Consider the following 135,988-nt stretch of genomic DNA (forward strand, 5'->3'; position numbering starts at 1 on the left):
TGAACATCCTCCGAGGCCGGTGATTCCATCATTTTTGCCAGGGGTTGTATATGCAGTAATTTTGGTTAAACTAAGTCATTCAAATCTATTTGTAAGATTCCTGGTGAACGATGTCAGCATGTTGATGAGGTACAGACATTCTACACAAGGTACTGGATTTTGCACAATTGCCATTTACGTAAAGATGCACATTTCTGGATTTTGAACAAAGCTTTAAATTTTGTCTCAGCTGCAGAACAAATTTGCAAATGACTTTCCCTTCAATGGTTTATCGTTTGGAAATTTCATTTTTCTGAATATGCATAAAAACCTTGGACTCACACTGGGTACTTTCAGAAGTCTTGCACAGCAGCAGAATTGTGATATGGGCCAGGTACAATTCATGAATATTTCTGATTGACATAATATGTGGAACATGGCAAACAAAATGCATTCATTCATGAACTGAATCGTTGAACGACATCAGGTTTATTTTGAAATGCGGTAAAAGGGAAGTAGTGCTGACTGTGCGCAGCTTGACAATGTAAAGGCAGCAAAGCGGCTGCGGACGAGCGATGAGCTTCACTCTGTTCGTGTTTGTCTGCAAAAGCCGCCGCCATGCCGTAGAAAAACTGCCAAACTTTTGGATGAGACCTAAAAGGCGCCGCAGCAGCAGGGAGGACGCGGGGCGGATGTAACCGACGGAGGTAGGATGTACTGGGCTGCGGGCTTGGCCTCGTCCCGGCCGTGTGTGGTGGAACTCGGACGGAATCACAGCCTGCCGCTCGGCCTGTGCGGCTCCGAGCAGCAGCCGTCTTTGTATGGATACATCATCGCCTTCCCTCTGCAGGACTACGGGGGCATCATGTCGGTCCTGGGCTCGGACTCCTGGTGGAAGAAGACCCTGTACCTGACCGGGGGGGCCCTGCTGGCGGCTGCAGCCTATCTGCTGCACGAGCTGCTTGCCATCAGGTAGGGACGCGCCGACACAGGAAACGAACGTCCACTCAGCAAACAGCAGCGCCGCCCTGCTCACGGTGTGTCACAGTTTTAAAAAGGGGGAACAAAATAATGAACGGAAATGGATGGAATTTCTCTGCAGACTTTGCGATTCTTGCTGAGTTTAAAACCTCGATGTTGTTCCTCCATCCAAGGACACGGCGGCGAGGGGCAGCGGGCGGTACGTGCAGGTGCATAAACGAAGCGCTCCCAGGGCGCTGTGACGTCACCGCGACCTTGTTGCCAGATAAACATTCTATTACAAGCATTGTGACATTGGAGACAAACACGTCCGGATTCATAATCTTTTGACGACGTTTAATGCGCGCGTGTCTTCACGTCGATTACGCGCACAGACACAGAAACGGTGGCCAACATAAAAAAAACAAAAACGCCGAAGACGTTTATTAAAAAACACGCTGTAACGTGTTTATGATCGCACCACCTTCGAGATAATTCAATGATTTTCACTCTTCAGTTCGTTCATTCGAGATTAAAATATGACCAGTTATAAACTGTACACTCTTGTTCTTGTCTGTGACTTTTTCTGTTTTAAATAAAATAAATAAATAAATCAAAGATAAGCAGACAAACGTGATGAGGGTGATGGTTGTTTTGGTTTACAAGAAATTAAATTAACTTTTACACTGTTAAAAAAAAAAAAAAAATCCAGTTGTTTTTACAGAAAAGTTCTGTCAGCTGTGGTTTCCAGGGGAATTCTGTCAAAATTACAATGAACATGTAAATGGTTTGCACATACATATTTATGTAAATTTTACAGTTGAAACCTGTAATTAAAAAATATTAGTGGTCTTTTTCACGTTGAATTGTCATGGCCATGCTGATATTACACTTCTTTTTTTTTTTTTGGTAAAATTTACAAATATATTAAGTCCCTTTGGCTGCTCCCATGATTTCACTCAGGGTCACCACAGCAGATACAAGGAGGATCTACATGTAGATTTGGCACAAGCTGGACACCAGATGTCCTTCCTGCTGCAACGTCACATGACACAGTGAAATGTGGCAGGGGTGGGGTTCGAACCAGGAACCTTTGTTACTGAAACCAGGTGCACTAAACACTTGGCACCACCCCTGATATCTGTCTGTATCTTATAGATTAATAAGCACAGTAGCTTTGTGGTTAGCGCATGTTGCCTCAGAGCAAGAAGGTCATTGGTTCGATTCCCACCTGTGGCCTTTCTGTGTGGAGTTTACATGTTCTCCCCATGTTTGTGTGGGTTTCCTCCAAGTGCTCCGATTTCCTCTCACATTTAAAGACATGCAAGATAGGTGAATTGGAAACTTTATATATATTCAGGTCTCCCTTGCAAAAGAGATCTTGATCTCAATGGGACTGACCTGATTAAATAAAGGTTTCTTCCGGGTGCTTCAATTTCCTGCAGTAAATTTGAGGAAGTTTTGTCTTTATTTAGTGGAGTTGCATAGGGGATACATTTTCTGACAGCCACCATCTGTCAGCCTGCCAGAATTTGTATCCCTTATCTTTATAGCTGGAATTGCAGCCTACCGTCAGGTGTTTCATAGTGATATACACTTTAGCTCATCCACAATAACAACAGTAAATTTGAGAAAGATTTTTCTTTGTTTAGTAGAGTTGCATAGGGGATACATTTTCTAGCAGCCACCATCTGTCAGTCTGCCAGAATTTGTATCCCCTATCTTTATAGCTGGAATTACACCCTATGTGTAAAACCATTTACATGTTCATTGTAATTTTGACAGAATTCCCCTGGAAACCACAACTGACAGGATTTTTCTGTAAAAACAACTGGATTTTTTTTAACAGTGTAAAAGCTGAATTTTATTTCTTGCAAACCAAAACAACCATCACCCTCATCATGTTTGTCTGCTTATCTTTTATTTAAAACAGAAAAAGTCAGACAAGTACAAGAGTGTACAGTTTATAACTGTTCATATTTTAATCTCGAATGGAGTGAAAATCATTGAATTATCTTGACGGTGGTGCGATCATAAACATCTTACAGCGTTTTTTTTTTTTTTTACATATATAAACGGGTTACAGTGTTTTCTTTTTTAAATAAATGTCTTACAGCATTTTCTTTTTTTTAACATATAAACAGGTTACAGCGTTTTCTTTTTTAACATATAAACATCTTACAGCGTTTTCTTTTTTAACATATAAACATCTTACAGCGTTTTCTTTTTTAACATATAAACATCTTACAGCATTTTCTTTTTTAACATATAAACATCTTACAGCGTTTTCTTTTTAACATATAAACATCTTACAGCGTTTTCTTTTTTAACATATAAACATCTTACAGCGTTTTCTTTTTTAACATATAAACATCTTACAGCGTTTTCTTTTTTAACATATAAACATCTTACAGCGTTTTCTTTTTTAACATATAAACATCTTACAGCGTTTTCTTTTTTAACATATAAACAGGTTACAGCGTTTTCTTTTTTAACATATAAACAGGTTACAGCGTTTTCTTTTTTAACATATAAACATCTTACAGCGTTTTTTTTTTTTTTTACATATATAAACGGGTTACAGCGTTTTCTTTTTTAAATAAATGTCTTACAGCATTTTCTTTTTTAACATATAAACAGGTTACAGCGTTTTCTTTTTTAACATATAAACATCTTACAGCGTTTTCTTTTTTAACATATAAACATCTTACAGCGTTTTCTTTTTTAACATATAAACATCTTACAGCGTTTTCTTTTTTAACATATAAACATCTTACAGCGTTTTCTTTTTTAACATATAAACATCTTACAGCGTTTTCTTTTTTAACATATAAACATCTTACAGCGTTTTCTTTTTTAACATATAAACATCTTACAGCGTTTTTTTTTTTAACATATAAACATCTTACAGCGTTTTCTTTTTTAACATATAAACATCTTACAGCGTTTTCTTTTTTAACATATAAACATCTTACAGCGTTTTCTTTTTTAACATATAAACATCTTACAGCGTTTTCTTTTTTAACATATAAACATCTTACAGCGTTTTCTTTTTAACATATAAACATCTTACAGCGTTTTCTTTTTTAACATATAAACATCTTACAGCGTTTTCTTTTTTAACATATAAACATCTTACAGCGTTTTCTTTTTTAACATATAAACATCTTACAGCGTTTTCTTTTTTAACATATAAACATCTTACAGCGTTTTCTTTTTTAACATATAAACATCTTACAGCGTTTTCTTTTTTAACATATAAACAGGTTACAGTGTTTTCTTTTTTAAATAAACGCCTTACAGCGTTTTCTTTTTTAAATCTTACAGCATGTAATGCTTCAGCGTTTTTTTATATTGGACACCGTTTCTGTGTCTCTGCGTGCTGTTATTTTTGTCTGGGAGCAGGAGGAGATCGTTTAAAGAGCTGCAGAATGCCTGGAAGCGCTGCACTGAGTCAGTGCGCGCTCCCGTGCCAGGGGATACAAATTCTGACGGGGATAAGTACTTTGGCACGACACCGCCGTGTCCATTAAATGGGAGTTATGGACACGGCCACCAGAGTCTTGCCGGGCGAATAGTGAAATGTGGACATGGCCGAAAAAAAAAAAATCATCAAAATAGAAAAATATTAAAGGAGTTATAACATCTTGAATGCAGTATGTTTGTTTATACAAGTAGTTCCAAGTTTTGCCACCAGAGTCTTGCCGTGCGTCCGAGCCACGGCCTTAAAAGAATGTATCTTCTTCTTTCGGGCTGCTGCCTTTAGGGGTCGCCACAGCAGATCAATCGTTTCCATCTCACCCTGTCCTCTGTATCTTCCTCTGTCTCACCAACCACCTGCATGTCCTCCCTCAGCACATCCATAAACCTCTTCTTTGTCCTCCCTCTTCTCCTCCTTCTGGTGGCTCCATCCTCAGCATCCTTCTCCCTATATACCCTGGGTTCCATCTGCATGAGACACTCAAAGTGCTTTACAATAATGCCTCACATTCACTCCGATGTGAGGGTGCTGTCATACAAGGTGCTCACTACACACCAGGAGCAATAGGGGATTAAAGGCCTTGCCCAAGGACCCTTAGTGATTTTCCGGTCAGGCTGGGATTTGAACCGAAGATCCTCTGGTCTCAAGCCCAACACTTAACCACTAGACCAGGGGTAGGCAACCTGTTCCAGAAAGAGCCATGAGGGTGCAGGTTTTCTTTGCAGCCACTGACTCTACCAGGTGATTTCACTGATTAACTGATTCCATCTGCTCAAAGTGATATTAATCAGTAAAATCACCTGGTGGAGTCAGTGGCTGCAAAGAAAACCTGCACCCTCATGGCTCTTTCTGGAACAGGTTGCCTACTCCTGCACTAGACCATCACCTCCCCTAATCTCCACCTCCAAACCGTCCCACCTGACCTGTCCCTCTATGTTCATTCCTAATCTTGTCCATCCTCGTCCTCCCAAAGAGAATCTCAACATCTTCAGCTGCGCCTCCTGTCTTTTTGTTAATTTCACCTTCTCTAAACCGTCCAACATAGCTGGTCTCACTACTGTCTTGTAGACTTTCTCCTTCACTCTTGCTGATATTCTTCGGTCACAAATCACTCCTGCCACCTTTCTCCACCCACTCCACCCTGCCTGCACTCTCTTCTTCACCTCTCTACCACACTCTCCATTACTTTGAACAGTTGACCCCAAATATTTAAACTGCGGAGGTTTCAGTTTGAAAAGTTTGAATTCCCAAGTTACACGCTGGGGCATTCTCTTCAAAGTGTGAAAATATCACATTGTCCTTGTGATTCAGATTTTGACACCCCTCTATATTGTCCAAAAAACAAAAGGTCCAGCTTTCCTCCCCAAGTCAGCAGGCGCATTTCTGGAAAACGTCTTACTCAGCATTTCTTGGTGTGTGACGTGCATTTTAGGAAAAGTAAAAACATCTCGATGGCTGACAGACAGCGACACAAACGCTTCTACATCCGACAACAAAGCTTCTGAGCTTCCATTGGAAAGTGAAGGTTGGGATTTACACAGGATGTACAGACAGACAGGAGGTGACACACCTCACCCTGAAACTCTTACTTTTTTCAGAGTGTGTCAGATTTTGGATCCTAACATGTGGTGATGCTGCTGTTTGTGTCGCAGGGTGCTATTTTAGTCCCACCATGAACGTGTACATGGAATGTCTCCATGATGCTGTTTTTACAGGCTGCCTGGACACGCAGATGCATTTCTTACATTGGAAAGAAGATGGAATACATTACTTTCAGGAGATAATGGACTTTCTATTTAACATACCAGAATTGTGAGAGAACTTTGTGAGGAGTTCTGCAACACCAGCTAGTGACCGCGCACGACCCATGTGTGGGGACTCCTTTGGTGGAGTGGACTTTGGAAATCACAAGTGGATGAGTGACCTGTTCAGGTTTTTCTTTTTTATGTATTTTGTTCTTCTCAGTGCAGCTGGTAGGCTTTATTTTTATTTTACTTTGAGTCTGTCTTGATGTGAGACTTTTCTGTAACGGAGCAGCATGCAGTCGTGCACCGTACACGTGGACCTCAGCTGTTTTTCAGGTTGTCCGTCAGGCTGTCTGATCACACAGATGTATTGAATTGAATTGAATTGTTTAATGTCATTGCACAAAATATAACGAAAGTGGATAGCAGTCCACTTGGTGCTCTAAAATAAAATAAAATATTGAGTACTAAATTAATACAAGACAGTGCAAAAAAACCTGCACATAAGCCTCCCCTCACTGCCCTCCTCTATCCCCAGAAACCCCACATACATACACACAACAGTCTCCATACTCAATTAGAATAGCAGGTGAGGTAGACTGGAAAAAGTGCATAAGTGCATAAAGTACCTGCAGTCCGACCGTCAGAAGGGCTCAGTCTCTCAGATCTAGATGGACCGTGTGTGAAAATGATTGGAAATGTTCAGTGTCTGTAATGCAGTGGGGTAGAAACTGTTTTTGAATCTGTGCATGATTTGATGGACCTAAAAGGTTTGCCAGAGGACAGCTGAGGGGTCCTTCAAAATGCTTTCAGATCTGCTGATGCAGCGAGAGATGATGTCCTGCAGAGAGGGCAGGGCACAGTCTGTGATTTTTTTTTGGGTGGCGTTAATAATCCATTGTAGGGCCTTCTTGTCAGTTGCTGAGCAGCAGGTATACCAGGTGGAACTGCAGTGGGCCAGCACGCTCTCAATGTAGCAGCAGTAGAAGGACACCAGCAGTTTCTCCTCCAGGTGGTGTTTCCTGAGTATTCTCAGGAAGTGGAGTCACTGCTGGGCCTTCTTGACCATGTGGTAGGTGTTGATAGACCAGGAGAGGTCCTCTGTGATGTATGTGCCCAGGAACTTGAAGGCAGGAACTCTCTCCACACATTCCCCATTAATGTGAAGGAGCTCCATTGCTGACTTTTTTTCTGCAAAAATCCATGATTATTTCTTTTGTTTTTGGAAGTATTAAGGATAAGATTGCAATCCTTTCACCACCTCACCAGTCTGCACGAGGGATGCAAAGGACGAAGCAAATCAGAGGCCAAAAATTAAACATGTATAATCTTGTTTGTGTCCTGGGCTCAACACAGAAATGAAGTGGTTTCAGCGCAAGTCAGAGCAACAGGACGGTACTCAACGTGACTGTGACTGTCGTCCTCATACTTGATGGTGTTTGTAGGGTGGGTGGGGGTACAATTATAAGTGTACAGAGAATACAACAGAGGACTCAGTACGCATCCCTGGGGGGAGCCGGTACTGAGCGTAAGCTGGGATGAGATGTTTGCCTATTTTCACTGTTTGAGGTTGGTTGGTCTGGAAGTTCATAATCCATTGGCAGATGGATGGGGCTAATCCCAGATTAGTAGGTTTCGTGATAAGTTGCTCCGGTATGATGGTGTTAAAAACAAAGCTGAAGTCTACAAAGAGCATCTTCACATAGCTCCCCTGGTGTTCAAAGTGGGACAGTGCACTGTGGAGAGCAGTGATGATGGCATCTTCTGTAGACCTTCTTGTTCTGTATGCAAACTGATGTGGATCAAAGGTGGGTGGGAGGCTGGCGAGGATGTGCTGCTGAATCAACCACTCAAAGCACTTGGTCTGATCACTGGTGTGAGTGCCACTGGGCGGTAGTCATTTAAGATAGTGATGTAAGGTTTTTTAGACAGGTGAATTATTGTAGCAGATATCAGGCATGGCGGAACGATGCCTTTGGACAATGACAGGTTGAAGAGTCTTGTGAAAATGGCCGAGAGCTGTGACGCGCAGACTTGTAGCACCGTTCCTGTGATGCCGTCTGGGCCAGCAGCTTTCCTAGGATTTACTCTACTGAGCATCCGCCTCACCTCATGCTCCTGTACAGTGAGCATGTGGCTGTTGCAAACAGGAGAGGGTGTGATAATGTCCCGGCAGTTAGTAGTGCTCACCTCAAAGCAGGCGAAGAAGCAGTTGAGTTGCTCTGCCAGTGAAGTGTCACCTTCTCCAGCGGTGCTCCTGCTGAATCTGTAGTTGGTAATGTGCTGGATGCCCTGCCACACTCTGTGTGGGTTGTTGTTGTTGTTGAAGTTGTCCTCCAGCCTCCTCTTGTGAGCTGCTTTGGCATCTCTGATGTCTCTCATCAGTCTGGCTCTTGCAGTGCTGTAATGTTCACTGTCAACCGACCTGAAGGCGGCGTTGCGTTCTTTAAGGAGAGTGCGGACCTCCCCTGTACACCAGCGCTTTTGGTTGGGGAACATCTGCTCTTTGCTGACCAGGGGTCAAAATACATTTTTAATCTACTTTCACTGGTGCTAGTAACAAAAAAATTACTTGCACCAAAAAAAAAGTTACTTGCACAAGCAAAAGTCAGTCTTATATCAACCTTAAAACTCCTCCTCTGATGTGTCAGACTCAGATTCAATTTATTATTCTACCCTTGGGTAAAATTAGTTTACAGTGAGTGAGTCATCCCGTTCAGTAAACACACAGCAAAACACAGAACAAGACAAAGTGACAACAGTGCAAAAAAGCTAAAAGAGGAACAAGGACAGTCCCAAAGTAGAATAAAAGCAAGATGAGTTAAAACATCACTAAATAAAAAGTCTAAAAACATATCATACCGAGCCTAAAGGATAAAAACTAAATAAATAAATAAAAATAAAAATGCGCTGTTCATAAAAACAAGCTAAAAGAGACTATAGAAAAAAATAAATACATAAGTTATATTTAAGTTTCTGTTACTTGTTTACAGCCCTGATGGCTGCTGGTACAAAACTGTTTTACAAGCTGGTCCCCTGAACCTCCGACCTGAGGGGAGCAGCTGAAACTCACCATGAAGAGGTTGGGAGTCGTCTCTGGGAATCGAACCTGGTATCCTCTGTACTTGTTTAGTGTACAGGGATTCTGGCTGAAGCTGAGACTCTCCAATCAGCTTACTCAACCATTTCACAATTTGGTTTAAACAGTTTTTGTTTTTGAGGGACACGCTTCCAAACCATGAAACAAGACAGAAGAATAAAACTGATTCTATAAAAGCACGATAAAACACGGTCAGCACGGTTCTGTCTGTGTTAAAAGTGGACAGTTTTCTCAGACAATAGAGGCGCCGGCGTCCCTTTTTGTACACAGCGTCACAGTTTGCCTCAAAGCTCAGTTTGTCATCGATGACAGTTCCAAGATATTTCTATGTGCTGACACACTCCACTGTCTGCCCTTTAAAACTGCTGCCTCTTGACTGGGAGAACTGTTTTTATGAAAGTCAATAATCATGTCTTTTGTTTTAGAAATGTTCATCTCAAGAAAAGCCTTACTGCACCAGTCAAGAAAATCAGTAACAACTGGGCCGTGACTCCTGTCACTGTTTTTCAGCAAACTGACAATAACTGTGTCATCTGCATACTTTAAAATTGTTCTATCCTCTCTGCTGCTACGGCACATGTTTGTATAGAGGATGAACAAAAGTGGAGAGAGCACACATCCCTGTGGGGCACCAGTGGAGGATGTAACCTGATCCGAAACAGTTCCGTTCACTCTCACTCTCTGTGTCCTGTCAGTTAAAAAATTCAAAATCCAGCCCACAAGATTACTTTAAAATGTTTTAAAAGCCTTGAGGCAAACACATGGGGCTGGACTGTGTTAAAAGCAGATGAAAAGTCGATAAATAAAAGTCTTGCATGTGTTCCTTTCTCCTCCAGATGTTTAAAAAGCAAATTTAATAAAGTGACTGTAGCATCTTCTACTCCTCTGTTGGGCCTATAAGCAAATTGCACGGGATCAAGGTCATGCTCCATTGGCTTCAAAATTTCAGATCTTACAAGTTCTCTTACAAGACTCTTCCTCTCTGGGGAGAGTTTGAAGGGAGAGCGGCAGCTGCAGTTTTTTTTTTTGCGCGCGCGAACGAATTGTCTGTGAAGATTATTTTATTTATTAACTACACAAAAGTATAATAAAACAAATCGTGACTGATTTATAAACACAATTATGATAGAGTTTGAGGGGAGAGAGAGCGAGGAACTACGGAGCCCTGGAAGTGTCATCGCAAAATGTTTTGCATGTGGAGAGAATGTGCGCACGTTTTATTATATTGTGTGCTTGTCTCATTATATTGTGCACACATTTTATGATATTGTGCGCTCGTTTTAAGCATCATTTTAGTAAAACAAGGGCACAATCTACTTAAACGTGGCCACAATTTGTAAAACGTGCACTCAATTATTCAATATGTTGAATAACTGAGTGTGTCAAGACAATGTATTGTCTTGACACATAAATGTTGGCTATTAGCCAACAAACCAGCAGACAGTGTGATACATTTCTTCATTAGAAATGGATCCGGTCAGAGTGTATCATCATGGTTTGGGCGCACAAGGACATACAGAGAACTCCAGCTGCCCAGCATGACATCATCTGGAGTTTAAGCACATTAAAAAGGACGCTGAGGGCGAAGCGTCTCCCTGTCCTGAAGATGACAGTTTAGGTCATATTATGGAGTTTATTTTGAACGAAAGGAAAATGTGCACACGTTTTCCTTTAATTGAGCCCTCAAATTAATAAAACGGAAAACGTGCGCACGAATTATCACGGCCAGTAAAACGTGCGCACAAATTATTAATTTGAGAGCACGTTTTATTAATATGTGGGCTCAATTAAAGGAAAACGTGCGCACAAATTATCACGGCCAGAAAAAAATCACTTTAAGTAACCTCTCCCGGGTTCCGTACGTTCACGCGCACATGAAAAAAAAAACTGTCTGCCGCTGCTGGCACTCTCCCCTCAAACTCTCTCCAGAGAGGAGGAGTCTGACACATCAGAGGAGTTTTAAGCTGTGTTCACACCGGGCGCGATGTGAGTGACAGCAGCGACAGGTTGCCATGTAATCCCTATGGAACGACGCGTTTTGGCGCCAAGTCATGCAGCGCGACGCGATGGACGTGAATGAAGCAACGCGAGTGAAGCGATTTTGAGCGAATGGCGCGTTTGTGGCGCGATATTGCGTCGCATCACGTCGTGTTGCCCTCCTCCCCAAGTTGAAAAATCTGAACTTTTTCGGCGCGCCGCGATGACCAATCAGGGACTGAATATGTAGTGACGTGGAGATGTCTGGACTTTGACTGAAGATGTGAACATGTCCTGTATCTGGTAGCAGCCTGTGAGCAGAACTTATGTCTCTTTTGTCCTTTATTTCACAATTATGACAGAGTTTTTGGAGCGAGCAGCAGCCTCACAGCAGCGGGGAGCGGAGTTTCTTTTTATTTTATGTGCGCGTGAGAGCGAATCATCCATGGAGATTATTTTACTTATTAACTACACAGATGTATAATAAAGCAAAGGGTGACTGGTTTCTAAACACAATTATGACAGAGTTTTGGGGGGAAGAGCGAGCTGCAGCCCCACAGCAGGCAGTGGAGTTTCTTTTTTTTAATTTTTTTTAATTGTTTACATGTGGGCGTGTGAACGGGACAGGAGGTCCTCAAACTGGGTCCCGCAGAGGCGGAAGGACTGCTGAAAGCAGCTGTCATCCAGACGCAGCTCCTGCAGCAAATAATGAAACTCACTGAATTGGGAACGTCTCATGACATTTGTCAGCTTTCCACAACAACTCACTCCGTGTGATCAAGGTCCGTCATGTTAACTTGACTGACAACCGGAGCCGGCGAGCGGAATGGAAGCTCCTCCTATTTGATGACGCACCGTGGCGAATTTTCGCAGCAAAAGCAGAGTGACACCGGGCGATGGTGGCGCGTCCGTCACCATGCGACCCCCGCAAATTTGTAGCGTCTGATCGCGCCCGGTGTGAATGCGGCTTTAAGGTTGATGTAAGACTGACTTTTGGTTGTGCAAGTAACGTTTTTTTGGTGCAAGTAACTTTAGGTTAACCCTCTGTGGTGGACGACGTCGTATACGACAGCTAAGACCAAACATTACTAAATTATAAATAACTTTTTAATGATATGAGATAGAAACTTAAAAGTTAACTACGCGGACTTTCAAACCAGCCATCGGCCATCTTTGTACTCCTCATAGAAGCTGTGTGATGACGTGCGCAGTGTGAGTGTCCAATCAGAATTGGTTCACCGTCACATGGGTTTCCAAAATCCAATCGTAGAGCAGATTCACCTCACGTGAAAAGCCAAAGATTGTTTTCAGGAGTGATGTGTTACTAGTTGGCCCGTTTGAATAGCCCCCTGGGTGCTCCAATGAGTACATACTATTGGTCTCCAATGCGCCCTGCGCCATTACGCATGGTGATCAATGAAAGCAGGAGCAGACGGAGAGACTCTGATGACAATCTCACGTGCTCAAACAAAGAGTGTGTAACTATCAGGATTGCTCCACTAGTTTGCATCTGAATGTTACTGGATAACTCTGCTTTCTTGGCGTAAAGCACTGTTTACCATATCAATGGAGCGAGGGGGAGGGCCGCTCCTCAGAGTAAAGCCCCTTTCATATTGGCGTATTCGTAGAGCTGCTCATTGCAGCGTATCGTCTACGCTGAGTTGAGCAGCTCTACACCCACTTTTAGCAGCTCTATGTCGAGTTTTTTCTGCTTACGCAGCAGTATGTTGAGGGCTACGCGCGTAGGATGGAAGAAATTAAACGTGTAATTTTCTTTGGCGTAGAGCGCTGGACACAGTTTTAAGCAGGTCTGCGCAGCACAGCGCTTCTGTACACAACCAAAAACTGAGTGCGTCAGCTGGAGAACATGATCACACAGCCCACAGCACCTCAGTGTTCAGAACAGGGAATTGAACCTCAACTCAGAAATCCAGAAACACAACAGAAACAGCAGGTCGGTCGCTCGTAGGGATGGGTATCGAGAACCGGTTCCTTTCGGGTATCGTTAAGAAATGGTTCGATCCACCAACATCAATAACCTTTTTACTTAACGATTCCCTTATCGGTCCTTCAGAGTGGCCGTTGTTTTTGGGGGTGTTTATCAGGAAAATGATCATTTCTCTACATTGATTACAGATCCTGCAGCGGGTCCATAATCAACTTTTCTGCAGCGCAGCTTTGCTTTGAACCTTGAACCAGTCAAAGTAGTGATTTGCAGATCGAAGCAGTGCTTTAATCATTGCTTCAATGATTAATTTTTTTCTTTCGCTTTCCCCCGCTAAAACCCTAAAGAGCATATGGCTGTCAGTATTATTTACCTTTTTTATGTTAAACCGACCTGTTATGGTCTTCTGAAACAGTTGATAGATGTATTTTATAACTTAAAAACGGGGCTGATGCTAACACGTTAGCATGTCTACGGCATTTTCAATGTTAAGTTAGCATTAAGCTGTTGCAGCTGTCAAGCGTTTGTTGTTGTAAAAGAGTCAAATGTATTAATATTTTTTAAATTTATTTTTGTTTATATTATTAATAATAGCAAGCACAACAATAATAGTAATAATAACTAATCTAATGATTATATACAATTTTAGAGAAAGAGACAAAAAGAACCTGAATAAAAACACAACAGAAAATATAAAACCAACTAACAATGAACATAAATAAATCAATCAATCAATCAATCAATTTTTTTATATAGCGCCAAATCACAACAAACAGTTGCCCCAAGGCGCTTTATATTGTAAGGCAAGGCCATACAATAATTACAGAAAAACCCCAACGGTCAAAACGACCCCCTGTGAGCAAGCACTTGGCTACAGTGGGAAGGAAAAACTCCCTTTTAACAGGAAGAAACCTCCAGCAGAACCAGGCTCAGGGAGGGGCAGTCTTCTGCTGGGACTGGTTGGGGCTGAGGGAGAGAACCAGGAAAAAGACATGCTGTGGAGGGGAGCAGAGATCAATCACTAATGATTAAATGCAGAGTGGTGCATACAGAGCAAAAAGAGAAAGAAACAGTGCATCATGGGAACCCCCCAGCAGTCTAAGTCTATAGCAGCATAACTAAGGGATGGTTCAGGGTCACCTGATCCAGCCCTAACTATAAGCTTTAGCAAAAAGGAAAGTTTTATATAAATAAATACATACAGAAATAAGTGTTTCCTGTGAACACCTAGTGACTCTTACACCTCCACTTCATCCCTGTTTTATTTAAGTTTAATGACAATTTGTTTCAGTCAAACCACATTTTCAGTTTGTTAATTTCTTCAGTGATTTCCTCCAGAACTATCTGACAAACTAGAAAACTGCTGCATCCTAGTAAGAGCAGAATACTACTGGAATGAATCTGAATAAGGAAAGTTGGGTTTTTCCTCACTAAATGGATGCTGCACTCACTGCAGTTTATTGTCTGGAACAGTCCCAGATTGCATTTCAGAGCTTCTAGAATTGAAATATTTTCATGTGGGTGGTGTTGGGGGGTAATTTTGGGTTTCAGCTTTTTTTGTTTTTCACCACTTTCATCCCTGAATATGTCAATCATGAGTCACTTTAGTGCAGATTAAAGTTACTAACTGGGACTTCTGTCTTGTTGCAAGAAAGAAACGGGAATCGTCCTCCGTTCTGTTCACACAGCTCCAAACGCTGCGCGGCTCTCTGACGAGTCAAATTAGAACGATAGAATCCAGTCGGAATTAATAACTTCAAAGTGAAACACTGTTTTGTTTATTTTTATTTATGTCCAGAGATCAAGGATACAGTGACCAATTTCATATTTATTTATTTTAAGACTCAATGAAATACATAGAAAACCTGTGAAACCTACTTTTAGTACAAAATTCACGAGGTATCGATAAGGGAATCGATAAGGAATCGGATCGATAATGGCATCAATATCGATAAAATCTTATCAATACCCATCCCTAGTCTCTCTCTCTCTCTCTCTCTCTCTCTCTCTCTCTTTAGAGCGTTTCATTTAGGGCAGCCTTTACCACAGCCAGACTCAGCAGCATCTGTACACAATGAAAGTGATCCACCAAGACAAAAAAAAAACTAATAATTTTAAATGACTCTGTTTTTGAGCCGCACCACACCTGCAGTGGAGAACAGAGCACACTTCCACAGAGGCAGAAAATAGCACTGAACTGGTTTAATAGCGGCAAGGTCCACGCGACTGTGTGCACACATTAAAAAACGAACACACGCAGATGCAAGTATGAAACGAACACTGAAAAAGGCTGATTATGCGTGCATTTTGGGCGTAAATAAATGAAACGCAACGCTGCAATACGCAGCTCTATGAATACGCCAATATGAAAGGGGCTTAAGGAGCCAAAGTGGGTAAAAGTGTGAATGAAAGCTGCTTTGAGCAGCACAGAACACTCCAAAACACAGAAGTAGAAGTTTGTGATGTGACCTTTGTGTAATAGCAGACAGAAATAGCTTTGAGATGAAGACAAAAAACAAACAAACAAACGCATAGACCATTTTGTATATATTGTTCAAAATGTGCATTTGTGTTTATTGTTTGAACCTTTTTGTTGTACAGTCTTTCACACAAGACCTCAAATTACCTTCATAAAGTGTCAAAACAGTTGTTATAGTTTGTTGTGTTTTGAATAAATGTGTGTGAAAATTATTTTCCACTTTATTTTTTCCTTTCTTATTTTTGATTGTAAACCTTTATTACACTTATAAAACACAACAAAAGCATATATATTCTGAAAGCACAGGTTATCCTAAAAAAAAAAAAAAAAAAAAAAAGCAGACATAAAACTTGATTGTGGGATGCAGGGAGAGCTGTTAACAGCAATAATAAAACATTTATGCCAGGCGAGTGAACTGTCCAAAAAATGCCCTCAGACCCCAGAGGGTTAAGAATTGTATTTCGACCCCTGTGTGTAATGAGTGGTGACAGTTACTGCAGAGAACTCACACGGAAGAGAGACAGTCTACATTTAACTGTGATTGTAGATCAGGGGAACAATGTGTATCAATGATCTGAGCGTTGGTGCACCAGCTGTTAAGAATGTAAATACATAACCCCCCCCCCTTCCGCTTACCGGAGTTTATATTTCTGTCCCAGTGGAATAGCGTACCGCCTGCTAGCTCCATGCTAGCATCTGGGACTGATAAGTACAGCCAAGTTTCAGTAATCACCAGCAAACAGCAGTTTGTAATAAGTTTTAATCAATTAATCAATTTTATTTATATAGCGCCAAATCACAACAAACAGTTGCCCCAAGGTGCTTTATATTGTAAGGCAAAGCCATACAATAATTACAGAAAAACCCCAATGGTCAAAACGACCCCCTGTGAGCAAGCACTTGGCGACAGTGGGAAGGAAAAACTCCCTTTTAACAGGAAGAAACCTCCAGCAGAACCAGGCTCAGGGAGGGGCAGTCTTCTGCTGGGACTGGTTGGGGCTGAGGGAGAGAACCAGGAAAAAGACATGCTGTGGAGGGGAGCAGAGATCAATCACTAATGATTAAATGCAGAGTGGTGCATACAGAGCAAAAAGAGAAAGAACACTCAGTGCATCATGGGAACCCCCCAGCAGTCTACGTCTATAGCAGCATAACTAAGGGATGGTTCAGGGTCACCTGATCCAGCCCTAACTATAAGCTTTAGCAAAAAGGAAAGTTTTAAGCCTAATCTTAAAAGTAGAGAGGGTGTCTGTCTCCCTGATCCGAATTGGGAGCTGGTTCCACAGGAGAGGAGCCTGAAAGCTGAAGGCTCTGCCTCCCATTCTACTCTTACAAACCCTAGGAACTACAAGTAAGCCTGCAGTCTGCCCCCCTTCACGGCATGTCTTTTTCCTGGTTTTTTCCCTCAGCCCCAACCAGTCTCAACAGAAGACTGCCCCTCCCTGAGCCTGGTTCTGCTGGAGGTTTCTTCCTGTTAAAAGGGAGTTTTTCCTTCCCACTGTTGCCAAGTGCTTGCTCATAGGGGGTCGTTTTGACCGTTGGGGTTTTTCATAATTATTGTATGGCCTTGCCTTACAATATGGAGCACCTTGGGGCAACTGTTTGTTGTGATTTGGCGCTATATAAGAAAAAAGTTGATTGATTGATTGATTATTGGGGTGATATGGTACTATGAGGTCCCTAAGATAAGACGGGACCTGATTATTCAAAACCTTATAAGTAAGAAGAAGAATTTTAAATTATATTCTAGAATTAACAGGAAGCCAATGAAGAGAAGCCAATATGGCTGAGATATGCTCTCTCCTTCTAGTCCCTGTCAGTACTCTAGCTGCAGCATTTTGAATTAACTGAAGGCTTTTCAGGGAACTTTTAGGACAACCTGATAATAATGAATTACAATAGTCCAGCCTAGAGGAAATAAATGCATGAATTAGTTTTTCAGCATCACTCTGAGACAAGACCTTTCTAATTTTAGAGATATTGCGTAAATGCAAAAAAGCAGTCCTACATATTTGTTTAATATGCACTTTGAATGACATATCCTGATCAAAAATGACTCCAAGATTTCTCACAGTATTACTAGAGGTCAGGGTAATGCCATCCAGAGTAAGGATGTGGTTAGACACCATGTTTCTAAGATTTGTGGGGCCAAGTACAATAACTTCAGTTTTATCTGAGTTTAAAAGCAGGAAATTAGAGGTCATCCATGTCTTTATGTCTGTAAGACAATCCTGCAGTTTAGCTAATTGGTGTGTGTCCTCTGGCTTCATGGATAGATAAAGCTGGGTATCATCTGCGTAACAATGAAAATTTAAGCAATACCGTCTAATAATACTGCCTAAGGGAAGCATGTATAAAGTGAATAAAATTGGTCCTAGCACAGAACCTTGTGGAACTCCATAATTAACCTTAGTCTGTGAAGAAGATTCCCCATTTACATGAACAAATTGTAATCTATTATATAAATATGATTCAAACCACCGCAGCGCAGTGCCTTTAATACCTATGGCATGCTCTAATCTCTGTAATAAAATTTTATGGTCAACAGTATCAAAAGCAGCACTGAGGTCTAACAGAACAAGCACAGAGATGAGTCCACTGTCTGAGGCCATAAGAAGATCATTTGTAACCTTCACTAATGCTGTTTCTGTGCTATGATGAATTCTAAAACCTGACTGAAACTCTTCAAATAGACCATTCCTCTGCAGATGATCAGTTAGCTGTTTTACAACTACCCTTTCAAGAATTTTTGAGAGAAAAGGAAGGTTGGAGATTGGCCTATAATTAGCTAAGACAGCTGGGTCAAGTGATGGCTTTTTAAGTAATGGTTTAATTACTGCCACCTTAAAAGCCTGTGGTACATAGCCAACTAACAAAGATAGATTGATCATATTTAAGATCGAAGCATTAAATAATGGTAGGGCTTCCTTGAGCAGCCTGGTAGGAATGGGGTCTAATAGACATGTTGATGGTTTGGATGAAGTAACTAATGAAAATAACTCGGACAGAACAATCTGAGAGAAAGAGTCTAACCAAATACCGGCATCACTGAAAGCAGCCAAAGATAACGATACGTCTTTGGGATGGTTATGAGTAATTTTTTCTCTAATAGTTAAAATTTTATTAGCAAAGAAAGTCATGAAGTCATTACTAGTTAAAGTTAAAGGAATACTCGGCTCAATAGAGCTCTGACTCTTTGTCAGCCTGGCTACAGTGCTGAAATGAAACCTGGGGTTGTTCTTATTTTCTTCAATTAGTGATGAGTAGTAAGATGTCCTAGCTTTACGGAGGGCTTTTTTATAGAGCAACACACTCTTTTTCCAGGCTAAGTGAAGATCTTCTAAATTAGTGAGACGCCATTTCCTCTCCAACTTACGGGTTATCTGCTTTAAGCTGCGAGTTTGTGAGTTATACCACGGAGTCAGGCACTTCTGATTTAAAGCTCTCTTTTTCAGAGGAGCTACAGCATCCAAAGTTGTCTTCAATGAGGATGTAAAACTATTGACGAGATACTCTATCTCACTTACAGAATTTAGGTAGCTACTCTGCACTGTGTTGGTATATGGCATTAGAGAACATAAAGAAGGAATCATATAATTAAACCTAGTTACAGCGCTTTCTGAAAGACTTCTAGTGTAATGAAACTTATTCCCCACTGCTGGGTAGTCCATCAGAGTAAATGTAAATGTTATTAAGAAATGATCAGACAGAAGGGAGTTTTCAGGGAATACTGTTAAGTCTTCAATTTCCATACCATAAGTCAGAACAAGATCTAAGATATGATTAAAGTGGTGGGTGGACTCATTTACATTTTGAGCAAAGCCAATAGAGTCTAATAATAGATTAAATGCAGTGTTGAGGCTGTCATTCTCAGCATCTGTGTGGATATTAAAATCGCCCACTATAATTATCTGAGCTAAGCACTAAGTCAGACAAAAGGTCTGAAAATTCACAGAGAAACTCACAGTAACGACCAGGTGGACGATAGATAATAACAAATAAAACTGGTTTTTGGGACTTCCAATTTGGATGGACAAGACTAAGAGTCAAGCTTTCAAATGAATTAAAGCTCTGTCTGGGTTTTGATTAATTAATAAGCTGGAATGGAAGATTGCTGCTAATCCTCCGCCTCGGCCCGTGCTACGAGCGTTCTGGCAGTTAGTGTGACTCGGGGGTGTTGACTCATTTAAACTAACATATTCATCCTGCTGTAACCAGGTTTCTGTAAGGCAGAATAAATCAATATGTTGATCAATTATTATATCATTTACTAACAGGGACTTAGAAGAGAGAGACCTAATGTTTAATAGACCACATTTAACTGTTTTAGTCTGTGGTGCAGTTGAAGGTGCTATATTATTTTTCTTTTTGAATTTTTATGCTTAAATAGATTTTTGCTGGTTATTGGTGGTCTGGGAGCAGGCACCGTCTCTACGGTGATGGGGTCATGAGGGGATGGCAGGGGGAGAGAAGCTGCAGAGAGGTGTGTAAGACTACAACTCTGCTTCCTGTTCCCAACCCTGGATAGTCACGGTTTGGAGGATTTAAGAAAATTGGCCAGATTTCTAGAAATGAGAGCTGCTCCATCCAAAGTGGGATGGATGCCGTCTCTCCTAACAAGACCAGGTTTTCCCCAGAAGCTTTGCCAATTATCTATGAAGCCCACCTCATTTTTTGGACACCACTCAGACAGCCAGCAATTCAGGGAGAGCATGCGGCTAAACATGTCACTCCCGGTCTGATTGGGGAGGGGCCCAGAGAAAACTACAGAGTCCGACATTGTTTTTGCAAAGTTACACACCGATTCAATGTTAATTTTAGTGACCTCCGATTGGCGTAACCGGGTGTCATTACTGCCGACGTGAATTACAATCTTACCAAATTTACGCTTAGCCTTAGCCAGCAGTTTCAAATTTCCTTCAATGTTGCCTGCTCTGGCCCCCGGAAGACAACTGACTATGGTTGCTGGTGTCGCTAACTTCACATTTCTCAAAACAGAGTCGCCAATAACCAGAGTTTGTTCCTCGGCGAGTGTGTCGCCGAGTGGGGAAAAATGGTTAGAAATGTGAACGGGTTGGCGGTGTACACGGGGCTTCTGTTTAGGGCTACGCTTCCTCCTCACAGTCACCCAGTCGGCCTGCTTTCCCGGCTGCTCGGGATCTGCCAGAGGGAAACTAACGGCGGCTAAGCTACCTTGGTCTGCACCGACTACAGGGGCCTGGCTAGCTGTAGAATTTTCCACGGTGCGGAGCCGAGTCTCCAATTCACCCAGCCTGGCCTCCAAAGCTATGAATAAGCTACACTTATTACAAGTACCATTACTACTAAAGGAGGCCGAGGAATAACCAAACATTATAATATCTGTATGTATAACTGTGACTGTGTGGATGAGCGAAGATCCAAAATACCATATTTACTCCATTGAAGGCCTCCTCCCCATTAACCCCCACCCCCCCCAGACTTTTTTCAGCACATTGCATGTAGTGAAATTGTGAATTCCTGAGAGAACAGAGTAAAATGAAAATGAAATAGTTCTGCCTTGTTGCCATGATTAAAAAAAAATAAGTGATCCATGAAGTTCACAATTTGTGGCTTGTGTCCAGGACTGTTATAGTCCTCCTCTGCTGAAGTCCATCTTGTCCACCTTATTATCCATCTGTTCTTTCGGGTGCTGACCGACATAAGTGGATCGTCTGCATGTGTTACATTGTTCCACTCACTTCAAATACCAACCATTCGAGGCATGAAGTTCTGGTTTCCATATTGTTTATGCAGCTGCAGGGCCTTGTATTTCAGAGCCTTCCCTGTCATGTGGTCACCTGCCGTTTTCCTTTCCTGGAGCCATTTTATCAGCTCCTGTTCAATGCTGTGATAATGCACTTTCCTCATTCCCTCCCCCCCTGCACCAGGCAGCCGTTTTGCCATTTTTGCCAGTGTTGCAAGCTTATTCTTGTTCCTACACCACTCCCAGACTCATTTCCTATCAACTAGGGAAATCCAAGGGACATGGTTCTTTCCCGACTTTTAGCTTGAAGGCTGCCGAGTAGCAATGTTTGCGCTGAGCTATTTATTTAAAAATTACAGCTCCCCGGGGTGTTTAATAGAGTAAAAACAGTAAATTTAATCTTGTACCCCCAGTTCTCGTTTTTTATTCATTAATGTTTGTTCAATCATTCCACCCTGACAAAAGAACAGTTCAAAAACATAATTAAAGCCCAAAATTATGTGTATGTAAATGTTTGACCACAGCTGTAGTTTACCACACGTGCCGCGACATCAGTGACGCCGGTGTAGACAGCTGTCCAAAAATCTACACAGAATCTAAGAGGAGTGAAGCAGCATCCGTCAAAAGTGGACTTGGTGTGTATTTGAAGTGGTGTCAATGGGGTTTTGAAATGCACCACCATGCTGCTGGTGAGTTAGCAAGCAGTGAACAGAGTTTTAGCCATCAGCTCTGAAGACACGGAACTTCCCAAGCAAACTGCAGACAGATTGATTTGAGACTCGCATTTAATAAACCCCATTCTAATCAGTCAGACAAATGCTCAGTCAGACCTGATCTGTGAGATGAGATTGGAACAGGAACATAGCATGAAGTCTGTGAGTTCGTGTGTGTGGACATTGAGATTGGACCAGAACATTGGGGCAGGAGAAAGCCAAATGTTTGGGAGCAGAGCCACAAAATATTTGTGAGTTCTTTTTGTGGGACTTGGTGGAGTTCTGCACTCCAGTAAGTGCTGTTCTAGTTTTAGATGTTTCTGTGAGCTGGGACAGCAGATAACGTGAAGTTATGACATCTGCAGATTTAGTTTCAGTGGTTTGGTGCTGACTTGAGTGATGTGAAGCTACACCTTGTTCTCTGCATAGGAACGAGCAGGAGCTGGACTCTGAAGACGCCATCATCCTCCACCAGTTCTCCAGGCCAAAGAACGGTGTGCCGAGCCTCTCGCCTTTCTGCCTCAAAATGGAGACGTACCTGCGCATGTTGGACCTTCCGTACCAGGTAACAACAGTCCGTCCTTTGGCAAACAGACCCAGGATCTCATGAAGGTTTTACTCTGATGTGGAGTCTTAGGGCCGAGTTTTGTCAGTTGGTTTACTCAGGGAAAAAAAAATAGCCTGTTCTCAAAAAACCTGACAAAGGTTTGAATTATAAATCCCCAAGAAGTGACAGAATCAGGACATTTTTTGGAGACTTGAGTAAAGAAAAACAAAACAAATTCACCGTAGGATGTTTTTGAGCAGACCCCAATTCTAGTGAAGTTGGGACGTTGTGTGAAATGTAAATAAAAACAGAATATAATGATTTGCAAATCCTCTTCAACCTATATTCAATTGAATACACCACAAAGACAAGATATTTAATGTTCAAACTGATAAACTTTGTTGTTTTTGTGCAAATATTTGCTCATTTTGAAATGGATGCCTGCAACACATTTCAAAAAAGCTGGGACAATGGTAACAAAAGACTGGGAAAGTTGATGAACGATCAAAGAACACCTGTTTGGAAACAGGTGAGTGTCATGATTGGGTATAAAAGGAGCATCCCCAAAAGGCTCAGCCATTCACAAGCAAAGATGGGGTGAAGATCACCACTTTGTGAACAACTGCGTGAAAAAAATAGTCCAACAGTTTAAGAGCAATGTTTCTCAATGCTCTATTGAAAGGAATTTAGGGATTCCATCATCTACAGTCCATAATATAATCAGAAGATTCAGAGAATCTGGAGAACTTTCTGCGTGTAAGCGGTAAGGCCGAAAACCAACATTGACCTTCAATCCCTCAGGCAGCACTGCATTAAAAACCAACATCATGTGTAAAGGATCTTACCGCGTGGGCTCAGGAACACTTCAGAAAATCGTTGTCAGTTAACACAGTTCGTCGCTACATCTACAAGTGCAAATTAAAACTCTACCATGCAAAGTGAAAGTCATACATCAACAACATCCAGAAGCGCCACCACCTTCTCTGGGCCCGAGCACATATGAAATGGACAGACGCAAAGTGGAAAAGTGTGCTGTGGTCTGATGAGTCCACATTTCAAATTGTTTTTGTTACCAGCGCAAAGTTCAAAAGCCAGCATCTGTGATGGTATGGGGGTGTGTTAATGCCCATGACATGGACAACTTACACATCTGTGATGGCACCATCAATGCTGAAAGGTACATCCAGGTTTTGGAGCAACACATGCTGCCATCCAAGCAACGTCTTTTTCAGGGATGTCCCTGCTTATTTCAGCAAGACAATGCCAAGCCACATTCTGCACGTGTTACAACAGCGTGGCTTCGTAGTAAAAGAGTGCGGGTACTAGACTGACCTGCCTGCAGTCCAGACCTGTCACCCATTGAAAATGTGTGGTGCATTATGAAGCCAAAATACGACAACGGAGACCCCGGACTGTTGAACAACTGAAGTCGTACATCAAGCAAGAATGGGAAAGAATTTCACCTACAAAGCTTCAACAATTAGTGTCCTAAGTTCCCAAATGCTTATTGAGTGTTGTTAGAAGGAAAGGTGATGTAACACAGTGGTAAACATACCACTGTCCCAGCTTTTTTGAAATGTGTAGCAGGCATCCTTTTCAAAATGAGCAAATATTTGCACAAAAACAATAAAGTTTATGATGATGATAAGAATGATGATGTCCCGTCTGGATTCCAAAGATCGCAATACATCCAATTCACTCTTTGTCATATTCTTATTCTTAGCAAATTCCTGCTCAACTACCTGGCTAACAGTCACTATAGTAGAATTTAAATTTGAAGATGGCTAAAAACTTGATTTATTTTTAAAAGGAGTAACTTCTCTTAGAGACTCACTAATATTAGAATCCAAATCCCTTTTATTATTGGACTCATTATTAGATTGGGAAAAAAAATATTTCAAATGCAGCTGTCTAAAGAATTTAAAAGAATCAATAAGAGGAAAAAAAGAGTTGAGGTGGTTATAAGGGGCAAATGAATATGAATAAACAGCATTTATTCATTTATTATTCAAGACGCACAGGGGCACGCCTCTTTCTACGGCGAGTAGTGTTACTGTACAAAACACAGTAACACTACCTCTAACCTTAGTGACATGAAATTTGGAGTTCCATAGGGGTCCGTCTTAGGCCCCCTGCTTTTCTTCCTTTATATAGCACCCCTTGGGCACATATTGCGGCGTTTGGGGATTACCTTTACCCTTCACTGCTATGCTGATGATACTCAGTTATACATGCTGATAACTGCTGGTAATCTTATCCACATAAAATCCTTAGAAGATTGCCTTGCATCAGTGAGAACCTGGATGTCTAGCCACTTCCTACTTTTAAACTCTGACAAGACTGAAATGATGTTACAGTTTCATCCGTCTCTCGTGTTGAAGGATATGATTCCTTCTTTATGTTCTCTAATGCCATATACCAACACAGGGCATAGTAGCTACCTAAAGTCTGTAAGTGAGATAGAGTATCTTGTCAATAGTTTTACATCCTCATTGAAGACAACTTTGGATGCTGTAGCTCCTCTGAAAAAGAGAGCTTTAAATCAGAAGTGCCTGAGTCCGTGGTATAACTCACAAACTCGCAGCTTAAAGCAGATAACCCGTAAGTTGGAGAGGAAATGGCGTCTCACTAATTTAGAAGATCTTCACTTAGCCTGGAAAAAGAGTCTGTTGCTCTATAAAAAAGCCCTCCGTAAAGCTAGGCCATCTTACTACTCATCACTAATTGAAGAAAATAAGAACAACCCCAGGTTTCTTTTCAGCACTGTAGCCAGGCTGACAAAGAGTCAGAGCTCTATTGAGCCGAGTATTCCATTAACTTTAACTAGTAATGACTTCATGACTTTCTTTGCTAATAAAATTTTAACTATTAGAGAAAAAATTACTCATAACCATCCCAAAGACGTATCGTTATCTTTGGCTGCTTTCAGTGATGCCGGTATTTGGTTAGACTCTTTCTCTCAGATTGTTCTGAGTTATTTTCATTAGTTACTTCATCCAAACCATCAACATGTCTATTAGACCCCATTCCTACCAGGCTGCTCAAGGAAGCCCTACCATTATTTAATGCTTCGATCTTAAATATGATCAGTCTATCTTTATTAGTTGGCTATGTACCACAGGCTTTTAAGGTCGCAGTAATTAAACCATTACTTAAAAAGCCATCACTTGACCCAGCTGTCTTAGCTAATTATAGGCCAATCTCCAACCTTCCTTTTCTCTCAAAAATTCTTGAAAGGGTAGTTGTAAAACAGCTAACTGATCATCTGCAGAGGAATGGTCTATTTTGAAGAGTTTCAGTCAGGTTTTAGAATTCATCATAGTACAGAAACAGCATTAGTGAAGGTTACAAATGATCTTCTTATGGCCTCAGACAGTGGACTCATCTCTGTGCTTGTTCTGTTAGACCTCAGTGCTGCTTTTGATACTGTTGACCATAAAATTTTATTACAGAGATTAGAGCATGCCATAGGTATTAAAGGCACTGCGCTGCGGTGGTTTGAATCATATCCATCTAATAGATTACAATTTGTTCATGTAAATGGGGAATCTTCTTCACAGACTAAGGTTAATTATGGAGTTCCACAAGGTTCTGTGCTAGGACCAATTTTATTCACTTTATACATACTTCCCTTAGGCAGTATTATTAGACAGCATTGCTTAAATTTTCATTGTTACGCATATGATACCCAGCTTTATCTATCCATGAAGCCAGAGGACACACACCAATTAGCTAAACTGCAGGATTGTCTTACAGACATAAAGACATGGATGACCTCTAATTTCCTGCTTTTAAACTCAGATAAAACTGAAGTTATTGTACTTGGCCCCACAAATCTTAGAAACATGGTGTCTAACCAGATCCTTACTCTGGATGGCATTACCCTGACCTCTAGTAATACTGTGAGAAATCTTGGAGTCATTTTTGATCAGGATATGTCATTCAAAGCGCATATTAAACAAATATGTAGGACTGCTTTTTTGCATTTACGCAATATCTCTAAAATTAGAAAGGTCTTGTCTCAGAGTGATGCTGAAAAACTAATTCATGCATTTATTTCCTCTAGGCTGGACTATTGTAATTCATTATTATCAGGTTGTCCTAAAAGTTCCCTGAAAAGCCTTCAGTTAATTCAAAATGCTGCAGCTAGAGTACTGACGGGGACTAGAAGGAGAGAGCATATCTCACCCATATTGGCCTCTCTTCATTGGCTTCCTGTTAATTCTAGAATAGAATTTAAAATTCTTCTTCTTACTTATAAGGTTTTGAATAATCAGGTCCCATCTTATCTTAGGGACCTCGTAGTACCATATCACCCCAATAGAGCGCTTCGCTCTCAGACTGCAGGCTTACTTGTAGTTCCTAGGGTTTGTAAGAGTAGAATGGGAGGCAGAGCCTTCAGCTTTCAGGCTCCTCTCCTGTGGAACCAGCTCCCAATTCAGATCAGGGAGACAGACACCCTCTCTAGCTTATAGTTAGGGGTGGATCAGGTGACCCTGAACCGTCCCTTAGTTATGCTGCTATAGACTTAGACTGCTGGGGGGTTCCCATGATGCACTGAGTGTTTCTTTCTCTTTTGCTCTGTATGCACCACTCTGCATTTAATCATTAGTGATCGATCTCTGCTCCCCTCCACAGCATGTCTTTTTCCTGGTTCTCTCCCTCAGCCCCAACCAGTCCCAGCAGAAGACTGCCCCTCCCTGAGCCTGGTTCTGCTGGAGGTTTCTTCCTGTTAAAAGGGAGTTTTTCCTTCCCACTGTAGCCAAGTGCTTGCTCACAGGGGGTCGTTTTGACCGTTGGGGTTTTTACGTAATTCTTGTATGGCCTTGCCTTACAATATAAAGCGCCTTGGGGCAACTGTTTGTTGTGATTTGGCGCTATATAAATAAAATTGATTGATGGATTGATTGAAGTCCCCAAGCAATCTGATCTTGTCATTCTTTGGGATAGCAGACAGGAGACTATCGAGTTGGGCATAGAATGTCTCTTTGATCTCGTCTTCATCGTTGAGTGTTGGAGTGTATGCACCAATGGTTTTTGATGAGTTGAATTCTGAGTGTCATAAAATGCGTGTTGATTCTCCGACAACTTCAGTAGTAGGGCATTTTGGGTGGAAAAACCGACTCCATGTATCCTCGGCTGGTTTGCCTCAAGTCCTTTCCAGAAGAAGGTTTACTGCCACTGTTCTTCTCTAAGATGTCAAAGCCAAATTTGCTAAGTTCTTGGGTGACGATGGCAATATGCTGTTCTGGTCTCGTCATATTTGGAGTATCCATCAGTGTTCAGATGTTCCAGGTTGCAAAGTTCATTTGATGTCTTGTTGGTTTTCTTTGACCGCATTGACAGTGATCCTTCTGGACGAGGTTTTCCAGAAAAGGTCGGTGAAGCAGACTATGTTTGGGGCACCTTTTCTAGCCCCCTCCCAGTTCAGGGTGATCAGAGTGGATCATAAAAAGGACTGCTCAGTTACGGCTACCAAACAGCCGAACAGCTTCCCTGCTTTGGTCTGAAAGTTGAACGATTGAATCGAATCACCACCGCGTCTGTGCTGGTTCTTGACTAAAAGCTTCCAGCTATCACGAGCCTTTTCCCGTCATCCTTCATAATACTGGCTATAGAGATCATACAAATCCACTATTTTTACAATCCAAATTCTTAAAATTCACAGACTTGGTTCATTTTCAAACAGTACAAACTGTGTATAAAGCAATAAACAATTTACTTCCAGCAAATATTAAAAATATGTTTTTTAACAGATCAGGGGATTGCAGTCTGAGGGGGAAATTTAATTTAAAGCATCAGTGGGCACGAACAACATTAAAAGGTTTCTGTATTTCTGTCTGTGTGGTGAGGAGGTGGAACAGATTGGGAGTGGGGCTCAAGCAATGTCCAAGCATGAACCAGTTCAAACAGCGGTACAAAAATATGTTTTTTTCTAGGTATAGGGAGGAGGAAGGGTAATGAGGGTTAGGGTGTTTTTGTTTTTTGCTTTGGCTTGTAAATATATAGTATTTTGTATGTAAGTAGGTATGTGTAGGTGTATATTTATGTTTTGTATATATATGTGTATATATGTATATGTGTATGTATATATGTATGTGTATATATATGTGTATATATATATATATATATATATATATATATATATATATATATATATATATGTGTATATATATTGATATCGGTTTAGGTGTGTAGGAATCTATGTGTATATGTGGCAAAGGGTATTACTGGTTGTGGGGAAGAAGGGGTAGGGATAAATAAGCTGATGCTTCACCCTACCCCTTTTCGGACATGTTGGGTACACAGTAGGAACTTTTTTGTTGTTGTCTTTACTGATCTATCTTGTAATTGTTGTTGTATCAAATGTTCGAAATAAACAGTTTTCATTCATTCATTCATCCTTCCCCGATCACCATAAGACTTTCTTTCTGTATCTGTTGTAAATGAAAATGCCTGTGTGTGGGTTTGTTTAGTGTGTACTTGATGTTGCACTGCTCAGGAAGCACATGATCTTCACAAGCTCCTAACTAAGTCCAGTGGCAGGGATAACTGAGATGATTGGACTTAAGAGACTTGTTGCAGCCTTTGTCCACCTTCAATGCCGTTGTGCTATCCAAAGTAGCTTCACCTGCCTAATCTGCTGTTGAGGGCACGAGGTTTGGATCGTTCTTTGTCTGGACCCTCGTCCTCTACCTTACCGCCATGGCTGCCCCTGCTAGAAGCGGCAGCTTCAGATGGCATCGCTCTTAGAGACCTTGGGCCATGCAAGCCTCCCCACCACAGCAAGGTGACGATCCGTCAGAGACGGTTTATGTCACGTACTTTATTAATATTAGCATCGTCTTTATTAATTGAAATAAGATCCATATTCTACACGGGGTTTTTTATTTTGCAAGTTGAATGTGTTCCCTATGCCATCATCATTTGTATGTTGACTTCCTGTCTGATGTGTGACAGTGTGCTTTTCACATCTGGCATTTATATATACAATTAATTAATCACACAGCCTGAAATGAATTGATCTTTTTAATCTCTTGACAGCCCAAGTGCCAACATGTTCTTACCAGCCTCAGTTTTTCTTCTGCAGAACTACTTTGATGGGAAGCTGTCGCCGCAGGGAAAGATGCCCTGGATCGAGTACAACCACCAGCAGGCTTCAGGGTCAGAGTTCATTGTAGACTTTCTGGAGGAGAAGCTGGGCGTCAACCTCAACAAGAACCTCACTGTCCAGGAGAGGGCAGTGTCCCGAGCTGTTACCAAAATGGTGGAGGAGCATCTGTACTGGTGAGCGCCTCGGGTGAAAATGGTGATCTGTGTGGTTGTTTCTTTGAAATTGATGTGGGTGACACCCTGGATCAGTCATTACTGTTGTGATAATGCGACACCATATGGATTCCTCAATAGTGTTGAGAACAGTTCAGAACCTCTGAAAGGCAAGAAGTTATTTTTAAATGACACCAGTGTAAATTGATGCTGATGAAATAATCATAAATGACTCCAAATATCCATAAATCTGCAGATCAATAATCATTTTGGGACGGCAGATCAGCACTGTAGTGTTCAGGGCGACGGTTGGAGCCATAGGTGACGTTAAACCCTCCCGTGCACTGATGAGGTACTTACTCGAGACAGAACACCTGTTAAATACTTTTGTAGTTGATGTAACTGGTTATAAAGTGATTTTGAGATGAAGATTGAAGTTAACAGTCATGAAAATGGTTAAAGTGTGAATCTGTTGTGTGACCCAGGAGACTTTTACGCTGCCAGCTTGTTTCAGCTTTAATGAGCATTAATTAATTAAACACAGTCACAGTTTATTGAAAGCAGAACTGTAAAAATCTGAATTGTAACATTTTTCATCCAGATTTTAACTTTGGTAAAGCAGATTTGAAAATGAAAATTGTCTGTGTTAAACTGTTGCTCACATTGTTAGAAAAGCTGTCATGTAGTTCAAACCCAGTCATACTGTGATCTGATAATGTCATCAGTCAAAAAGGTAAAAAAATACCGTGATAGTCATTTTAGGTCATGTGGCTTCCTCATAGTTTGAGCAGGCGTGGCACGTTGATGATAAAGCTTTATTGGACAAAACATCAGCATTTGTTGTTTTTGGGTCCATGACTCAGGTTAACCCGTTTATGCCCAGATTGTTTTTATAAGTGGAAAAAGTTGCATTAGTACCTTGGAGATTTTTTTTTTATTATTATTGTGAGTAGAAAATGACAGTGATACACTTTGGCAACAGTTGTTACCAGTGGGGCAAAATGGGTTAATATCATTTGGTTCCTGATCTCTAACTCCCACATATCAAAATGGTTTCAAGCAAAGCAAGGAACTTGAGTCACTACCGGTCCCAGACCCAATAAAACTGGACTTGTTCTGCACGGGGATCCTTTTGTTCTCCCTCTGAGTGTTTATTCTGCGTAGCTTTGTTCCTCCGACACTCCCTTCACTGGCTGTGTCTCAGCACCGTATACATCACTGTCGGTTATACGTCTTCTGAACCTGACCTTTAACCCTTGCCTGAACTTTTCACTCCCGTAACACGCCTTCACAGCCATCCAGCAGGTTAGATTAAATTAGAGATTAGATCAGATAGAAGTTTATTGATCGCTTGGGAAGACTCCCTTTATGTATTTCTATTTCCAGTTCTACATGTCCAGCTGCTACTCAGCCAAAGGTATTAAAACACATTATCCTTGGAATAGTGGAACATATCGTTAACCACCTGCAGCACTAAGAGACTAAGAAAAAACACCTTTTACCTCTTAGGTTATTAATGAATTAAAGTGGTAAGCATGCTGAGATGCAAACTCCTCCAGTTTACATGGATTCTGTTCTCATCATGAGTCGTGTTTGTTGTGGTGGTTCATTCCGTTACCTCACGGTGAGAGACTCACTTCTTCTAGAAAATTGTTTCCTGCTCACAAAGTGTTTTCCATTATCTAACATTAGGAATTTACAGCAGGCCATGGAGCAGGTGATTAGAGACCCCGCAAGACTTATGACAAATGTGGGTGTGGAATCCATGAGCTTAGCGGGGAAATTAGTGCAGAAAATCCACTATGGTGATAGTGCAGTTTATCTGCCAGGGAGGGAAATTCAACAAGTTGAGACTGTGGCCTGCTTACATAGATGTGTCCATAAAAATCATAGAGGGACATGCTTTGCAAACTTAATACCCATTACTAGGGCTGCCACAACTAGTCAACTAGTCACGACTACATCGACTATTGGAACCGTCGACAACTAATTTATTAGTCGAGGATTCATTTATTTTATTTAAGTCTTTGTTTTTCTCTCATAGTTTTAGGCAGCGAGCCGTCCTGCCGTCATTTAGACGTTCATATTTTGGGAAAGACGGCCGATTAGTGGCCGTCTTGTTCAAAGCTGTTTAAAATGCACAGTTTACCAACGGAGCTGTCGGTGTGTGTGCGTGTTTGTGTGCGTGTGCGTGCGGAGTCAACTGGCTGCAGACTACGAGCGCGGGGCAGAGAGAGAGGATTTTAACCTGAGAGAACATGTAAAAAAAAAAACCATACACACACACCGACAGCTCCATCGGTAAACTGCGCATTTTAAACAGCTTTGAACAAGACGGCCACTGTTTTAATCGGCCGTGGAGCTGCCTTTACTTCTTTCCACTTTCTCTACCCGCGCGGTACTGATGGCACTGTCCTGTTCACACCATGTGCGCATCGTATACTGAATTTATGAGATCATGAGATGAAATAAACGGTCAAATATCCTTAAAAAATTAGAATATATAAATGAACTGAGCAAAAATTACGCATATACGAGTTAAAAATAAAACCCTGCTGTGGAGAAGCTGATGTTCAGAGGCACAGATCACAAAAAGCAGGTGAGAACTCTGAACTTTAACAGCTGTTATTTTACAAAGGGATGTATTTATTCAGCCTTAAGCTTAATGCAGTGTTCAACCACAAAACGTGACTGATGAGGAGAAAGAAAATGACTTTTAAAAATGACTTCATCACACTAAATGAACTGGAGTCAGAATAAAAATACAAGCTGCTGATTTTTGTTATTTTTCAAAGTTATTATAAGCTGCAGCTATATGTTCATTTCAAAGTGAGTTACCTCTTATTTTATTCTGGTTTATTTCTACAAAAAAATATGGGGAGCCAAATCAGCCTGCATTGTTCTGTTCAGTTTATATCAAAGTTTTCCTGCACATCTGTGTATTTTTTCCTTCTTTATAAGAGTTTGGTGTTTGCATTTGCTCCACAAAGTTTTAAAACACAATAAAATGTTCACACTTTTTTTATAGCAGTTCTGTAATTTCAGAAATGCAACAGAAACAACCACAAATCAGAAAAAGTTGGGACTATATGTAAAATGAAGATGAAAATAAAAATGTTGCACTATTTCCAGTTTCTCCACTCACAGAAGTCAAACATTCTTCCAGAGTTGTGTCTTGGTGGCTTCCCTCACCTGTCTCCTTCCAGCATGGACATTGAGTTTTTGAGAACTGCATACCCGACACAGATTTACTATAAAGTACCACACTGTTTGTATTTCAGAATGATTGCTGTAAATAAAGTCTAAGAAGTAGTCACTGATTTGGAAATGTTCATGTTTTCATCCCCTGACGTTTCTGGGAAAATGCTGCAGGCCTTAATTTAGGAAATTGTGTATGATCCGACTAGTCGACTAATCGCAAAAATAATCGTTGACTAGTCGACTATCAAAATAGTCATTTGTGGCAGCCCTACCCATTACTACATTGGATGATGTTGAAATTGAGGATGGTCCAATGGTTGTTCCAGCAATATCAAAGATTTTCTGTCTGCTACCTACAACTCGTGTGGAATGTCTCAAACCTTAACCTACTTCTAGGTATCTTATATATGCTACTCTGGAACCACCCCTAAATCCAAACAGTTCAACTGTCAACCCCACTGAGGTCCTTAGTCTGGGTCTCATTAACATAAGATCACTATCCTCAAAATCAATGTTGATTAATGATCTAATTATTGTTCATTACTTAAATATGATTGGGTTATGTGAAACCTGGCTTAAACCTACAGCTGTCCTCCCCTTAAATGAGGCCTGCCCACCAGCATATACATTTAGTAACGTCCCTCATGATGCGAAGCAAGGCGGGGGTGTTGCTCTTATTTATAAATCTAGGTTTAGCTTATTAGTTGTTGGGGGTCACAAATATAACTCATTTGAGCATCTGATTTTCCGCTCTGCTCAGGATATTACGCATTGCCAAGGTCAGATGTATAAAAATCAGCCATATTATTATTCCTCTTGCTTGCCTCTACTGGTGGTTGGCTCTCACTGCGGTATTGTATCACTTCCTGTTCCGGAGCACAGCGGTGTTTTTCTGTATCTGTTAGCTGTTTAATCTGCGCAGTTAGATTGATCTAGTTATCTAGATTACGATTTGTTTCCCAGTGTAATCTTTACGTGCCTTAACTAAAGCATTCCTTCTGCTGAATCACCTCTAAATTATTTACACATTATTCAGTTTGCGTGTTTTTAGGAATCCGCTAGCTTAGCGTAGCTACTAGCTCTTAGCTGATTTAGTATGGCGGCTTCTCCTGTCTCTCCCGCACTTTTCTGCTCTGGGTGTGAAATGTTTAGTTATTCCTCGGCCTCCTTTAGCAGTAACGGTACTTGTAATAAGTGTAGCTTATTCGTAGCTTTGGAGGCCAGGCTGGGCGAATTGGAGACTCGGCTCCGCACCGTGGAAAATTCTACAGCTATCCAGGCCCCTGTAGTCGGTGCGGACCAAGGTAGCTTAGCCACCGTTAGTTCCCCTCTGGCAGATCCCGAGCAGCCGGGAAAGCAGGCTGACTGGGTGACTGTGAGGAGGAAGCGTAGCCCTAAACAGAAGCCCCGTGTACACCGCCAACCCGTTCACATCTCTAACCATTTTTCCCCACTCGACGACACACCCGCCGAGGATCAAACTCTGGTTATTGGCGACTCTGTTTTGAGAAATGTGAAGTTAGCGACACCAGCAACCATAGTCAATTGTCTTCCGGGGGCCAGAGCAGGCGACATTGAAGGAAATTTGAAACTGCTGGCTAAGGCTAAGCGTAAATTTGGTAAGATTGTAATTCACGTCGGCAGTAATGACACCCGGTTACGCCAATCGGAGGTCACTAAAATTAACATTAAATCGGTGTGTAACTTTGCAAAAACAATGTCGGACTCTGTAGTTTTCTCTGGGCCCCTCCCCAATCAGACCGGGAGTGACATGTTTAGCCGCATGTTCTCCTTGAATTGCTGGCTGTCTGAGTGGTGTCCAAAAAATGAGGTGGGCTTCATAGATAATTGGCAAAGCTTCTGGGGAAAACCTGGTCTTGTTAGGAGAGACGGCATCCATCCCACTTTGGATGGAGCAGCTCTCATTTCTAGAAATCTGGCCAATTTTCTTAAATCCTCCAAACCGTGACTATCCAGGGTTGGGACCAGGAAGCAGAGTTGTAGTCTTACACACCTCTCTGCAGCTTCTCTCCCCCTGCCATCCCCTCATTACCCCATCCCCGTAGAGATGGTGCCTGCTCCCAGACTACCAATAACCAGTAAAAATCTATTTAAGCATAAAAATTCAAAAAGAAAAAATAATATAGCACCTTCAACTGCACCACAGACTAAAACAGTTAAATGTGGTCTATTAAACATTAGGTCTCTCTCTTCTAAGTCCCTGTTGGTAAATGATATAATAATTGATCAACATATTGATTTATTCTGCCTAACAGAAACCTGGTTACAGCAGGATGAATATGTTAGTTTAAATGAGTCAACACCCCCGAGTCACACTAACTGTCAGAATGCTCGTAGCACGGGCCGGGGCGGAGGATTAGCAGCAATCTTCCATTCCAGCTTATTAATTAATCAAAAACCCAGACAGAGCTTTAATTCATTTGAAAGCTTGTCTCTTAGTCTTGTCCATCCAAATTGGAAGTCCCAAAAACCAGTTTTATTTGTTATTATCTATCGTCCACCTGGTCGTTACTGTGAGTTTCTCTGTGAATTTTCAGACCTTTTGTCTGACTTAGTGCTTAGCTCAGATAAGATCATTATAGTGGGCGATTTTAACATCCACACAGATGCTGAGAATGACAGCCTCAACACTGCATTTAATCTATTATTAGACTCTATTGGCTTTGCTCAAAAAGTAAATGAGTCCACCCACCACTTTAATCATATCTTAGATCTTGTTCTGACTTATGGTATGGAAATAGAAGACTTAACAGTATTCCCTGAAAACTCCCTTCTGTCTGATCATTTCTTAATAACATTTACATTTACTCTGATGGACTACCCAGCAGTGGGGAATAAGTTTCATTACACTAGAAGTCTTTCAGAAAGCGCTGTAACTAGGTTTAAGGATATGATTCCTTCTTTATGTTCTCTAATGCCATATACCAACACAGTGCAGAGTAGCTACCTAAACTCTGTAAGTGAGATAGAGTATCTCGTCAATAGTTTTACATCCTCATTGAAGACAACTTTGGATGCTGTAGCTCCTCTGAAAAAGAGAGCTTTAAATCAGAAGTGCCTGACTCCGTGGTATAACTCACAAACCCGCAGCTTAAAGCAGATAACCCGTAAGTTGGAGAGGAAATGGCGTCTCACTAATTTAGAAGATCTTCACTTAGCCTGGAAAAAGAGTCTGTTGCTCTATAAAAAAGCCCTCCGTAAAGCTAGGACATCTTTCTACTCATCACTAATTGAAGAAAATAAGAACAACCCCAGGTTTCTTTTCAGCACTGTAGCCAGGCTGACAAAGAGTCAGAGCTCTATTGAGCTGAGTATTCCATTAACTTTAACTAGTAATGACTTCATGACTTTCTTTGCTAACAAAATTTTAACTATTAGAGAAAAAATTACTCATAACCATCCCAAAGACGTATCGTTATCTTTGGCTGCATTAAGTGATGCCGGTATTTGGTTAGACTCTTTCTCTCCGATTGTTCTGTCTGAGTTATTTTCATTAGTTACTTCATCCAAACCATCAACATGTTTATTAGACCCCATTCCTACCAGGCTGCTCAAGGAAGCCCTACCATTATTTAATGCTTCGATCTTAAATATGATCAATCTATCTTTGTTAGTTGGCTATGTACCACAGGCTTTTAAGGTGGCAGTAATTAAACCATTACTTAAAAAGCCATCACTTGACCCAGCTATCTTAGCTAATTATAGGCCAATCTCCAACCTTCCTTTTCTCTCAAAAATTCTTGAAAGGGTAGTTGTAAAACAGCTAACTGATCATCTGCAGAGGAATGGTCTATTTGAAGAGTTTCAGTCAGGTTTTAGAATTCATCATAGTACAGAAACAGCATTAGTGAAGGTTACAAATGATCTTCTTATGGCCTCGGACAGTGGACTCATCTCTGTGCTTGTTCTGTTAGACCTCAGTGCTGCTTTTGATACTGTTGACCATAAAATTTTATTACAGAGATTAGAGCATGCCATAGGTATTAAAGGCACTGCGCTGCGGTGGTTTGAATCATATTTATCTAATAGATTACAATTTGTTCATGTAAATGGGGAATCTTCTTCACAGACTAAAGTTAATTATGGAGTTCCACAAGGTTCTGTGCTAGGACCAATTTTATTCACTTTATACATGCTTCCCTTAGGCAGTATTATTAGACGGTATTGCTTAAATTTTCATTGTTACGCAGATGATACCCAGCTTTATCTATCCATGAAGCCAGAGGACACACACCAATTAGCTAAACTGCAGGATTGTCTTACAGACATAAAGACATGGATGACCTCTAATTTCCTGCTTTTAAACTCGGATAAAACTGAAGTTATTGTACTTGGCCCCACAAATCTTAGAAACATGGTGTCTAACCAGATCCTTACTCTGGATGGCATTACCCTGACCTCTAGTAATACTGTGAGAAATCTTGGAGTCATTTTTGATCAGGATATGTCATTCAAAGCGCATATTAAACAAATATGTAGGACTGCTTTTTTGCATTTACGCAATATCTCTAAAATCAGAAAGGTCTTGTCTCAGAGTGATGCTGAAAAACTAATTCATGCATTTATTTCCTCTAGGCTGGACTATTGTAATTCATTATTATCAGGTTGTCCTAAAAGTTCCCTAAAAAGCCTTCAGTTAATTCAAAATGCTGCAGCTAGAGTACTGACAGGGACTAGAAGGAGAGAGCATATCTCACCCATATTGGCCTCTCTTCATTGGCTTCCTGTTAATTCTAGAATAGAATTTAAAATTCTTCTTCTTACTTATAAGGTTTTGAATAATCAGGTCCCATCTTATCTTAGGGACCTCGTAGTACCATATCACCCCAATAGAGCGCTTCGCTCTCAGACTGCAGGCTTACTTGTAGTTCCTAGGGTTTGTAAGAGTAGAATGGGAGGCAGAGCCTTCAGCTTTCAGGCTCCTCTCCTGTGGAACCAGCTCCCAATTCAGATCAGGGAGACAGACACCCTCTCTACTTTTAAGATTAGGCTTAAAACTTTCCTTTTTGCTAATGCTTATAGTTAGGGCTGGATCAGGTGACCCTGAATCATCCCTTAGTTATGCTGCTATAGACGTAGACTGCTGGGGGGTTCCCATGATGCACTGTTTCTTTCTCTTTTTGCTCTGTATGCACCACTCTGCATTTAATCATTAGTGATCGATCTCTGCTCCCCTCCACAGCATGTCTTTTTCCTGGTTCTCTCCCTCAGCCCCAACCAGTCCCAGCAGAAGACTGCCCCTCCCTGAGCCTGGTTCTGCTGGAGGTTTCTTCCTGTTAAAAGGGAGTTTTTCCTTCCCACTGTAGCCAAGTGCTTGCTCACAGGGGGTCATTTTGACCGTTGGGGTTTTACATAATTATTGTATGGCCTTGCCTTACAATATAAAGCGCCTTGGGGCAACTGTTTGTTGTGATTTGGCGCTATATAAAAAAATTGATTGATTGATTGATTTATATTACTTTGTCACTATATATAGGCCTCCTGGCCCATATTCTGAATTCTTATATGAATTTTGTGCGTTCATCTCTAACTTGTCAACTAGTGCAGATAACATTCTGATCATTGGTGACTTTAACATTCATATAAATAAGCCTTCTTATCCCCTCTGCAAATCATTTATGTAAATTGTGGATGCATTAGGATTTTGACAATGCAATGTTTCAGCACTGTGGATACTTTAAACTCAGTGCTCAAAACTACACTCAACACAATTGCGCCACCTGTGTTAAAACTGCGCTCCCCCAAATCACAGTCACCTTGGTTCAAGGATTACCTGTGTGACCTCAAGCATAAGGCTCGAGGTCTACAACAGAAATGGTGTCTTTCAAAATTAAAAGTATTCCACCTTGCGTGGCGTGATGCTATCTTAGACTATAAGCATGCATTATTGGCTACAAAGCAGACTTACTACTCTGATTTGATCAACAAAAACAAGGATAACTAAAAGTTCTTGTTCGACACGGTGGCAACACTTATTCATGGACAACCACCTGTAGTTCGCTCTCCTTTTACGGCACAAGATTTCCTGGATTATTTTGAGAAGAAAATAGAAGACATTAGGTTAAACATATCCCAGCATGCCTTAACCCAGCCACTACACCCTGCTATTGAGGTGGGCGCCACTACTGAGGTATTACCTAGATTTACAGAATTTGATAGTATCTCACTAGGCATGCTGACGAAACTCGTAACGTCAACAAAAAGCACAACCTGTTTATTTGATCCTATACCAACAAAATTGTTTAAGGACCTGTGGTCCACTCTTGGGCCGACTGTGCTGGAAATTATTAACCTTTCTTTCATTTCTGTATCTTTTCCTAAATGTTTCAAATCTGCAGTGATTAAACCATTACTTAAGAAACCTAATCTTGACCCTAGTGTATTGAAAAACTATCGGCCAATATCAAATCTATCATTTTGCTCTAAAATTCTGGAAAAAGTGGTGTCACGGTAGCTCATGGACTGTCTTACTGAGAATAATCTCTTTGAGCCACTGCAGTCTGCTTTTAGAAAATATCATTCCAAGTGGTGAATGATCTTCTGCTTACAATGGATTCAGACACTACTACTATGGTTCTGGTGCTGTTAGATCTCAGTGCTGCAATTGATACAGTGGATCATCATATTCTACTTGATAGGTTGGAAAATCATTTTGGGATTACTGGGAGGGCCCTTGCATGGCTGACGTCATACTTGACCAGTCGTTCTCACTGTGTTTTGTACAGTAACACTACCTCTAATCTTAGTGACATGAAATTTGGGGTTCCACAGGGGTCTGTCTTAGGCCCGCTGCTTTTCTCCCTTTATATAGCACCCCTTGGGCACATATTGCGGCATTTTGGGATTACCTTTCAATGCTATGCTGATGATACTCAGTTATACATGCCGATAACTGCTGGTAATCTCATTCACATAAAATCCTTAGATTGCCTTGCATCAGTGAAAAGCTGGATGTCTAGAAACTTCCTACTTTTAAACTCTGATAAGACTGAAATGTTGGTTCTTAGTCCAGTGAGACATCGGCATCAATTTGACCAGTTAACGCTCAGCCTCGGCTCGTGTGTCATACATCACACTGACAAAGTGAGGGACCTTGGGGTAATTTTTGATCCTACATTGTCCTTTGACCTCCACATTGGAAGTATTATGAGGACTGCTCTCTTCCACCTGTGAAATATAGTGAAGATTCATCCCATCCTGTCTATGGCTGATACTGAGACCCTGATCCATGTGTTTATCTCTTCTACTGCAATGTTCTATTTTCTGGTTTACCGCAGTCCAGCATTAGGGCTCTCCAATTGGTTCAAAATGCTGCAGCCAGACTTTTGACACAAAGCAAAATGTTTGACCACATTACACCCATTTTGGCGTCTTTTCACTGGCTTCCTGTCCCAGTGAGACCAGATTTTAAGGTTCTGCTACTAACCTATAAAATTGTTCATGGACTGGCACCTCACTACTTAGCTGACCTAATTAAACCTTACGTACCGGCCCAGGCTTTACATTCTCAGGGTGCAGGACTACTTTGTGTCCCTAAGGTGAATAAGAAGTCTGTGGATCACAGAGCTTTCTCTTATCGTGCCCCTGTTCTGTGGAATGATCTCCCTGTATCAATAAAACAGTCAGATTCTGTGGAGACTTTCAAGTCCAGACTTAAGATGCACTTATTTTCCCTTTCGTATGGCTAGTGTAACCCCCATTACAAATATGGTTCTAATAAATATGAATAAATACATAATTAAAATGTGCACTTAAAAACAGTTAAAAACTACGATACATAAATAAATAGTGACTGCATAAATAATTCATAAGTTATTTTATTTAAAAAAGAAATAGTAAAGAGAGAAACGTTAACCCAGAGCATGCCCCTCCCCCACCTGCCGAGGCCCAGTGCACCCGCAGCCAGCAGAGAGACGTAGAGCCGCGGTTTGCTATCAAAAACACTCAGAAAACTACTAAAGTTTGGTGAAAACGTAAGAACCTGCACTCTGGTTTTTAAGTAGCCTTCCAGAGGCAATTTGGTGAGTTTCGTTTAAGGAATACCGCTTTTCTCAAAGTTTTCTGTTAAGTAGCTAACGTTAATATGCGTCTCTGATTAGCAGTTGTTGCTGCACTGGTTAAAAAGAGACACTTGAACCTCTGTCTGAGACTGAGGAGAGCAGAGAAACGGTAACTAAACATTATTTGCTCTTTTATTTTCTACTGTGAAGGTTACTCTGTAAATGTATTTTATGTGAAGAGAAACTTTATTTTTATGTAACTGTAAGCAACTAGTTTACTGTTAAGAGACAGTTACCTGTGGTTACCCTAGTGTAGCGGCTCCTCTGTGGGCTCTTGACAGTCGTGAAATATTAAAAAAAAGGGAGACGGGACCACTGTGGACCGTTCGAGCACAGCAACAGCGTGGCTCCTTTATTGCACGTTTCAGCGCGCATTCCCGTACACACACAAAGCGGGAGCCCCTCGCTCCCCGCCTACGGCAACACAACAGTGCCAACATTAACCCTGTGCAGCTTCACAGTAAATAAAGGAAATAAATAAAGCAAAGACATCAGAAAGTCTGTTACACACGTCCCCTCCTCAACGTGAAACGTCCTCGTTTCTGGCACCACTGTAAACAAAGCACATACATCATAATAAACAAGCGAAAACATCAACAAAAAAAAAGTATAACAGACTCCCGAATAATCGGATGTAATTAGCATCCACCAATCACCGTAAAATCATAACACATGCGCTGCACTGGACTTAAAACCTAATAAAGTCTTTGAGGTGCGCCGGAGGTTGTAGCTCTCTTCCCCCACGAAATCGAGTGGGCACCAACGCCCCCAAATCCCCCCACAGTCCGTAATCTCCGCTCGCAGCCTGAGACTGACCCTCCACATCTGGGGCCTTGACGACTGGCCGGATGGGACCGCAGGCCAGAGGAGCAGCAGGAGGCGTATGCGTCGGCAGCGGCAGAGTGGCTTGAGTCTGTCATGGTGAACAACCTGGGCTCGTTCCATCGAGTCCAGAGGGTTAACAATGCGGTATGTCAGGGCATCTTCCCCACCTGAAGCTAACACCTGAGCAGTCTGATAGGGGCCTTTCCAGTGTGGTGCCAACTTGGTTCGGTTTTCAGTGGGATTATTCAGCTACACCAGTGCACCCACACCATAGGCGCGGTGATAGCCACTTTCGTCGTAGTACAATTTCTGCCAATCATGAGATTCTGCCAAATTGAGCCGAGCCAAGCCGAATGCGGACTTCAACCTCTCTGCCATAGACGACACATACTCCGCCTGCGTCCCCGCGCCCCCGCGGTCTCGAATACCTGATGGTACATGCACGTTAGCTGGAACCCGCGTTTCACGCCCGTGCATGACAACGTAGGGGGTGAACTGGGTACTGGAATGCTTAGAAGTGTTGTAGGCAAAAGCCACTTGCTTCACATACGAGTCCCATTCACTCCCATGCGACAGCAGCATTTTAGCCAGTTAATCAATCAGAGTCCTGTTATGACGCTCCACCATGCCATCAGATTTGGGGTTGTATGCTGTGGTGCGTGTTTTCTTCATGCCCAATCGCTGACACAGGCTCTGAATCACTTCTGCCTCAAACTGGTGGCCCTGATCACTGTGAAGGACTTCAGGGACCCCATGCATCAACACATAATCCTCAAACAGGCAGTGAGCCACCATCTGCGCTGTCTGATTTGGCAGGGTGTACAGATTAACAAATTTGGAGAAGTAATCCTCTACCACTAGAACGTATCTGTTCCCCCTGGAGGTCAAAGGTAACTCCAAAATGTCTGCCGCCACCCTCTGTAGTGGACGGGCCGCCTGAGACCCCCCCCCCCCCCCCCCCATAGGTACTCTCAGTCTGGGAACAGGGCACCGGCGGGTCTGGCAGGCCTCACACTGCTCCCACCAGCATCTGATGTCTCTCAACATGAAGGACCAATAGTAAGACCGTCGGGCCGTCTCCCACACTCTCTCCGCCGAGAAGTGGGCCGCCGTAGGCTCCCCATGTAATTGTCGCAGGAGCTCAGGCACCATAGATGAGGGGACCACCACCTGAATTTGGTCCTCCCCAGATGCTGTCGGACGCACAGTCCGACACAGCAGTCCACCTACCATTGATAGGCAGCTGAAATCTGTTCCAAGTTTCCTCAGTTTGGCAGAGGACCCCTTGAGTAGCCGACGAGGTAGTTTAGCCGCGTTCCATTCCAACAACTCCACTATGGTGCTAATATCTGGGTCCTCCTGTTGCCGGGCCCGGAGCTCAGAGTCGCTCCCCGACAGGGAGTAGGCAGCCTCCGGACCTGAATTGGACACCCCGAGAGGTGATGAGCAGCCCGACTCTCTCACGGAGGCCACCGTGAGCTCCCCAGCCGACCTATCTGGGTCCCCTCGGGGGGAAGAAGCCGGTCAGTGCGACAGTGCATCCGCGTTGTTGTGCTGGACACCAGCCTTGTGAATCATGACCCATTTAAACGGGTCCAGCTCTAAAATCCACCTACTCCTATGACCCGTTGGGTCACTGTCCATAGCCATGTTCCTGATGCCCAACAGCGGACGATGGTCAGTTATGATAAAGTGGAAAGCCCCACATAGTGTTTGAACTCACACACGGCCCACACGACCCTCCACAGTTCTCTATCAAAAGTGGACCACCTCTTCTGCGTTTTTGTGAGGGACTGACTGGCAAATGCCACTACTCTCTCGCCCCCCCCCCCCCCTCATCCTGTGCCAACACCGCACCCACTGCCTCATTGGAGGCATTGGTGTAAACTTTAAAGGGGAGTGCGAAATTTGGCAGTGTTACCACAGGAGAGGAGGTCAGGACCCGCTTAAAGTAGGAAAAGGCCTCCTCACACTCAGTTGTCCATTCAAAAGGCACATTCTTACCCACCAGGTAATTCAGTGGGGCTGCATGTTTTGAGAAGTCCTTCACGAACCTCCTGTAATACCAACATAGGCCCACAAATGCTCTCACCTCCGCCGAGGTACGTGGAGTGGGCCAGGCCCTCACCTTGTCCGTATTACGGGGATCCGGTTGGAGACCCTGCTGAGAAACCACGTGGCCCAAAAAAACCACATGATCCCTCACGAAATGGCATTTGCTTGGATTCAATTTCAGCGCGGCCTGCTGTATCCTGGACAGAACCTCCTCGATGTGGAGGAGATGATCGCCACAGGAGCGGCTGTAAATCAGTATATCGTCCAGCTATACCATGCAAATGTGCCAGGGCAGACCCCTCAGAACAAGCTCCATCATCCACTGGAAGGTGGCCGGAGAGTTTGACAAACCCATCGGCATGGCCCGCCACTGGTAGAGGCCCCTTCCGGTTGTAAAGGCTGTCTTCTCACGGTCCTCCTCAGCTACCTCAACCTGCCAGTAACCATTAGAAAAGTCAAGTGTGCTGAACCAGGCCGAGCCTGCTAACAAATCAAGGCTGTCATCCACACGTGGTAGAGGGTGTGAATCTTTAATCGTCACCGCATTAAGGCGACGTAATCGATACAAAATCGCCACTGTCCCCCTTTCTTCCTCACCAACACCACTGGGGATGCCCAGGGACTGCAACTCTCCTCTACCACTCCGTCTGCCAGCAGGCTAGCTACTTGGCGCTCAGTCTCAGCCCTTTTCTCGGAAGATGTGCGATAGGGCCGTTGTTTAATGGGGGGATGGTCACCGGTTCTAATGCGATGCAACACCAATCTGCACTTGCCTGTGTTCCTGTCAGACAGGTTGAAAACATCTGAAAACCTCAGAAGGAGCTCTGAGAGCTCCTCCTTCTGCTGTATGGTAATGGGTGACTAATCTAAGATGAAGGTGCTCCTCGTTGGCGGAGGTGAGGCGCCGCCAACATTAGCAATACTGGGGAGGGCTACCAGGTCATCTCTCTCCACCGAGTGGAACTGACCCAGGTGCAGCCCCCGCTTCACTTCCACGGCTCCCCCAGATGGATTGAGAACACGTGCTAATGTGACCCCATCTTTCACACTATTCACAGAGTGAGCTACCACAAGCCCTGTCGACTCTGGGGCATTGGGTTCCAGATACCCTTCAAAATCCTTAGCAGGCAACATAGCACCACCAAGAGAACCAATCGTCACTGGCACTAGAGCCTCACTTAAGGGGGGTATAGTCACAACATTCGCCACTGTCACGTTACAACAGTCAGGGGTGAGCTCCCCCCCTCGCAGCAGTGGCACCACGACATCCCATAATTGCAGTACCCCTCGCCCCAGGTCCAGCAGTGCACGGTTCCTAGTCAAAAAATCAAGCCCCAGTAGAACACTCTGAGTCGACTCCCTCAGTTCATAAAAGTTATGCTGCCAGCAGGTCAGACCCAATCGGAATGTCACTTCAATAGACCCCAGCGTATCCATTATTTGCCCATTAACTGCCCGAGAACTAACATAGTTCTTTTTCAAAGGCCGGTTCCTCAAAGCGGGGACCGACATTCGAAAATCTGCACTGATCAATGATACATTAGCTCCCGAGTCGACTAAAATAGGGATCTCGCAGCTTTCCACCACACCCCTGACGTAGGATGTGGGATGATCACAACTGTCCACAGTAGTGGTGCTCTCAGTCACGTCCTCAGTCATGTCATGCCGTACAGGGCCCTCGGTCTGAGCAGCTGGCGTCCGGGCCTCAACCCCAGCTACTGTCCATTTCCCTGGTGACCGCCTTTCACAGATGCTTGTTGTGGAAAGAAACGCACACCGCGTCTCCTCGGCTCCTCCTCTCTGCGGGACCTCCAACCAGGACTGGGACTCCTGCCCCAGGATGGCCTGGCTGTTGGAGAAAAACCTCTGTCACGAGGATAGTCATGAGGCGGGCGGTTGGGAGAGCGTCCCAAGCGTCTGTCCTCAGACCCTCTGGATTGACATCCGGACTCCCCACAGGCACAGCTACAGCGCCCCCCAGATGAAGAGCAAGGACCACGATCTGTCCTGTTGGCATCTCTGGCTCTCAGTCTCTGATTCTCTCCGTACAACTCCCTCATTTCCATTCTCATTACACACATGTCCTCATTTAACTTCTCCACGGCCCTCTGAAGGCCATCCATCACAGACACAGACTGGACAGTTGCACTCTGACCCAGGTAAACACCTGTGCTTAAACTCCCACCGTCTCTCTGTAGTGCCGCCCTGGCATTCTCACAGCGCTCGGCCACAGTCAGGGCCTCATCAACGTCTGTTGCACCCTGTTCCAGGCACTTAGCTTTCATCGCTGGATCTAGGCTGGCCAAGAAACGCCGAAACTTCTCTTCTCAGTGTGCACTGCTGCCATAGTCTGGGAACGCTTGCGCCACCAGGCGGCTCACGTCCGCTGCATACACCTCCAAGCTCTCCCCCGGAGCACGCACTCGAGCAGAAAGGCTGTCTCTGAAGCGGTCCAAGAGCTGTCTCTGCCCAAACGTTGACCCGAGCTTATCTTTAACAGCAGAATAGTCTCTCTTCACCACGTCAGGAAAACTGTCCCACAGCAGAAAGGCCGACTTACTGAGGTGAGTAGGCAGGATGCGCACCAATTCATCATTACAGTCTCTGCCGACAGATGTCACCCCGATGGCTACCTCCAGCTGCCGTACCCAGCTGTGAAAGCTCTGGCTCCCATCACCAGCAAAAGGAGCAGGCAAGTCCACTCTAACTTCTCCACCAAGTGAGCTCCTGGTGGTCCACGCCGTATAAGGCTTTGACGGGTCCTCGTCCCCAAACCACATGTTGCAGAAGCACTGAGCTCGTTAGCAGGCTAGCTAAACTGAGGCACTAGCTAACAGGGTCAAAACTCAAAATAACTATTCAGCACGAACGCCAACACATGCAACAACCTGCACAAGTGGCCACCGCTGCCACCAATGTAGCGGCTCCTCTGTGGGCTCTTGACAGGCGTGAAATATTAAAAAAAAGGGAGACGGGACCACTGTGGACCATTAGAGCGCAGCAACAGCGTGGCTCCTTTATTGCACGTTTCCGTGCGCATTCCCGTACGCACACAAAGCGGGAGCCCTTCGCTCCTCGCCTCCCGCCTACGGCAACACAACAGTGCCAACATTAACCCTGTGCAGCTTCACAGTAAATAAAGGAAATAAATAAAGCAAAGACATCAGAAAGTCTGTTACACTAGCAACCGCAGCTTGTGAAGCAGCTTGATTTAGGTTTTATCCCAGATTTATTTTCTTTTGTACTAAGAGTTGGTTTTTTTGGCCTGTTTGGCAGGCCAGGTTTCTTACTCCACCCAAGAACCACCCCATTCCCTAGACTTGGACTCGGACCTGAGCTGACAGCAAGGCGAGCCACCCAACAGACAAATCCCTGATCAATCAACAGAGCTGCACAAGGTGCATGTGCTGCCGTTGAACATAAGAACCTTACTCATTACCGGACAAAGGTTTGGGTAGAAACACAAGGATTCTGCATTGGATTAAAGAACATTTAAAGAGACAAGTGAGACTTTACAAGCTTTTGGACATTTAGGAAAACTATTTATTTGATTTTGCTCTGCATTAACTATTGTCATTTGAATGTTTATTGATGAATTGTTTTTGTGTACTTTTAAGGGTACATACAGTGTCATTACAAAGTGACAAATACTGTTATGAAATTGATACAATCAAATAGTACAAACCTAAAATAAAGCTTAAATGTAAATTAAAGCAACATAAGCTAGGTTTAAACTGCAAAAACATGAAATAAAATGACCGGTCATACATGAAAACTAAACAGCTTTGAAACAAGAAAAAGAAACAAAGTAAAACCTTAACAGAACTTTATTTCAAATAGTGAGGTAAAAAAAGAGGTTTTATAAAGGAAACTTTTTGATTTTAAGTTAATATTAAATGTGTGTCTGTCATTGGTCTTATTAAATTTTGCCAGCTTTTCTATTTAAAAGTTCCTGTCTTTGGCTCTATCTTTGAATTGCACACCACTCCATTACGAATCTAGAACTGGTCCTAACCCATTCCCTTTGCCTAACAGCATAGGTGTTACACTAGCATACTGACATAGTGTAGTACTACGCTTTTTCATCTTTTAATTCATTTTATTAGTAAACGGAGCGTGCCGCGGCCTCAACTTTATCTAAATTCTGGGTCTTTTAGTGAAGTTTAGGGCTAGTGGCCGGCGATCACCTTAGTATTTCTTGTTTTTCTTGTTTAATGCTGACAAAATATACAGTATTTCTTGTCTTTCTGATGCCTGATTCTGTTTTTTTTTTTCTCTCTGTTTAAGGTGCAGCTCCATCCAGAGATGGGTGTGGTATTTGTGCTGGAGACCCTCCTGTCCTGTGCACCAACAACATTTCCTGTATATTAATTCTGTGAATTGTTCTGTAATTTATGTCTGTATTATGGCCCAAGCAGAGGGTCACCCCTTTGAGTCTGGTCTGCTTGAGGTTTCTTTCTCAGAGGGAGTTTTTCCTTACCACTGTTGCTCTGGGGGTTAGTAAGGTTAGACCTTACTTGTGTGAAGCACCTTGAGGGAACTCTGTTGTGATTTGGTGCGATATAAATGAAATAAATTGAAAATCTAAAAGTTCTGTCTATATTTCACACCCTTCTGTCACACCTTGAGTGTGCTGTGTCTGTTGAATGATGGCTTGAAGTCAGGCACAAGTGTTTTTTTTGTTTTTTTTTGAACATCTTCCTGCTCTTCAGAGTTCTTGGTCTTGTTCCAAATGTCAGTAATTCTGATGCACCATTTTATCCGCACTGAGAGTGTCACTCTGATCTGCTGGACCGCCTTTGGTCGATCGCACCTCAGGACATAACAACTAGGTCGGAAATATTACAACAGGGTTTGAGCAAGACCTTTACACCCAGGCCAAGTCCAGCGTCCATTTAGTAGAACTACTGTAGAAATGACGAATCGATTAGTCACTCACTATTTGATTAATTGGTTAAAAATTCCAATAAAACATCTCGTGAAACTAGATGTCATTCTATGCAGATACTGATTCTTTATTGTCATTGTGACAGGTACAGTCAAAGATCAGGTGCCGTGAGTTAGAGCGCAGTGTTGTTTGGTTCTCACAATACATTTTGGTTTGAAGACTTGAAGCAGTAGCTAACAGTTCCAACAAATTTCCTCCAGTGATAGAGCCGACCACTGTGGTGTCATCTGCATACTTAATGAAGGTGTTGCTGGTGTGGACGGGGTGCAGCCAGAGGTGTAGAGGGTGAAGAGCAGTGGGCTCAGCACACAGTCTTGAGGGGAACCAGTGCTGAGTGTGAGAGCTGTGGCTATGTGGGGGCCGAGCCTGACTCTCTGTGAGCCATCTGACAGAAAGTCTTTAATCCAAAGACATTTGGAATGAGGTAGACTGAGGTTCAGCAGGTTCCTCACGAGGCTGTGGGGGAGCATGGTGTTGAATACTGAACTATAATCCACAAAGAGAAGATGGGTGTAGTTACCCTGTTGGTCCAGGTGGGTCAGCGTGGTGTGGAGGGCAGAGGTCACGGTGTCCTCTGTTGGCCTGTTGGCCTTGTAAGTGGATTGGTTTGGGTCTGAAGGGTGGGGTCCAGAATACCATGATGTGACTTCTAACCAGTTTTTCACTTCATCACCACCGGTGTGAGTGCAACAGGCCGGTCGTCACTGAGGCTGGTTATGGGGGTTTCTTGGGTGGGGGGGACTATGGTGACACTGACCCTACAATGGCACCGTTTACATAAACATGTATACCAAAATCAGATATATTCCATTCTTTTATGTATGTTTCAGCATTCTAAATGCTAATTTCTCAGAGACAGAGGGAGAGAGACAATTTATTTAATTTATATAGTGCCAAATCACAACAAAGTTGCCTCAAGGTGCTTCACACAAGTATGATCTAACCTTACCACCCCCCAGAGCAACAGTGGTAAGGAAAACTCCCTCTGAGGAAGAAACCTCAAGCAGACCAGACTCAAAGGGACAGAGAGTGTTGTCTTTTTTTGATAAAATCTTTTTTTTTTTGACGACCTGCCATTTTTCATCAATCAAGATTTGATTGATTTGATTTTTTCACAGGGTCACCCCAAGAATTGCATACAAGTAGATGCACCGTTTTGAGGAAGGAGCGCTTTTCCAAACTGCCACAACAAACCACCAAAAAATAAATAAAAGTACTTAATTGTTGCACCAAAACATCAAATCGAGGCTTACATCTGAGATGTACCTTCTAGCAAATTGTAGCTAAACTTTCAGGTCTTCTTTTGAAGAAACTCCTCCTCTACACCACTTCGTCACGAAGCTGTATAACTGGGAATACAGAATATTCTTATATGAAATCAACAAGAATAACAATAATATTACAGTAAACCGAGCTCTGGTATCGGAACAGTATTGGCAGATATTCAAGTTCAGGTATTGGGATCGGATCGAAAGTGGAAAAAATGTGTCTCAATGCATCTCAACTACAGATGCCACACATGCAGGAGGCGGAGCTGTTGAACTGTCTGAGTTGGAATGTTGGGCATTTTGCCGGTTGTCCTGTCTCCATTTTTCATGATGAACGTGAAATCACGTGGTTTTTGACTCTGTTTGATGATGTCACAAGTTGTTGCATGAAGTGTGCTGCAGCTTTTCTGACCCATCGCCATTCAGCTGATCTTCAAGAAGTTCTAAAAAGTAATATGTTTCTCAAACTGTTTGAACACATCCATGACTAACCCGTCTTTATTTCTACAGTGTAAAACAAATGACTTCCTCTGCAGGTGTTCTGCAGAGTTACAGGACAGGATGTGCTCCTGATTAAATTCTGTGTTGCCAGGCTGACTGTGCTAAAAAAGCAAATTGGTAACCAGAGTGACGTCTGCTCTGTCTCCTGGTTCAGGACGTTGGCGTACTGTCAGTGGGTAGACAACCTGGAAGAAACACAGAAGCTCCTGTCCATGAATGGCCCTCTGAGTGACACGCTGAAATGGTTGCTGAGCCACCTGACTGGCAGCATGGTACGCCGGGAGATGTACGGCCACGGCATCGGGCGCTTCTCAAAGGAGGAGGTCTATGTTCTGATGGAGAAGGACATGAGGACCCTAGCTACCCTTCTGGGTAAGAAGCGTGTTTTTCAGCAGTTTGCACATCTTCAATCAATCAATCAATTTTTTTATATAGCGCCAAATCACAACAAACAGTTGCCCCAAGGCGCTTTATATTGTAAGGCAAAGCCATACAATAATTACGTAAAAACCCCAATGGTCAAAACGACCCCCTGTGAGCAAGCACTTGGCTACAGTGGGAAGGAAAAACTCCCTTTTAACAGGAAGAAACCTCCAGCAGAACCAGGCTCAGGGAGGGGCAGTCTTCTGCTGGGACTGGTTGGGGCTGAGGGAGAGAACCAGGAAAAAGACATGCTGTGGAAGAGAGCAGAGATCAATCACTAATGATTAAATGCAGAGTGGTGCATACAGAGCAAAAAGAGAAAGAAACACTCAGTGCATCATGGGAACCCCCCAGCAGTCTACGTCTATAGCAGCATAACTAAGGGATGGTTCAGGGTCACCTGAACCATCCCTGAGTAAGTAAGAAGAAGAATTTTAAATTCTATTCTAGAATTAACAGGAAGCCAATGAAGAGAGGCCAATATGGGTGAGATATGCTCTCTCCTTCTAGTCCCTGTCAGTACTCTAGCTGCAGCATTTTGAATTAACTGAAGGCTTTTTAGGGAACTTTTAGGACAACCTGATAATAATGAATTACAATAGTCCAGCCTAGAGGAAATAAATGCATGAATTAGTTTTTCAGCATCACTCTGAGACAAGACCTTTCTGATTTTAGAGATATTGCGTAAATGCAAAAAAGCAGTCCTACATATTTGTTTAATATGCGCTTTGAATGCCATATCCTGATCAAAAATGACTCCAAGATTTCTCACAGTATTACTAGAGGTCAGGGTAATGCCATCCAGAGTAAAGATCTGGTTAGACACCATGTTTCTAAGATTTGTGGGGCCAAGTACAATAACTTCAGTTTTATCTGAGCTTAAAAGCAGGAAATTAGAGGTCATCCATGTCTTTGTCTGTAAGACAATCCTGCAGTTTAGCTAATTGGTGTGTGTCCTCTGGCTTCATGGATAGATAAAGCTGGGTATCATCTGCGTAGCAATGAAAATTTAAGCAATACCATGTAATAATACTGCCTAAGGGAAGCATGTATAAAGTGAATAAAATTGGTCCTAGCACAGAACCTTGTGGAACTCCATAATTAACTTTAGTCTGTGAAGAAGATTCCCCATTTACATGAACAAATTGTAATCTATTAGACAAATATGATTCAAACCACCGCAGCCAGTGCCTTTAATACCTACGGCATGCTCTAATCTCTGTAATAAAATTTTATGGTCAACAGTATCAAAAGCAGCACTGAGGTCTAACAGAACAAGCACAGAGATGAGTCCACTGTCCGAGGCCATAAGAAGATCATTTGTAACCTTCACTAATGCTGTTTCTGTACTATGATGAATTCTAAAACCTGACTGAAACTCTTCAAATAGACCATTCCTCTGCAGATGATCAGTTAGCTGTTTTACAACTACCCTTTCAAGAATTTTTGAGAGAAAAGGAAGGTTGGAGATTGGCCTATAATTAGCTAAGATAGCTGGGTCAAGTGATGGCTTTTTAAGTAATGGTTTAATTACTGCCACCTTAAAAGCCTGTGGTACATAGCCAACTAACAAAGGTAGATTGATCATATCATCATATTTAAGATCGAAGCATTAAATAATGGTAGGGCTTCCTTGAGCAGCCTGGTAGGAATGGGGTCTAATAAACATGTTGATGGTTTGGATGAAGTAACTAATGAAAATAACTCAGACAGAACAATCGGAGAGAAAGAGTCTAACCAAATACCGGCATCACTGAAAGCAGCCAAAGATAACGATACGTCTTTGGGATGGTTATGAGTAATTTTTTCTCTAATAGTTAAAATTTTGTTAGCAAAGAAAGTCATGAAGTCATTACTAGTTAAAGTTAATGGAATACTCAGCTCAATAGAGCTCTGACTCTTTGTCAGCCTGGCTACAGTGCTGAAAAGAAACCTGGGGTTGTTCTTATTTTCTTCAATTAGTGATGAGTAGAAAGATGTCCTAGCTTTACGGAGGGCTTTTTTATAGAGCAACAGACTCTTTTTCCAGGCTAAGTGAAGATCTTCTAAATTAGTGAGACGCCATTTCCCCTCCAACTTACGGGTTATCTGCTTTAAGCTACGAGTTTGTGAGTTATACCACGGAGTCAGACACTTCTGATTTAAAGCTCTCTTTTTTTAGAGGAGCTACAGCATCCAAAGTTGTCTTCAATGAGGATGTAAAACTATTGACGAGATGCTCTATCTCACTTACAGAGTTTAGGTAGCTACTCTGCACTGTGTTGGTATATGGCATTAGAGAACATAAAGAAGGAATCATATCCTTAAACCTAGTTACAGAGCTTTCTGAAAGACTTCTAGTGTAATGAAACTTATTCCCTACTGCTGGGTAGTCCATCAGGGTAAATGTAAATGTTATTAAGAAATGATCAGACAGAAGGGAGTTTTCAGGGAATACTGTTAAGTCTTCTATTTCCATACCATAAGTCAGAACAAGATCTAAGATATGATTAAAGTGGTGGGTGGACTCATTTACTTTTTGAGCAAAGCCAATAGAGTCTAATAATAGATTAAATGCAGTGTTGAGGCTGTCATTCTCAGCATCTGTGTGGATGTTAAAATCGCCCACTATAATTATAATTCAGTTAGAGTTTTCATTTACCTTGTCAAATTGAATGCTTAATACACGTCTGTTAGGCTGCTGTCCTCATTAATATATCATTAATATGAGGACTTGTATGTGTGCATCAATTATAGTTACAAATCTGTGTAGTCAGTTATCTTTGCTTGTTTTCCATAATTTCTGATCATAATATGCATTTTTTTCCCTCAAAATTCTATACACAATGTGAATTTTTTTCTTTAGACTTTTGGCAAATTTATTAAAAATAAAAATCTAAGAAATCACATGTACATAAGTATTCACAGTCTTTGCCATGAAGCTCTAAGTTGAGCTCAGGTGTCTCCTGTTTCCACTGATCATTCTTGAGATGTTTCTACAACTTAACTGGAGTCCACCTGGAGTCAATTCAGTTGATTGGACATGATTTGTAAAGACACACACCTGTCTACATATAAGGTCCCACAGTTGACAGTCAGAGCACAAACCAAGCATGAAGTCAAAGGAATTGTCTGTAGACCTCAGAGACAGGATTGTCTTGAGGCACAAATCTGAGGAAGGGAACAAACATTTCTGCTGCTTTGAAGGTCCCAAAGAGCACAGTGGCCTCCATCATCTGTAAATAGAAGACGTTCAGATCCACCAGGACTCTTCCTAGAGCTGGACGCCCGTCAAAACTGAGCGATCGGTGGAGAAGGACCTTAGTCAGGGACGTGACTAAGAACCTGATGGTCACTCTGTCAGAGCTCCAGCATTCCTCTGTGGAGAGAGGAGAACCTTCCAGAAGGACAACCATCTCTGCAGTAATCCACCAATCAGGCCTGTATGGTAGAGTGTCCTGACAGAAGCCACTCCTTAGTAAAAGGCACATGGCAGCCCACCTGGAGTTTGACAAAAGGCACCTGAAGGACTCTCAGACCAGGAGAAACAAAATTCATCTTTCAGTAGGACAATGACCCTAAGCACACAGCCAAGATATCAAAGGAGTGGCTTCAGGACAACTCTGTGAATGTCCTTGAGTGGCCCAGCCAGATGCCAGACCTGAATCTGACTGAACATCTCTGGAGAGATCTGAAAATGTCTGTGCACCGACGCTCCCCATCCAACCTGATGGAGCTTGAGAGGTGCTGCAAAGAGAAATGGACCAAACTGTCCAAAGATAGGTGCACCAAGCTTGTGACATCATATTCAAGAAGACATGAGGCTGGAATTGCTGCCAAAGGTGCATCAACAAAGTATTGAACAAAGGCTGTGAATACTTATGGACATGTGATTTATTTATTTTAAATAAATTTGCAAAATGGTAACTGGACTGCATTTATATAGCGCTTTTCTATCTGCATCAGATGCTCAACACGCTTTACAATAATGCCTCACATTCACTCTGTCAGGGTGCTGCCATACAAGGCGTCACTACACACCAGGAGACACTCGGGGATTAAGGACCTTGCCCAAGGGCCCTTTGTGATTTTTCCGGTCAGGCTGGGATTTGAACCGAGGATCCTCTGGTCTCAAGCCCAACCCTTAACCACTAGACCATCACCTCCCTCAAAACTTTTGTTCGTGTTGTAATTATGGGGTGTGAGTAGAATTTTGGGGGAAAAAAAGTATTTTGGAATAAGGCTGCAACATAATGTGGGAGAAGTGAAGCGCTGTGAATACTTTGTGGACGCTCAGTGCAGCTCCTTGTAGAAGTGTTTGGTCCCTTGGTATTTCACACATTTTAATTTGTTTATGTAATTTGTCGCTCAGTACTTTTGCAAGCTTCTGTAAGTAACGAAATGGCTCCTCAGATTTCTTCAAATACTTTTATCCTCTTTATTCATGGCCAAAGCGTTGGATTCTTCAATTTATTTGAGGCGAACAGTTTGACAGGTCATGTTTTTCCAAACTGAAAATGAGAAGCAGCACTCAGTGCTGTGAGTTTTGTGATGAACAGTGAAGATGCAAACAGGAAGAAAAATGATGAGCATCGATCTGTTTGTGCCATTTTAATGTTCGAGCACAAGATGTGAAGTGGAAGATGTTTCCAGAGTGCAGGCGTTAATGCTCTGCAACAACAAACAAGACCAGGGCCAGGACCAGAATCCTGAACTGGAAGGATGCTGGTCCTGCACCCAGTGCGTCAGACTAAAGTCCTACCTGTTCAAGACCTGGAGGCACAGAGACTAAAGACCCAAGATGGACTGCTTTTTAATTTCAATTATGGACTCTGTTTTTGTTGATCTTCTCTTTTCCCTTTGTTTTCTGTTTGTTTTGTTTTTTTTCCCTCCTCATCTCTTCTAAAAATCTTGTAACTGTTTGAATGTTCTAAGCAGTGGGTCGCCCCTCTGATTCTGGTCTGCTTAAGGTTTCTTCCTCATTATCACCAGAGGGAGTTTTTTTCTTCCCACTGTCTCCTGTGTTCTTGCTCCAGGGGGTTGGCAAGATTTGACTTTACTCATGTGAAGCACCTTGAGGCGGCGTGGTTGTGGTTTGGTGCTATATAAGTAAAATAAAATGAATTGAAGAGGAAAAAGAAGAAAAGAGGGAGATGGATACGTACTGTTTCTCTGATAATAATTTATTGTTCTTGGTCCAAATTACATGCTTTAGAGCTGGTGTGCCCAACAGGTCAATCACGGGCTGGGTTCCAGTCGATCACATAAAAAAAAAAAAAATCTGTCCCTGGACTCTAAAGGATTTAGTGCTGCTATAACAGACTGATGCAGCAGGTGGCAGTAACGCACCAACAAGGATGCCGGCTTCCATTAAATGCCAGAGAAGAAGAGCTCTTCTATGGTAGATAAGAAAAGAAAAATTATAATTTTCATCCTGTATTATTTTTTTCATTTATTCAAATGGCAAATCCATCTGTCATATCTGCAATGTAAATGTGGCTTTACTGAACAAAGGGAATTTGGAGCGGCATTTCAGACGATTCACAAGAAATACTAATGCTAGCTTATAATGCTAACCCGGCTAAAGTCCTCTGCTCACTCGAAAAGTCCAGGAATTGAAAAGTCGGCGAGCAGCACAATGATTCATGATCCATAAATATGAATCAAATCAAATCAGTTATATTTATATAGCGTCAAATCACAACAAACAGTTGCCCCAAGGCGCTTTATATTGTAAGGCAAAGCCATACAATAACTACGGAAAAACCCCAACGGTCAAAACGACCCCCTGTGAGCAAGCACTTGGTGACAGTGGGAAGGAAAAACTCCCTTTTAACAGGAAGAAACCTCCAGCAGAACCAGGCTCAGGGAGGGGCAGTCTTCTGCTGGGACTGGTTGGGGCTGAGGGAGAGAACCAGGAAAAAGACATGCTGTGGAGGGGAGCAGAGTGAAGACTGCAGTGTTCTGTTCGGTCCAGGAGTCTGAGGACACATTTATTGTGTTCGCAGCTGGAGGAGACACACATCTGCTGCACACAGACGTTAGGTGGCTCAGCAGAGGTAAATTTCTGGACAGCTGGACTGAAAGGACAAGCAAGGAACCGAAAATATTGCAGTAGAGTGCAGGAGACCTGACAAAAAACCCTGGTGTGCCGTGGTGGCTGCTGTATCACGCCATATATATATATATATATATATATATATATATATATATATATATATATATATATATATATGAGGTCTATTAGAAAAGTATCCGACCTTATTATTTTTTTCAAAAACCATATGGATTTGAATCACGTGTGATTACATCAGACATGCTTGAACCCTCGTGGGCATGCGAGAGTTTTTTCACGCCTGTCGGTTACGTCATTCGCCTGTGGACAGTCTTTGAGTGAGGAGTCGTCCACCCGCTCGTCGATTTTTTTCATTGTTTAGGAATGGCTCAGAGACTGTTGCTTTGTTTGATAAAATTTTTTTCAAAACTGTAAGGCACAACTGAGTGGACACCATTTGATAAATTCAGCTGGTTTTCGGTAAAAATTTTAACGGCTGATGAGAGATTTTGGTCTGGTAGTGTCGCTTTAAGGACGGTCCACGGCGCCTGACGGCGATCTGCGCTTCGAGGCGGCAGCGTCTCGCCGTTTCAAGTTGAAAACTTCCACATTTCAGGCTCTGTTGACCCAGTAAGTCGTCAGAGAACAGAGAACTTTCAGAAGAAGTCGGCATGAGGAGTTTATTCGGACATTCCATTGTTAACAGTCATTTTGTAATCAATCAATCAATCAATCAATTTTTTATATAGCGCCAAATCACAACAAACAGTTGCCCCAAGGCGCTTTATATTGTAAGGCAAGGCCATACAATAATCATGTAAAACCCCAACGGTCAAAGCGACCCCCTGTGAGCAAGCACTTGGCTACAGTGGGAAGGAAAAACTCCCTTCCAACAGGAAGTAATGAAAGAACGTGCGGGCAGAGTCGCATGTCGGGCTGGACCCGACCGCGGGGGGTCGCGGCAGGAAAAACACCTCCGTTGGAAACCTTAACGGGCAAGTTGGAACATGCCCAAGCTGTTAATCAATTTCTCAGTTACTCACTTGTTGAAAGCCATTAAAAGCCGCCTGAATTCTACAAATGGTTTTCAACACGGAGGTGTTTTTCCTGTCGCGGCGCACACAGATTTGCCGAGTCGTCACGGAAACGACTCGGCGAATTTGCGCGTACGTCTTTCATTAAAAAAAATGTCCTTAAACAGTGGAATGTCCGCATAAATTCCTCATGCCGGCCTCTTCTGAATCTTCTCTGTTCTCTCATGATGTCCTGGGTGAATTAAGCCTTAAATTAGGATGTTTTCAGCTCGAAACAGGCCGACAACAGCGCCTGGAAGCGCTGCAGGACGTCCCGCTCCGTGGGAAGTCCTTACACCGACAGAAACACCCCATAATCTCTCATCAGCCGTTAAACTTTTCACAGAAAACCAGCTTAATTTCTCGAATAGTGTCCACTCAGATATTCCTCACAGGTCCAGAAAAAATTTTGATAAAGCAACGTGCGCCGTCTCGAGCAGCGTGTGAAACAAAGGAATTCAGTCGAGAGGGCGGGACCACATCTCACTCAAGGCCTGCCCACAGGGAAATGACGTCACTGACACGCGTGAAAAAACTCACGCATGCGCACGAGGGTTCAAGCATGATTGGTGTAATCGCACGTCATTCAAATCCATATAGTTAAAAAAAAAATAAAAGGGTCGGTTTATTATCTAAGAGACCTCGTATATATATATATTAATATAACATGCTTTTGGAGGGCGGTATGCATTTTCAGAGGCCTGACGTTCACGCCCAGTCGCCCAAAATGATGAATATGTCATTTTGGGCGACGGCATGGACGGAGGGACTCAGAAAATGCATACCGCCCTCCAAAAGCATGTTAATTGCATTATTATCACTAACTGAAATACACAACACGTAACGCATGCATAAAAAGTTGGCTCACTTTAACTTTTGTCGTGTCGGCTGGCGCGCGCTGCTCTCCAAATTCGGCAGTGCGTCCTCATCAAGCTGGCTGCTTTAGCTCCTGTTCATTGTCGTACTATCCATGAGAAAATCATCTGGAATATCCATATTGGGACCAAAACACACTTCTCGCCTTTTTATCTTTTCCTCTGCAGACAGTTTTATTTATTTATTTTTTTCCTCTGTGGACAGTTCTTGGGCTGCGCGCTATGATGTCATTTGTTTACGCACAGCAGGCGGGGATAGCCCGGTAGCATTGACGTAAATCTGCGCTACCGGCCTAGCAACGCCTCGGTAAGGTGATAATAATGATTTATAACACAAAACTGTCAAAAGGGGTAATAAATATAAGTGTAAAGACGATTGAATATATCATCAGAGCAGTAAATTGATCAGTCCGTGTGAACACCGCGCAGACCACTGCTGTGTTCATGTACCGTCGGAAATTATAGCTTGTTTGCTTGGATTATTTTTTTATGTGGGTGGGGGGGTCTGCTTCACTGGGCTCAAGCACCTTATATACAGTACTGTTCAGAATAAGAGTAGTGCTGTGTGACTAAAAAGGATTAGAATCACAGATCTGGCAACTTGCTTCTGACGGATTGTTTGTTGCTGTTATGCTACTCTGAACTTCACACGGTTGTATATGCTTCTTTTATTTCTGTTCAGCACTTTTCTGGTTATTAATTGTATCTGCTCTGAACGTTATTTAACAACAGTCCTGTTGTGAATTGCTAGCAGTTAGCATTCGCTAGCAGTTAGCTTTCGCTAGCTAGGTCGACTCCTCCCCTCCCCCGTCATTACTTTTTATAGCTGTTCTTTTTTACCCATTTAATACTTCTGTTCGTTTTTCAGTCAAACTGCTGTGAATTTTAAGTAATTATTTAACTTCTGTGTAAAATCGTACGGGCGGCTAGCATTTTTGCTAGCAGTTAGCTTGCATTAGCTATTTCGGACCCCGTCATCATTTTTTCATACTTCTGTTAGTTAATTAACTGTTTAGTGTATTTTATAGCTGCTGCTTTTTCCCCCTGTTTAATACTTCTGTTAGTTTTTCAGTGTAACTGCTGTGAATTTTAATTCATTTATTTGCGTCTGTGTGAGCCTTAGGAGTGGTTAGCTTATCCATTATTGGTTAGCTCGTGTTTGCTTGGCTACATTCTTGAATTTCTTAGTGCACAAAGTACACTACAAATTCTACTTTACACCCTCCGTAAATCCTGTGTGATGTTGGAAGACAGGGTGGCTCTCTTAGAGAGCCGTGTCCGTAGTTTAGAACAGCTTCTTAGCTCAGTGGAGTTAGATGTTAGGGGCACTCCAGATGAGGTTAGTATTGGGCCGGCTAGCGAGCCCATTAGCATCAGCTTAGAAACGCTGGCTGTGGAGGACAGCTTTCGGACTGTGGCTAGGCGGAGGAAGCCCCGTAGGGCTTGGTGCCCAGTTGTGGCACCCCGATCACACTCGCCAGTGCGAACTGTGAATCGGTTGTCCCCCTTGGATTTGCCTGATGTGAATTCTCTGAGCCCACTAGTGACTTCCACTCCTGTCTCCAGGCCGAAACACCGGACTTAAGTGATAGGGGATTCTATCATCCGCAAAGTCAGGTTACAGACGCCGGCTGACGTTAAATGTATTCCTGGGGCCAGAGCTCCCGACATTGCATCTCATCTTAGGGTGCTGACACTGCAGAAGGGAAGACAGACTAAGGAACATGACATGAGATATAGTCACATAGTTATTCACATTGGCACCAATGATATCAGGATGAAGCACTCAGAGGTCACAAAAATGGACATAGAGAGGACTTGTGACCTTGCCAGAAAGATGTGTTGGCATCAATTAATAGTCTCTGGAATCCTCCCCTCCTGGGGTACTGATGAGGCGTTAAGCAGGCTGACGTCATTCAATAGGTGGCTGGCACAGTTTTGTAGACAGCAAGGCTTTAGCTTTATTGATAACTGGCCTTCGTTCTGGGGCCGCCGTGGCTTGCTGATGCCGGACGGCCTCCACCCTACTGGGGAAGGCGCCGCCATCTTGTCTGCGAACATAGATAGAGCTCTACAGGGAGGGTAACGTTAGGAATCTACAGCAGGCCATGGAGCAGGTGATTAGAGACCCTGCAAGGCTTATGAAAAATGTGGGTGTGGAATCCATTAGCTTAGCAGGGAATTTAGTGCAGAAAATCCACTATGGTGATAGTGCAGTTTATTTGCCAGGGAGGGAATTTCAACAAATTGAGACTGTGGCCTGCTTCCGTAGTTGTGTGCATAAAAATCGTGTCCATAAATCTGTTGTATAGGACTTGATGTTGATATCCCTTAATGACTACTTGAGGCACCGACGAGACTCTGTGGGATGGTCAATTGAGTGATGGCATCCTTTGGGTTGTCAAGTGGGCTCCCTCCTTCTTATGTTTCGCTGATAAGCCCACGACACCTCCAGAGGGTTCAGCAGTGAGTCCCAGCGTCCCAGGTTCACTCCCTGGATGCCATCACCTCACTTGAAGGCCCAGACGGAGTCTTTCCTCTTCATCCACAGCCACTGGCTTCCCTTTTCAGCAGTGGCGGAGAGGTCTTTGACTGCCTTCCGATGGGCCTTCCCTCGTACTCCCAACTCCCTGAGCAGCATGGATGTTGAGGTGGCTACAAATCCTCTGCAGCCTACTTCCACTGGGCGTACCTTCACATTCCAGCCTTGTTGTTGCTCATCAGCTGCGAGTTCAGCGTACCTCAACCTTTTCCTCTCATAGGCTTCCTCCACTGCGCCCTCCCAGGGCACAGTGAGCTTGATGATGTAAACAAGCTTGAATGAGGATGACCAGAGGACAAGGTCTGGTCGCAGGTTGGTGGTTGTGATTTCTGCTGGGAAGCACAGTTTCTTGTCCAAGTCTGCCAGCAGCTTCCAGTCTCGTGCTCTATCCAGTTGACCAGTTTCTGACCTTGCAGTTCTCAGGTTGGTTTGCTGCTCGCCCTCCCGAACAAATGATGTTGGCTGCCACTGGGATGAAGGGGAAGGAAGGGCATTCACGCTTGTCCGCCGACTTTCCAACACTGCCGCAAGACACTTTAGCACACATAAAAATCATAGAGGGATATGCTTTCCAAACTTAATACCCATTACTATATTGGATGATGTTGAAATTGAGGATGGCCCAGTGGTTGTTCCAGCAATAGCAAAGATTTCGTGTCTGCTACCTACAACGCGCGTGGAATGTCTCAAACCTAAACCTACTTCTAGGCATCTTATTTATGCTACTCTGGAACCACCCCTAAACCCAAACAGTTCAACTGTCAACCCCACTAAGGTCCTTAGACTGGGTCTCATTAACATAAGATCATTGTCCTCAAAATAATTGTTGATCAATGATCTAATTATTGATCATCACTTAGATATGATTGGGTTATGTGAAACCTACAGCTGTCCTCTCCTTAAATGAGGCCTGTCCACCAGCATATACATTTAGTCACGTCCCTCGTGATGCAAAGGAAGGTGGGGGTGTTGCTCTTATTTATAAATCTAAGTTTAGCTTATTAGCTGTTGGGGGTTACAAATATAACTCGTTTGAGCATCTGATTCTCCGCTCTGCTCAGGATATTACACATTGCCAAGGTCAGAAAAATAAAAATCAGTCATATTACTTTGTCACTGTATATAGGCCTCCTGGCCCATATTCTGAATTCTTAGATGAATTTGGTGCATTCATCTCTAACTTGTCAACTAGTGTAGATAACATTCTGATCATCTGTGACTTTAACATTCATATAAATAAGCCTTCTGATCCCCTCTGCAAATCATTTATGAAAATTGTGGATGCATTAGGATTTCGGCAATGCATTCGGGATTCGACGCGCATTAGTGGAAATACCCTGGATCTGGTTCTTGCACATGTATTGCTGTCACGAATATTGACATCATGCCTCTTACATCAGTGGTGTCTGATCACTCACTTAGTAAGTTTACAGTTTCACTGCTGTGTTTAGTGGAACAACAGCCTTATATATCACTACGGCGATGCATCAACTCCTCAACTAAGACTGAACTCGAAGCTAGACTGCCTGATGTGTTAGCCTCACTTTTGAGAAATACCCAGTCAGTAGACAGACTTGTGGCTAGTTTAAACTCGGTGCTCAAAACTACACTCGACATGATTAATTATAGGCCAATCTCCAACCTTCCTTTTCTCTCAAAAATTCTTGAAAGGGTAGTTGTAAAACAGCTAACTGATCATCTGCAGAGGAATGGTCTATTTGAAGAGTTTCAGTCAGGTTTTAGAATTCATCATAGTACAGAAACAGCATTAGTGAAGGTTACAAATTATCTTCTTATGGCCTCGACAGTGGACTCATCTCTGTGCTTGTTCTGTTAGACCTCAGTGCTGCTTTTGATACTGTTGACCATAAAATTTTATTACAGAGATTAGAGCATGCCATAGGTATTAAAGGCACTGCGCTGCGGTGGTTTGAATCATATTTGTCTAATAGATTACAATTTGTTCATGTAAATGGGGAATCTTCTTCACAGACTAAAGTTAATTATGGAGTTCCACAAGGTTCTGTGCTAGGACCAATTTTATTCACTTTATACATGCTTCCCTTAGGCAGTATTATTAGACGGTATTGCTTCATTGTTACGCAGATGATACCCAGCTTTATCTATCCATGAAGCCAGAGGACACACACCAATTAGCTAAACTGCAGGATTGTCTTACAGACATAAAGACATGGATGACCTCTAATTTCCTGCTTTTAAACTCAGATAAAACTGAAGTTATTGTACTTGGCCCCACAAATCTTAGAAACATGGTGTCTAACCAGATCCTTACTCTGGATGGCATTACCCTGACCTCTAGTAATACTGTGAGAAATCTTGGAGTCATTTTTGATCAGGATATGTCATTCAAAGCGCATATTAAACAAATATGTAGGACTGCTTTTTTGCATTTACGCAATATCTCTAAAATTAGAAAGGTCTTGTCTCAGAGCGATGCTGAAAAACTAATTCATGCATTTATTTCCTCTAGGCTGGACTATTGTAATTCATTATTATCAGGTTGTCCTAAAAGTTCCCTAAAAAGCCTTCAGTTAATTCAAAATGCTGCAGCTAGAGTACTAGCGGGGACTAGAAGGAGAGAGCATATCTCACCCATATTGGCCTCTCTTCATTGGCTTCCTGTTAATTCTAGAATAGAATTTAAAATTCTTCTTCTTCCTTATAAGGTTTTGAATAATCAGGTCCCATCTTATCTTAGGGACCTCATAGTACCATATCACCCCAATAGAGCGCTTCGCTCTCAGACTGCAGGCTTACTTGTAGTTCCTAGGGTTTGTAAGAGTAGAATGGGAGGCAGAGCCTTCAGCTTTCAGGCTCCTCTCCTGTGGAACCAGCTCCCAAGTCAGATCAGGGAGACAGACACCCTCTCTACTTTTAAGATTAGGCTTAAAACTTTCCTTTTTGCTAAAGCTTATAGTTAGGGCTGGATCAGGTGACCCTGAACCATCCCTTAGTTATGCTGCTATAGACGTAGACTGCTGGGGGGTTCCCATGATGCACTGTTTCTTTCTCTTTTGCTCTGTATGCACCACTCTGCATTTAATCACTAGTGATCGATCTCTGCTCCCCTCCACAGCATGTCTTTTTCCTGGTTCTCTCCCTCAGCCCCAACCAGTCCCAGCAGAAGACTGCCCCTCCCTGAGCCTGGTTCTGCTGGAGGTTTCTTCCTGTTAAAAGGGAGTTTTTCCTTCCCACTGTAGCCAAGTGCTTGCTCACAGCGGGTCGTTTTGACCGTTGGGGTTTTACATAATTATTGTATGGCCTTGCCTTACAATATAAAGCGCCTTGGGGCAACTGTTTGTTGTGATTTGGCGCTATATAAAAAAAAAATTGATTGATTGATTGCACCACCTGTGTTAAAATCCCGCTCCCCCAAATCAGTCACCTTGGTTCAATGATTATCTGCGTGACCTCAAGCATAAAGCAAGAGGTCTAGAACGGAAATGGCGTCGTTCAAAATTAGAAGTATTTCACCTTGCGTGGCGTGATGCTATCTTAGGCTATAAGCATGCATTATTGGCTACAAAGTGGACCTATTACTCTGATTTGATCAACAAAAACAAGCATAACTCAAAGTTCTTGTTCCACACGGTGGCAACACTTATGCATGGACAGCCACTTGTAGTTCGCTCTCCTTTTACAGCACAAGATTTCCTGGATTACTTTTTGAAGAAAATAGACGACATTAGGTTAAACATATCCCAGCATGCCTTAACCCAGTCACTACACCCTGCTATTGAGGTGGGCGCCATTACTGAGGTATTACCTAGATTTAGTCGTTTTGACCGTTGGGGTTTTACATAATTATTGTATGGCCTTGCCTTACAATATAAAGCGCCTTGGGGCAACTGTTTGTTGTGATTTGGCGCTATATAAAAAAATTGATTGATTGATTTACAGAATTTGATAGTATCTCACTAGACATGCTGACAAAACTCGTCAACAAAAAGCACAACCTGTTTATTTGATCCTATACCAACAAAACTGTTTAAGGACCTGTGGCCCACTCTTGGGCCGACTGTGCTGGAAATTATTAATCTTTCTTTAACTTCTCGATCTTTTCCTAAATGTTTCAAATCTGCAGTGATTAAACCATTACTTAAGAAACCTAATCTTGACCCTAGTGTATTGAACAACTATCGGCCGATATCAAATCTATCATTTTTCTCTAAATTCTGGAAAAAGTGGTGTCACGGCAGCTCGTGGACTATCTTACTGAGAATAATGTCTTTGAGCCACTGCAGTCTGCTTTTAGAAAATATCATTCCACAGAGACAGTCTCACTAAAATGGTGAATGATCTTCTGCTTACAGTGGAATCGGACACCACTATGGTTCTGTTGCTGTTAGATCTCAGTGCTGCATTTGATACAGTGGATCATCATATTCTACTTGATAGGTTGGAAAATCATTTTGGGATTAACGCTCAGCCTCGGCTTGTGTGTCATACATCACACTGACAAAGTGAGGAACCTTGGGGTAATTTTTGATCCTACGTTGTCCTTTGGCCTCCACATTAGAAATATTACTAGGACTGCTTTCTTCCACCTGCGAAATATAGTGAAGATTTGTCCCATCCTGTCTATGGCTGATGCTGAGACCCTAATCCATGCGTTTATTTTTTCTAGATTGTACTACTGCAGTGTTCTATTTTCTGGTTTACCACAGTCCAGCATTAGGGCTCTCCAGTTTGTTCTAAATGCTGCAGCCAGACTTTTGACACGAAGCAGAAAGTTCGACCACATTACACCCACTTTGGCGTCTCTTCACTGGCTTCCTGTCCCAGTGATATCAGATTTTAAGGTTCTGCTACTAACCTATAAATTATTCATGGACTGGCACCTCCCTACCTAGCTGACCTATTTAAACCTTACGTACCGACCCGGGCTTTACGTTCTCAGGGTGCAGGACTACTTTGTGTCCCTAGGGTGAATAAGAAGTCTGTGGGTCACAGAGCTTTCTCTTATCGTCCCTCAGTTCTGTGGAATGATCTCCCTGCATCAATAAAACAGTCAGATTCTGTGGAGACTTTCAAGTCCAGACTTAAGACGCATTTATTTTCCCTTTCATATGGCAGCATACTGGTACAGTTTTGTTTTACGCATTTTACTCTTTTAATTCATTTTATTAGTAAACGGAGCGTGCCGCGGCCTCAACTTTACCTAAATTCTGGGTCTTTTAGTGAAGTTTAGGGCTTGTGGCCGGCGATCACCTTAGTATTTCTTCTGTTTTTCTTGTTGTTTAATGTTGACAAATTATACAGTATTTTTTTGTCTTTCTGATGCCTGATTCTGTTTTTTCTCTGTTTAAGGTGCAGCTCCATCCAGAGATGGGAGTTGTATTCGTGTTGGCGATCCTCCTGTCCTGTTTAATAGCATTTCTTGTATATTCGTTCGTGAATTGTTCTGTAATTTGTGTCTGTATCATGGCCCAAGCAGAGGGTCACCCCTTTGAATCTGGTCTGCTAGAGGTTTCTTCCTCAGAGGGAGTTTTTTTCTTACCACTGTTGCTCTGGGGGTTAGTAAGGTTAGACCTTACCTGTGTGAAGCACTTTGAGGCAACTCTGTTGTGATTTGGTGCAGTATAAATGAAAATAAATTGAAATTGAAAATTAAAAAGATTAATCCAGGTTTTGAGTATATTTCTTATTGTTACATGGGAAACAAGGTACCAGTAGATTCAGTAGATTCTCACAAATTCAACAATCAATCAATCAATCAATCAATTTTATTTATATAAATTTATCATTTTATTTATCAAAAAAATTTATCAAATGTATTTATTTATTTAATAAAATTGGTCCTAGCACAGAACCTTGTGGAACTCCATAATTAACCTTAGTCTGTGAAGAAGATTCCCCCTTTACATGAACAAATTGTCATCTATTAGATAAATATGATTCAAACCACCGCAGCGCAGTGCCTTTAATACCTATGGCATGCTCTAATCTCCGTAATAAAATTTTATGGTCAACAGTATCAAAAGCAGCACTGAGGTCTAACAGAACAAGCACAGAGATGAGTCCACTGTCCGAGGCCATAAGAAGATCATTTGTAACCTTCACTAATGCTGTTTCTGTACTATGATGAATTCTAAACCCTGACTGAAACTCTTCAAATAGACCATTCCTCTGCAGATGATCAGTTAGCTGTTTTACAACTACCCTTTCAAGAATTTTTGAGAGAAAAGGAAGGTTGGAGATTGGCCTATAATTAGCTAAGATAGCTGGGTCAAGACCAAGCATTCATGATATGCACACTCTTAAGGCTATGAAATTGGGCTGTTAGTAAAAAAAAAGTAGAAAAGGGGGTGTTCACATGTAACAATAAGAAATATACTCAAAACCTGGATTAATCTTTTTAGTCACATAGCACTACTATTATTCTGAACACTACTGTAAGCCAGAATTAATCTTTTGTGTGGATACAATGTTGTTGTTTTTTACCAAAAATAAAACAAAAACCACAGTCCTGCCACAAGCAACAGCTGAGTTTGAAACAACTCAGCTGTTGCTCCTGGCAACAGTCCTGTAATTTCCTACGGTACCTGAATGCAGCAGTGTTCTGCGTGATGTTCACATGGACTGATCAATTTACTGCTCTGATGATATATTCAATCATCTTTACACTTATCTCTATTACCTCTTTTGACAGTTTTGTGTTGTAAATCTATATATATGGTTTAGTAACATAACAAAATTGATACAGCAGCCACCACGGCACACAAACAGGGTTTTTTTTTTTTCAGGTCTCCTGCATAGTACTATGAACTTTTCGGCTCCTGCGCGTCCTGCGCTTTTCATTCCAGCCCTTTCTGAAACGGTCTTCTGCCAGAAATTAAAGAATTAAAGAACTACTCCAGGTTGCAGAAAAGTCCCTGCTTCTTTTGCCTGTCTTCAATTCAATTTATTCATTTTATATAGCACCAAATCACAACAGAGTCGCCTCAAGGCGCTTCACCCAAAGCAATTAAGAAAACAATATAAAATGAATTAAAAGATGAAAAAAAAATCACAGTAAAAGAGTATCAAATCAGTTTTATTTATATAGCGCCAAATCACAACAAACAGTTGCCCCAAGGCGCTTTATATTGTAAGGCAAAGCCATACAATAATTACAGAAAAACCCAACGGTCAAAACGACCCCCTGTGAGCAAGCACTTGGCTACAGTGGGAAGGAAAAACTCCCTTTTAACAGGAAGAAACCTCCAGCAGAACCAGGCTCAGGGAGGGGCAGTCTTCTGCTGGGACTGGTTGGGGCTGAGGGAGGAGAACCAGGAAAAAGACATGCTGTGGAGGGGAGCAGAGATCAATCACTAATGATTAAATGCAGAGTGGTGCATACAGAGCAAAAAGAGAAAGAAACACTCAGTGCATCATGGGAACCCCCAGCAGTCTAAGTCTATAGCAGCATAACTAAGGGATGGTTCAGGGTCACCTGATCCAGCCCTAACTATAAGCTTTAGCAAAAAGGAAAGTTTTAAGCCTAATCTTAAAAGTAGAGAGGGCGTCTGTCTCCCTGATCTGAATTGGCGCTGGTTCCACAGGAGAGGAGCCTGAAAGCTGAAGGCTCTGCCTCCCATTCTACTCTTACAAACCTAGGAACTACAAGTAAGCCTGCAGTCTGAGAGCGAAGCACTCTATTGGGGTGATATGTACTATGAGGTCCCCAAGATAAGATGGGACCTGATTATTCAAAACCTTATAAGTAAGAAGAAGAATTTTAAATTCTATTCTAGAATTAACAGGAAGCCAATGAAGAGAGGCCAATATGGGTGAGATATGCTCTCTCCTTCTAGTCCCCGTCAGTACTCTAGCTGCAGCATTTTGAATTAACTGAAGGCTTTTTAGGAACTTTTAGGACAAACCTGATAATAATGAATTACAATAGTCCAGCCTAGAGGAAATAAATGCATGAATTAGTTTTTCAGCATCACTCTGAGACAAGACCTTTCTAATTTTAGAGATATTGCGTAAATGCAAAAAAGCAGTCCTACATATTTGTTTTAATATGCACATTGAATGACATATCCTGATCAAAAATGACTCCAAGATTTCTCACAGTATTACTAGAGGTCAGGGTAATGCCATCCAGAGTAAAGATCTGGTTAGACACCATGTTTCTAAGATTTGTGGGGCCAAGTACAATAACTTCAGTTTTATCTGAGTTTAAAAGCAGGAATTAGAGGTCATCCATGTCTTATGTCTGTAAGACAATCCTGCAGTTTAGCTAATTGGTGTGTTCCTCTGCTTCATGGATAGATAAAGCTGGGTATCATCTGCGTAACAATGAAAATTAAGCAATGCTGTCTAATAATACTACCTAAGGGAAGCATGTATAAAGTGAATAAAATTGGTCCTAGCGCAGAACCTTGTGGAACTCCATAATTAACAGTCTGTGAAGAAGATTCCCCATTACATGACAAATTGTAATCTATTAGACAAATATGATTCAAACCACCGCAGCGCAGTGCCTTTAATACCTATGGCATGCTCTAATCTCTGTAATACAATTTTATGGTCAACAGTATCAAAAGCAGCACTGAGGTCTAACAGAACAAGCACAGAGATGAGTCCACTGTCTGAGGCCATAAGAAGATCATTTGTAACCTTCACTAATGCTGTTTCTGTACTATGATGAATTCTAAAACCTGACTGAAACTCTTCAAATAGACCATTCCTCTGCAGATGATCAGTTAGCTGTTTTACAACTACCTTTCAAGAATTTTTGAGAGAAAAAGGAAGGTTGGAGATTGGCCTATAATTAGCTAAGATAACTGGGTCAAGTGATGGCTGTTTAAGTAATGGTTTAATTACTGCCACTTAAAGCTGTGGTACATAGCCAACTAACAAAGATAGATTGATCATATTTAAGATCGAAGCATTAATAATGGTAGGGCTTCCTGAGAGCCTGGTAGGAATGGGGTCTAATAGACATGTTGATGGTTTGGATGAAGTAAACTAATGAAATAAACTCAGACAGAAACAATCGAGAGAAAGAGTCTAACCATATACCGGCATCACTGAAAGCAGCCAAAGATAAGATATGTCTTTGGGATGGTTATGAGTAATTTTTTCTCTAATAGTTAAAATTTTATTAGCAAAGAAAGTCATGAAGTCATTACTAGTTAAAGTTATGGAATACTCAGCTCAATAGAGCTCTCTGACTCTTTGTCAGCCTGGCTAAAGTGCTGAAAAGAACCCTGGGGTTGTTCTTATTTTCTTCAATAAGTGATGAGTAGTAAGATGCCTAGCTTTTACGGAGGGCTTTTTTATAGAGCAACAGACTCTTTTTCCAGGCTGAGTGAAGATCTTCTAAATAGTGGAGACGCCATTTCCTCTCCAACCTATGGGTTATCTGATTTAAGCTGCAAGTTTGTGAGTTATACCACGGAGTCAGGCACTTCTGATTTAAGCTCTCTTTTTCAGAGGAGCTACAGCATCCAAGTTGTCCTCAATGAGGATGTAAAACTATTGACGAGATAATCTATCTCACTCACAGAGTTTAGGTAGCTACTCTGCCCTGTGTTGGTATATGGCATTAGAGAACATAAAGAAGGAAACATATCCTTAAACCTAGTTACAGCGCTTTCTGAAGACTTCTAGTGTAATGAAACTTATTCCCCACTGCAGGGTAGTCCATCAGAGTAAATGTAAATGTTATTAAGAAATGATCAGACAGAAGGGAGTTTTCAGGGAATACTGTTAAGTCTTCAATTTCCATACCATAAGTCAGAATAAGATCTAAGATATGATTAAAGTGGTGGGTGGACTCATTTACATTTTAATCAAAGCCAATTGAGTCTAATAATAGATTAAATGCAGTGTTGAGGCTGTCATTCTCAGCATCTGTGTGAATGTTAAAATCGCCCACTATAATTATCTTATCTGAGCTAAGCACTAAGTCAGACAAAAGGTCCGAAAATTCACAGAGAAACTCACAGTAATGACCAGGTGGACGATAGATAATAACAAATAAAACTGGTTTTTGTGACTTCCAATTTAAACAGTATTAAGCATAAAAATCATAGTAACATACTGTGCCAGTATGCTAGCCATACGAAAGGGACAATAAGTGCGTCTTAAGTCTGGACTTAAAAGTCTCCACAGAATCTGACTGTTTTATTGATGCAGGGAGATCATTCCACAGAACAGGGGCACGATAAGAGAAGCTTCTGTGACCTGCAGTCTTCTTACTTCGGGACTCAAAGTAGTCCTGCACCCTGAGAATGTAAAGCCCGGGCTGGTACGTAAGGTTTAATTAGGTCAGCTAAGTAGTGAGGTGCAGTCCATGAACAGTTTATAGGTAGTAGCAGAACTTTAAAATCTGATCTCACTGGGACAGGAAGCCAGTGAAGGCGACGCCAAAATGGCTGTATGTGGTCAAACGTTTTGCTTCGTGTTAAGTCTGGCTGCAGCATTTTGCACTAGTTTGGAGAGCCCTAATGCTGGACTGCGGTAAACCAGAAAATAGAACATTGCAGTAGTCCAGAGGAGAAGCTTCTCACCCTATCTTCCCTTAGAGATAGGGTGAGAAGTTGGGTCATCCGTGGGGAGGTCGGAGTAGAGTCGCTGCTCTTTCGCATTACAAGGAGCCAGCTGAGGTGGCTTGGGCATCTGGTAAGGATGCCTCCTGGGCGCCTCCCAAGAGAATTGCTCCAGGCACGTCCATCTGGGAGGAGGACCCCGGGGAAGAATCCAGGACTAGGTGGAGAGATTATCTCTCCACACTGGCTGGGGAACACCTCGGGATCACACAGTCAGAGGTGGTCAATGTGGCCTGAGAAAGGGGAAGTCTGGGGTCCCCTGCTGGACGCTGTTGCCCCCACGACCCGAACCCAGAAAAGAGGTTGAAGATGAGTGAGTGAGTGAGTACAGTAGTCCAATCTAGAGAGAGACAAACACATGAATCAGAGTCTCAGCATCAGCCAAAGACAGGATGGGACAAATCTAGGGCTGCCACGACTAGTCGACTAGTCACGACTATGTCAACTATTGAAACCATTGACAACTAATTTCGTAGAGTCATTTGCTTTGAACCTTGAACCAATGAAGCAATGCGTCGATCTACTGCTTCGTTTGTTCTTTGCTTCGCTCCTCTTCAGAAGCGACAACTAGGCTTCTTTTCTCCTCTCAAAGCCATTAAAATATGTCAATCGTGAGTCACTTTTGTGCAGATTAAAGTGACTAACTGGGACTCCTGTCTTGTTGGGAGAAAAAAATGAGAATCATCCTCTGTTCCGTTGCTCCAAACACTGCGCCGCTCTCTGCTGAGTCGAGTCCGCTCAGAATTTATAACTTTAAAGCGAATCGCTGTTTAAATCAAATGACACCTCTTGTATTTGTTGTAATACAAATAATAAACTACAGTCGATCAAAATGTTTTTTTTTCTCCTCCCTAAATGAGACGTCCTGGCTGACGTGCAGCAGGCCGAGACTGTACGGCTGCAGACCTGCAAACTCCAGCAGCCGGCTGAGCTCAGCTCAGACATATGGAAAGAATCTATGTCATTAATGTCTGAGTGGAAATGCTTTTGACAAAAACTACAGATTTATTTATTTGTTTTTATCTATGCAGGGTTCTCACCAGCATTATAACAGCAAAATGGGCTGTTACGTTGTTTCCAAGGGTGTGTAGTGGGAAAAATGATTATTTATGATGATCAGAAATGATGATCATTACTGATTTTGGACCCGCAGCTTGTCTGGGGTCCCCTGCTGGAGCGGTTACCCCCACCACCCCCAGAAATGCATGTTTCCTTGGGAGTCCTGAGGGAAGTTTCTGGGGAGTGAAACCTCGACTCCAGACTAGTCAGTAACTAACAGAGGAGGTGATGGTTCTGTTTAGTTTTTAAATCTTTTTTTTTCTCTTTTTATGGCCTGATCCCTGCTTCGTCTCATTCTAAACTCTCTGTGTCTGTCTTGTAGGAGATAAGAAGTATTTCATGGGTTCTAAAATGTCAACGTTGGATGCCACGGTGTTCGGGCACCTTGCCCAGGCCATGTGGACATTGCCTGGGACACGACCAGAGCAACTCATCAAAGGTCAGCAAATAAAACACCAACACATTGTAAATTTATTCTCTTGTTTTGTTTTTTACAGCAGTTCAGTACATAAGAACATTTTCCACAAGCTTCAAAATGCCCCCCTGCCGCTGATTGTGTCAGTTTTGGCCACTAGATGGCAGTGAAAGCCCACTGAGCAGGCGTTCCTGGTTACATTGTGACAGTAGTGAGGCTCCACCTGAGGAGCCCTGTTAGGTTTTAAAGGCGTTTGTAAGAGCTTCTGAAGTGATGGTGTCTCATCTGATGTCCTTTCAGGAGAGCTGATCAACCTGGCCATGTTCTGTGAGCGGATGCGGAGGAGGTTCTGGCCCGAGTGGTTTGTGGAGGTGGAGGACTTTTATTATGATGGAGACAGTGACAGCAGTGGTGGCACCTCTCCTACAGGCCAGCTGGACTTTGGCCTCTTCTCCAGGACAGACACGTTGGAGGACAGTGATGCGAGCAGCCAATCAGCCGGTCCCACGCGTACGCACTCCCTCAACTCTGAGCGCTCGCTCTTTGACTGTGATGTGGGCATGGCGTCCGACAATGACTTTCACCATAAAGGGGAGTTCTCTCCAGGTGTGGAGGTTTGACCAGAGTGAGTTCAGGTGACAGGAGGCTGGAGAAGCTTCCAGGCTGCTGCGGGTTCTGCTTGTTGAATCCAGGTGGACACCACAGCACTCACAGCTGAAGAAAGTGTCCTGTCGGCTCCGCATTCAGGACTTAAAATCTTATGGTAACCTTCTGCTGGACAGACTGGATGTCATTATCCACCTGCTAACGTCTGGTCTGTCCCCCCCTTCATGTCCCTCCTGTCACTGTGTCTCTCTGCCTTATTTGTGTTGTCCTGAGGTGCCCGAGCTGGTCTGAACCATCAATCGGACAGACGTCACCTCTTCACGAGGCGAGGCAGGCGGCACGCCACCGAGAACTGATGTAACTAATCTCCACTCCAACCCCTTCAGACAGGCGGAATGCCATCATCTAGCTGAAAGTAACGGCTGCTGAGTGTCCAACTGCTGTACAGAAAACACGACCAGGCCACACCCCAACACTACTTCCTGTGGGTAACAGGGACGCACCGATCTGCTGTTTTGTTAAATCTGGATCTATAAAACGCCAACCTGAACTCAGGGTGCCGCCCACTCAGACACGTAGCAGACGTCCTCACCTCACAGGTTCCTGAAAGCCTTCAAAAGTTCCTCATCTCTGATGTCAAAGTTTTAAACCCACTTGAAAGCAGATCAGCACCTGCTGAGAACCGTTTATCGCCTCTTTGGGGGTTTAAAACGCCTTTAAACCAGCTGAACAATGGTGTAAAAAAGTTCAACAAAAATCCAAAACAATGTTTTAACTCATTTAGGCAGATTGACTTATAGGCCAGTTTAAAGCCTGTAGAAAATAAGATAACGTGTTTAAACCCATTTTAAAAATGTGCCTGACTCAGTTTAAACTGTTTAAAAAAGGATAGATAGAGAGCTTTGTCTCATATGAGAAAGACGACAAAAAGAGATTTTTTTTTTTTTGTAGTAATGAAGATATAAGTGGTATTAAAATAGTTGAGCAGGTGATGTGGACTTTTAGACTGTCAGCACTCGTTCCGTGGAGGCGTGGTCAGTCTGATCCCGCCTCCTTTCTGCTCCTCACACAGATGATCAGCCTAAATATATCTAATAATCATTTATTCACCCATATTATTTTCTTGGAAGTCAGTTTTGACCTCTTACTTGGTTATTGGTTAAATGAAGTAATTGGTGGACTTGTCAATCATGCGACTCTGAACCGAGTCACAGAATCCACCTCATGAAAACCTCTTGGGCTGCAGAGCTGAGATGGTTCCTGCTCCACCTGTGAGACGTTACGACAGTCAAACTACAAATGGTTCATGATCGCTCCTTAAAAAAGTGTGTTTTTTGGTGACTCCAGCTGTACTCGAAACCTGCAACAGAACCAGAATTTAATTTGGTGTGGATCAGTCAGGTCACAACCACAGAAACATGTCCATGGAGTCATAGCTGACGCTCCCCAAGTAACTGTTGGTTTGACACAAAGTCAGTCCAGCAGGATTCAAAGATCCTCTGAAGACACCAGATACCAAAGAACTCGACTGCAGTGTGGACCGTCCGTAGGAAGTGACCTTGAATGCGGATGGAACAGCGGGTCTGCTTATACACGTGACCACTGCGGTCTCCATTAGACTACAGAAGCTGGAACGTGCTAACGTCCTAAGCCAGGTGTCCTAAACGTCGGAACATCCTAAAACAGGCGTCCTAAACAAAGCGGTAAGTCCGCTTCTTAACTCCTCTCAAAGCCATTAAAATATCTTGAGTCACTTTTGTTTGGATTAAAGTCACTAACTGGGACTCTTGTCTTGTTTCAGTCAAGAAACGAGAATCGCCCTCCGTTCCGTTGGCACAGCTCCAAACACTGCTCGGCTCTTTGCTGAGACAGAGTCCGGTCGGAATTAATAACTTCAAAACAAATTGCCACTTTAAATAAAATGGCACCTCTTACAGACGTTACAAGAAACTACAATCGACTAAAACTTTTTTCCTCCCAAAATGAGACATCCTGCATTCGTGCAGCACAGCAGCTGTAAGAGCTCAGCTCATAGGTATGGAAATACATTCATGCCAATAATAATGTCTGACAAAACTACAGATTTTATTTCTGTTTATGCCCAGAGATCAAGGATCCACCATGTAGAGTTTATTATGTCCAGAGTTTAAGGATCCAGTGAACAATTTCATATTTATTTACTTAAGACTCAATAAAATGTTGTTCAATTTCAATTAATCAGCTTATAAAGCCCCAAATCACAACAAAAGCCGTCTCAAGGCGCCTCACATAGAACAGTTCAACATAAAAAAATTAAATCCATAAAAATTAAAAAATTAATTCATTCTTTTATTGTGGGCAGTCTAAGGCACACCTGTGCACTAATCATGGTGTCTAATCAGCATCTTGATATGGCACACCTGTGAGGTGGGATGGATTATCTCAGCAAAGGAGAAGTGCTCACTATCACAGATTTAGACTGGTTTGTGAACAATATTTGAGGGAAATGGTGATATTGTGTATGTGGAAAAAGTTTTAGATCTTTGAGTTCATCTCATACAAAATGGGAGCAAAACCAAAAGTGTTGCATTTATATTTTTGTTGAGTGTATATAATTAAAAACAAGTAAAAGAATGACACAGATAAAAAATAAAAACTATTCATAAGAAAGAATAGCGTGCAGCGTGTGAGTTCCAGACCTAGTTCATGTCTGCAGGATGAGCCGAGACCTGGAAATGACCTCTGGGGGAGTCAATAGCTTGATTATAGAGCTAACAAAAAGAGTAGTGACTGAAAAAAAATGAAATTGTTTTGCGAGCGTAATGTTGGTTTCAGATGCAGATGGCTGCATTTTGACAACTAATATTTTAATGTTGAAATCAGTGTTTTGAAATGTATTCAATCAAATGTGACTTCAGAAAGACCTTGGAGTGACGGTAGCTTAATGAGAGTATTCACAGACTAACCCATGGATGACAATAATTAGATTATAAATTACAATAAAGATCCACTATTGAAGTCAGACTGTCGAGACAAAAGTTTGAAAACTCTTTTATTACGAGGTGAATATCTGCAATGTGAATATCGTAATTTTTTTTGTTTATGTGTCGAAGATTCTTATGTTAATCTTTGTGTTATTATTCCTCTCAAAGAGAGATGTTTTCTTGCACTAGTGGAATTTATTTTCACCATATTTTAACCGTACTGAAGACCTGCAGAAGGATGAACAACCTGATGTCGCTGAATGCAAACAAACGCTATGTTTAAATCGGAACTCGCATTTCTCAAAATGTTTTTGCAGGGAAAACAAAGAAAAAAGAATTTAATGTCGTTTTGATGGTCAAACTCAGATTAGTTACCGTTTGAAATGACTTGAGACGATGTGGTTTTCTAATATTTAATGAATGTTTTGTCCTGTTTTTGGTTAACTAATGTAACCTGAGAATTCATGTCGCTGATTTGAGATCGTTACAACAGAAACAGTCATGGCTAACATTGCTAGCACCATTGTTGCCACAAGCTAGCATGCTGTTGGCAGTTCTCAAACGTAACGTGAACAAACAAACAAAGTTAGCATTCATTGTTAAATGTAGCTTTGTACTTACAGTAAACAAAAGAATGTTTTCTCAAACAGGTCAACAGATGTTTCAGTTGCCGCGGTGAACCTCCTGTTTGGTTGTTAAAGGCTTGTGATTCCCAACCTGTGGGTTTGGAAAAAAGAAAAGGAAAAACCAAAATAAAATGTTTGCTTCTCTTCCTTTGAACTACTGATGGAGTTTTGCTTTCTCTGGTTTGTCAGAACTTTTATGAAACATCACTCTTTGGAAATAGTTCACAACCCAGTTTGGACTCTTCCCAAGACATTGGCAGGTACATTTATATGATTGTGATATTAATTTTCCAAAAAAGAAGAAAAAAGTTCCCATTTTCTTGCCTGTTTGGTTTTATTGATTTAAATATTGCAGAGTTTGACCTCAGCAGACGTTTGGAGAGGAAACCTTGTGGCGCCATCGTGGTGTTTGTATCCTGTTAGGACTGGCTTTGCCTGGCGATCCCGGGTCTCAGCCTCAGTAGGTTGGGAGCGAGTTTGAAGGAGACGTTTCCTGTTTTGACAGTGTCTGTGATACTCAATGTTATTTTCTTTAATTCAGAAGTAACCAGGACACCAAATCAAACCGGACTAGGTCCCACTGGGACAGGTCCACATTCGCCTTGTTAATCTTTGGTCGATAGGATTTTTATGGTAACGTGATGACTGTGAAAACAAAGTACACGTGATGGAAGAAACCTGTTTGGAAACATTACTGCACAGAAATGACAAACGCCCGTCTTCCGCCCTGTGGTCACGTTGGTGTCGTGACCGTTGGTTGTGTGTATTTGAATCTTCATTAACATTCAGTGTGTTATGAAAATGGACTAAAGCCATATCTGAGCTGAAACCGTCATTGGTGGAATTGCGTCATAGCGTTCCATCGAGAGGATGTAAATACTGTTGGTGTGACACCGTGTATCATAATGTATGTGGACCCGACTGGATCATTTAAATAAAGACTAGCTGTGACAATTTAAACACTCTGATGTTCTTTTAAAGGCTTTAGTGATTGTCCCCCACTTAGAAAAGGGAACAAATAAAGGAATAAAATAAAATGCTCTCTACATGTCAGTGTTTGTGTTGGAGGTCCAGATGGGACTCGAGGTCCAGTTCCAAATGTTCAGTTCTGATTATGGACGCAGCCACGGTTCACTGACGGGTCCCACAATGTAACGCCGTGATGACTGACTCAAGGAAAACTGTTGTATTGATGTTGAAAACCTGTGTACATAATATTTATTTTTCCACCCAGTAAACTCTTCAAGAATTGATATTGATCAGAATTGGACTGATGATCAGAAAAATGGCGGTTCTCATCCCTAGTTGGAGGGGGTGAATTTAATTTATCCACCTTTTAACTTCCAGAAATTCTGGATTGTGATTGATGCTCGGTTGTGGTGGGAGTTGCTTGCAGACTTCTGCCTTCATGGCGTTGGCTTTGCCACAATATTGACTCACCATAAGTTGATGCATCCAGACCAGAAAGACAGGAAAACTGCAGCGTCATCCACCATCATCAGACTGTTTGCCAGACAATGTAAAACAACACAAGTCAGTCACTTGGTAATGACTTGTGTTGTAAATACGTCACGTGAAATAATAAATTGTGCCTGATGCATTTGATAAAACGTTTTGTGCAGTTCAAGTAAGTTGCAAAGTAACGCTTAAAAGTCCCTCTGTGTGTAAAACGTGGTACATTTATGTATCAGTCTTCCTTATTTGGAGCTACAGTATTCAAAACCAGTTTATAATCCTACAGCAATACTGGGCAAATCTTTGTACTGCATTTCCTGTGTGCGTATATATATATATATCAATCAATCAATCAATTTTATTTATATAGCGCTAAATCACAACAAGCAGTTGCCCCAAGGCGCTTTATATTGTAAGGCAAGGCCATACAGTAATTACGGAAAACCCCAACGGTCCAAACGACCCCCTGTGAGCAAGCACTTGGCAACAGTGGGAAGGAAAAAACTCCCTTTTAACAGGAAGAAACCTCCAGCAGAACAGGGCTCAGGGAGGGGGAGTCTTCTGCTGGGACTGGTTGGGGCTGAGGGAAAGAACCAGGAAAAAGACATGCTGTGGAGGGGAGCAGAGATCAATCACTAATGATTAATACAAGTAGCCTGCAGTCTGAGAGCGAAGACGCTCTATTGGGGTGATATGGTACTATGAGGTCCTAAGATAAGATGGGACCTGATTATTCAAAAACCTTATAAGTAAGAAGAAGAATTTTAAATTTCTATCTAGAATTAACAGGAAGCCAATGAAGAGAGGCCAGTATGGGTGAGATATGCTCTCTCCTTCTAGTCGCTGTCAGTACTCTAGCTGCAGCATTTTGAATTAACTGAAGGCTTTTTAGGGAACTTTAGGACAACCTGATAATAATGAATTACAATAGTCCAGCCTAGAGGAAATAAATGCATGAATTAGTTTTTCAGCATCACTCTGAGACAAGACCTTTCTGATTTTAGAGATATTGCGTAAATGCAAAAAAGCAGTCCTACATATTTGTTTAATATGTGCATTGAATGACATATCCTGATCAAAAATGACTCCAAGATTTCTCACAGTATTACTAGAGGTCAGGGTAATGCCATCCAGAGTAAGGATCTGGTTAGACACCATGTTTCTAAGATTTGTGGGGCCAAGTACAATAACTTCAGTTTTATCTGAGTTTAAAAGCAGGAAATTAGAGGTCATCCATGTCTTTATGTCTGTAAGACAAATCCTGCAGTTTAGCTAATTGGTGTGTGTCCTCTGGCTTCATGGATAGATAAAGCTGGGGTATCATCTGCGTAACAATGAAAATTTAAACAATGCTGTCTAATAATACTGCCTAAGGGAAGCATGTATAAAGTGAATAAAATTGGTCTTAGCACAGAACCTTGTGGAACTCCATAATTAACCTTAGTCTGTGAAGAAGATTCCCCCTTTACATGAAAAATTGTAAATCTATTAGATAAATATGATTCAAACCACCGCAGCGCAGTGCCTTTATACCTATGCATGCTCTAATCTCTGTAATAAATTTTATGGTCAACAGTATCAAAAGCAGCACTGAGGTGCTAACAGAACAAGCAAGAGATGAGTCCCACTGTCCGAGGCCATAAGATCATCATTTGTAACCTTCACTAATGCTGTTTCTGTACTATGATGAATTCTACAAACCTGACTGAAACTCTTCAATAGACCATTCCTCTGCAGATGATCAGTTAGCTGTTGTACAACTACCCTTTCAAGAATTTTTGAGGAGAAAAGGAAGGTTGGAGATTGGCCTATAATTAGCTAAGATAGCTGGGTCAAGTGATGGCTTTTTAAGTAATGGTTTAATTACTGCCACCTTACAAGCCTGTGGTACATAGCCAACTAATAAAGATAGATTGATCATATTTAAGATCGAAGCATTAAATAATGGTAGGGCTTCCTTGAGCAGCCTGGTAGGAATGGGGTCTAATAAACATGTTGATGGTTTGCATGAAGTAACTAATGAAAATAACTCAGACAGAACAATCTGAGAGAAAGTCTAACCAAATACCGGCATCACTGAAAGCAGCCAAAGATAACGATACGTCTTTGGGATGGTATGAGTAATTTTTTTCTCTAATAGTTAAAATTTTATTAGCAAAGAAAGTCATGAAGTCATTACTAGTTAAAGTTAAAGGAATACTCGGCTCAATAGAGCTCTGACTCTTGGTCAGCCTGGCTACAGTGCTGAAAAGAAACCTGGGCTTGTTCTTATTTTCTTCAATAAGTGATGAGTAGTAAGATGTCCTAGCTTTACGGAGGGCTTTTTTATAGCACAACAGACTCTTTTTCCAGGCTAAGTGAAGATCTTCTAAATTAGTGAGACGCCATTTCCTCTCCAACTTACGGGTTATCTGCTTTAAGCTACGAGTTTGTGAGTTATACCACAGAGTCAGGCACTTCTGATTTAAAGCTCTCTTTTTCAGAGGAGCTACAGCATCCAAAGTTGTCTTCAATGAGGATGTAAATATATGTATATATGTTATATGTATGTATATCTGTATATGTATGTGTATGTATATATAGTGTATATGTGTATATAACATGTATATACATATGTGTATATTCTTTGCTCTTTCAGTAGAGTTGTGACAAAGTTTATTGGGATTCTCCAGCTGGTGTACTTGACAGGACACTCGGATCCAGCTGCAGGTGGAAAATGACTCGTCTCCGTGCTGTTAAATACTCGAGGACGTCCTGGACCACCTGCTGTAGAGTGAAGAGTGACTGGTGTTTAATGACAGTGGTGGTCCGTATGTTGGTTATTTTCCCCCTGCAGGTTTGGGTTTTTTGTGTGTTTGAGACGATGATACAAAGATGGAAAGGTTTTAGTTTTGTGGATGTTTGTGGGTTATTGTCCATCTGTGCTCCATGCTGACCTCCTCGTCCACAGATTCTTTTGCAGGTTTTCAATTACTTGAAGAAATTGTGATCATTCAGGTGCTGCTGAGGCGGATTAAGACGCTGGAGGGACAAATGGAGAAGTTCAGGAGGAGATGGATGACAAACTCAAAGCGTGCAGGATGACGAGGACAAAGGAAGAGAAAGAATCAGGAGCGAGGGAGCAGGGGGAGGGGGGCTGAGGACCTTTTGCATGGAGCAGGGAAGGAAGTTGGGGGAGGGATGAGAAAGCAAACAGAAAAGGAGGAAGAGAATTTTGGGCTTGCAGACAAGAGGTTGAGCTGTGGGGGGTAAGGGCCACGGATCAGGAACCAGGGTCCCGGGGGACGGAGCAGGTGCAGGCTGTGAGCGAGGCCTGTGGGCCTGAAGGAGCTGCCAGAGCTCAAAACAATCTGCACGGCTCCTTTTTTTAATTTGGCTGCTCTCAGATCAGCGATCCACAAAGGGGGGTAAACACACACGCGCACACACAGCAAAATTAAAACCAGGACTCCCCGGCACACCAAGACAAATTACACAGAGTCAACAGGCAAACAGCCCAGCATCTGTGGTTCTCTGGACCTGTGGAACCAGCAGCAGCCTCAGAACACGTTCACCTTAAACTCCGTCAGCCCTCTGTGTGGTTCTGCCGCAAATGTTTGGTTTAAATGTGACGGAGGACTGAAGAACGAACTGCTTTACTTTTGGTGCAGGTCTGAAACATTTTTATCAGGAGTGAGGAGACGCACAAACATGTCAGCCGTTAACCACCAACAGATTATATGTGCAAGTAACTGGCCGGTTTAAAAAAAAAAAAAAAATCCACGTCAGCGTCGACATCACCCAAAACAGACGCCGGAACACATGGAACACCAGACCGAAGAGGAGCCAAGCTGCAGTTACTCTTGGTTACCACTTGGTAATGCTGTAGTACTGCCTATACTAGTGTTGATTAGTGGGGCGTGTGGGCGGGTAACGGTACGTCTTTGGCACTGTCCGGTTTCCTCAGACAGGTGTCTAATAAAGACTTAACGTCACAGCGTTCAGAACAAAATATACAACTAAATAATATACAGTTGATTCCTTCAGTCCCAGTTTGGTTTCATTTCATGTAACTGTCTTAATATCTGAGTGTTTCATTGTGTTTCAACACCAGAGGGTGCAAATCAGCTGGAACCATTTAGGTTTTATAATAATAATAATAATGACCTTTATTCCAGACTCGAGTACATACAATCCCAATTCCAATGAGTTGGGACGTTGTGTGAAATGTAAATAAAACAGAATATAAACGATTTTCAAATCCTCTTCAACCTATATTCAATTGAATACACCACAAAGACAAGATACAGCAGTGTTCAGAATAATAGTAGTGCTATGTGACTAAAAAGATTAATCCAGGTTTTGAGTATATTTCTTATTGTTACATGGGAAACAAGGTACCAGTAGATTCAGTAGATTCTCACAAATCCAACAAGACAAGCATTCATGATATGCACACTCTTAAGGCTATGAATTGGGCTATTAGTAAAAAAAGTAGAAAAGGGGGTGTTCACAATAATAGTAGCATCTGCTGTTGACACCACAAACTCAAAACTATTATGTTCAAACTGCTTTTTTTATCAATCCTGTGAATCACTAACTAGTATTTAGTTGTATAAGCACAGTTTTTCATGATTTCTTCATTAATTTGTTGGTTTGGAACCAAGATTTTGCTGGTTTACTAGTGTGCTTGGGGTCATTGTCTTGTTGAAACACCCATTTCAAGGGCATGTCCTCTTCAGCATAAGGCAAACATGACCTCTTCAAGTATTTTGACATATCCAAACTGATCCATGATACCTGGTATGTGATATATAGGCCCAACACCATAGTAGGAGAAACATGCCCATATCATGATGCTTGCACCACCATGCTTCACTGTCTTCACTGTGAACTGTGGCTTGAATTCAGAGTTTGGGGGGTCATCTCACAAACTGTCTGCGGCCCTTGGACCCAAAAGAACAATTTTTACTCTCATCAGTACACAAAATATTCCTCCATTTCTCTTTAGGCCAGTTGATGTGTTCTTTGGCAAATTGTAACTCTTCTGCACAGGTCTTTTATTAACAGAGGGACTTTGTGGGGGATTCTTGCAAATAAATTAGCTTCACACAGACATCATCTAACTGTCACAGCACTTACAGGTAACTCCAGGACTGTCTTTGATCATCTGAAGCTGATCACTGGGTGGCGCCTTTGCCATTCTGGTTATTCTTCTATCAATTTTGATGGTTGTTTTCCAGTTTTCTTCCACACGTCTCTGTTTTTTTTTGTGACATTTTTTCAACTTTTTACTCAAACTACGCTGTTCTTCTGACAATGTCTTGAACGTCTCATTTTCCTCAGGCTTTCAAAGAGAAAAGCATGTTCAACAGGTGCTGGGCTTCATCCTTAAATAGAGGACACCTGATTCACACCTGTTGTTCCATAAAATTGACAAACTCACTGACTGAATGTCACACTACTATTATTGTGAACACCCCCTTTTCTACTTTTTTTTACGAATAGCCCAATTTCATAGCCTTCAGAGTGGGCATATCATGAATGCTTGGTCTTGTTGGATGTTGTGAGAATCTACTGGTACCTTGTTTCCCATGTAACACTAAGAAATATACTCAACACCTGGATTAATCTTTTAGTCACATAGCCTACTATTATTCTGACACTATTGGTATTTAATGTTCAACTGATAAACTTTGTTGTTTTTTGCGCAAATATTTGCTCATTTTGAAATGGATGCCTGCAGCACGTTTCAAAAAGCTGGCACAGTGGTATGTTTAATCACAGAAATGACAGGTAAGTATTTATATTTACTCTGTGTCTTTTACTCTGCCGATCACTGCGTTAACGTTAACTAAAGTTAACTTCTTTGTCCGTTCTGACGTCTTACTGGTGTGTTTTTTATTTTCAAACCCATTTCTGGGCAGTATTCCCATCATATTTGGTCTTTAATAAGAAAGCATGAAAAGTTATCATTTTGGTTCTGTGGTTGTTCTACAATTTGTTGTCCCAAAACTAAAGCTGAACTGGGAAAGAAAGGTTTTAGGTTGTCAGCACCTAATAATACCTGCACAAATTACAGTCTGAACTTCACCTTCAAGCTCTTGTGACACTAATGAGTTAAAGTTCTAGTGAAATCACTGCAGTCTACTTTGTCTTGTGTTTTATGTGAAAATTGTTTTAATGTTGAGATGTGAATTTTATTCTGTTGTACACATTATGCTGCTGCCCTCTTTGGCCAGCTCTCCCTTGCAAAAAGCGATTTGTAATCTCTGGACAAACCTGGTTCAATAAAGGCTAATTAAAAAAAATTAATGGATGTATTTTGCTTGTTTAAGCCGCAGGGTTCAAAACCGTGTGAAAAACGCAGCAGCTTTTAGTTTGTAAATGACGGTTGTATTAATGCCGAGATAAACTGTGACTTCTAATACTGTGTTTTACTGCTTTTGAAAGGTGATGACAGTGTTTGGGGTTTTATTTTTATTTACTCCTTTTTCGTGTGTTCTTTTGTGTTTGTGATCCTTGAATTTACCCAGCAGCCAAAAAGTGAAGGTGAAAACTGGTTTATCAGAAGTCAACAGTGGTGATCTGATGTGGCTGCATCCAAATCAATACTAAAAGTTATCAGTTATCTGTAATAAGATACTTTTTTTTTTTAGCAGTTTAACTGTTTATCATCATAAAAGATAACTTTTCAGTTATCTGTTTAATGGTTATCGAAGCTAACTTTTTGGTTTAGCGATGCCCACCACGGGATATTTGTCCTTCCCGTGGGCGATGTAAATAATGTGAACTATTGTCTCCATCATAACACGGGCAGCTGCCCTCGGAGCTGAACGGATCTCATGCTGTAATAAATGATCACCTTCTAACTCTGTAGGAGATACGACATGGAACTGTTGTGTCAGGCTGTGACATCATTAATAAACATGGCTCTCACCTCCAGCAACAGTCCAGGATTGTTTCACAGCACGGACGTGGATGTGGAGCCAGAATACAGCCTGTGGTTAAAATCGTGTCACCCAAAACAAAAAATTTAATCCCATGTGATATCCAACCATCGTGGTGTCCAGAGTTGCGTTGTGCTCCTGAAGTGAGCAAACGAGGAAAAAAGAAAAGGTGCTCCATCTGAGGGACTGCATGGCCTAACTGCCAGTAAACTTTGAGTGAAGCTGTCCAGTGCACCCCACGTGCACTTAGTGGCCATGCAGTGTTATGCATATACACACACACAGCTGAGTGAATTGCAGCCCCGCGCAAGTGTGCAGCATGCATGTGTCTGCACACATGCGTGCATCTGTGTGAGGAACACAGTGCTCTGGTCCGTGTTTGCCTTCCAGACATTTGGATATCGGGCAGTCTTTAGCACCTTTTGTGGGCGGTCTGACAGCAGTCTGTGTTGTCTACATACAGTCTGGATGCGATCTGACAGGTGTGGACAAGGCAAGTCTGTCTGCGCTCGAACAGTGCTGACTACGCCTCTTTTCCTCCCGAATGCGTTGGATTATGGCAAGATTTGCCGTGTTGGGCAATGGCTCTGGCACATTCTTGCTATGTGTGATGCGGCTTTTACTCCCGCACAGGAGCTCAACTTAAAACATTTTGATTACACTGAACATAGATTTCATCATATTGAATTATATAGATCTGGATTTTTTTTTTAAATATTACTGAAGAACAATTTAAGAATTTTACTGTGTTAAATGGGACATTCTCAATCATATGTTTTAGTAGCAGTAGTTTTATAGTAATACACTAATTTTGAAGGTTTTAAGACACACATGCCGCAGGCATTATGGGAAGATCTACACTGCCATCCAGTAGATGGCAGTGTTCATGGCAGTGTGAGCAGCCACGCATTTGCTTAAAAGTGCTGAATCACAAACAGAATTTTCAGTTTTGAAATGGCCTGGTTTTTTACAAATGAAAAAAAATGACATATTTACACATACAGATTATTTGTAAAACCCACCACACGTAACGTTTCAGTAACTGTGTGTTACCGACCAGCCAACCACTGATGTCAGAAACTAATCTTCGTCTGGTTGTTGGTTTCTTATTACCCACTCTTCCTCCGTCTTCACTGACTCCTTTCAAACTCAAGTTCTTTTCCTTCCTCCAGCGACCGATGATCTTTTATTGCTTCTTTTTGGATTTCTTCCTTTATACTTTGTATTTCCTCTGCTGTCAGATATTTTGTGATTTGAGAGGCAGTCGATTGTAGTTTTGCAGTTGTGGTGGCTTCTTTCTTTTCTGTTGGTAAACCTGCTTCTTTTACCTCTCCTCAAATACTGTCTTTGTCCTCCTGCCCCACTTCTCATGCCTTGAGTAGTGAAGCAGGAAAAAAAATCTTTTTCTTCTCCTTAATGGTTCAATTTACAGTGGTGTAGTTTCGCTGATTTCTTTGGTCCATTGAGACTGTTGCTGCTGGAGTCCAGGATCAGAACTGTGCTCATCTGGTGGATCTCCAGCTGAGTGCTGCTGCAGGAGAGATCTTTCCCCGCAGCACTGGGACAGTTGCACCATTGCTCTCCTCACACACCCTGGTGCCTCGGCCTGATTTGGGACCTTTTGATCCTGGAGACAACCAGCCAGTACAATTTATCATTTTTAGACTTTTTCATATTTGCTTTATGAATGTTTTAGCTGGAGTTCGTTTTCATTGAAACGTCCTCATACTGAGATCTCTCCCGGCAAACCCTCTTCACACTGGAGGACACTCTAGGCAAGTGTCCAGTAGGAACTCCAACCCACCATCTTGGGATAATTTTTGATCTTCCCATAATGATCTGCGGCATGTGTGTCTAAAGGCTAAAACCTTCACAATTAGTGCATTACTTTAAAACTAAAACATATAGCTGATATTTTTACTTTGTAAACTGACAGACGTGACATTATTTTCAATAACTTGTCTGGAATTAGTTGTCTAATTTTTTAAACCATAAGTCAAAACAGTCTGCTTGTGCAAGACTCCAGTAATATGCCGGTAGGTCTGTATAGTGTGAAAAATCAATGATCTTTTTGTTTTCCTTCCACTCTCTTCCTTTTTCTTTTTTGTTCTCTCCGGTCACCAGGTTTCTTTTGCTGAGAGAATGCTGATCTAACACAGAAGCGCTGGCTCGTTGTGTCAGTAGCTGCCGTGTACTGAAGTCAATAAAGTTATCGGTTTATCTTTTCTGTAACGTCAGCTAAATTTCTTTAGAGGTTTATCGGTTTAGCTTTATAAAAGATAACTTTTCAGGTAGTGGATTAATGGTTATTGAAGCTAACTTTTTGGTTAGCTGTGCCCACCACTGGACAAGCATTACCATTGGGAATTTAGAGGGGGGACTACTTATTATTGAAATCAGTGATCATTTGCCGGTTTTTGTAGTTTTCAATTCTTTTGTTGACAAAAGTGACCATACGGAAATTACAAATTTCAAAAGGAAAATAAAAGAGGAAACTTTGGAAATCTTACAATGGATTAAAGGGATCAAACTGGAGTGACATTTAGTTGAGGACATTGATCATTCTTATGAAACATTCATTTCTATTATCTCCAATTTATATGATAAACATTGCTCTTTGGTGTTAAATGTTGGAAATAAGCAAAATGTTGACAAACCTTGGATCACTAAGGGGCTGCAAAATGCATGTAAAAAGAATTTTCTGTACAAGCAGTTTTTTAAAGCTAAACATTTGATGCTGAGAAAAGGATATAAGACATAAAAACAAACTAACATTATGCGATCGTGTAAAAGGCAGCATTACAATGATTTATTGGAAAAAATAAAACTAACATTAATGGGTACTTGGAAGCTTTTAAATGAAATCATAAATAAGAGAAAAGGTGTTAAAGAATATCCTGCCATTTTACACAAATACTGATACAGTTGTTAAGGAAAATAAAGCTATAGCAGATCACTTTAATAATGTAAATGTGGGTAAAAATTTAGGAAATTCAATTGAATCTTCTAAAATGTGCTCTTTGGATTAATGTTCATTCAAGAAACTGATGAATATGAAATAATTGACATTGTTCATAAACTCAAGAGGAAAAAAACTGATGACAATTTTGATATGGTTTTGATTAAAAATATTATTGCTTGTATTGTTAAACCTTTCACATATATTTGGAACTTTTCACTAATGACTGGAAAATTTCCTTTCAGAATGAAATTAGCTAAAGTGACACCGCTGTTTAAAACTGGTGACAAAGTATAGGCCAATCTCACTCCTTTCCAAAATTTTGGAAAAGGTATTTTTAAAGAGGTGAAGTGATTTCATAACTAAACATCACATAGCAAATAGCAATATGGTTTCAGGAAAAAAAAAATCACACAACTTCATTGGCTGTAACTGATTTTGTTGAGCAAATTAACAAAGTGCAATTGATAATAAGCAATACTCGTATACTGTAGGATTTTTTTTTTTTTTTTTTTTTTTAGAGAAAGCATTTGATACAAGAGACCATACTGTGCTATTGGCAAACTACAGAGGTATGGTATCAGGGGACTGCCACATGAATGGATAGCTATCTATTTAAACAATAGATCAGGTGTGTACAAATTGGTGGGACAAATTCTGAACTCAGTGCCCCAGGGTTCAGTTCTGGGGCCGTTGGTTGTTTTCTTCTATATATTAATGACATATGTTTGGTTTCCAAGTCCATATTCCTAGTCCTAGTCCTATTTGTTTGCTGATGATACGACTGTGTTTTTTGGTGGGATCATTTGGGACAGACCTTGGACATGATGGAGAAGGAGCTGCAGAAGTTTAAACAATGGGTTTGATTCAAACAATTTATCTCTCCAATTTGGTAAAACAAAGTGTATCATATTTGGAAACAAGTCCAGGAATTCTTGCAGAAATTATCATTAAATTACATTGAAATTTAAATTGTAACTGACACAGAATTTCTTGGTGTTGTTATTAATCATACTGTGAACCAACAAATCCATTGTTTGCTGTTTACATATTCTAAAATTCTGGGACTTGGTTGATTACATCACAATACAAATTATGTATAAATAAACTGCTGCCACAACGTGTCCAGGATCTGTTTAAAATGAGGGACTCCAGTTATAACTTGAGAGGAATTTTATTTATTTTTTTTATTTTATTTTATTTTTATTTTTTTTTGAGAATTAAGGATCGAACTACTGCAAAAAGTGTTTCTGTTAAAGGTGTTAACATCTGCATAACTGTCCTGACAATATTAAAGTCCTTAGTACTTTAGTAGGCTTTACAAGAATAATAAAATTGCTTACTATAGTTTGAAGACTTAGGTGTCCTGATTTTGTTATTGCTTTCAGGATTGGTGTGTTGTGGATCATTGTTGTCTGGTTGTATTTTCTAAATTTGAGTTCATTGACTAATTTTGCACATTTTTTTGTATGTATGCATATGTACAACCCCAAATTCCAATGAGTTGGGACGTTGTGTAAAATGTAAATAACAGAATACAATGATTTTCAAATCCTCTTCAACCTATATTCAACTGAATACACCACAAAGACAAGATATTAATGTCAAACTGATAAACTTATTGTTTTTGTTCAAATATTTGCTCATTTTGAAATGGATGCCTGCAACATGTTTCTAAAAAGCAGGGACAGTAGTATGTTTCCCACTAACATTAACCCCAAAAGAGTTAATGTCTAAGGAGTATTTGGATTTGGTGCTTCTATCAATCAATCAATTCAATCAATCAGTTTTTTTATATAGCGCCAAATCACAACAAACAGTTGCCCCAAGGCGCTTTATATTGTAAGGCAAGGCCATACAATAATTATGTAAAACCCCAACGGTCAAAACGACCCCCTGTGAGCAAGCACTTGGCTACAGTGGGAAGGAAAAACTCCCTTTTAACAGGAAGAAATCTCCAGCAGAACCAGGCCCAGGGAGGGGCAGTCTTCTGCTGGGACTGGTTGGGGCTGAGGGAGAGAACCAGGAAAAAGACATGCTGTGGAGGGGAGCAAAGATCAATCACTAATGATTAAATGCAGATTGGTGCATACAGAGCAAAAAGAGAAAGAAACAGTGCATCATGGGAACCCCCCAGCAGTCTAAGTCTATAGCAGCATAACTAAGGGATGGTTCAGGGTCACCTGATCCAGCCCTAACTATAAGCTTTAGCAAAAAGGAAAGTTTTAAGCCTAATCTTAAAAGTAGAGAGGGTGTCTGTCTCCCTGATCCGAATTGGGAGCTGGTTCCACAGGAGAGGAGCCTGAAAGCTGAAGGCTCTGCCTCCCATTCTACTCTTACAAACCCTAGGAACTACAAGTAAGCCTGCAGTCTGAGAGCGAAGCGCTCTATTGGGGTGATATGGTACTACGAGGTCCCTAAGATAAGAGGGGACCTGATTATTCAAAGACTTATAAGTAAGAAGAAGAATTTTAAATTCTATTCTAGAATTAACAGGAAGCCAATGAAGAGAGCCAATATGGTGAAATATGCTCTCTCCTTCTAGTCCCCGTCAGTACTCTAGCTGCAGCATTTTGAATTAACTGAAGGCTTTCAGTGAACTTTAGAACAACCTGAATAATAATGATTAATAGTCCAGCCTAGAGGAAATAAATGCATGAATTAGTTTTTCAGCATCACTCTGAGACAAGACCTTTCTGATTTTAGAGATATTGCGTAAATGCAAAAAAGCAGGTCCTACACATATTTGTTAATATGCACTTTGAATGACATATCCTGATCAAAAATGACTCCAAGATTTCTCACAGTATTACTAGAGGTCAGGGTAATGCCATCCAGAGTAAGGATCTGGTTAGACACCATGTTTCTAAGATTTGTGGGCCAAGTACAATAACTTCAGTTTTATCTGAGTTTAAAAGCAGGAAATTAGAGGTCATCCATGTCTTTATGTCTGTAAGACAATCCTGCAGTTTAGCTAATTGGTGTGTGTCCTCTGGCTTCATGGATAGATAAAGCTGGGTATCATTTGCGTAACAATGAAAATTTAAGCAATACCGTCTAATATTACTGCCTAAGGGAAGCATGTATAAAGTGAATAAAATTGGTCCTAGCACAGAACCTTGTGGAACTCCATAATTAACTTTAGTCTGTGAAGAAGATTCCCCATTTACATGAACAAATTGTAATCTATTAGACAAATATGATTCAAACCACCGCAGCGCAGTGCCTTTAATACCTATGGCATGCTCTAATCTCTGTAATAAAATTTTATGGTCAACAGTATCAAAAGCAGCACTGAGGTCTAACAGAACAAGCACAGAGATGAGTCCACTGTCCGAAGCCATAAGAAGATCATTTGTTAACCTTCACTAATGCTGTTTCTGTACTATGATGAATTCTAAAACCTGACTGAAACTCTTCAAATAGACCATTCCTCTGCAGATGATCAGTTTAGCTGTTTTACAACTACCCTTTCAAGAATTTTTGAGAGAAAAGGAAGGTTGGAGATTGGCCTATAATTAGCTAAGATAGCTGGGTCAAGTGACGGCTTTTTAAGTAATGGGTTTAATACGTGCGCCATCTTAAAAAGCCTGTGTACATAACCAACTAACAAAGATAGATTGATCATATTTAAGAGCGAAGCATTAAATAATGGTAGGGCTTCCTTGAGCAGCCTGGTAGGAATGGGGTCTAATAAACATGTTGATGGTTTGGATGAAGTAACTAATGAAAATAACTCAGACAGAACAATCGGAGAGAAAGAGTCTAACCAAATACCGGCATCACTGAAAGCAGCCAAGAGAACGATACGTCTTTGGGATGGTTATGAGTAATTTTTTCTCTAATAGTTAAAATTTTGTTAGCAAAGAAAGTCATGAAGTCATTACTAGTTAAAGTTAATGGAATACTCAGCTCAATAGAGCTCTGACTCTTTGTCAGCCTGGCTACAGTGCTGAAAAGAAACCTGGGGTGTTCTATTTTCTTCAATTAGTGATGAGTAGAAAGATGTCCTAGCTTTACGGAGGGCTTTTTATAGAGCAACAGACTCTTTTTCCAGGCTAAGTGAAGATCTTCTAAATTAGTGAGACGCCATTTCCTCTCCAACTTACGGGTTATCTGCTTTAAGCTACGAGTTTGCGAGTTATACCACGGAGTCAGACACTCTGATTTAAAGCTCTCTTTTTCAGAGGAGCTACAGCATCCAAGTTGTCTTCAATGAGGATGTAAAACTATTGACGAGATACTCTATCTCACTTACAGAGTTTAGGTAGCTACTCTGCACTGTGTTGGTATATGGCATTAGAGAACATAAAGAAGGAATCATATCCTTAAACCTAGTTACAGCGCTTTCTGAAAGACTTCTAGTGTAATGAAACTTATTCCCCACTGCTGGGTAGTCCATCAGAGTAAAATGTAAATGTTATTAAGAAATGATCAGACAGAAGGGAGTTTCAGGGAATACTGTTAAGTCTTCTATTTCCATACCATAAGTCAGAACAGATCTAAGATATGATTAAAGTGGTGGGTGGACTCATTTACTTTTTGAGCAAAGCCAATAGAGTCTAATAATAGATTAAATGCAGTGTTGAGGCTGTCATTCTCAGCATCTATGTGGATGTTAAAATCACCCACTATAATTATCTTATCTGACTAAGCACTAAGTCAGACAAAAGGTCTGAAAATTCACAGAGAAACTCACAGTAACGACCAGGTGGACGATAGATAATAACAAATAAAACTGGTTTTTGGGACTTCCAATTTGGATGGACAAGACTAAGAGACAGAGCTTTCAAATGAATTAAAGCTCTGTCTGGGTTTTGATTAATTAATAAGCTGGAATGGAAGATTGCTGCTAATCCTCCGCCTCGGCCCGTGCTACGAGCATTCTGACAGTTAGTGTGACTCGGGTGGTGTTGACTCATTTAAACTAACATATTCATCCTGCTAATGTTTAATAGACCACATTTAACTGTTTTAGTCTGTGGTGCAGTTGAAGGTGCTATATTATTTTTTCTTTTTGAATTTTTATGCTTAAATAGATTTTTACTGCTTATTGGTGGTCTGGGAGCAGGCACCGTCTCTACGGGGATGGGGTAATGAGGGGATGGCAGGGGGAGAGAAGCTGCAGAGAGGTGTGTAAGACTACAACTCTGCTTCCTGGTCCCAACCCTGGATAGTCACGGTTTGGAGGGTTTAAGAAAACTGGCCAGATTTCTAGAAATGAGAGCTGCTCCATCCAAAGTGGGATGGATGCCGTCTCTCCTAACAAGACCAGGTTTTCCCCCAGAAGCTTTGCCAATTATCTATGAAGCCCACCTCATTTTTTGGACACCACTCAGACAGCCAGCAATTCAAGGAGAACATGCGGCTAAACATGTCACTCCCGGTCTGATTGGGGAGGGGCCCAGAGAAAACTACAGAGTCCGACATTGTTTTTGCAAAGTTACACACCGATTTAATGTTAATTTTAGTGACCTCTGATTGGCGTAACCGGGTGATGCAGCCGCCGCGACGCTCCGCCACAGGAAAAACACCTCTGTTGAAAGCCTTAAGGACAAGTTGGAACATGTCCTGCCTGTTAAACAATTTCTCATATACTCACTCCACTGAAAGCCATCAAAAGCCGCCTGGATTTTACAAATGGTTATCAACACGGAGGTGTTTTTCCTGTGCCGCCGCACCGCGTCGGCTGCGTCCCGACGCGCGGACCCGTCCGCACGTCTTTCATTAAAAAAATCTCCTTTAACAGTGGAATATCTGGATAAAATGCTGAAAACCGACTTCTTCTGAAACTTCTCTGTTCTCTCACGACGTCCTGGATCAATAGAGCCTGAAATGTGGAGGTTTTCAGCTTGAAACAGGCTGATGACGCCGCCTGAGAGCGCTGCGAGACGTCTCGCACCGTGAAAAGTCCTTAAAGCGACAGAATCACCTCAAAATCTCTCATCAGCCGTTAAAATTTTCACTGAAAACCATCTTAATTTTTCGAACCATGTCGACTTCGATGTGTCTCACAGGTTTAGAAAAAATTTTGATCAAACAACGCGCCAGTCTCTCAGCAACTTCTCAGACAAAGGAATTCCGACGAGGGGCTGGACGACTCCTCCCACAAGGAGTGCTCACAGGCGAATGACGTCACCGACAGGCGTGGAAAAACTCACGCATGCGCACGAGGGTTCAAGCATGTCTGACGTAAAAACATATGAATGAAATCCATATAGTTTTTGAAAAAAATAAAAAAGGACCGTAACTTTATTGACAGCCCTCGTATGTTGTCAGAGTAGAATCCAGTTCTGGTTTTCCCAGACAGCGATCCCGTCAAACTTCAAAACAGCTCCACCCTGCAGAGGATGTAGTGTTGGGGACAGTTTTGCTGGTGTATTGAAAATCAGGTGGCTTGGATTTTTTCATAATGGGGCACAACCGACAAAGTTAGGGAATTGTGAGTTTAACGTATCTGGACACAAAGAAGTTTTCATGTTGGGTCTTGTGTTGTTTCTGATCATCTCCTTGGAGGCGGTGTGACGGTCTCCTGATACGACAGAACCAGACTCACCACCGTGGTCCAATCCCTATCATGGCTCCCCTTCTGTTGGCCCATTATCTTTCTCCTTGCGCTCCTCTTCCCTTTCCGCCGTGCTCCTTAGTTTGGATGCTATCTCCAGCTGCTTATGCCCTAATACCCCAATTGTTGTTCTCTAAAAACAATTATTAGCAATCCCAAACGAGACCGAGGGCTGAATCTAGCAGCTTTCTTCTGATGTGTTCCCCCCTTTTCTCTTTATCTGCCCCTCCTCTTTTCATGGAGCAAAGATGGGTGAAGGGGGTTTAGGGAGGTGTTGGCAAAGCCTCTTTAAACTCTTTGGTATTACGGAGGATTATTCCGTGCCAGGATCCTGCCTTGTGTGTCTGTTTTTTTCCTTCCTTTCTCTTCCTGGTTGTGGCAGACACGCGAGGTAAACAGTTTGTGTCACACTTGATTGCGTTAGAGAAATTAAAAAAACAGGAATGACAATAGGCCGAGGCTGACGATGAAGACTGGGGGGACACCGACACTGTAAGACCCCCGTCTTTAGGGACCCCTGGTCCGTTGTGTGACAGAGCGGCCCTCGCAGCCACAACAATACACAAGAAGAGTGTTCGCTCGCAGCGCCTGAGCCTATCTACACCGGGCCATCTGGACCCTCGAACGCCACATCTCCTTTTGGAAAGACAGCGCCTTTAAATCAGGATGTTTATTCAAGAGTTTACAAGAACAAACACCGTGCCACGCTGGAGGTGTTAGAGACGTGTTCCGTGTATGATTCTCATACAGCTTGTTCTCACACACACACACACACACACACACACACACACACACACACACACACACACACACACACACACACACACACACACACACACACACCACACACAGACAGAGCGCAACATCTGTGACCAAAGCCTGCAGAGAATGTAGAACAGAACGTCCGTTTCCACTTTACACTCAAATTCAACTGAGGCAAATGTTGCAAAAACTGGGCTCAGTAAAATATAATTTTCTCTGTTCAAACTCACTGAAGCGCACATCTTTGTGTTGAAGATGGAACCACTGAAATTAAGATCCAGGCCACTAGAGGGCAGTGTGACACTACAAAACGAAACTGATTCTCAAGACCAGGCACCTTTTTTTTAAAACATTTAGATATACCTTAGTATACACAAGTAGAGTAATACTTTAGAATTGGAATATACTATAGAAGACACACCTTACTGAATTTACATGATTCAAAAGAGAAAACAGCAACAGTGTTGGTTCAGAATTAAAGTACTCTTACAAGGTGTCGCTCACTTTGGAAAAGTTAAAAAAAAAAAAAAAAACATCAGACTTTCATCTGATTTGGGCAGAATTTGGTGAACAACAAAATGTCAGGATCCAGATATGAATTCTGGATTCATGCAGGGTGCTGGAACCAATGTTCTTTTGGCTGATCCCATTTGTTCATGGTCGCCACAGCAGATACAGCCAGATCCACTTTGGTATTTGGCACAAGTTTTACACCAGATGCCCTTCCTGATGCAACTCAACTTTGTTTAATGATTTGTTTTGTAATTTATGTCTGTATCATGGTCCAAGCAGAGGGTCACCCCTTTGAGTCTGGTCTGCTTGAGGTTTCTTCCTCAAATCATCAGAGGGAGTTTTTTCTTACCACTGTCGCCTGTGTTCTTGCTCTGGGGGTTGGTAAGGTTAGACCTTACTTATGTGAAGCACCTTGAGGCAACCTTGCTGTGATTTGGTGCTATATAAATGAAAATAAATTGAAAATTGAAATTTAAACTCCAGTTTCACCTGGAGAAACACACAGCCCACGGTGTCACCCATCTGAGTACGAACCAGGATCAGGATCAGGCAGACTGGTTATGTGCAGGGTGCTGTTAATCCCAAAGCAAACTTCAAGGCTTGTTTAGACTAAGTGCAGACCAGACATGGTCTAGTTTGTTCTTTACATCATCACAAAGATCAGTAATTAAGATTGTCAATTCCTCATTTTTCAGTTTAAATTTATTTTCATTTATATTGCACCAAATCACAAAAAGTTGCCCCAAGGCGCTTCACACAAGTAAGGTCTAACCTTAACAACCCCAGAGCAAGAACACAGGCGACAGTGGTAAGGAAAAACTCCCACTGATGATTGGAGGAAGAAACTTCAAGCAGACCAGACTCAAAGGGGCGACCCTCTGCTTGGGCCATGATATCATGCTAATAGACAATACAAGAAATTTTGGGAGTCCATGCTGGTGCACAAGATGGGAGGCCTGCAGACGAATAACAACCACACCCATCTCTGGATGGAGCTGCACCTCAACCAGAGAGAAAAAACAGAATCAGGCATCAGAAAGACAAGAAATACGGTATAATTTGTCAGCATTAAACAACAAGAAAAACAGAGAAATACTAAGGTGATCGCCGGCCACTAGCCCTAAACTTCACTAAAAGACCCAGAATTTAGATAAAGTTGAGGCCGCGGCCCGCTCCGTTTACTAATAAAATGAATTAAAAGAGTAAAAAGCGTAAAACAAAACTGTACCAGTATGCTGCCATATGAAAGGGAAAATAAGTGCGTCTTAAGTCTGAACTTGAAAGTCTCCACAGAATCTGACTGTTTTATTGACACAGGGAGATCATTCCACAGAACAGGGACACGATAAGAGAAAGCTCTGTGACCCACAGACTTTTTATTCACCTTAGGGACACAAAGTAGTCCTGCACCCTGAGAACGTAAAGCCCGGGCCGGTACGTAAGGTTTAATTAGGTCAGCTAGGTAGGGAGGTGCCAGTCCATGAATAATTTTATAGGTTAGTAGCAGAACCTTAAAATCTGATCTCACTGGGACAGGAAGCCAGTGAAGAGACGCCAAAATAGGTGTAATGTGGTCAAACTTTCTGCTTTGTGTCAAAAGTCTGGCAGCAGCATTTTGGACCAGTTGGAGAGCCCTAATGCTGGACTGCGGTAAACCAGAAAATAGAACATTGCAGTAGTCCAATCTGGAAGAGATAAACGCATGGATCAGGGTCTCAGCATCAGCCATAGACAGGATGGGACGAATATTCACTATATTTCACAGGTGGAAGAAAGCAGTCCTAGTAATATTTCTAATGTGGAGGTCAAAGGACAATGAAGGACCAAAAATTACCCCAAGGTAATGGCGCCCACCTCAGTAGCAGGGTGTAAAGGCTGGGATAAAGCATGCTGGGATATTTTTAACCTAATGTCTATTTTCTTCCTAAAGTAATCCAGGAAATCTTGTGCTGTAAAAGGAGAGCGAACTACAGGTGGTTGTCCATGAATAAGTGTTGCCACCGTGTAGAACTTTGAGTTATGCTTATATCGACTTCTGTTGTTCAGTGGCAGCTCCAGAGATTGTTTTCTCCCGGTGTTATGAGGTAGCTTGACATTTTTATGAGGGTGCTATGGGCTCATGGGTCATGACTGCTCTCTGCTACACCTCTGCCACATTCTGATCTGCGACTGTCACTGATGACATACAGAATCACCAAAATCACACACAAACTGTTTAAGGACCTGTGGTCCACTCTTGGGCCGACTGTGCTGGAAATTATTAATCTTTCTTTAACTTCTGGATCTGTTCCTAAATGTTTCAAATCTGCAGTGATTAAACCATTACTTAAGAAACCTAATCTTGACCCTAGTGTATTGACAAACTATCAGCCGATATCAAATCTATCATTTTGCTCTAAAATTCTGGAAAAAGTGGTGTCACGGCAGCTTGTGGACTATCTTACTGAGAATAATCTCTTTGAGCCACTGCAGTCTGCCTTTAGAAAATATCATTCCACAGAGACGGCTCTCACTAAAGTGGTGAATGATCTTCTGCTTACAATGGATTCGGACACCACTACGGTTCTGTTGCTGTTAGATCTCAGTGCTGCATTTGATACAGTGGATCATCATATTCTACTTGATAGGCTGGAAAATCATTTTGGGATTACTGGGAGTGCCCTTGCATGGCTGACGACATACTTGACCAGTCGTTCTCACTGTGTTTTGTACAGTAACACTACCTCTAACCTTAGTGACATGAAATTTGGGGTTCCACAGGGGTCCGTCTTAGGCCCCCTTCTTTTCTCCTTTTATATAGCACCCCTTGGGCACATATTGCAGTGTTTTGGGATTACCTTTCACTGCTATGCTGATGATACTCAGTTATACATGCCGATAACTGCTGGTAATCTTGTTCACATAAAATCCTTAGAAGATTGCCTTGCATCACTACTTTTAAACTCTGATAAGACCGAAATGATGGTTCTTGGTCCAGTGAGACGTCTGCATCGATTTGACCATCTAACGCTTAGCCTCAGCTCATGTGTCATCACACTGACAAAGTGAGGAACCTTGAGGTAATTTTTGATCCTACGTTGTCCTTTGACCTCCACATTAGAAATATTACTAGGACTGCTTTCTTCCACCTGTGAAATATAGTGAAGCTTCGTCCCATCCTGTCTATTGCTGATGCTGAGACGCTGATCCATGCGTTTGTCTCTTCTAGATTGGACTACTGCAATGTTCTATTTTCTGGTTTACCGCAGTCCAGCATTAGGGCTCTCCAGTTGGTTCAAATGCTGCAGCCAGACTTTTGACATGAAGCAGAAAGTTCGACCACATTACACCCATTTTGGCGTCTTTTCACTGGCTTCCTGTCCCAGTGAGATCAGATTTTAAGGTTCTGCTACTAACCTATAAAATTATTCATGGACTGGCACCTCCCTACCTAGCTGACCTAATTAAACCTTACGTACCGGCCCAGGCTTTATGTTCTCAGGGTGCAGGACTACTTTGTGTCCCTAAGGTGAATAAGAAGTCTGCGGGTCACAGAGCTTTCTCTTATCATGCCCCTGTTCTGTGGAATGATCTCCCTGCGTCAATAAAACATTCAGATTCTGTGGAGATTTTCAAGTTCAGACTTAAGACGCACTTATTTTCCCTTTCGTATGACTAGCATACTGGTACAGTTTTGTTTTACACGTTTTACTCTTTTAATTCATGTTATTAGTAAATGGAGCGTGCCGCGGCCTCAACTTTACCTAAATTCTGGGTCTTTTAGTGAAGTTTAGGGCTAGTGGCCGGCGATCACCTTAGTATTTCTTCTGTTCTTCTTGTTGTTTAATGCTGACAAATTATACAGTATTTCTTGTCTTTCTGATGCTTGATTCTGTTTTTTCTCTCTGTTTAAGGTGCAGCTCCATCCAGAGATGGTTGTTGTATTTGTGCTGGAGACCCTCCTGTCCTGTGCACCAACAGCATTTCCTGTATATTCATTTTGTGAATTGTTTCTGTAATTTATGTTTGTATCATGGCCCAAGCAGAGGGTCACCCCTTTGAGTCTGGTCTGCTTGAGGTTTCTTCCTTAGAGGGAGTTTTTCCTTACCGCTGTTGCTCTGGGGGTTAGTAAGGTTAGACCTTACTTGTGTGAAGCGCTTTGAGACAATTCTGTTGTGATATGGCGCTATATAAATGAAAATAAATTAAATTAAACCTACTGTTCAGTACAAATATTCACAGACCTCCACATGTAGCATCGAGCCTCAGGAGAAAAATGCTAACGGCAGACAGAGAGAAAATCTTTCCCCTACCACTGATGTCTTCATAACAGCACAATGTGCCTGTTGTTGTGGTTAAGAGCAAAAGCATCAATGATTTGGTTGCTGTCCAGAGGTCGTGTTCTCTGAGGAGTAATTGCCAGGAGTGGCCCCGGGTCACTGGTTTGTCTGTACTTACTGCCGTTCCTCAGGTAGTTCTTTAGGCCACACAGACTTCACTTCTTTCCAGTTCCACTCGTGGATATTTGGGCAGCAAAAAAATGAGCCATTTCAGCAACTTGAAACTACACTCACTGCAGTATGACGTCATCATTGATGCTGAAAAACTCTTCCATGCCTTTGTCTCCTCTAGGCTTGACTACTGTAACGCCCTGCTCTTTGGGATCTCTGGAAAAAAATATTCAAAGGCTCTAATACATTCAGCCAGAACTCTAATGAGAGTATGCAGGAACACGTTACACCTATACTCCATAACCTTCACTGGTTCCTCATCACCTACAGAATCCATTTTATGATTGCTCTCATCACCCAACAATGCATCCATGGCAATGCCCCCACATACCTCAAAGACCTCCTCACTCCCCACACATCCTCCCGTTTCCTCCATTCACACAACACTAATCTTCTCTGCCCCCCCTCGCACCAAACGTCACACCGTGGGAGACAGGGCCTTCTGTTCAGCTGCTCCTCATATTTGGAATTCCCTCCCTGACCATCAGCGGGCTCCACAAACTGTGGAAGCTTTTAAAAAAGCCTCCAGACATACCTGTTTAGACAGGCCTCGCACAGGTCTCAATAATCTGAATCTGTTGCATCTTAGTCTTTTGATTCTATTTTATTATTTTATTTTGGCTTTATCTTAAGATCTTCTATTTTATTCTCTAGTAGAGAAGCTTGAATCTTCAACTGGACTGGGTTGCTTGACGTGAGGACGTTTCGCTTCAAATCGCAGAAGCTTCCTCAGCTAAAATTCATGCTCTGGTAGTCTGACTTCCGGCTTGACTCTTGTAGAGAAGAATAAAACAGAAGCCAACAAAAGCTGGAGTTTTTAACCTAACCAGACCCCTTCTACTGAGAGGCAGACTGCTACAGGCTAGTGACTAAACAACAGCTCTAATTAGCACCTATTGTGCTCTACCCTCCTAATGACAGGGCAGCTGTCCCTCCTAATGATGGGATGGAAGTCTCTCCTGATGGCTCCCTTGACGACTCTCCTGATGACGTGAATGACTCATTACCATGAACAAAAGACTGAAACTGCTTTGACCTGAGTACCCCATTGTAAACAGGGGACAAAGCGTTTCTCAGATCCCCTCCCTGGTTAAGGCTGGGTTTCAACTGTTTTTGTTGTGTGGGCCGCCAGAAGAGGAGGTACTGCTGGCCCACCACCAGAGGGCGCCCTGCCTGAAGTGCGGGCTTCAGGCACGAGAGGGCGCTGCCACCATGGACACAGCCGGGGGTGACAGCTGTCGCTCATTACCTCTTGACAGCTGTCACCCATCTACTCAACATCATCTCACTCCATAAAGACCAGACGTCATCTCCACCTCGTTGCTGAGATATCATACTTCATAGGAGGTAATACTCTCAGCCTTTTTGTGAGATTTGTAACTCTGTTATTGTGAGAATTTGCAGGAGAACCGGTCGTTTGTGAGGAGGCTGTGCAAGACGGCACTCCTTTTCAGCTGAGACTGCTGCAACATATTGAATGAGAGGTGGAGGTGGCATTCCCACCGTTGTTGTTACTGGGTGTATACACACCCACACTTGACTGTCTTTGTTCTTCGCCAGCAGTACCAGATCCGACAGTCGGGGACGGTGATCACCTGGGAATTCGGGACTTGGCGGCTCCAGTATTCACCAGGTTCTGGGGTGGTGGAAATCGTGTGGTTCCAGCTCTTCTCAGGACAGACGTCTTCTATCCTTGAGCCTGCCCACACGTCACCTCTGTGTATTGACTGTTATGATATTCTGTGATTGTCTGTATGTTCGTTGTGCACATTCACAACATTAAATTGTTACTTTTTGGCTCATCTATTGACCGTTCATTTGTGCCCCCTGTTGTGGGTCCGTGTCACTACACTTTCCCAACAGGATATCTCAGCCAGCGTCATGGACTCCGAGGGGCGTCACCCGGCTGTTGAACGACCAATGGGAGAGCAGGGAGCGCAGGCGTCTGCAGGAGACGTGATTGGTGAGCTGCAGCACATTCTCACCGCCTTTACGGCTCGGTTGGATCAAATGATTGAGCAAAACATCCTCCTGAACCGCAGGGTGGAGGCTCTCTCCGCACAGATGGCGGCGAGCGCTCAGGGCACTGCTGCAGCTCGTCCTCCTGCCGACCCTGTGCAGGATATAAACGTTCCAGTGGTGGTTCAACAACCCCTCCCACCACCATCCCCTGAAGCATACATAAGCCCTCCTGAGCCGTACGGAGGTTGTGTGAAGACGTGCGCGGACTTTCTTATGCAGTGTTCGCTCGTCTTCGCACAACGTCCCGTCATGTACGCGTCAGATGCTAGTAAAATAGCTTATGTGATTGCTCTGCTTCGGGGTAAAGCACGCGCCTGGGCTACGGCGCTCTGGGAACAGAACTCACGGTTGTTATCAGCATACACTGGGTTTGTGGGGGAGTTCAATTCAATCAATTCAATCAATTTTTTTATATAGCGCCAAATCACAACAAACAGTTGCCCCAAGGCGCTTTATATTGTAAGGCAAGGCCATACAATAATTATGTAAAACCCCAACAGTCAAAACGACCCCCTGTGAGCAAGCACTTGGCTACAGTGGGAAGGAAAAACTCCCTTTTAACAGGAAGAAACCTCCAGCAGAACCAGGCTCAGGGAGGGGCAGTCTTCTGCTGGGACTGGTTGGGGCTGAGGGAGAGAACCAGGAAAAAGACATGCTGTGGAGGGGAGCAGAGATCGATCACTAATGATTAAATGCAGAGTGGTGCATACAGAGCAAAAAGAGAAAGAAACAGTGCATCATGGGAACCCCCTAGCAGTCTACGTCTATAGCAGCATAACTAAGGGATGGTTCAGGGTCACCTGATCCAGCCCTAACTATAAGCTTTAGCAAAAAGGAAAGTTTTAAGCCTAATCTTAAAAGTAGAGAGGGTGTCTGTCTCCCTGATCTGAATTGGGAGCTGGTTCCACAGGAGAGGAGCCTGAAAGCTGAAGGCTCTGCCTCCCATTCTACTCTTACAAACCCTAGGAACTACAAGTAAGCCTGCAGTCTGAGAGCGAAGCGCTCTATTGGGGTGATATGGTACTACGAGGTCCCTAAGATAAGATGGGACCTGATTATTCAAAACCTTATAAGTAAGAAGAAGAATTTTAAATTCTATTCTAGAATTAACAGGAAGCCAATGAAGAGAGGCCAATATGGGTGAGATATGCTCTCTCCTTCTAGTCCCCGTCAGTACTCTAGCTGCAGCATTTTGAATTAACTGAAGGCTTTTTAGGGAACTTTTAGGACAACCTGATAATAATGAATTACAATAGTCCAGCCTAGAGGAGATAAATGCATGAATTAGTTTTTCAGCATCACTCTGAGACAAGACCTTTCTGATTTTAGAGATATTGCGTAAATGCAAAAAAGCAGTCGTACATATTTGTTTAATATGCGCTTTGAATGACATATCCTGATCAAAAATGACTCCAAGATTTCTCACAGTATTACTAGAGGTCAGGGTAATGCCATCCAGAGTAAGGATCTGGTTAGACACCATGTTTCTAAGATTTGTGGGGCCAAGTACAATAACTTCAGTTTTATCTGAGTTTAAAAGCAGGAAATTAGAGGTCATCCATGTCTTTATGTCTGTAGGACAATCCTGCAGTTTAGCTAATTGGTGTGTGTCCTCTGGCTTCATGGATAGATAAAGCTGGGTATCATCTGCGTAACAATGAAAATTTAAGCAATACCGTCTAATAATACTGCCTAAGGGAAGTATGTATAAAGTGAATAAAATTGGTCCTAGCACAGAACCTTGTGGAACTCCATAATTAACTTTAGTCTGTGAAGAAGATTCCCCATTTACATGAACAAATTGTAATCTATTAGACAAATATGATTCAAACCACCGCAGCGCAGTGCCTTTAATACCTATGGCATGCTCTAATCTCTGTAATAAAATTTTATGGTCAACAGTATCAAAAGCAGCACTGAGGTCTAACAGAACAAGCACAGAGATGAGTCCACTGTCCGAGGCCATAAGAAGATCATTTGTAACCTTCACTAATGCTGTTTCTGTACTATGATGAATTCTAAAACCTGACTGAAACTCTTTAAATAGACCATTCCTCTGCAGATGATCAGTTAGCTGTTTTACAACTACCCTTTCAAGAATTTTTGAGAGAAAAGGAAGGTTGGAGATTGGCCTATAATTAGCTAAGATAGCTGGGTCAAGTGATGGCTTTTTAAGTAATGGTTTAATTACTGCCACCTTAAAAGCCTGTGGTACATAGCCAACTAACAAAGATAGATTGATCATATTTAAGATCGAAGCATTAAATAATGGTAGGGCTTCCTTGAGCAGCCTGGTAGGGATGGGGTCTAATAAACATGTTGATGGTTTGGATGAAGTAACTAATGAAAATAACTCAGACAGAACAATCGGAGAGAAAGAGTCTAACCAAATACCGGCATCACTGAAAGCAGCCAAAGATAACGATACGTCATTGGGATGGTTATGAGTAATTTTTTCTGTAATAGTTAAAATTTTGTTAGCAAAGAAAGTCATGAAGTCATTACTAGTTAAAGTTAATGGAATACTCAGCTCAATAGAGCTCTGACTCTTTGTCAGCCTGGCTACAGTGCTGAAAAGAAACCTGGGGTTGTTCTTATTTTCTTCAATTAGTGATGAGTAGAAAGATGTCCTAGCTTTACGGAGGGCTTTTTTATAGAGCAACAGACTCTTTTTCCAGGCTAAGTGAAGATCTTCTAAATTAGTGAGACGCCATTTCCTCTCCAACTTACGGGTTATCTGCTTTAAGCTGCGAGTTTGTGAGTTATACCACGGAGTCAGGCACTTCTGATTTAAAGCTCTCTTTTTAGAGGAGCTACAGCATCCAAAGTTGTCTTCAATGAGGATGTAAAACTATTGATGAGATACTCTATCTCACTTACAGAGTTTAGGTAGCTACTCTGCACTGTGTTGGTATATGGCATTAGAGAACATAAAGAAGGAATCATATCCTTAAACCTAGTTACAGCGCTTTCTGAAAGACTTCTAGTGTAATGAAACTTATTCCCCACTGCTGGGTAGTCCATCAGAGTAAATGTAAATGTTATTAAGAAATGATCAGACAGAAGGGAGTTTTCAGGGAATACTGTTAAGTCTTCTATTTCCATACCATAAGTCAGAACAAGATCTAAGATATGATTAAAGTGGTGGGTGGACTCATTTACTTTTTGAGCAAAGCCAAAAGAGTCTAATAATAGATTAAATGCAGTGTTGAGGCTGTCATTCTCAGCATCTGTGTGGATGTTAAAATCGCCCACTATAATTATCTTATCTGAGCTAAGCACTAAGTCAGACAAAAGGTCTGAAAATTCACAGAGAAACTCACAGTAACGACCAGGTGGACGATAGATAATAACAAATAAAACTGGTTTTTGGGACTTCCAATTTGGATGGACAAGACTAAGAGTCAAGCTTTCAAATGAATTAAAGCTCTGTCTGGGTTTTTGATTAATTAATAAGCTGGAATGGAAGATTGCTGCTAATCCTCCGCCCCGGCCCGTGCTACGAGCGTTCTGACAGTTAGTGTGACTCGGGGGTGTTGACTCATTTAAACTAACAAATTCATCCTGCTGTAACCAGGTTTCTGTAAGGCAGAATAAATCAATATGTTGATCAATTATTATATAATTTACCAACAGGGACTTAGAAGAGAGAGACCTAATGTTTAATAGACCACATTTAACCGTTTTAGTCTGTGGTGCAGTTGAAGGTGCTATATTATTTTTTCTTTTTGAATTTTTATGCTTAAATAGATTTTTGCTGGTTATTGGTAGTCTGGGAGCAGGCACCGTCTCTACGGGGATGGGGTAATGAGGGGATGGCAGGGGGAGAGAAGCTGCAGAGAGGTGTGTAAGACTACAACTCTGCTTCCTGGTCCCAACCCTGGATAGTCACGGTTTGGAGGATTTAAGAAAATTGGCCAGATTTCTAGAAATGAGAGCTGCTCCATCCAAAGTGGGATGGATGCCGTCTCTCCTAACAAGACCAGGTTTTCCCCAGAGTTCAGAACAGTGTTTGATCACCCTAACAGAGGAGTGACCGCTTCAACTGTGCTGCTGTCAATGAGACAGGGACGCGAGAGCGCAGCCGCTTATGCAGTCAACTTCCGCATCGCGGCTGCGAGGTCCGGCTGGAATAACATTGCGCTCCGCGCCGCCTTCGTAAATGGACTGTCGTTGGTTCTGAAGGAGCAGCTGGTAGCTAATGAGGAACCGCGGGATTTAGATGGGCTTATCGATCTCGTTATACGGTTAGACAATCGGTTGGAGGCACGCCGTCGGGAGCGAGGCGAAGGACGTGACCGGATATGCGCTGCGGGTTCGATAAGGCGCCGCCCTCCCCACGCTCCACAGCCGCAGCGCTTTGTGGGGCAACAGCTCCCCCTGCTGACGTTGTTAGGGAAACGCACAGGGCCAAAATGGGGAGGCTGATCCGTGGAGAGTGTTTTCTCTGCAGCTCAACTGAGCACACACAGGGAAACTGCCCCAAACGGCCATAACGACAACAACCGCCCTTAGAGACTGGGCTAAGGAGGGGTCAAACCATTCAAGTGAGACACACACAAATTGCCACACGACTCCCAGTCACAATCCTGAGCGGGGATTTAACCCTTCAAGCCCGAGCACTGGTGGACACGGGGTCAGAAGGGAATCTGCTAGACAGCAGATGGGCAAGGGAGGTAGGGCTCCCTCTGGTGGCGCTTCCTTCGCCATTGCAGGTGCGGGCACTAGATGGCACCCTCCTCCCTTTACTCACACACAAGACACAACCAGTAACTCTGGTAGTGTCTGGAAACCATCGGGAAGAGATTGAGTTTTTTGTGACTCCTTCTACCTCCCGCGTGATTTTGGGCATCCCATGGATGTTGAAGCACAATCCCCGGATTGATTGGCCGTCTGGGGTGGTGGTTCAGTGGAGCGAAACCTGCCATCGGGGGTGTTTAGGATCCTCGGTTCCTCCCGGTTCACAGGCTAAGGAGGAGGTCAAAGTCCCTCCCAATCTGACGGCAGTGCCGGTTGAGTACCACGATCTTGCTGACGTCTTCAGCAAGGATCTGGCACTCACCCTTCCCCCGCACCGTCCGTACGATTGTGCCATTGATTTGGTTCCAGGCGCTGAGTTCCCGTCCAGCAGGCTGTACAACCTCTCACGACCTGAGCGCGAATCAATGGAGACCTACATCCGGGACTCATTAGCTGCCGGGCTGATCCGGAACTCCACCTCCCCGATGGGGGCAGGTTTCTTTTTTGTGGGCAAGAAAGATGGCGGACTTCGTCCATGTATTGATTACAGGGGGCTGAATGAGATTACGGTTCGCAACCGATACCCGTTGCCATTGTTAGATTCCGTGTTCACTCCCTTGCATGGAGCCAAAATCTTTACTAAGCTGGATCTTAGGAATGCGTAGCACCTGGTTCGGATCCGGAAGGGAGACGAATGGAAGACGACATTTAACACCCCGTTAGGTCACTTTGAGTACCTGGTCATGCCGTTCGGCCTCACCAACGCCCCCGCGACGTTCCAAGCCTTGGTTAACGACGTCTTGCGGGACTTCCTGCACCGATTCGTCTTCGTATATCTGGACGATATTCTCATCTTTTCTCCGGATCCTGAGACCCATGTCCAGCATGTACGTCAGGTCCTGCAGCGGTTGTTAGAGAACCGACTGTTTGTGATGGGCGAGAAGTGCGAGTTTCACCGCGTGTCTTTGTCCTTCCTGGGGTTTATAATCTCCTCCAACTCCGTCGCCCCTGATCCGGCCAAGGTTGCGGCGGTGAGAGATTGGCCCCAACCAACAAGCCGTAGGAAGCTGCAACAGTTCCTCGGCTTTGCTAATTTCTATAGGAGGTTCATTAAGGGCTACAGTCAGGTAGTTAGCCCCCTGACAGCCCTGACCTCTCCAAAAGTCCCCTTCACCTGGTCGGATTGGTGCGAAGCCGCGTTCAAGGAGTTGAAACGACAGTTCTCTACTGCGCCAGTTTTGGTGCAGCCCGACCCTAGCCGCCAGTTCATGGTTGAAGTGGACGCCTCTGACTCAGGGATAGGAGCCGTGCTGTCCCAGAGCGGAGAGACCGATAAGGTTCTTCACCCGTGTGCCTACTTTTCCCGCAGGTTGACCCCGGCTGAACGGAACTATGACGTCGGCAATCGAGAACTCCTTGCGGTGAAAGAGGCTCTTGAGGAGTGGAGACACCTGTTGGAGGGAGCGTCTGTGCCATTCACGGTTTTCACTGACCATCGGAACCTGGAGTATATCAGGACCGCCAAGCGGCTGAACCCCAGGCAAGCCCGCTGGTCACTGTTCTTCGGGCGTTTCGACTTCCGGATCACCTATCGCCCCGGGACCAAGAACCAGAGATCGGATGCCTTGTCCCGGGTACACGAAGACGAAGTCAAAACAGAGCTGTCGGATCCACCGGAGCCCATCATTCCGGAGTCCACTATCGTGGCCACCCTCACCTGGGACGTGGAGAAGACCGTCCGGGAGGCCCTGGCACGGAGCCCAGACCCTGGAACTGGTCCGAAGAACCGTCAGTACGTCCCACCAGAGGCCAGAGCTGCAGTCTTGGACTTCTGTCACGGTTCCAAGCTCTCCTGTCATCCAGGAGTGCGAAGGACCGTGGCAGTTGTCCGGCAGCGCTTCTGGTGGGCGTCTATGGAGGCCGACGTCCGGGAATATATCCAGGCCTGCACCACCTGTGCCAGGGGCAAGGCAGTACATAAGAAGGCCCAAGGACTCCTCCAGCCGCTGCCGTTGCCTCATCGCCCCTGGTCCCACATCGGCCTGGATTTCCACCACGTCGTCCGTCTGCATGGGATACCCTCCGACATCATCTCTGATCGTGGTCCCCAGTTCTCCTCACACGTCTGGAGGAGCTTCTGCAGGGAACTGGGGGCCACCGTGAGCCTCTCGTCCGGGTACCATCCACAGACGAACGGACAGGCAGAGCGGGCCAACCAGGACTTGGAACAGACCCTCCGCTGTGTCACATCCGCGCACCCAACGGCCTGGAGTAACCATCTGGCCTGGATCGAGTATGCGCATAACAGCCAGGTGTCTTCTGCCACCGGCCTCTCCCCATTTGAGGTGTGTTTGGGGTATCAGCCCCCGTTGTTTCCCGTGGTGGAGGGAGAGGTCGGTGTGCCCTCGGTCCAGGCCCACCTGCGGAAGTGCCGTCGGGTGTGGCGCTCCGCCCGTTCTGCCTTGTTGAAGGCCCGGACGAGGGCGAAGACCCATGCAGACCGCCGGCGATCCCCGGCCCCTGCTTACCAGCCCGGGCAGGAGGTGTGGCTTTCCACGAAGGACATCCCCCTTCAGGTGGACTCCCCAAAACTTCAGGACAGGTACATTGGCCCCTTCAGGATCCTCAACGTCCTCAGTCCTGCCGCAGTGAAGCTCCAACTCCCGGCTTCACTGCGGATCCATTCGGTTTTCCACGTGTCCTGCATCAAACCTCACCACACCTCACCCCTCTGTGCTCCCGGACCGGCGCCGCCTCCTGCTCAGATCATCGACGGGGAGCCGGCTTGGACGGTGCGCCGGCTCCTGGACGTCCGTCGGATGGGTCGGGGGTTCCAGTACTTGGTGGACTGGGAGGGGTATGGACCCGAAGAATGCTCCTGGGTGAAGAGGAGCTTCATCCTGGATCCGGCCCTCCTGGCCGACTTCTACCGCCGACACCCCGACAAACCTGGTCGGGCGCCAGGAGGCGCCCGTTGAGGGGGGGGTCCTGTTGTGTGGGCCGCCAGAAGAGGAGGTACTGCTGGCCCACCACCAGAGGGCGCCCTGCCTGAAGTGCGGGCTTCAGGCACGAGAGGGCGCTGCCGCCATGGACACAGCCGGGGGTGACAGCTGTCGCTCATTACCTCTTGACAGCTGTCACCCATCTACTCAACATCATCTCACTCCATAAAGACCAGACATCATCTCCACCTCGTTGCCGAGATATCATACTTCATAGGAGGTAATACTCTCAGCCTTTTTGTGAGATTTGTAACTCTGTTATTGTGAGAATTTGCAGGAGAACCGGTCGTTGAGACCGCTGCAACATATTGAATGAGAGGTGGAGGTGGCATTCCCACCGTTGTTGTTACTGGGTGTACACACACCCACACTTGGCTGTCTTTGTTCTTCGCCAGCAGTACCAGATCCGACAGTCGGGGACGGTGATCACCTGGGAATTCGGGACTTGGCGGCTCCAGTATTCACCAGGTTCTGGGGCGGCGGAAATCGTGTGGTTCCGGCTCTTCTCAGGACAGACGTCTTCTATCCTCGAGCCTGCCCACACGTCACCTCTGTGTATTGACTGTTATGATATTCTGTGATTGTCTGTATGTTCGTTGTGCACATTCACAACATTAAATTGTTACTTTTTGGCTCATCTATTGACCGTTCATTTGCGCCCCCTGTTGTGGGTCCGTGTCACTACACTTTCCCAACAGTTTTTCCTTGACACCTCTCTGAAACCATTTCTTCTCTCTGGCTAAGATTTTAACTTCCTTGTCCTCAAACGTGTGGTTAGTGTCTTTCAGGTGGAGATGAACTGCAGACTGAGGTCCACTGGTGCCCTCTCTGTGGTGCTGGTATAGCCTTTTGTGTAAAGGTTGCTTAGTCTCACCTGTGTAGTGTTCATTACAGTTTTCCTGACATCTGATAGAATACACTACATTGCTCTGTTTGTAACTAGGGATCCTGTCCTTAGGGTGAACTAATTTCTGTCTCAAGGTGTTAACCGGTTTAAAGTAACCTGGGATTTTGTGCTGTCTGAAGATCCTCTGTAGTTTTTCCCCTACTCCTGCTAAATAAGGGAGAGACACTCCTCTTCTTCTTGTCTCCGTCTCCTGTCTATCTGGTCTCTTTGTATTCTGGGACTTCTGCACTTTGTCCAGGGACCATCGTGGGTACCCACATACTGTGAGAGCTTTCCGTACAAGTTATTGTTCTTTAGCCCTTCACTCTGCAGTTGTGGGCACCTGTAGGGCTCTGTGTTGAAGAGTCCTGATCACCCCGAGCTTGTGTTCAAGGGGGTGGTTTGAGCCAAAGAGCAGATATTGGTCAGTGTGAGTGGGTTTTCTGTAAACCTCTGTCTGGAGCTGCCTGTTCTCTCCAATCGTAACATCACAGTCCAAGAAGGCTAAATGGTTGTTTCTTGGAATCCACCGAGTTGATGTGTTCTGTAAAGTCCTCGACCTCCTGTTGCTTGATTTTAACCCATGTGTCATCGACATATCTGAACCAGTGACTGGGAGAGATGCCCGTGAAAGACATTAAGGCTGTCTTCTCCACTCGCTCCATGTACAGATTGGCCACAATGGGGGATACCGGAGACCCCATTGCACAACCATGGATCTGCCTGTAGTAATTCCCCCTAAACAGGAAATACGTGGTGTTAAGACAGATCTCCAAGAGTTGGCAGATGTGGTCTGGTGTGAGTTTGGTCCTTTCAAGTAGAGACACATCCTCCAGCAGTCTCTGCCTCACAGCTGAGACGGCCTCAGCGGTGGGGATGCAGGTGAACAACAATGTCACATCAAATGACACGATTGTTTCATCTGCCTCCAGCTGCAGATCCTTGATCTTGTTCACAAAATCTTGTATGTTCTCCACATGGTGGTCTGAGTTACCCACTAGAGGAGCCAAAATCCACTTGAGGTGCTTGACCAAATTGTATGTGATGGAATCTGTGCTACATACAATATAATTTTGGGCAGTCCATAGATGCATGGAGTGGCGTCCCCAGGGTACAGTCTCTAGTATGTCTGTCTGTCGATGAGTCCCTCTTTCTCCAGGTTTTGGAGGTAGCTAATGATTTTCTTCTTATAGCCGCTCGTGGGGTCTCTCTTCAGACGTTCGTATGTACTGGAGTCACTGAGCAAGTTGTTGATCTTGGCCTCATAGTCCGATGTGTTCAGGACCACCGTGCATCTGCCTTTATCCGCTGACAGGATAAGGATGCTTTGGTCCTTCTGCAGTGCTGCCAAAGCTTTCCGTTCTTCTCCTGTGATGTTGGACGGAGGAGGCTTAGCACTGTTCAGCACTGCTGTGACTCTTAGTCGGAGGTCCCCAGCTTCTGACTCTGACAAACTGTTATGTTTAATGGCTGACTCTACTGCAGTGATGTAATCTGCTGTCGGTATACGAGGTCTATTAGAAAAGAAACCGACAGTTTTATTTTTTAAAAAAACTATATGGATTTGAATCACGTGTGATTACATCAGCCAAGCTTGAACCCTCGTGCGCATGCGTGAGTTTTTTCACGCTTGTCGGTGACGTCATTTGCCTGTGAGCACGCCTTGTGGGAGGAGTGGATTTTCATTGTCTGAGAAGTTGCTGAGAGACTGGCGCTGTGCTTGATCAAAATTTTTTCAAAAACTGTGAGGCATATTCGAGTGGAGACCATTCGAGAAATTCAGCTGGTTTTCAGTGTAAATTTTAACGGCTGATGAGAGATTTTGGATTGTTTCTATCGCTGTAAGGACTTCCCACGGAGCGGGACGTCGCGCAGCACTCTGAGCCGACATCGTCATCCTGTTTCAAGCTGAAAACCTCCAAATTTAAGCCTCTGTTGACCCAGGACGTCGTGAGAGAACAAAGAACTTTCAGAAGAGGTCAGAATCAGCAGTTTATCCGGACATTCCACTGTTAAAGGAGATTTTTTTTAATGAAAGACATGCGGATGGATTGGCGCGTTGGCTCGCAGCTGGCGCACCCGCCACAGGAAAAACACCTCCGTATTGATAACCATTTGTAAAATCCAGGCGGGTTTTGATGGCTTTCAGTTGAGTGAGTATCTGAGAAATTGTTTAACTCCCCCTCTAGCTGCCTCCGTACCCGGATGATCCTAGGAGCTATGTTGTCGGGGGCTTTGTGCTCCCTGTAGGGTCTCCCAAGGCAAACAGGTCCTAGGTGACGGGTCAGACTAAGGGCAGTTGAGAACCTCCATGACCAGTAAAAGATCAAGGACCGTGACGTCGCCCGGTATGGTGGAGCTGGGGTCCCACCCTGGAGCCAGGCCTGGGGTTGGGGCTCGCGCGTGAGCGCCTGGTGGTTGGGCCTTAGCCCATGGGGCCCGGCCGGGCTCAGCCCGAAAGAGTGACGTGGGCCCGCCCTCCTGTGGGTTCACCACCTGCAGAGGGGGCCATGGGGGTCGGGTGCAGAGAGGATTGGGTGGCGGTCGAGGGCGGGTGGCCCGGCGGCCCAGTCCATGCTCACAGCCCCTGGCTGTTGGGACGTGGAATGTCACCTCGCTAAGGGGGAAGGAGCCTGAGCTTGTGCGGGAGGTTGAGAGATACCAACTAGAGATAGTCGGGCTCACCTCCACGCACAGCTTGGGCTCTGGTACCCAACTCCTGGAGAGGGGCTGGACACTTCATTTTTCTGGCGTCGCCCATGGGGAGAGGCGGAGAGCTGGGGTCGCATTGCTTATTGCTCCCCAGCTCAGTCGCCAAGTGTTGGAGTTCACTCCGGTGAACGAGAGGGTCGCGTCCCTACGCCTTCGGGTCGGGGACAGGTCTCTCACCATTGTCTCGGCCTACGGGCAGAGCAGCAGTGCAGAGTACCCGACCTTCCTGGAGTCCCTGGGAGGGGTACTAGATAGCGCTCCGACTGGGGACTCCATTGTTCTCCTGGGGGATTTCAACGCCCACGTGGGCGGCGACAGTGAGACCTGGAGGGGGTGATCGGGAAGCACGGCCTCCCCGATCTGAACCCGAGTGGTGTTCAGTTGTTGGACTTCTGTGCTAGTCACAGTTTGTCCATCACGAACACTATGTTCGAGCACAGTGGTGTCCATAAGTGCATGTGGCACCAGGACACCCTGAGCCGGAGGTCGATGATCAACTTTGTAGTCGTATCATATAACCTTCGGCCACATGTCTCGGACACTCGAGTGAAGAGAGGGGCAGAGCTGTCGACTGATCACCACCTGGTGGTGAGTTGGATCCGCTGGGAGGGTAGGTAGCCGGTAAGACCTGGCAGGCCCAAACGTATTGTGAGGGTCTGCTGGGAACGACTGGCGGAACCCTCTGTCAGCGAGGTCTTCAACTCCCACCTCCGGGAGAGCTTCTCCCAGATCCCGGGGGAGGTTGGAGACATGGAGTCCGAGTGGACCATGTTCTCCACCTCCATTGTCGATGCGGCTGCTCGTAGCTGGGGTCACAAGGTCTCTGGTGCCTGTCGCGGCGGCAATCCCCGAACCTGGTGGTGCACACCGGAAGTAAGGGATGCCATCAAGCTGAAGAAGGAGTCCTACTTATCTTTGTTGGTAGGTGGGACCCCAGAGGCAGCTGACAGGTACCGGCAGGCCAAGCGTGCCGCAGCCCGTGCGGTCGCAGAGGCAAAAACATGGGTCTGGGAGGAGTTTGGGGAGGCTATGGAGGAGGACTATCGGTCGGCCTCGAAGAGATTCTGGCACCATAAACAGTGCTGGTGGAGAGCTGTTGACCCTGACTGGGGATGTTGTCGGGCGGTGGAAGGAGTACTTCGAGGATCTCCTCAATCCCATTGTCACGTCTTCCGAAGAGGAAGCAGAGACTGGGGACTCGGAGGCGGACTCATCCATTACCCAGGCCAAAGTCACCGAGGTGGTTAGAAAGCTCCTCGGTGGCAAGGCTCCTGGGGTGGATGAAATCCATCCTGAGTACCTTACGTCTCTGGATGTTGTGGGGTTGTCTTGGCTGACATGCCTCTGCAACATCGCGTGGCGATCAGGGACAGTGCCTCTGGATTGGCAGACCGGGGTGGTGGTCCCTCTGTTTAAGAAGGGGGACCGGTGGGTGTGTTCCAACTATAGGGGGATCACACTCCTCAGCCTCCCCGGTAAGGTCTATTCCAGAGTACTGGAGAGGAGAATTCGACCGATGGTCGAACCTCGGATTCAGGAGGAGCAGTGTGGTTTTCATCCTGGTTGCGGCACACTGGACCAGCTCTACACGCTCCATCGCATGCTCGAGGGTTCATGGAAGTTTGCCCAACCAGTCCACATGTGTTTTGTGGATCTGGAGAAGGCATTCGACCGTGTCCCTCGGCGCACCCTGTGGGGAGTGCTCCGGGAGTACGGGGTCCGGGGACCTTTGCTAAGGGCTATCCGGTCCCTGTACGACTGCAGCAGGAGCTTGGTTCGCATTGCCGGTAGTAAGTCAAACCTGTTTCCAGTGCACGTTGGCCTCCGCCAGGGCTGCCCTTTGTCACCGGTTCTGTTCATTATTTTTATGGACAGAATTTCTAGGCGCAGCCAGGGTGTGGAGGGGGTCTGGTTTGGGAACCACAGAATCTCGTCTCTGCTGTTTGCGGACGATGTGGTTCTGTTGGCTTCGTCAAATCAGGACCTTCAGCATGCACTGGGGCGGTTTGCAGCCGAATGTGAAGCGTCCGGGATGAAAATCAGCACCTCCAAATCCGAGGCCATGGTTCTCGACCGGAAAAAGGTGCTTTGCCCTCTTCAGGTCGGTGGAGTGTCCTTGCCTCAAGTGGAGGAATTTAAGTATCTCGGGGTCTTGTTCACGAGTGAGGGACGGATGGAGCGTGAGATCGATAGACGGATCGGTGCAGCATCTGCAGTGATGCGGTCGCTGTATCGGACCGTCGTGGTGAAGAGAGAGCTGAGTAGGGGGGCAAAGCTCTTGATTTATCGATCGATCTACGTTCCGATCCTCACCTATGGTCATGAGATTTGGCTCATGACCGAAAGAACGAGATCGCGAGTACAAGCGGCCGAGATGAGTTTCCTCCGCAGGGTGGCTGGGCGCTCCCTTAGAGATAGGGTGAGGAGCTCGGTCACTCGGGAGGAGCTCGGAGTCGAGCCGCTGCTCCTCCATGTCAAAAGGAGTCAGTTGAGGTGGCTCAGGCATCTTTTCCGGATGCCCCCTGGACGCCTCGCTGGAGAGGTGTTCCGGGCACATCCCACTGGGAGGAGGCCCCGGGGAAGACCCAGGACACGCTGGAGGGACTACATCTCTCGGCTGGCTTGGGAATGCCTTGGGGTTCCCCCAGAGGAGCTGGAGGAGGTGTGTGTGGATCGGGAGGTCTGGGCAGCTTTGCTTGAGCTGCTGCCCCCGCGACCCGACTCCGGATAAAGCGGAAGAAAATGGATGGATTGTTTAACAGCAGGGCATGTTCCACCTTGTCCTTAAGGCTTCCAACGGAGGTGTTTTTCCTGTGGCGGGTGCGCCACGCCGGCTGCGAGCCGACACACCAATCCGTCCGCACGTCTTTCATTAAAAAATCAGGTTTTCAGCTTGAAACAGAATGACGATGTCGCCTCGGAGTGCTGCGCGACGTCCCGCTCCGTGGGAAGTCCTTACAGCGATAGAAACAATCCAAAATCTCTCATCAGCCGTTCAAATTTTCACCAAAAACCAGCTGAATTTCTCGAATGGTGTCCACTCGGATGTGCCTCACAGTTTTTGAAAAAAGTTTGATCAAGCACAGCGCCAGTCTCTCAGCAACTTCTCAGACAAAGGAATTCCGACGAGGGGGCTGGACCACTCCTTCCACAAGGCGTGCTCACAGGCAAATGACGTCACCGACAGGCGTGAAAAAACTCTGGCATGCCCACGAGGGTTCAAGCTTGGCTGATGTAATCACACGTGATTCAAATCCATATGGTTTTTAAAAAAAATAATAAGGTCGGATACTTTTCTCACAGACCTCGTATGTTTAGGGGTCACTGAGAAATTTAGTCCTTTAGTGAGCACATCCTTTTCTGTCTGTGTAAGAACCCTGTCGGACAGATTCTTTACCCAATTTTCCCTGTTGTCACTAATTTGTCTGGGTGTATCTTTAAAAATACTCCCACTGAAAGTACGCCTTTTCTGCACTAAAAGGTTGTGAAACTTCCTGATTTGACGCTCCTTACTTTTTAAATGCTCAGACATTTGACTTTTAACTATGAACTTTGTGATCTTATTTTTATTCTCGTTTATCCTTGTTTTTGTTTTTTTTCCTGTAGCATTTTGAGATTTTTATTAATGAAAGGTGCATCATAAATGAAATTTCTTAATGTCATGACATTGTTGAACGTGATGTCATTGAACATCATGTTACACTCATTTTGTGTAAAACAGTAAGTTCTGTTGATGAATGTTTATTTTCTTTTATGAGTGGAATATTAATCTAATCACATGAATCTGAAAACACCATAAGTGTCTCACTGTGGAAAACTGAAAGGATGATGTCATCGCCCTGCCTCTGGAACATGTTGTTAACAGGGTCATTTGGCATATTATTTTATTTTTCTTCTTGTTGGTGGTGGGACAAAGCTCCGGTGTCCTCCAGCTCAGTCTGAGAAACTCATCCAGAGCAGACAAACACTGAGGGACTTCTTTAAAAAAACATTAAAAACTCTTAAGAAGTAGCCTCCATCATAACGAATTAACACACTTCCAGGAGTCATCTTCCAAAACAAGGGTGTCATGTGGAGAACAGATTTCTCCTGTGATGATGAATTCTGGCAACAGGTCAGATTAAAAGACTTTATTTACTCCGTGAGCTTCTAAAGTTTTAGCTTTTGTTGCTACATTCATTAGCTCCACATCATCTTCTCCATTTTTTTGAAGTGTTACAGCGCTACATACAGGCCTGGCATGTGTACCACAGCATTTTCACACGGTTTCACAGGATGAGTGTTGTATGGCTGGGGGGCCTGGCTGCCTTTTTGTTTCTGTCTTTTGTTTTTCCTTCCAGGTGGCTTGCATTTGGGACTGAGTGGCTGTGTTGCTGAGGTTATCAGGACCTCACCCTGATCACCTGCGGCTCGTCAGGACTCACAGCTGAGGTGCATCTATATGGATTGGAACATGGTGGCATTTAAGACTGGAGTATACAGTGTGTATTTGCCAGAGACTCGACCTTGTGACCAGACGGGTGAGATCGTCGTCTCGGGAGCCATCTCATCATCAGTGGATGCAGAGAACGTCCAGGGTTTGATGCACGGTCTGTGAAAGAGGAGGGGGTGAGGTCTCACGCTCGTCAGCACACTTCTTGAGGTACGTTAGATTTTGTGACTAACATTTATACAGTCAGTAAATGTGGTGTCCCTCACACCTTTATTATATTGAGCTGTATGTTAGTCATGTATCGGCTTCCACTGCAGTGGAGTTTTGTGAACTGGATGTTCCATGCCTGCAGGTTGGGAAGCTGATTAGTAATCAAGCCAGGAAGTGTTTGCTGTTTGTGCACCTTTAAGTGTTCTCTCTGTGTGTAGAGTGTGGACTCTCATAATGGTTCCTTCTTTCACAGACTCGGTTTGTTGCGGCCACCTGGGGGGTGTCGGCGGGGTCCTTGGGTCCGAACAGCTTCTGGCTCCAGACCGTTAGCGCTGCTGGGAGCGCACCACGCCAGACCGCACTTTCTGTTATTTTTGTATCACTGTTATGTATTAAATTCAGTTAGCCTTTGTACCGTGCTCTGCTTATTTCATACTGGGTCCTTCAAACGCTGGTCGGTTCTCCGAGCTGCGTCCGACACATAACAGTAGTCTCTGGCCAAACATCACGGACCCAGCGGTAGCAGAGACGGTAACGCGCCGGGAAGGCGGCAGCAGACGTTCAGTAGTTATCCGGATCAGTTGCGGGTGCTCTCCGCCCGGATGGTGCGTGTTTGAGACCCATTGCTGAATACTGATTTGTGCTCTCTTGCAGTCGTGTTCCTGTGTTGTGCCTTGTCCGTGGGTCGTGGTGGAGTGTGACTGGCGACGGCTTCGCGTCACGCTCCGACCGGATAAGAGGTTTAAACGGGAGCTGCAAGAGTGTGTCTGTAATGGGTGCACGCGCACGGCGGAGCTCTGTGGCACGGGTCGCTGAGCTTCCTGTGTTACAGTTGTAGCCCCGTTTCCCCGGATAAAGATAACTACTGCGTCTGTTGTATCAGCTCCGGCGTTATTTAGTTGAGCACATTTTGGTTGTGTGTTGCACACAGCTGCGCACGGAGATGCAGCTCGTTTGTTTTGGCCTTGCTTGCCTCTACTGGTGGTTGGCTCTCACTGCGGTATTGTATCACTTCCTGTTCCGGAGCACAGCAGTGTTTTTCTGTATCTGTTAGCTGTTTAATCTGCGCAGTTAGATTGATCTAGTTATCTAGATTACGATTTGTTTCCCAGTGTAATCTTTACGTGCCTTAACTAAAGCACTCCTTCTGCTGAATCACCTCTAAATTATTTACACATTATTCACTTTGCGTGTTTTTAGGAATCCGCTAGGTTAGCGTAGCTACTAGCTCTTAGCCGATTTAGCATGGCGGCTTCTCCTGTCTCTCCCGCACTTTTCTGCTCTGGGTGTGAAATGTTTAGTTATTCCTCGGCCTCCTTTAGCAGTAACGGTACTTGTAATAAGTGTAGCTTATTCGTAGCTTTGGAGGCCAGGCTGGGCGAATTGGAGACTCGGCTCCGCACCGTGGAAAATTCTACAGCTACCCAGGCCCCTGTAGTCGGTGCGGACCAAGGTAGCTTAGCCACCGTTAGTTCCCCCCTGGCAGATCCCGAGCAGCCGGGAAAGCAGGCTGACTGGGTGACTGTGAGGAGGAAGCGTAGCCCTAAACAGAAGCCCCGTGTACACCGCCAACCCGTTCACATCTCTAACCGTTTTTCCCCACTCGACGATACACCCGCCGAGGATCAAACTCTGGTTATTGGCGACTCTGTTTTGAGAAATGTGAAGTTAGCGACACCAGCAACCATAGTCAATTGTCTTCCGGGGGCCAGAGCAGGCGACATTGAAGGAAATTTGAAACTGCTGGCTAAGGCTAAGCGTAAATTTGGTAAGATTGTAATTCACGTCGGCAGTAATGACACCCGGTTACGCCAATCGGAGGTCACTAAAATTAACATTAAATCGGTGTGTAACTTTACAAAAACAATGTCGGACTCTGTAGTTTTCTCTGGGCCCCTCCCCAATCGGACCGGGAGTGACATGTTTAGCCGCATGTTCTCCTTGAATTGCTGGCTGTCTGAGTGGTGTCCAAAAAATGAGGTGGGCTTCATAGATAATTGGCAAAGCTTCTGGGGAAAACCTGGTCTTGTTAGGAGAGACGGCATCCATCCCACTTTGGATGGAGCAGCTCTCATTTCTAGAAATCTGGCCAATTTTCTTAAATCCTCCAAACCGTGACTATCCAGGGTTGGGACCAGGAAGCAGAGTTGTAGTCTTACACACCTCTCTGCAGCTTCTCTCCCCCTGCCATCCCCTCATTACCCCATCCCCGTAGAGACGGTGCCTGCTCCCAGACCACCAATAACCAGCAAAAATCTATTTAAGCATAAAAATTCAAAAAGAAAAAATAATATAGCACCTTCAACTGCACCACAGACTAAAACAGTTAAATGTGGTCTATTAAACATTAGGTCTCTCTCTTCTAAGTCCCTGTTGGTAAATGATATAATAATTGATCAACATATTGATTTATTCTGCCTAACAGAAACCTGGTTACAGCAGGATGAATATGTTAGTTTAAATGAGTCAACACCCCCGAGTCACACTAACTGTCAGAATGCTCGTAGCACGGGCCGAGGAGGAGGATTAGCAGCAATCTTCCATTCCAGCTTATTAATTAATCAAAAACCCAGACAGAGCTTTAATTCATTTGAAAGCTTGTCTCTTAGTCTTGTCCATCCAAATTGGAAGTCCCAAAAACCAGTTTTATTTATTATTATCTATCGTCCACCTGGTCGTTACTGTGAGTTTCTCTGTGAATTTTCAGACCTTTTGTCTGACTTAGTGCTTAGCTCAGATAAGATAATTATAGTGGGCGATTTTAACATCCACACAGATGCTGAGAATGACAGCCTCAACACTGCATTTAATCTATTATTAGACTCTATTGGCTTTGCTCAAAAAGTAAATGAGTCCACCCACCACTTTAATCATATCTTAGATCTTGTTCTGACTTATGGTATGGAAATAGAAGACTTAACAGTATTCCCTGAAAACTCCCTTCTGTCTGATCATTTCTTAATAACATTTACATTTACTCTGATGGACTACCCAGCAGTGGGGAATAAGTTTCATTACACTAGAAGTCTTTCAGAAAGCGCTGTAACTAGGTTTAAGGATATGATTCCTTCTTTATGTTCTCTAATGCCATATACCAACACAGTGCAGAGTAGCTACCTAAACTCTGTAAGTGAGATAGAGTATCTCGTCAATAGTTTTACATCCTCATTGAAGACAACTTTGGATGCTGTAGCTCCTCTGAAAAAGAGAGCTTTAAATCAGAAGTGTCTGACTCCGTGGTATAACTCGCAAACTCGTAGCTTAAAGCAGATAACCCGTAAGTTGGAGAGGAAATGGCGTCTCACTAATTTAGAAGATCTTCACTTAGCCTGGAAAAAGAGTCTGTTGCTCTATAAAAAAGCCCTCCGTAAAGCTAGGACATCTTTCTACTCATCACTAATTGAAGAAAATAAGAACAACCCCAGGTTTCTTTTCAGCACTGTAGCCAGGCTGACAAAGAGTCAGAGCTCTATTGAGCTGAGTATTCCATTAACTTTAACTAGTAATGACTTCATGACTTTCTTTGCTAACAAAATTTTAACTATTAGAGAAAAAATTACTCATAACCATCCCAAAGACATATCGTTATCTTTGGCTGCTTTCAGTGATGCCGGTATTTGGTTAGACTCTTTCTCTCCGATTGTTCTGTCTGAGTTATTTTCATTAGTTACTTCATCCAAACCATCAACATGTTTATTAGACCCCATTCCTACCAGGCTGCTCAAGGAAGCCCTACCATTATTTAATGCTTCGATCTTAAATATGATCAATCTATCTTTGTTAGTTGGCTATGTACCACAGGCTTTTAAGGTGGCAGTAATTAAACCATTACTTAAAAAGCCATCACTTGACCCAGCTATCTTAGCTAATTATAGGCCAATCTCCAACCTTCCTTTTCTCTCAAAAATTCTTGAAAGGGTAGTTGTAAAACAGCTAACTGATCATCTGCAGAGGAATGGTCTATTTGAAGAGTTTCAGTCAGGTTTTAGAATTCATCATAGTGTTTTTCTCCTTTTGTTTTTTCCCCCCAGTTTCCGCCCTCAGGGTTTGACTGTGGTGTCCTCTGGGGGGGAAAGGGCTGTGGGTCCATCTAGCCATAGTCGGCCGAGGCTGGGTCCGTTGGTCATGAGGGGAGGCGTCTCCTGGGGTTGACGAGTGGTCCTCTGGGAGGCGCTGGGAGTCCCCGTGGGTGACGTTGGATCCCAGAGGGACCTCGGTTGTGGTTATTACTCCTGGAGCTGGCGGGAAGTCCTCTGGGGGGTGTTGGTCCCTACATGTCGTTTGGGGGGGGGGGGGGGGGGGGGTGTTTTAGCACTTTTATTTGTAAGCTTAAGTTTGGGGTTTTTCTTTTCTCCTCTTCCCGGGGTTTGATGGGACGGTCCCCTGGGGAGGGGGGGTGGTTTGGTTGTTTGTGTTTGTCTTTTTTGTTTTATGACTAATGACCGCACATGGTTGGATAAAGGCTGACTGCACAGGTTTAAGAACTCCTGGCCACACCTGTGCTAAGTGACTGACTGAAACAAAGGCAAGGATGCAGCCAGAGGAGCGGTTTCCAGCCATGGTCCCTGGAGGGGGGTGTTTCTCCTGGGCCAGGTTTGTGTGGTCGCCGGGAGGCTTCCCGTGAGGGTGGGGTACTGTTGTATGGCTGGGGGGCCTGGCTGCCTTTTTGTTTCTGTCTTTTGTTTTTCCTTCCAGGTGGCTTGCATTTGGGACTGAGTGGCTGTGTTGCTGAGGTTATCAGGACCTCACCCTGATCACCTGCGGCTCGTCAGGACTCACAGCTGAGGTGCATCTATATGGATTGGAACATGGTGGCATTTAAGACTGGAGTATACAGTGTGTATTTGCCAGAGACTCGACCTTGTGACCAGACGGGTGAGATCGTCGTCTCGGGAGCCATCTCATCATCAGTGGATGCAGAGAACGTCCAGGGTTTGATGCACGGTCTGTGAAAGAGGAGGGGGTGAGGTCTCACGCTCGTCAGCACACTTCCTGAGGTACGTTAGATTTTGTGACTAACATTTATACAGTCAGTAAATGTGGTGTCCCTCACACCTTTATTATATTGAGCTGTATGTTAGTCATGTATCGGCTTCCACTGCAGTGGAGTTTTGTGAACTGGATGTTCCATGCCTGCAGGTTGGGAAGCTGATTAGTAATCAAGCCAGGAAGTGTTTGCTGTTTGTACACCTTTAAGTGTTCTCTCTGTGTGTAGAGTGTGGACTCACATAATGGTTCCTTCTTTCACAGACTTGGTTTGTTGCGGCCACCTGGGGGGTGTCGGCGGGGTCCTTGGGTCCGAACAGCTTCTGGCTCCGGACCGTTAGCGCTGTTGGGAGCGCACCACGCCAGACCGCACTTTCTGTTATTTTTGTATCACTGTTATGTATTAAATTCAGTTAGCCTTTGTACCGTGCTCTGCTTATTTCATACTGGGTCCTTCAAACGCTGGTCGGTTCTCCGAGCTGCGTCCGACACATAACAATGAGGAATTATTTTCTTGGGGGTGCTATGAAAAATCCAGGGGGTGCTAAAGCTGGTGTTGCCCGTGCTGTTGGCTGAAGTTTCAACTACCAGGAGGTCTTCCTCTTCAGGTGACCTGGGATTGGGTGCTATTCCTGGTCAAAGCCAAATATCACAACAATCCTCATTTCTTCTGAAACCCTCCCATTGAGCACCTGAAAGTCCTTGTTCTACTCGACTCTGAGAGCATGCACTGGTGCTGCACTTTGCTGCATCCACAATACCACGGAACCGCCCTGGGTCCTTTGTGGCAACTGCCCAGGCAGACAACCGGTCCATTCTCACATCTCTAGAATAGCCTTTTATCTGCTGCACCCACGTGAATCGTGGGCTTCCCCTTGGTCTTCTCCAGTTACTTGGGTCCTCAACACTCAGGCACCTGCATGCTGGATCATGACCAGAGACATGGGTCACATGGTCAAAATTTTGTAGCTGATGCTCCCTCATAATGCAAGTGATCCTCCTCATCTTAGTCTCTCTCAGTAACCATTCATCATTCCAGCAGCACCCAAGTGTCCTTCAAAGAGACCTAGTACTAAAGGCCTCACCTTAGGTCACTAGTTAACATCCAAGTCTCACAACCATGGAGCAAGACAGGCAGCACCAGAAATCAAATCAAATCAAATCAATTTTATTTATATAGCGCCAAATCACAACAAACAGTTGTGGCGCTTTATATTGTAAGGCAAGGCCGTACAATAATTACAGAAAAACCCCAACAGTCAAAACGACCCCCTGTGAGCAAGCACTTGGCGACAGTGGGAAGGAAAAACTCCCTTTTAACAGGAAGAAACCTCCAGCAGAACCAGGCTCAGGGAGGGGCAGTCTTCTGCTGGGACTGGTTGGGGCTGAGGGAGAGAACCAGGAAAAAGACATGCTGTGGAGGGGAGCAGAGATCGATCACTAATGATTAAATGCAGAGTGGTGCATACAGAGCAAAAAGAGAAAGAAACACTCAGTGCATCATGGGAACCCCCCAGCAGTCTACGTCTATAGCAGCATAACTAAGGGATGGTTCAGGGTCACCTGATCCAGCCCTAACTATAAGCTTTAGCAAAAAGGAAAGTTTTAAGCCTAATCTTAAAAGTAGAGAGGGTGTCTGTCTCCCTGATCTGAATTGGGAGCTGGTTCCACAGGAGAGGAGCCTGAAAGCTGAAGGCTCTGCCTCCCATTCTACTCTTACAAACCCTAGGAACTACAAGTAAGCCTGCAGTCTGAGAGTGAAGTGCTCTACTGGGGTGATATGGTACTACGAGGTCCCTAAGATAAGATGGGACCTGATTATTCAAAACCTTATAAGTAAGAAGAAGAATTTTAAATTCTATTCTAGAATGAACAGGAAGCCAATGAAGAGAGGCCAATATGGGTGAGATATGCTCTCTCCTTCTAGTCCCCGTCAGCACTCTAGCTGCAGCATTTTGAATTAACTGAAGGCTTTTCAGGGAACTTTTAGGACAACCTGATAATAATGAATTACAATAGTCCAGCCTAGAGGAAATAAATGCATGAATTAGTTTTTCAGCATCACTCTGAGACAAGACCTTTCTAATTTTAGAGATATTGCGTAAATGCAAAAAAGCAGTCTTACATATTTGTTTAATATGTGCTTTGAATGACATATCCTGATCAAAAATGACTCCAAGATTTCTCACAGTATTACTAGAGGTCAGGGTAATGCCATCCAGAGTAAGGATCTGGTTAGACACCATGTTTCAAAGATTTGTGGGGCCAAGTACAATAACTTCAGTTTTATCTGAGTTTAAAAGCCAGGACCCTAAACACTTGGACTTTGTTTGCCTGCAAAGATATTGGCATTGGTAAACACCTCTGACCTTTGACCTCATGACTCCTCTTTCCAGGTGCATCTCAATCTCAAAGGCTGAGGACCCAGAGACATGAATATCACTGCCAAGATAAGTGAATGTCTGCAGAAGTTCAACTCCACAAGTTTAGAACAGATCCCCGATGAACACCAGATTTCACTGGGAAAAACTCAAAGTTTCTGCCTCCACTCAGCACAGCACTCACAGTATGTGTGTCCAGGCTGGCTATGATGTCCAGCAGCTTCTTGGGGATCCCACAATTTCTCTGCAAAGGAACACTGCTGATACTCATCCTTGCATTCTATGAGTATGCGCACGGCTAAAATGCGGTCAACAGTTGACTTGTTGTGTGGGAAGCCAGACTGCTTCGGTTGCTGAGCAGCAAGTAGCTGAAACTGAACCCTATTGAGAATAAGCCTTGTGAGTACCTTCCCTGGCACACAGCAGTGTGATACCTTTTGTCATGTTATGATGGACAACACTTGTAGTTACCTTCAGGAACTGAACTTTATTTGGTTGGACACCCAGTAACATACTGCACACGTCTGCCCATAAGACTCACTCACACCGGTCTCTTTAACACACACTCCCCCTGGTGGTCACCATGTGCAAGCTATGGTGGCCTCTGAGGGACCATCGAAACCAATCTCACCACATCTCCCCCTTTTGAGAGTTAACCATAGCAACATCATAAACATCTGCTATATCATTCAAATGTCTTAAACTGTCCATTTTCCAGTCTACTATACAGTAATATCCTCTTCAGCATTCTTTTAGCAGACAGCTTTCTTCAGTATAAACAGACATAAACGTTTACCATGTTTTGTTTCTTTCTTGTTTTTTCATTTCTTTTCTTTTCACAACAAACCATATACAGTACAGTGTAACAGTGCAGTTTTTCCTTACCACTGCTGCTCTTGGGGTTAGTAAGTTTAGACCTTACTTGTGTGAAGCGCCTTGAGGGAACTCTGTCGTGATTTGGTGCTATATAAATGAAAATAAATTGAAAAATAAATTGGAAAAATTTTTTAAATTGACTCTATGGTAAATCTCTGTGGAGTAGACAGTTCTCAGAAACTGAGTGACTGTGCAAGAAGGAGAAGAGTGAGGAAAGCCACCAAGACACCCAGACAACCCAGAAGAAATTATATGAGCGAAGTGACGCACAGAGGCGCAAAGCTCACTCATGGTACAGGGAGTCCCAAACAGGAAGTGCCAAATTTTGAGCCCACAGTGAAACAGGAAATGTCAGATGTCAAACACTTTCTGGATCGACACTTCCTGGATTGACAGACAAGATCTTGTGGAATCTTGCCGGAACTCAGTGGCAAGTTCACACTGAAACAGGAAGATCCAAATTTTGAGTTCACAGTGAAACAGGAAATGTCAAATGTTGAACACTTCCTGACATGGGTAGAGTTAGAGCGGAGGCCGGGTTTACACTGCACTCCCCTGGAATCTGAGTGGACACAGATGATTGACATGTCATGGCACCACACGTCTGGCTGAAAAGAGCTGCATTTTGAAATCAGTGAGACATATTGACTGGCAGGTCTCTCTTGTATAGTAGTTGGTGCTGTGGACCACCACAAGAAGTTCTAATCCACTTTAGTAGAAGAAGAAAAATGTTTTACTTAGATTTTAAACTGAAAACATCATCTGAACCACAGATTCCAAATGACACCAAACATATTGGTGAGTAAACAACCATATTTTATGCCAGAAATGAGGTCCAGGTTGTTAAAAGTGGCATTTCTCCTTTAATTCGGGTTGCCTTATATATACGTGTTTCTCCAGTGATTTTTAAATGAGCAAGCAGCTGTTGATTCATAAGATATAATGTGAAGATGCTCAGGCTGAAAGAAATACAGGTAATTTACTCCTCCACTGTTCTGTATAAAACCTGTGTAATCTCTTAATTTTGCTCTCTGAAGGACTTCTTTTTAAATAAGCTCTTAGTTATCTTCCTTAAACTCAAACTGAAAGTAAATTTCTACAACTTGATATAAATGAATTCAAACTATAAAATCCAGCTTCCTGATGAAGTGGTGTAGAGGAGGATTTTCTTCAAAAGAAGACCTGAAAGTTCAGCTACAATTTGACAGAAAGTACATTTGAGATGAAAGACTAGATTTGATGTTTTGGTGAAAGAAACTTTTGCATTTCTTCTTAATTGAATGAATGAATAGTTTATTCAGACATAATGCATACAGCAACATTCCAACAATACCATTGCACCTACATATCCAGTCCATCCAGTCCAAATAGGAGTGGGGGAAGTAAAACTTATTTATTTCCACTCCCCTTTTCAGCCACATTAATCAGTCTAACTTAAAGGACACAATTCAAATGTTATCAAGATTATTCATTCACAGTACATTCACAGACCTTACTTGAAGCAACCTTGTTATGATTTGGGGCTATATAAATGAAAAGAAATTGAAATTGACAGTCTAGTGACACATAAAACACAAAACTCAACTTACTTCATCAGATACATAGCCAGAGAACATCATTTCTTTATATAGATATTTAAACCGGTTAATACTTGGGCATCGTTTGAGTTCTTCAGATTATTCCATTTTTTGGGGCTGCAAATGGAGACACAGAAACCTTTCCTGGTCGTCTGAGCACCAGCAATTTTAAAATGATACAAGCCCCTTAAATGATATATTCCTTCTCTCTCCATAAAAAAAAAATGATTGAGTTCTAAAGGGCAGTTGTTACCTCCGCCAAGGAGGTCATGTTTTCGCCCTTACCAAAAAGTAGTATATGTAAGTATGTTTCAAGTATACTTCTAGTTTACTTTTTATATACTTATAAGTACTATTTTTTGGTAAGGGGGGTCGTGTTTGTTTATTTGTCTGTTTGTCAGCAGGATAACTCAAAAGGTTTTGAACGGATTTTGATGAAATTTTGTGGAGTGGTTGGAAATGACAAGAGGAACAAGTGATTAAATTTTAGTGGTGATCCGGATCACGATGCTAACGCATTAGCATGTCTATGGCATTTTCAATGTTAAAAGTTAGCATTAAGCAGTTGCAGCTGTCATCACATTCGGGTGCATTTGTTTTCAAATTGTAATATTTCTTAAATTTATTTTTGTTTATATATTAATAATCTAATGATGATTATATACAGTTTTAGAGAAAGAGACAAAAAGAAATAGATCACTGTGCCAAGGAGGGAATCTCTTTAGGGTCAGTGACCCTATGGCCTTGTTTAGAGAAGTGTTTCATAAATGTTAAAAAATTCATATATTTGCAGTTTAGTTGAATAATAAATTAAATTTTGTCTCATTTGTTTTTGTCTATAAGCACATGTAATATCAATATCAGTGCTCAGATGACAGTAGCTTCTGGGAAAGGTGCAAGTTGCAATAAACTGTGATGCCAAGCGCTAAGGATACATGCTATCCAGTCACAGCAGATGAAACTTTTTTACTACTGAGCAAACATCATCTTTTTTAGGTTCAATGATTCCACGGCGTGTAGATGTTATGGCGTCAGTGACCCCATGGCCTTGGCGGAGGTTTGCACTCTCTGAGTGCTTCTAGTTTATTTTATTTTTTATTCATTTATAAAGGGACCGTGTACAATAAAGAACATAAAAGTTTCCATTTTGTTGGGAAAGTGTAGTGACACGGACCCACAACAGGGGGCGCAAATGAACGGTCAATAGATGAGCCAAAAAGTAACAATTTAATGTTGTGAAATGTGCACAACGATTATACAGACAATCTCAGAATATCATAACAGTCAATACACAGAGGTGACGTGTGGGCAGGCTCGAGGATAGAAGACGTCTGTCCTGAGAAGAGCCGGAACCACATGATTTCCGCCGCCCCAGAACCTGGTGAATACTGGAGCCGCCAAGTCCCGAATTCCCAGGTGATCACCGTCCCCGACTGTCGGATCTGGTACTGCTGGCGAAGAACAAAGACAGTCAAGTGTGGGTGTGTGTACACCCAGTAACAACAACGGTGGGAATGCCACCTCCACCTCTCACTCAATACTTGCAGCGGTCTCAGCTGAAAAGGAGCGCCGTCATGCACAGCCTCCTCAAAAACGACCGGTTCTCCTGCAAACACTCACAATAAACAGATTTACAAATGGCTGATGATATTACCTCCTATGAAGTATGATATCTCGGCAACGAGGTGGAGATGACGTCTGGTCTTTATGGAGTGAGATGATGTTGAGTAGATGGGTGACAGCTGTCAAGAGGTAATGAGCGACAGCTGTCACCCCCGGCTGTGTCCATGGCGGCAGCGCCCTCTCGTGCCTGAAGCCCGCACTTCAGGCAGGGCGCCCTCTGGTGGTGGGCCAGCAGTACCTCCTCTTCTGGCGGCCCACACAACACATTTGATGCATTGTACCAGAGTTCACTTAAAGCTAATTTACATCTGCAGTCCCTTGGCAGGTCACAATTAAAACATAACTAAAAAAACATCACATAACACATGAAGTCAAAGCTGCAGAGCTGGAAATCTCCCACACAGATGGAAACACTCACATTCACACATTCATATTTGACATAATATTTCTAAAATCAGTGGTTACAGAATTGAGTGTCTTTCAGTAAATGTTTCAGTTTGTTCTTGAAGCTTCCAGTAGAATCAGAGTTGTTGATGGTGTCAGGGAGAGCGTTGGTTCCTCTGATTCGTGTGAAAGCTGACTGACCAAAAGCAGTACGATGGAAAGGCACAGAACAGTCTCTTATTGAAGATATTCTGGTAGATCTTATAGACCGCACTGGACGAATATTAACAAATCGACATAATGGGGAAGGAGCCGAGACATTTAAGATTTTAAACGTAAGATACAAATTAGAAAACAGTTTCTAATTCTCAAAACTAAGCAGATGAAGCTTTTCTAGAATCCTGCAGTGGTAATACTGCATAGATTTTTGTTATCTAGAGTTTTTAAGGTTTGTTTCTACAGAGATTGTAGTAGTTTCATGGCTGTTTCTCCAGCCTGCCTCCAACATGTGATACAGTATGGCAAATGAGAAAGGATCATAGCGTGCATGAAGGTCTTTGCAGCAACCATTGAAAGACAGACTCTAATATGTCTAAAATGTATCAAATTATATCTGATGGTTTTGGTCATTTTTTTCACGTGACTTAAAATTCAGATTTGAATCAATTACTACTCCAAGATATTTAAACTCCCTCACAATGTCGATCCTCTCAGCTTTTATGACAATTTCATCACTCACACATTGGTTGGTTTTAGAAAAGACCATATCTTTTGTCTTATGTTAAGGCTGAGACATGACTGGTCAGGCCACTCTGTGATCCTCTCCATAGCAGCTGTCAGCTTCCTAGCTGCTAGTTCAGCAGTTTTTGCACGTGTATAAAGCAGTATATCATCAGCATACAATTGCAGATCCATGCCCTGACACACCCGTGGCAGATCATTAATATAAGTTTATACATTAATAATATATAATGCAAGTTTTGCATTTTGCATCACCACTCATAGCTTCATAGTGTAGAAGAATATTCTTTCAGCAAAACAGATCAAATCTAGGCTTGCATGTGAGATATATCTTCTGGCAATTTGTAGCTGAGCTTTCAGGTCTTCTTTTTAAGAAAATCCTCCTCTACACCACTTCATCATGAAGCTGGATGACTGGGCACATAAAAAATCATATGAAATCAACAATAATGACTATGCAAGAAGAAGAGTGAGGAAAGCCACCAAGAGAAGGATTTTCTTAAACAGAAGACCTGGAAGTTCAGCTACAATTTGCCAGAAGGTACATCTGAGATGCAAGCACGGGTATATCAATCAATCAATCAATCAATCAATCAATCAATCAATCAATCAATCAATCAATCAATGTCCTTTATTTAACCAAGTAAAAAACTCAATGAGATTTTAACCTGGTAAAATCACACACCTCATGGTTGTGAGCTAGAACATTGTTGCCAGTATGAATTATCATGTGGCTTTTATTTTCTAAGTGGGTAGTTTGTAAGATGACTGTACACAACCCGACCCAACAAAGGCAAACCACCCTAGAGACAATGAGTTGGGAATACATGCTGATAGACAGAAGGCACAGTTTGACCTCCACTGAATGCTGGGGCAACATCAGCTGAAGTGGGGGTGGACAGCTTCCCCATGACATCATTTGTTGGGGGGAGGCAGATGCCACCGGGGAGCCATCCGCCCCTGCAAGAAATGATGTCATCGGGACGTCAACCAGCCGGACCGTTGGGACATCAGCTGAAGCAGCGGTGGACGGCTCCCAATGGCATCATTGGTTGTGGGTGTAGACGGCTCCCCGAAGGCATCTCTCAAAGAAGAACCAGCCGGGCTGGGAGCGACGAGCTGAAGTGGGGGCAGATGGCTCCTCCATGACATCACCCATTGTGGGGAGCGGACAGCTCCCCAATGGCAACTTCCAAAGAAGAATTGGCTGGGCCTGCGGCACTGTCCACCGGTGCAGGGGCTGATGGCTCCCCATTGACGTTGTTGGCAGTGTATCCAGTCGGACCTGTGGTGACGTCTTCGGCTGCAGGGATGGCCTGATCCATGGGGACATTGTGGAGTGAGGAGGTGGCCTGCTCCTCTGTGGTTTTTACCAAAGGCTGGAATTGTAAACCCCCTCGGTGACATCTGGAGCAGGACCAATCGTCTCCATTTCCCCCAAATGGACTGCATTTGGACTACATTTATATTGCGCTTTTCCATCTGCATGAGATGCTCAAAGTGCTTTACACGTCAATGCCTCACATTCACCCCGATGTCAGGCTGCTGCCATGCAAGGTACTCACTACACACCAACCTGCACAATGGTTAAGATGCCCCGTTTCCTCTCTGGAGCCAAGAGGCAGCTCTACTGAGGAGCCCGATAGTTTCTCCAGGACTGGACCTGAAGCCAGTGTCGACTGGCGGAATGTTGCCTTGGTGACACCCTCTGGCGTGGACGGCTCCTCCGATCCTGGAACTGGCAGCCCCTCAAAAACATCTGCAGGAGCAGGGCAGATCATCTCTGTCGCCTCTGTTATGCCACCTGACCTGCACACCGGACTGGAAGAAAAAACAGAGTTTTTTAGGGTTCCATCACACCCACCTCAGAGTCAGGAGGTGGCTCTGCAGGTGTGTCCTCTGGGACTGGTCCCAGTGCAGGCACTGATGGACAGTCCGAGGTTCCTGTGGCTTTTGGCTGGTGGACTCTCCCCTCTGTTGGCATTGGAGCTGCTTTTTTTCTTTTTTCGTTGTGCCCCGCCTGAGCTGCCAGTGGTGTGAGGCGCAGGCAGAGACCACGGAGGATTGGCCAGGGTCGTAAGCAGTGGTGGTGTGGAGACCACCAGCGACCACAGCCAGAATCCTGTGTCAAGGAGGGTGAGCTAGGAGGTGTGTCTGAAGGCGGAGATATGGTGGCAGGGAGGCTTCGGATGGTGTGAGAGAGCGCGGATACCGAAACCTGAAGAGAGACTGGGTGCGATATGACCAGAGGTGCCTGAAATTTTTTTAAGCAGTGTAACAGCAGTGAAAACAATTAAACAACAGTCTCAGTTTTTCAAAAAAGTCCTTTACAGCGTCCAAATTGGGGGGGGGGGCTGCCTGCAGGGTTCAATTTGGCTGGTCTGTTCTGTTACGGTCGGAACAAGAGCAAAGACAGTTTGAACCCCAAAAACACGCAGCCAGGAGGCAGGAAGTGTGGATGTAAAAATGCTGTGCTTTAATAAACCAACGTGGAACCAACATACGAGACACATGGAGGACCAAAGGCAGGAACCAGGAGCTGATTAAACAGGTGGCAGGAACACAGTGGAGGTTAATCATGCAGACGCAATAGCGGAACCTTGAGTTTAATTTGTTCTGTGACAAAGCTCGTAAGTCAATCTGCTCATATTTCAAACAAATTTTTCCCATTGAAAATAATTAAAATAATTTTAATCCGTTCCAGCCTTGTAAAACCAAACCAAATCACTCTAAATTCTGAAAAAAATACATTTTTTAAATTAACAAATAGACATGTATACTTTACCAGTGCACAGTGGTGGGCACAATTCCAATAATCCAATAACTGATAATTATTGAAGATAATGTTTTCATTATAAGATTATCTTTTTAGATAACTTTAAAAACCATTATCGGACTAATTATCTTGTGATACATTTTAGACTAATAACGTGGTAAATAAAGCTGAACAGCTACAAATATTTATAAAACTTAAAGTCAGTTGAGTATTTACCTGTTAAATGTTTTGTAGCTGATGTGTAGTTCTACTCTCTGCAAAACAGAGAAGAGCTGCAGGCAAAGGAGAACTGGAATGACTGAACCAATCAGTGTTTAGCAGAAGCACATTTTACCCAGAATCCTTTGCCATCTGTCTGTGTTTGTTACAAAACCTCAGAATTAGTGCATTATTCAACATTAAAAGATATATGTTATATTTTAACTTTTTACAAATGACAGAATGGACATTAATGGAGTTATTCTATCAGTATTAATGTTATTTATAAATCAAAACCATAAGTCAGCATTGCTTTATTTTCCAAGACCTCTGCCTGACCGGAGCGTTGTGATTGGTAGAGAGCTGGGCTTTGCAGCTGCTCTCAGCTTGTGTCTGTGCTAGAAGCCATGTAGTAAACAAGAGCTTCCAGCAGTGGGCAGGATGCTCAAAGACAGAAGTGTGGGCTCATTGTTTGGGTCTGTTGTTGCTTTTAATGTTACCAGAAGCGATTGTGGTCTTAAAACTCAAATTCAGTTTGTTAGTAGTTGCAAATGTACCAGAGACAATACTGGAATTTATCAGTTATCTGTAACTTCCGATACACTTTTGGGTGGTTTATCGGTTTATCTTTGTCAAAGATGACTTTTCAGTTATCTGATTATCTGTTATCGAAGTTAATTTTTTTGGTTATCTGTGCCCACCACTGCATGTGCATAATAAATATATCAATCAATCAATTTTTTTATATAGCGCCAAATCACAACAAACAGTTGCCCCAAGGCGCTTTATATT

The 135,988-nt window shown here is 43.3% G+C and overlaps 1 protein-coding gene and 3 long non-coding RNA genes across 4 annotated transcripts in view; 1 reads left to right on the forward strand and 3 right to left on the reverse strand.

Annotated features, from left to right (window-relative positions):
• The first annotated feature begins 592 nt into the window (after window positions 1–592).
• faxcb (failed axon connections homolog, metaxin like GST domain containing b) lies at window positions 593–75,130 on the forward strand. Its single transcript, XM_034175430.1, has 6 exons — window positions 593–951; window positions 22,534–22,669; window positions 29,742–29,938; window positions 50,951–51,168; window positions 73,690–73,806; window positions 74,083–75,130. Exons 1-6 carry the CDS (start codon window positions 692–694, stop codon window positions 74,400–74,402), a joined length of 1,248 nt encoding a protein of 415 aa, XP_034031321.1. The 5' UTR covers window positions 593–691; the 3' UTR covers window positions 74,403–75,130.
• A 2,563-nt stretch (window positions 75,131–77,693) lies between these two features.
• Window positions 77,694–82,305, reverse strand: LOC117514837. The gene is made up of 3 exons (XR_004561972.1): window positions 82,295–82,305; window positions 78,404–78,406; window positions 77,694–78,154 (listed from the first exon to the last, which is right to left on the reverse strand). It is a non-coding gene; the product is annotated as an uncharacterized LOC117514837 (long non-coding RNA).
• Window positions 82,306–87,498: 5,193 nt separating this feature from the next.
• LOC117513395 lies at window positions 87,499–97,895 on the reverse strand. Its single transcript, XR_004561608.1, has 3 exons — window positions 97,884–97,895; window positions 94,396–94,400; window positions 87,499–87,595 (listed from the first exon to the last, which is right to left on the reverse strand). It is a non-coding gene; the product is annotated as an uncharacterized LOC117513395 (long non-coding RNA).
• Window positions 97,896–131,387: 33,492 nt separating this feature from the next.
• LOC117513396 overlaps window positions 131,388–135,988 on the reverse strand; it is a 9,236-nt gene continuing 4,635 nt past the window's right edge. The window contains exons 2-3 of the long non-coding RNA XR_004561610.1: window positions 134,522–134,527; window positions 131,388–131,510 (exon numbers count right to left, since the gene is read on the reverse strand). This is a non-coding gene — a long non-coding RNA (uncharacterized LOC117513396). The remainder of the gene's footprint in view (window positions 131,511–134,521; window positions 134,528–135,988) is intronic.

This window comes from Thalassophryne amazonica, chromosome 7 (genome assembly GCF_902500255.1).
Source record: "Thalassophryne amazonica chromosome 7, fThaAma1.1, whole genome shotgun sequence".
Lineage (NCBI taxonomy): Eukaryota > Metazoa > Chordata > Actinopteri > Batrachoidiformes > Batrachoididae > Thalassophryne > Thalassophryne amazonica.

Bases quoted from the DNA above. Each gene is read 5' to 3' on its own strand.
- faxcb (XM_034175430.1), top strand. From the start codon at position 692: ATGTACTGGGCTGCGGGCTTGGCCTCGTCCCGGCCGTGTGTGGTGGAA. The intron at 29,939-50,950 runs GTGAGCGCCTCG...CTCCTGGTTCAG, and splicing joins GTGGAGGAGCATCTGTACTG to GACGTTGGCGTACTGTCAGT. The intron at 51,169-73,689 runs GTAAGAAGCGTG...TCTGTCTTGTAG, and splicing joins GACCCTAGCTACCCTTCTGG to GAGATAAGAAGTATTTCATG.